The following is a 130,743-nucleotide window of genomic DNA, read 5'->3' as shown; positions in this document are numbered from 1 at the left end:
AAATCTCTTGTTCAACATAGTCATGATAACACAGGATTCATCTTCCTAACTGCAACAGTGTTTGAGATACAACGATTATGCATATTAATGAGCTCACATGACCATATATGGTCATCTGTTATTTTATTCAAATCTCTTGTTTAACATCATCATAATAACACAGGTTTCATCTTCCTACCTGCAACAGTGCTTGAGATATAACAGTTATGCATATTAATGAGTTCACATGACCATATATGGTCATATGTTATTTTAATCAAATCTAAGGTTCATTGTTGTCATGATAACACAGGAATCATCTTCCTACCTGCAACAGTGCTTGAGATATAACAGTTATGCATATTAATGAGTTCACATGACCATATATGGTAATCTGTTATTTTAATGAAATTGCTTGTTCACTGTTGTCATGATAACACAGGAATCATCTTCCTAACTGCAACAGTGCTTGAGATATAGCAGCTATGCATATTAATGAGGTTAGAAGCCCCCACCCCATGGGCGTGTAGCCACATGACCTAGCCATATGCCATTCAGGGGAAAGAATGTATCTAAAGAGTAGAATACACATACAAAATTTTATTCCAATCGGACTAATACAAAACATGTAGTTGCATAATTTCTATTTTCACAAAATCCAAGATGGCGGACAAACCACGTGACTGATCAAAATAATATTATTTTTCTCGTATGGAGCTAAGGCCAGGCATGGTAAATATAAAAATATCTCGCAGATTCATTGACTCACCTCTGAGAAACAAATGCCCAAACTTTTAATCAATTTTGCTTAAAATCCAAGATGGCGGCCAAACCATGTGACTAATCTGAAAATTTTTTTAGGTTTCTGAAAGGGTTAGTTAGAGACATGCCATGACGCAATATTTGAGATTAACGCTCAAGTGTGGCATGAGTAAAAAACTACTTCCTGTTGAGAACAAATCCAAAATGGCAGCCAAACCACGTGACCAATCATAATGAATTTCTCAAATCTAAATCCGCTCCATATGTAGAAGCTAAGTACTGAACATGAGAACATTTTACTTGGCGGTTCTGAAGAAGAAGATTTTAAAGTGTTTTTTGCCGTTTTTAGGAAAAACAAAATGGCGGGAAAAGTCACATGACCGCTAAAGTTTTTATTTCTGATATTTATTACACATGAGTTGTACTACATACCATAAAAAAATCTACACGCCTAGACCCTCAGAAAGTGGTCAAACAGCCACTTCCGGTTTTATTTCAATCCAATATGGCTGCCAAACTAATTGGCCAATCAAAATTCTGAAAGCATGTTGCACCAGTTCATATTAGAGACTATCAATATAGAGCAATTTCAGACTATTTGGTTCAGTGGTTTTCTCAAACGGCTTGACCAAAAAAGTTACGGAAGAAAGAAGAAAGAAGATTAAAGCCGCAAGCGGCGTCACCGGGGCCCAAGCTGATAAGATTCTGTTTCATAATTAATGAGGTCACATGTTAGACAATCAGGTAGCTCTTATTATCAGTAACATGAGGTCGAAATAAAGTTGGTACCATGTATTTACCTGCTTTGGTTATCGAAATATGGTTTTCAGGATATATAATGAGCCATGTTCTTATGCACAATAATGAGATTACATAATCATATATAGCCATTTCTAATGTCAGTTACATCTTTCATTCAATGTCTTCATAATAACACTAGTTACATGTCCTGTTCTGTGACAGTGTTTCAGATATGACTGCTATGCATATTAATGAGTTCACATGACCATATATGGTCATCTGTTATGTTAATCAAATCTCTTGTTCACTGTTGTCATAATAACACAGGATTCATCTTCCTAAATGCAACAGTGTTTAGGATATAATGGTTATGCATATTAATGAGTTCACATGACCATATATGGTCATCTGTTATTTTAATCAAATCTCTTGTTCACTGTTGTCATAATAACACAGGATTCATCTTCCTAAATGCAAGTGTTTAGGATATAATGGTTATGCATATTAATGAGTTCACATGACCATATATGGTCATCTGTTATTTTAATCAAATATCTTGTTCACTGTTGTCATAATAACACAGGATTCATCATCCTAACTACAACAGTGCTTAAGTTATAACAGTTATGCATATTGATGAGGTTAGAAACCCCCACCCCATGGGTGCCCAGCCACGTGGCCAAGCAGTGTGCTATTGTGGCAAAACGATGCATCTAATGACACAAATGCACATACAAAATTTGAAAGAAATCAGACTAATACAAAACATGTAGTTGCATAATGTCTATTTTCACAAAATCCAAGATGGCGGCCAAACCATGTGACTGATCAAAATAATATTATTTTTCTCATATGGAGCTAAGGGCAGGCATGGTAAATATAAAAACATCTAGTAGATTGGTTGAATCGTCTCTGAGAAACAAATACCCAAACTTTTGGTCAATTTTGCTTAAAATCCAAAATGGCGGCCAAACCATGTGACTGATCTGAAATTTTTTTTAGGTTTCTGAAAGGGCTTGATACACAGATGCCATGAAGCAAAATTGAAAATATTCCCTCAAGTGTTGCCAGAGTAAAAAACTACTTCCTGTTTAGAAGAAATCCAAAATGGTGGCCAAACCACGTGACCAATCGTAAACATTTTTTCAAACATAAATGGGATTCATATATAGAAGCTAAATACTACATATGAGTGCATTCTGCTTGGTAGTTCTGAAGAAGAAGATTTTTAAGTGTTTTTTGCCGTTTTTAGGAAAAACAAAATGGCGGGAAAAGTCACATGACCGCTAAAGTTTTTATTGCTGATATTTATTACACATGAGTTGTACTATATACCATAAAAAAATCTAGACACCTAGACCCTCAGAAAGTGGTCAAACAGCCACTTCCGGTTTTAATTCAATCCAATATGGCTGCCAAACTAATTGACCAATCGAAATTCTGAAAGCATGTTGCACCAGTTCACATTAGGGACTATAAGTATAGTGCATTTTCAGACTATTCAGTTCAGCAGTTTTCTCAAACGGCTTGACGAAAAAAGTTACGGAAGAAAGAAAGAAGAAAGAATTAAAGCCGCAAGCGGCGTCACCGGGGCCCAAGCTGATAAGATTCTGTTTCATAATTAATGAGGTCACATGTTAGACAATCAGGTAGCTCTTATTATCAGTAACATGAGGTCGAAATAAAGTTGGTACCATGTATTTACCTGCTTTGGTTATCGAAATATGGTTTTCAGGATGTATAATGAGCCATGTTCTTATGCACAATAATGAGATTACATAATCATATATAGCCATTTCTAATGTTAGTTACATCTTTCATTCAATGTCTTCATAATAACACTAGTTACATGTCATGTTCTGTGACAGTGTTTCAGATATGACTGCTATGCATATTAATGAGTTCACATGACCATATATGGTCATCAAATCTCTTGTTCACTGTTGTCATAATAACACAGGATTCATCTTCCTAACTGCAACAGTGTTTAAGATATAATGGTTATGCATATTAATGAGTTCACATGACCATATATGGTCATCTGTTATTTTAATCAAATTTCTTGTTCACTGTTGTCATAATAACACAGGATTCATCTTCCTAACTGCAACAGTGTTTAAGATATAATGGTTATGCATATTAATGAGTTCACATGACCATATATGGTCATCTGTTATTTTAATCAAATCTCTTGTTCACTGTTGTCATAATAACACAGGATTCATCTTCCTAACTGCGACAGTGTTTTAGATATGACTGCTATGCATATTAATGAGTTCACATGACCATATATGGTTATCTGTTATTTTAATCAAATCTCTTGTTCATTGTTGTCATAATGACACAGGATTTATCTTCCTAACTGCGACAGTGTTTTAGATATAATGGTTATGCATATTAATGAGTTCACATGACCATATATGGTTATCTGTTATTTTAATCAAATCTCTTGTTCACTGTTGTCATAATGACACAGGATTCATCTTCCTAACTGCAACAGTGTTTGAGATATAACGATTACGCATATTAATGAGCTCACGTGACTATATATGGTCATCTGTTATTTTAATCAAATCTTTTGATCAATGTTGTCATAATAACACAGGATTCCACTTCCTAACTGCAACAGTGTTTGAGATATGACTGCTATGCATATTAATAAGCTCACATGACCATATATGGTCATCTGTTATTGTATTCAAATCTCTTGTTTAACATCATCATAATAACACAGGTTTCATCTTCCTACCTGCAACAGTGCTTGAGATATAACAGTTATGCATATTAATGAGCTCACATGACCATATATGGTCATATGTTATTTTAATCAAATCTCAGGTTCACTGTTGTCATGATAACACAGGAATCATCTTCCTACCTGCAACAGTGCTTGAGATATAACAGTTATGCATATTAATGAGGTTAGAAGCCCCCCACCTCATGGGTGCCCAGCCACGTGGCCTAACAGTGTGCTATTGGGGCAAAATGATGCATCTGATGACACAAATGCACATACAAAATTTGAAAGAAATCAGACTAATACAAAACATGTAGTTGCATAATTTCTATTTTCACAAAATCCAAGATGGCGGCCAAACCACGTGACCGATCAAAATAATATTATTTTTCTCGTATGCAGCTAAGGCCAGGCATGGTAAATATAAAAACATCTGGTAGATTGGTTGAATCGTCTCTGAGAAACAAATACCCAAACTTTTGGTCAATTTTGCTTAAAATCCAAAATGGCGGCCAAACCATGTGACTGATCTGAAATTTTTTTTAGGTTTCTGAAAGGGCTTGATACACAGATGCCATGAAGCAAAATTGAAAATATTCCCTCAAGTGTTGCCAGAGTAAAAAACTACTTCCTGTTTAGAAGAAATCCAAAATGGTGGCCAAACCACGTGACCAATCATAAACATTTTTTCAAACATAAATGGGATTCATATATAGAAGCTAAATACTACATATGAGAGCATTCTGCTTGGTGGTTCTGAAGAAGAAGATTTTAAAGCGTTTTTTGCCGTTTTTAGGAAAAACAAAATGGCGGGAAAAGTCACATGACCGCTAAAGTTTTTATTGCTGATATCTATTACACATGAGTTGTACTATATACCATAAAAAAATCTAGACGCCTAGACCCTCAGAAAGTGGTCAAACAGCCACTTCCGGTTTTATTTCAATCCAATATGGCTGCCAAACTAATTGACCAATCGAAATTCTGAAAGCATGTTGCACCAGTTCACATTAGGGACTATCAGTATAGAGCATTATCAGACCATTCCGTTCAGCGGTTTTCTCAAACGGCTTGACGAAAAAAGTTACGGAAGAAAGAAAGAAGAAAGAAAAAACCAGACAATAAGAATAGGGGCCTCGCCCTTCGGGCTTGGGCCCCTAAAAAACCGGACAATAAGAATAGGGGCCTCGCCCTTCAGGCTTGGGCCCCTAATTAAAGCCGCAAGCGGCGTCACCGGGGCCCAAGCTGATAAGATTCTGTTTCATAATTAATGAGGTCACATGTTAGACAATCAGCTGCAGGTAGATTGTATTATCAGTAACATGAGGTCGAAATGAAGTTGGTACCATGTATTTACCTGGTTTGGTTATCGAAATATGGTTTTCAGGATATATAATGAGCCATGTTCTTATGCACAATAATGAGATTACATAATCATATATAGCCATTTCTAATGTCAGTTACATCTTTCATTCAATGTCTTCATAATGACACTACTTACATGTCCTGCTCTGCGATAGTGTTTCAGATATGACTGCTATGTATATTAATGAGTTCACATGACCATATATGGTCATCTGTTATTTTTAAACAAATCTCTTGTTCACTGTTGTAATAATAACACAGGATTCATCTTCCTAACTGCGACAGTGTTTTAGATATGACTGCTATGCATATTAATGAGTTCACATGACCATATATGGTTATCTGTTATTTTAATCAGATCTCTTGTTCACTTGTTGTCATAATGACACAGGATTCATCTTCCTAACTGCAACAGTGTTTGAGATATAACGATTACGCATATTAATGAGCTCACATGACTATATATGGTCATCTGTTATTTTAATTAAATCTTTTGTTCAATGTTGTCATAATAACACAGGATTCCACTTCCAAACTGCAACAGTGTTTGAGATATGACAGTTATGCATATTAATGAGCTCACATGACCATATATGGTCATTTGTTATTTTAATCGAATCTCTTGTTCAACGTTGTCATAATAACACAGGATTCATCATCCTAACTACAACAGTGCTTGAGTTATAACAGTTATGCATATTAATAAGGTTAGAAGCCCCCACCCCATGGGTGCCCAGCCACGTGGCCTAACAGTGTGCTATTGGGGCAAAATGATCCATCTGATGACACAAATGCACATACAAAATTTGAAAGAAATCAGACTAATACAAAACATGTAGTTGCATAATTTCTATTTTCACAAAATCCAAGATGGCGGCCAAACCACGTGACTGATCAAAATAATATTATTTTTCTCGTATGCAGCTAAGGCCAGACATGGTAAATATAAAAACATCTAGTAGATTGGTTGAATCGTCTCTGAGAAACAAATACCCAAACTTTTGGTCAATTTTGCTTAAAATCCAAAATGGCGGCCAAACCATGTGACTGATCTGAATTTTTTTTTAGGTTTCTGAAAGGGCTTGATACATAGATGCCATGAAGCAAAACTGAAAATATTCCCCCAAGTGTTGCCAGAGTAAAAAACTACTTCCTGTTTAGAAGAAATCCAAAATGGTGGCCAAACCACGTGACCAATCGTAAACATTTTTTCAAACATAAATGGTATTCATATATAGAAGCTAAATACTACATATGAGAGCATTCTGCTTGGTGGTTCTGAAGAAGAAGATTTTAAAGTGTTTTTTGCCGTTTTTAGGAAAAACAAAATGGCGGGAAAAGTCACATGACCGCTAAAGTTTTTATTGCTGATATTTATTACACATGAGTTGTACTATATACCATAAAAAAATCTAGAAGCCTAGACCCTCAGAAAGTGGTCAAACAGCCACTTCCGGTTTTATTTCAATCCAATATGGCTGCCAAACTAATTGGGCAATCAAAATTCTGAAAGCATGTTGCACTAGGTCACATTAGGGACTATAAGTATAGAGCTTTTTCAGACTATTCAGTTTAGCAGTTTTCTCAAACGGCTTGACGAAAGAAGTTGTGGAAGAAAGAAGAAGAAGAAGAAGAAGATTAAAGCCGCAAGCGGCGTCACCGGGGCCCAAGCTGACAAGATTCTGTTTCATAATTAATGTGGTCACATGTTAGACAATCAGGTAGCTTGAATTATCAGTAACATGAGGTCAAAATGAAGTTGGTACCATGTATTTACCTGGTTTGGTTATCGAAATATGGTTTTCAGGATATATAATGAGCCATGTTCTTAATAATGAGATTACATAATCATATATAGCCATTTCTAATGTCAGTTACATCTTTCATTCAATGTCTTCATAATGACACTTGTTACATGTCCTGCTCTGCGACAGTGTTTTAGATATGACTGCTTTGCTTATTAATGAGTTCACATGACCATATATGGTCATCTGTTATTTTTAATCAAATCTCTTGTTCACTGTTGTCATAATAACACAGGATTCATCTTCCTAACTGCAACAGTGTTTAAGATATAATGGTTATGCATATTAATGAGTTCACATGACCATATATGGTCATCTGTTATTTTAATCAAATCTCTTGTTCACTGTTGTCATAATAACACAGGATTCATCTTCCTAACTGCGACAGTGTTTAAGATATAATGGTTATGCATAGTAATGAGTTCACATGACCATATATGGTTATCTGCTATTTTAATCAAATCTCTTGTTCAACGTTATCATAATGACACAGGATTCATCTTCCTATCTGCAACAGTGTTTGAGATATAACGATTACGCATATTAATGAGCTCACGTGACTATATATGGTCATCTGTTATTTTAATCAAATCTCTTGTTCACTGTTGTCATAATAACACAGGATTCATCTTCCTAACTGCTACAGTGTATAAGATATAATGGTTATGCATATTACTGAGTTCACATGACCATATATGGTCATCTGTTATTTTCATCAAATCTCTTGTTCACTGTTGTCATAATAACACAGGATTCATCTTCCTAACTGCAACAGTGTTTAAGATTTATCGGTTATGCATATTAATGAGCTCACATGACCATATATGGTCATCTGTTATTTTAATCAAATCTCTTGTTCAACGTTGTCATAATAACACAGGATTCATCATCCTAACTACAACAGTGCTTGAGTTATAACAGTTATGCATATTAATGAGGTTAGAAGCCCCCACCCCATGGGTGCCAAACCACGTGGCCTAGCAGTGTGCTATTGGAGAAAAATGATGCATCTGATGACACAAATGCACATACAAAATTTGAAAGAAATCAGACAAATACAAAACATGTAGTTGCATAATTTCTATTTTCACAAAATCCAAGATGGCGGCCAAACCACGTGACTGATCAAAATAATATTATTTTTCTCATATGGAGCTAAGGCCAGGCATGGTAAATATAAAAACATCTAGTAGATTGGTTGAATCATCTCTGAGAATCAAATGCCCAAACTGTTGGTCAATTTTGCCTAAAATCCAAAATGGCGGCCAAACCATGTGACTGATCTGAAATCTGTTTTAGGTTTCTGAAAGGGTTTGATATACAGATGCCATGAAGCAAAATTGAAAATAATCCCTCAAGTGTTGCTAGAGTAAAAAACTACTTCCTGTTTAGAAGAAATCCAAAATGGTGGCCAAACCACGTGGCCAATCGTAATAATTTTTTCAAACGTAAATGGGATTCATATATAGAAGCTAAATACTACATATGAGAGCATTCTGCTTGGTTGTTCTAAAGAAGAAGATTTATAAGTGTTTTTTGCCGTTTTTAGGAAAAACAAAATGGCGGGAAAAGTCACATGACCGCTAAAGTTTTTATTGCTGATATCTATTACACATGAGTTGTACTATATACCATAAAAAAATCTAGAGGCCTAGACCCTCAGAAAGTGGTCAAACAGCCACTTCCGGTTTTATTTCAATCCAATATGACTGCCAAACTAATTGACCAATCAAAATTCTGAAAGCATGTTGCACCAGTTCACATTAGGGACTATCGGTATAGAGCATTATCAGACCATTCCGTTCAGCGGTTTTCTCAAACGGCTTGACGAAAAAAGTTACGGAAGAAAGAAAGAAAGAAAGAAAGAAGAATTAAAGCCGCAAGCGGCGTCACCGGGGCCCAAGCTGACAAGATTCTGTTTCATAATTAATGTGGTCACATGTTAGACAATCAGGTAGCTTGAATTATCAGTAACATGAGGTCAAAATGAAGTTGGTACCATGTATTTACCTGGTTTGGTTATCGAAATATGGTTTTCAGGATATATAATGAGCCATGTTCTTAATAATGAGATTACATAATCATATATAGCCATTTCTAATGTCAGTTACATCTTTCATTCAATGTCTTCGTAATGACACTTGTTACACGTCCTGCTCTGCGACAGTGTTTTAGATATGACTGCTTTGCATATTAATGAGTTCACATGACCATATATGGTCATCTGTTATTTTTAATCAAATCTCTTGTTCACTGTTGTCATAATAACACAGGATTCATCTTCCTAACTGCAACAGTGCTTAAGATATAATGGTTATGCATATTAATGAGTTGACATGACCATATATGGTCATCTGTTATTTTAATCAAATCTCTTGTTCACTGTTGTCATGATAACACAGGAATCATCTTCCTAACTACAACAGTGTTTGAGATATAATGGTTATGCATATTAATGAGTTCACATGACCATATATGGTAATCTGTTATTTTAATGAAATCAATTGTTTAATGTTGTCATAATAACACAGGTTTCATCTTCCTAACTCCAACAGTGCTTGAGATATATCAGTAATGCATATTAATGAGGTTAGAAGCCCCCACCCCTTAGGCGCCCATCGACAAAACCCAGCCACGTGCCATTCGGTTGAAAAAATGCATCTCAAGAGTAGAATGCACATATACAATTTTAGCCAAATCGGACCAATACAACACATGTAATTGCACAAGATCTGTTTTCATAAAATCCAAGATGGCGGCCAAACCATGTGACTGATCAAAATAATATTATTTTTCTCATATGGAGCTAAGGCCAGGCATGGTAAATATAAAAACATCTGGTAGATTGGTTGAATCACCTCTGAGAAACAAATGCCCAAACTTTTGGGCAATTTTGCTTAAAATCCAAGATGGCGGCCAAACCACGTGACTGATCTGAAATCTTTTTTAGGTTTCTGAAAGAGATAGATATACAGATGCCATGAAGCAAAATTGAAAATAATCCCTCAAGTGTTGCCATAGTAAAAAACTACTTCCTGTTTAGAAGAAATCCAAAATGGTGGCCAAACCACGTGACCAATCGTAAAAATTTTATCAAACCTAAATGGGATTCATATATAGAAGCTAAATACTACATATGAGAGCATTCTACTTGGTGGTTCTGAAGAAGAAGATTTTTAAGTGTTTTTTGCCGTTTTTACGAAAAACAAAATGGCGGGAAAAGTCACATGACCGCTAAAGTTTTTATTGCTGATATTTATTACACATGAGTTGTACTATATACCATAAAAAAATCTAGACGCCTAGACCCTCAGAAAGTGGTCAAACAGCCACTTCCGATTTTATTTCAATCCAATATGGCTGCCAAACTAATTGACCAATCGAAATTCTGAAAGCATGTTGCACCAGTTCACATTAGGGACTATCAGTATAGAGCATTATCAGACCATTCCGTTCAGCGGTTTTCTCAAACGACTTGACGAAAAAAGTTACGGAAGAAAGAAAGAAAGAAAGAAAGAAAAAACTGAACGATAATAATAGGGGCCTCGCCCTTTGGGCTTGGGCCCCTAAAAAACCGGACAATAAGAATAGGGGCCTCGCCCTTCGGGCTTGGGCCCCTAATTAAAGCCGCAAGCGGCATCACCGGGGCCCAAGCTGACAAGATTCTGTTTCATTATTAATGTGGTCACATGTTAGACAATCAGGTAGCTTGAATTATTAGTAACATGAGGTCAAAATGAAGTTGGTACCATGTATTTACCTGGTTTGGTTATCGAAATATGGTTTTCAGGATATATAATGAGCCATGTTCTTATGCACAATAATGAGATTACATAATCATATATAGCCATTTCTAATGTCAGTTACATCTTTCATTCAATGTCTTCATAATGACACTAGTTACATGTCCTGCTCTGCGACAGTGCTTAGATATGACTGCTTTGCATATTAATGAGTTCACATGACCATATATGGTCATCTGTTATTTTAATCAAATCTCTTGTTCACTGTTGTCATAAGAACACAGGATTCATCTTCCTAACTGCAACAGTGTTTAAGATATAATGGTTATGCATATTAATGAGTTCACATGACCATATATGGTCATCTGTTATTTTAATCAAATCTCTTGTTCACTGTTGTCATAATAACACAGGATTCATCTTCCTAACTGCATCAGTGTTTTAGATATGACTGCTATGCATATTAATGAGTTCACATGACCATATATGGTTATCTGTTATTTAATCAAATCTCTTGTTCACTGTTGTCATAATGACACAGGATTCATCTTCCTAACTGCGACAGTGTTTAAGATATAATGGTTATGCATATTAATGAGTTCACATGACCATATATGGTTATCTGTTATTTTAATCAAATCCCTTGTTCACTGTTGTCATAATGACACAGGATTCATCTTCCTAACTGCAACAGTGTTTGAGATATAACGATTACGCATATTAATGAGCTCACGTGACTATATATGGTCATCTGTTATTTTAATCAAATCTTTTGTTCAATGTTGTCATAATAACACAGGATTCCACTTCCTAACTGCAACAGTGTTTGAGATATGACAGTTATGCATATTAATGAGCTCACATGACCATATATGGTCATTTGTTATTTTAATCGAATCTCTTGTTCAAGTTTGTCATAATAACACAGGATTCATCATCCTAACTACAACAGTGCTTGAGTTATAACAGTTATGCATATTAATGAGGTTAGAAGCCCCCACCCCATGGGTGACCAGCCACGTGGCCTAACAGTGTGCTATTGGGGCAAAATGATGCATCTGATGACACAAATGCACATACAAAATTTGAAAGAAATCAGACTAATACAAAACATGTAGTTGCATAATTTCTATTTTCACAAAATCCAAGATGGCGGCCAAACCACGTGACTGATCAAAATAATATTATTTTTGTCGTATGCAGCTAAGGCCAGGCATGGTAAATATAAAAACATCTAGTAGATTGGTTGAATCGTCTCTGAGAAACAAATACCCAAACTTTTGGTCAATTTTGCTTAAAATCCAAAATGGCGGCCAAACCATGTGACTGATCTGAATTTTTTTTTAGGTTTCTGAAAGGGCTTGATACACAGATGCCATGAAGCAAAATTGACAATATTCCCTCAAGTGTTGCCAGAGTAAAAAACTACTTCCTGTTTAGAAGAAATCCAAAATGGTGGCCAAACCATGTGACCAATCGTAAACATTTTTTCAAACGTAAATGGGATTCATATATAGAAGCTAAATACTACATATGAGAGCATTCTGCTTGGTGGTTCTGAAGAAGAAGATTTTTCAGTAGTTTTTGCCGTTTTTAGGAAAAACAAAATGGCGGGAAAAGTCACATGACCGCTAAAGTTTTTATTGCTGATATCTATTACACATGAGTTGTACTATATACCATAAAAAAATCTAGACGCCTAGACCCTCAGAAAGTGGTCAAACAGCCACTTCCGGTTTTATTTCAATCCAATATGGCTGCAAAACTAATTGCCCAATCTAAATTCTGAAAGCATGTTGCACCAGTTCACATTAGGGACTATCAGTATAGAGCATTATCAGACCATTCCGTTCAGCGGTTTTCTCAAACGGCTTGACGAAAAAAGTTACGGAAGAAAGAAAGAAAGAAAGAAAGAAAGAAAGAAGAAATTAAAGCCGCAAGCGGCATCACCAGGGCCCAAGCTGACAAGATTCTGTTTCGTAATTAATGTGGTCACATGTTAGACAATCAGGTAGCTTGAATTATCAGTAACATGGGGTCGAAATGAAGTTGGTACCATGTATTTACCTGGTTTGGTTATCGAAATATGGTTTTCCGGATATATAATGAGCCATGTTCTTATGCACAATAATGAGATTACATAATCATATATAGCCATTTCTAATGTCAGTTACATCTTTCATTCAATGTCTTCATAATGACACTAGTTACATGTCCTGCTCTGCGACAGTGTTTTAGATATGACTGCTTTGCATATTAATGAGTTCACATGACCATATATGGTCATCTGTTATTTTAATCAAATCTCTTGTTCACTGTTGTCATAATAACACAGGATTCATCTTCCTAACTGCAATAGTGTTTAAGATATAATGGTTATGCATATTAATGAGTTCACATGACCATATATGGTCATCTGTTCTTTTAATCAAATCTGTTGTCATAATAACTCAGGATTCATCTTCCTAACTGCAACAGTGTTTAAGATATAATAGTTATGCATATTAATGAGTTCACATGACCATATATGGTCATCTGTTATTTTTAATCAAATCTCTTGTTTACTGTTGTCATGATAACACAGGATTCATCTTCCTAACTACAACAGTGCTTGAGATATATCAGTTATGCATATTAATGAGGTTAGAAGCCCCCACCCCCATGGGTGCTCAGCCACGTGGCCTAGCAGTGTGCTATTGGGGCAAAATGATGCATCTGATGACACAAATGCACATACAAAATTTGAAAGAGATCAGACTAATACAAAACATGCAGTTGCATAATTTCTATTTTGACAAAATCCAAGATGGCGGCCAAACCACGTGACTGATCATAATAATATTATTTTTCTCATATGGAGCTAAGGCCAGGCATGGTAAATATAAAAACATTTAGTAGATTGGTTGAATCGTCTCTGAGAAACAAATACCCAAACTTTTGGTCAATTTTGCTTAAAATCCAAAATGGCGGCCAAACCATGTGACTGATCTGAAATTTTTTTTAGGTTTCTGAAAGGGCTTGATACACAGATGCCATGAAGCAAAATTTAAAATATTCCCTAAAGTGTTGCCAGAGTAAAAAACTCCTTCCTGTTTAGAAGAAATCCAAAATGGTGGCCAAACCACGTGACCAATCGTAAACATTTTTTCAAACATAAATGGGATTCATATATAGAAGCTAAATACTACATATGAGAGCATTCTGTATGGTGGTTCTGAAGAAGAAGATTTTTAAGTGTTTTTTGCCGTTTTTAGGAAAAACAAAATGGCGGGAAAAGTCACATGACCGCTAAACTTTTTATTGCTGATGTTTATTACACATGAGTTGTACTATATACCATAAAAAAATCTAGACGCCTAGACCCTCAGAAAGTGGTCAAACAGCCACTTCCGGTTTTATTTCAATCCAATATGGCTGCCAAACTAATTGACCAATCGAAATTCTGACAGCATGTTGCACCAGTTCACATTAGGGACTATCAGTATAGAGCATTATCAGACCATTCTGTTCAGCAGTTTTCTCAAACGGCTTGACGAAAAAAGTTACGGAAGAAAGAAAGAAGAAAGAAAAAACCGGACAATAAGAATAGGGGCCTCGCCCTTTGGGCTTGGGCCCCTAAAAACCGGACAATAAGAATAGGGGCCTCGCCCTTCAGGCTTGGGCCCCTAATGAAGAAAAAACCGAACAATAAGAATAGGGGCCACGCCCTACAGGCTTGGGCCCCTAAAGAAGAAAGAAAAAACCGGACAATAAGAATAGGGGCCACGCCTTACAGGCTTGGGCCCCTAATTAAAGAAGTCTAATTTCATTCATACTTTTCAGGACTTTGCAACCTTTGCGTGATTAAAACTATACTAGTATGTCGGATCTTTCGTGGTGTAGTATAGTAGGCAGTGACAAAAAATTAATCATGAAGGTGATATTAGCGTTTTAACTGAACACACAAAAAAGAAGAATGCAAATATCAACATTACGAGTGTTGGCGAATATAAACATTGCGATTGTTTATCTTTGAAACTTATAGTCACAATCTGGTTTTGGCAAACACTACTGAGGCTGCCTTGCTTGCTTCTCCTTCATACATTACATGTTATCATATCATGAAAGTCTATAATAAATATATATTCAAAAAAACAAAAACAAAATACTTGGGACCCGGGAGAAAGAGCGGTTTTAGAATAAACAACTTGCATGTTTTTAGAATGGAGATTATAAACACGTGTAGATTGTTTTTACTTATTGTATTCTAATAATAATAATGATAATTAAAGCCGCAAGCGGCGTCACCGGGGCCCAAGCTGACAAGATTCTGTTTCATAATTAATGTGGTCACATGTTAGACAATCAGGTAGCTTGAATTATCAGTAACATGAGGTCAAAATGAAGTTGGTACCATGTATTTACCTGGTTTGGTTATCGAAATATGGTTTTCAGGATATATAATGAGCCATGTTCTTAATAATGAGATTACATAATCATATATAGCCATTTCTAATGTCAGTTACATCTTTCATTCAATGTCTTCGTAATGACACTTGTTACACGTCCTGCTCTGCGACAGTGTTTTAGATATGACTGCTTTGCATATTAATGAGTTCACATGACCATATATGGTCATCTGTTATTTTTAATCAAATCTCTTGTTCACTGTTGTCATAATAACACAGGATTCATCTTCCTAACTGCAACAGTGCTTAAGATATAATGGTTATGCATATTAATGAGTTGACATGACCATATATGGTCATCTGTTATTTTAATCAAATCTCTTGTTCACTGTTGTCATGATAACACAGGAATCATCTTCCTAACTACAACAGTGTTTGAGATATAATGGTTATGCATATTAATGAGTTCACATGACCATATATGGTAATCTGTTATTTTAATGAAATCAATTGTTTAATGTTGTCATAATAACACAGGTTTCATCTTCCTAACTCCAACAGTGCTTGAGATATATCAGTAATGCATATTAATGAGGTTAGAAGCCCCCACCCCTTAGGCGCCCATCGACAAAACCCAGCCACGTGCCATTCGGTTGAAAAAATGCATCTCAAGAGTAGAATGCACATATACAATTTTAGCCAAATCGGACCAATACAACACATGTAATTGCACAAGATCTGTTTTCATAAAATCCAAGATGGCGGCCAAACCATGTGACTGATCAAAATAATATTATTTTTCTCATATGGAGCTAAGGCCAGGCATGGTAAATATAAAAACATCTGGTAGATTGGTTGAATCACCTCTGAGAAACAAATGCCCAAACTTTTGGGCAATTTTGCTTAAAATCCAAGATGGCGGCCAAACCACGTGACTGATCTGAAATCTTTTTTAGGTTTCTGAAAGAGATAGATATACAGATGCCATGAAGCAAAATTGAAAATAATCCCTCAAGTGTTGCCATAGTAAAAAACTACTTCCTGTTTAGAAGAAATCCAAAATGGTGGCCAAACCACGTGACCAATCGTAAAAATTTTATCAAACCTAAATGGGATTCATATATAGAAGCTAAATACTACATATGAGAGCATTCTACTTGGTGGTTCTGAAGAAGAAGATTTTTAAGTGTTTTTTGCCGTTTTTACGAAAAACAAAATGGCGGGAAAAGTCACATGACCGCTAAAGTTTTTATTGCTGATATTTATTACACATGAGTTGTACTATATACCATAAAAAAATCTAGACGCCTAGACCCTCAGAAAGTGGTCAAACAGCCACTTCCGATTTTATTTCAATCCAATATGGCTGCCAAACTAATTGACCAATCGAAATTCTGAAAGCATGTTGCACCAGTTCACATTAGGGACTATCAGTATAGAGCATTATCAGACCATTCCGTTCAGCGGTTTTCTCAAACGACTTGACGAAAAAAGTTACGGAAGAAAGAAAGAAAGAAAGAAAGAAAAAACTGAACGATAATAATAGGGGCCTCGCCCTTTGGGCTTGGGCCCCTAACAACAGCTGACTGCCCGTGTCAATGAACTGCGCTGGACTGTGCCGTGCTGTAATGGTGTGTATTAATTTGAGTTAGTCGAATCTGGTATCTCTTACGTGTAATCATAGCCAAGCGGGACGAAATTCCCCCGCTCCCTGAACACGGTGATAATAACAATCAAACAGTCGGCAACCCACATGGCTCGAGCAGCGCAATCATGTGACGCTCTCTGAACTCCAATCAGTTCAGGACTCGGACTACTAGAGCAAGGACGTCTATTATAATACGTATGACTATAGATATACAGCAGTCTGAATGGACCCTATCAACAGGTGGTACGACAAACAATATATAAATTAACCTTCGAAATAAATGCTGCTTATACCATAACGCAGCTAAAATATGATATACACTGTCCGATAACTGTCCACGCCATGCATCACGTTCACAACAACAGCTACGTACGTGCCGCAGTGCACTGGTCTATCACTAGTCAATCAAAGCGCGACGAATGTCACGATCACTGTTGTTTACATGCAGGAAACTGCACACAGCGATCCAGTATGCCGTTTATCACTACACAATATTTCCCAATGCCGGCATTTATCCACACGCTCGTTATGGCACATGGGCGCTGCCATATTGTTTACATCGTATAAACGAGGTCAACTGACGTCATGCCTTGAAAGTTCTCGGCAGACCAGGACACACCTAATCATGCATGGGTTTCGAAGGAAAAACTCGTGGCTATCGCAGTCAGTCAGTTAGTCGGCATCAAAATGCACTGAAGGCAATCCGCCGGCACGTATCAGAACTGTTCAGTCAGTGGATTCATCACAACTTTCTGAGCATCGTAACAATCCCAAGCCTTTTCCACTCGCTCTATCTGCGCATGTCTAGTACTCAATCACGTTTACCCATCACGCGAGAAATACCACCAAAACCCTCCCTCAATAGCACAGATTAATACAAATAAAAGACACACACTCAAAATGTGAATGATATTTAAAAATTGAAAAATTACAAGCAGAGAAACACTACTACTATCTATAGCAAAATACGATACACGACAAAAGTACGCCTAGACAATGACGTCATAATTATTTATAGACACACTCGCTCGCAAAAAATCGGGCTACACCAGTGTTTTTCAGTCGGGGCACAGTCCCTCTATCAGATAGAGGCTAAAAAAATACAAAGGTTTCACACTATCTCTTTCCATTTCTATATTGTGTGTTTTCGGCCAACATTCTTTGTTTACCTCCACACGTTATACGTTTTCCTATCAATCTAAGACGCCACCCAGCTGTAGACCCTGTCTAATATCAATCTAAAACATCGAGAATTATCAGATATTTATCCGATAATTCAAATGTACAATAGGCCGGCTTCCTCCAATGCGAAGATATTGCACAAGTTTATAGTACCTGCAAATTTGATGCATAATTCATCGTTCAAGTTTAAGGTCCATATTAGACGGATTTCCTTGAGGAAGTCAGAAAGCACTATTCTATTCTATTCTTCGTTGTTCCATTGCATTGTTCTGATATTCCTCTTAATTCTGAAAATATTCCCATATGTTACACTCGTAAATTACAGTTGGTATAATACACAATTTAAATACTTATCCTTATATCTGCCAAAACATGTATATCCCGTATTTATACTTTACATTATTTCTTTGTCAATATCCTTTGTGTTCTGCAGATGTATTTGAAACTGCCTATTCGCTCCATTGTGCAGTCGTCGATTTCGTATTTTACGTTTGTGTAAATTACCCAAACTTTTTTGCTACATATGTTACTTATGTATATCTTAGGTCAGACAACGTCTCGCCATCTATTTGAATTCCATTTTTATCTATATGTAATTTCTTGGCAGTGTAATAGCGTTCTCTTAAATAAATAAATAAATAAAATATTGAGAAAGCATAAAAGACTTATTTTCAAATAAATGAATATGTCATGACTAATTCATTTCATCATAGACAGGATTTGCCCAGAAAATGCCATTTGATGATTTTGAATAACGTATAATAAAGTTAATGAATTCATAATGTCAATAAGTAATGAATTATACGATGTAATATCAAAACTAATACTTGTACGCTATACCAATATAGCTTTAATTTGATATACAACATGATGGTGTTTGTCTGAGGTATTCCTATTTATTATGTGACAGGCTATTACCGGTACGTAATTATATATTTGTATAAGGTTGATCCCTTTTATTTGACGCTGTGTATAACTGTTAAAGCTAACATATTTACCCTGATTTTCGGGGGTAACACGGCTCAGATTCTACAGCCAAAATTGACCAAATTAATTCCCATGTTTCTGTCTATTTTATGGCATGTAAATTTGACAGCCTTTTTTTAATTTTAATTGTACAGTCAATATTCTGTAACTAGACTGATCGCGCTGAACAGAGAAAAAACATGTTGCTTTGTTCTACCATGGGGAGGGGTATTTATCCAATTTTGGCTTCCGACCACTAGCGTACATATTTCCATTGAAAATATGACACATTCTGGCGGGCTCAGAATTTATTGGATGATCGTCGAACATAAAAGTACTAAACAATGTAATTTAGGTATCCCCGAGTACAAGTTGTCAGAGGCCCACATGAAGAATGTCAGGTACATAGTTTATTGTTGACCTGAACGTTTGGCAATAATTAAAAAAATAAATATTTTGCGTCTGAAGCTTGATAAGATACATCGCGTCTGAGAATATTGCCGACGATGATCACAAAAACACCTCCATGAAAGCCCATGGCCAGAAGAGTGGCAAGTATTATAATCCGGCATTTTTTTTAAATGTAAAGAAATGTAACATTGTGTTACAAAAGGTGAGCGTAGAATAATATTTTAAGAAGAATAATGATATTTTTTCTTATAGTAAGGGGATAAAAACGCAGTGAAATGTCAAAAACGTTTCTAAAATTTCGTACGTGTCAGAACCTATTAGCATTTCAACATAGGGTTGTCGGAATATAGGGGTGTCGGAATATAGGTGTGTAACCCGAGGAGGGATGTGCCCCCCTCAGAAGGTAGAAATGTTTGAAAAATGCAACCAAAATGAAGTCATACTTGGGGATTTTCATTCTTGATCATTAAGAATAGAGTACATGTACACAGAACCAAAGGACTTGCACAAACGCAGGCTTTGATAGAAGCCTATTATTGATATTTGGGTAAGTCTGGAAAGTGGAGGGGACAGTTGATATTGTGTCCCCCCACCCTTCAGAAAGTGGGGGGACAGTTGATATTGTGTCCCCCACCCTTCAGAAAGTGGGGGGCCGTGTCCCCCCATGATCGACGCCCCTGGTATTCGATCGTTTATAAAGGAAATACAATTTATGTATGATGGCCAACTGGTCTGCTGACAGTATCGAGCACGATTTGTTCCTGAGTGCGATGAAATACCTACATTTTTTTAATGCCGAATACGGCTTCATTGTAAATGTCTTTTAGGAAATTCCCGTACTTCATCGGACTTTATTACGCCCGAGAACAGTGTCGATAATCTAATCATTAACTAAATCGTGTACACCGGGGCGATCTCCCGACATGGCTTCAGAAAAACTGTATAGAAATTACCCATGGTGCATTGCAAATATAATATCACAAATTTGACAGAAAAGAACAAAATTTGTAATTGATAATGGGGGAAAAAAAACTTTGCAATGAATATTGCATTGGTGAAATTAATAAAAAACAACTTGTGAGACAACAATACCTCCTGTCGGCCTAGCATAACCACAATCTTGTTAAACATTGAAGATCGCAGCACCCCTCAGTATTATCGATTGCTGTTAATCACTTTTTATTGGAGAGGTTTAGTTACACGTAAGTGATTCCATGCGTCTGGTCTACCCGTACACGTACTGTCAGTTTCGGCGTCATGAGTTTAGTTGCGCCACTACACTGTGATTTGACGACAATCAGCGTGCACGATCCCGTTAAATATTGCCAACTTTTGCTGCCTTTGGTAAGTATAAATGACAAATTACAATAAAACTAGTATATTTTCGAATATAAAACTCACCTTTTGTTATATATTCTCATTAAAAAATAAGAATTAAAATCGTGGACCCCTAGCTTCAAAATAGTTTATAAAACGTACGTTTCTTAACATTTTCAAGTAATACAAATTTAGAGCGACGGACAAATATTCAGGAGAAAATAAAATACTAGGTTTTTTTGCCTAAAAAATATGCGTCGCTGACGACGGTTTGCATTCATTTCATTCATTACTACAGCATCCGACCATATACTAGTATATCTGAATTTCCTCTCATCATTTCATACTAGTATGAATCAACTTATGTTTGCTTAAATTTACCACCGAGGGCGTGATTTCGGCTCGTGCCTAGTGTGCAGGCAGCAAATCTCGGCACGTGCCGAGTTTCGGTCTCAAGCATCTATCGGGACCGAGATCGAGTTCTTTTCGGCACGTGCCGACTCGGTCCCGAGTCTCGGCAGTACTTTCCAAAGTCAGTGTTGTATCAATAAATAAATATAAAAAAAATATCAGGCAAATTATGCATCGTTACTTTGTGAGACACATCGTCAACAATTTCGGCAATAAATCGTTTTATTTGTTTATATTCAAGTTGGTGAATTTCTCTTTGTTCCCCGTCGGACACACGACGGCTGGACGGAGCGTCATTTGAAGAGACCTGGTCAACTCAGTGAGAATGTACACAGGTAACAAAATTGCACAATGCGCTTTTCTTTTGATAAGATTCACCTGTTAAAATGATTAAATGTGAATGTTATCATTCCGATAACCTACATGTGTCGCCTGTCACTCAGGTATCCGAACAAAACGTGATTCTTAGCACACCAGTCGCAGTACACCTTTATGTCAAGGGCGACTCATTATCAGCTGTTGAAGGGGAACCTGTCAATCCCAGAGATTGCACCAAGGAATCATGGAACATTATTATGTTGTTTACAATGTTAATCCATCTTTTGTTATCCATTAAAATTTTAATCCAGAAAGCAAATTTGTTGCGAGATTAAGCTTAAATGGAGATGCCCCAAAACTAACTAAATCCGTTATTACACGTTGAGGGGGCACTAATGAATTCTCATGCAAAGTGTTTATTGGACACAAAATAGTGTGGTACTCTTACGAGCAGAACCTGCTATAAATTATGTCCGTCGTTGTTGAGGTGGTTGGCTGCCATTAAAACAAATGATCATAGTTCCTTCAAGTTGACGTTTGATGGTTTTATTTATTTTATGCCATTATTCACAAATCTCAAATATAAACTTGTAGTCACCAAACAACTTTATGCGCAAAATAAAGATCAAATACCAATGAACATGGTGATTTTTTTAACCATTTACCATAGGTTTTTAAAAGTAAAATTTTTTACCATATTTCAAAAATCCGAGTACGTCATTGTAAGATGCTGATCAATAACTATGTGAAAAAATGAGAACATTTACTCGTTCCTATTTATTAGGTAGAAAGGCAGCGATTTACTTTAAATTAGAAATATTTCGTCAAGTTACAAATATATCCCAGGAAAAATATGCACTTGTCATGGAGAATATCATGTTTAGAGTTGTTTTGTCGCGTTATCGAAGTTTCCACTCACAGGTGATGCGTTGAGCAGTATCGGGATAGTGATACTGAGGTCATATAGGGGTTATCTCGTGCGTAAAACTAGTCACGTTAAGAACAAATACCATTTTGTCTTGCAAGTGAATTGAAAGAAAAATATACACAGACTACTTTTTCGCAACAAAAAAAATCCGTTTGTTCATACCATCAAATATAAGTATGTTGTTCACATTTGTAATAAAAGAAAGTTGGTGATGAATCGCACGACGAGGTAGAGTAGTAGTAGGTAGAGTATGCACACTCACGATGGAGCAATTGTTCCATGGTGATTTGAAAAGCATTCTGTTGTGTTTTACATCGTCGAATTTTGAGAAAATTGACAAATATTAGTCGGAATTTTAATATCTTTTTCATATAACATAATTTTAAAACAAAGTTTTTTTTATCAAATGGCTATTTTTGTTACTGTAAGCAGACGCGAAACCCTTTAAAATGTCTTTATTCGTGACTGAGAAAACAAAATTACACAAAATTCGAAAGCGCCATGGTTCATCCCACATCGGAAAATATATTTAAAACTTGTAATAACAGAAAATAATAAATCCGAATTGCGCAGTATTAAAACAATATTTTGACTAACAGTACCATTCCAAGCAAAGACAAAAAGTAGTATTTTGGTGAAGTAAATCGTTGAAATATTTTTGGTTACTATTGATACATCACAAGAACTACTTGGAGCGTTCGCTAGATTCGTGTTGTCAAAGAGATTCTTTGTTACCAAAGTGTAACTGAGTATCGTTAAAGCATGGCTGTGCGTGTTTTGCCAAAATTAAAGCATTTATTTCAGAGCGAGGTTGTCTCACTTGGTGTAAGAGTTAATAGTACAACTTGTTCTCAACTACTGTGAAATACTAGTACTTTATTTTCGCTATTTTCGCTGAAGGGGTGATTCAGTGAAAATAAAATCCAGTGAATATACCTTTTTTTTCCCCCATATTTTACATTCGACTCACCAAAAATCAGTGAAAATAAATTCCATGCAAAACACTCAAAAAGACTTTTTCAGCGACAATTAATTCCAGCTAAAATAAAATATTTTACAGTATTTATTAGATTTGTGACCTTTTATGAGTAGCAGCATGCTTGATTCGAACCAACGAGTCAAAGGATGAGTTTTGTACTCATAAGGTCATCATACTTAATGTAGCCAGAGATGTTCTATGTTTGAATTTAACAAGGAGACCGTTATGACACACACGTGTATACAAATGTGATATTTACATGGGTCCGGGAGCGACCTTCCAATACAAGAAAAGTCGGCCAGTGACAAAGTGCGCATGATATTAATTTTGAATGTATGCACTGCTATTTTACCTCATTTACCATATAAGCGCGAGCGTTTCATCTAAAATCGACGTACGTTCGTGCATTTGTCAATAGTGCGCCCGCTTATAGCGACTTACAAAGTAGTCGTTGTTTGCCGAACACTTCATTTAATCAAATACACTAGTGTAATGTGTGATTTGATTTAGGAATTGGCCAAATGATAAATCTGTTTTGAGGTTGCCAATATATAATCTGCGTATCAATACAAGTGTGACCCGCAAAGTTGCGTGTACCGCAAAATAAGAAATCGGACATTATATACCGGTGACTGTAAATATAGTGCTGTTATTTTACGTTACAAGTGGTTTTGTTGTGACCGGTTTACAATAGGCACAATAGATTAATATAAATACAACGGATTTACCGAAATGTGAAAGGGTTTTAGGAGCTTCACTACCGCGGGGGGGGGGGGGGGTCAGAATCGTATCTTTCTCAAACCTGCACTCTGGACTACCATTTGTGTAAACACTCGCGCAATGACCCACTTTATACGATTACTTGTAGACAATGTGTCACGACTTTTATTTTTTTAGGATCTATTTTTCAGATAGTTTTGCTAATCATTTGTGTCTAAGTGCTTTGTTTTGTTTTGCTTTTTTTGTCTTTGTGTTGTACAACTTTATCAAGATTCAAACGAGGAAACGATTCAATAAATTCAATGACTGAGGTTACAATAACTCAAAATGACTCACGGCACGACTCAACACTGAACGAACACCACCCTTTTTAGCATTCCATTTATTCAACACCCGCACGCCCATGTATCTCAATAGTCACGAAGATAAGACGTTAATTCAGAGAAATTTATTCGTGACATTCGTTCGTATTATAGTAGTCTTCCAGAGAGATGCAGTGGGTCACCTTCTGTAGAATTGACAGTCACAGAGCGAACCGGCAAGCAGACGCGGGATGATACTTACTGTACTACGTCTCCAAAAGTTATTACTGCAATGTCTAGCAGAACAACTGTGTAAAAAAGACAATGTACAACTTTGAGGATAAGACTCAGGTTCGTCAGTCCATTAATCTTTGTATTTATTGTTTTTTACAAAATTAATTAGGCCCATCAGTGTGCGCACATATGTATGTGATACTAGTATATTAAGTGTACAAGGCTGAATTTTTGTATTAGTATACGTTATACCCGGCAATATACGTGGTACACATGCTTGTATACGTTATACTCGTGTTTCAGTATTTCGTTGAACAAATACAGTAACTGCTGTTTGCAGCCAAAACGATAAATCATCAGGGCACTACTTCAACTCGACAACTTACGGAACCCATATCTTAAAGCGCGACAGTCGTCGCGCTGCGCATGTGCGACATTTGTATTGATAAACATTGATTTTCCCACAATCCAACGCGCTCTTCAAATGGAAATCACAAGTACGAGGTTTGACCTGGGCGCGATTTGGACTGATTACCGCCGGTGACTCTTTCGATACCTTCCAATCACATGAAAATTATCTAATTAAAGCTTGAAAACGTCTCGGTTTGTACTCGTTCTGCGCAACAGTCAAAGTCCCCATCTTCAAGTTGTTTATGTGAGACCCATATATCTCGCACACGCGCAGCGCGACAACTACCGCGCTTTAGTGTAGGTGGCGGTCGCGTAATTTTAACTTGCGGGACCATTCTCGCCCAGATTGTATTTCCACTTCGAGACTTTCCGAAGGTGTGCCGTGAAAACATTCATGGTTACAACGATGGGTTCTATCAGAGCAGGGAGTTTCTGCTACTTTATAATTGATTTATATTTATAGCGATTTCTCTTCTGTTGTCAGAATGAGGAAACTCGAGTAAAAACTCATACACAGCTTCTATGCAGGAAAGACCCGGTGAAAGAAAACTAGCACTGTATATATTATTTTATTTCTATTTCCACTCTGTATCATCAAGCCTGAATGACTATATTCATGATAGATGAAATGTTTGTTTTACAAAACTTAAGTTTTAATCTGTCTGTGTATTGTACATTTTTTTTTCTTCTTCGTTGTTTATGTAGTTGACCTTAGATGTTATACAACATACATTTCATTTTGTGTCAAATATTCTATTCTATTCTATTCTATTCTATTCTATTCTATTCTATTCTATTCGTTTTCAACGAAACTCACAATTCTGCCTCAATCTGATTAAAATCTGATGTAGTGTACGGGCTTTAATTATTTTGGCTATAAACTTATTTTAATTTTATTTTTTATTACTTTTGTTATTAATGCCCTTTTATTTTATTATTTTACTTTGATTTTGATTTTGTGATTTTTTTTAATTCCGCCCTACCTACATCTGATCCGACGCCTATGTAAGTCCCGTTCAAATCTCGCGTAAGTAACAGCCAATCACAGCCCCCCTTTTATACAGGCTGTCGGTTGCTTACTTTTCAGTGTAGCGATACTCTACGGGCAATCTTTCTGTACATTATATTTTGCCAGCTTGAATAAACCATTAATAGAAAATTGCTAGTATATTTTTATTTGCAAAAGAAATTACTCAGCATTTTACATTTTTTGTCATTACATTGAATATTTTTTTCACTTCCAACAAATGTGTACACTTCCAGATACATCTTCGCCAGCCAAGGTTCGTTCATTCAGTCATCGCTTCAATTTTACATCACTGAGCATAATTATCTAGAATGGAAGCAAAAAAATAAGTAAATTGTAATGATTAGAACACTGTAAACAGCTATAGTAAATAATGCAAACTGATTTTAAATTGTATAACGGTCACCGGCCCACGGCATCGACGCAGAAAATTGGAGCAAACAAATATTTCCTGATCAATTGCGATGTGTTCCAAATAAAAAATATTTTATTCCAGTCCAAATCAGCTCAATTACTTTAATAAAGAGTTATTGTATAATGTACAAAATGTTGATACAATTTGATGAATATTTACAGCTACGGCTTCAATACCGTAGACGATGTTGGCCCGATCTTCAACAAAACAACACCCGTCTCCAGGGCAGGCGACTGGAAAAAGACACTGGTGTTCGGTCGAAACGGTGGAAACTAAATCGTCACTCCCAGAATAACTATGCAAAATAACGATCTAAAGTCGAACCATTCGAGCCACAATATTAACATAAAAATGACTTTCGTTGCATTTGACAATGATAAACTTACCGTAAAGCCGTGTTATTCTCGGTCGCTAACGTCGGTATAATCCGCCATTTTATTTGAGTGTTTGCCACCCGACTCCGCCCGGTGACGTTATCATGTGCGCTATAGAAGGAGGTCTGTGATTCGTTGACTAAAATCGTCGATAGTGGGTCTCGTTGAAATCTCGTTACATAGGCATCGGCTCAGATGTAGGTAGGGCAGAATTAAAAAAAAAATCACAAAATCAAAATCAAAGTAAAATAATAAAATTAAAAGGCATTAATAACAAAAGTAATAAAAAATAAAATTAAAATAAGTTTATAGCCAAAATAATTAAAGCCCGTACACTACATCAGATTTTAATCAGATTGAATTCTGCCTCAACAGTATTTAGAAAAGATCGACAAATATCGAGTTAACAACTATACAAGTCTACATATAACAGCCGATACTAGGAGAGATAAATAAATAAATATGAATAAATATAAATTAATGAATACGATCAACAATAGAAGTGATAATTTGCGTAACGTTCCATACTTATCGCGGCATAACACCCCCAATCGAAACAATGGTCCAACCAACTCTTTATTGGTTATTGAATGTTGACGTAAACACTAGTGGTTGGCTGGAAAACGAAATGTTCGAGTTCAGCACATGATAAAAAGACGGAAAACACGAACACGAATGTTGCAGTTATCATCAGTAAGAAGACTTGGTAATAGTAAGCACGTTTACATGTCCACGGGTAAGTATTTTTTATATGCATTTACCAGTATAATTCAACATGCCACGGATATTAACAGTGTGTATAGGTATATAATCTGTTTTAATGTATGCATTTGTCAATATTATTCAACATTTTTCCGGGTAACTTTTCGTATATGTTCGCAACTTTTGGTTAATAAACTACTAGCCATGATCGTTAGTACTGACTATTCGAATCTTTGGTGATAGGGTGAATTTCTCATTGTAGTGTTCGTCCGAGTTATGAAACTTTGAATATGTTCGAATTATTTGTTTTCGACAAATTGTCCATAATAGGGCGCTTTTATTTATTATAATACTGATCTAAAATATGAAACTTACATTTCTTGAAAAAATAAGTTTTTTTGTGGGGTTAGAACTGGTTAAATGTAGTTTCGTATTAAGTTGTGGTATGGAGTTGTAGTTATGTAACATTTTTCGCCTTAAAAAACTCTTCGAATCCCCAAGTTTGTAGCTTTATTCAGGTTTAGTAAACATTCCTGTAACTGTTCGTGTTTGAAAGAAATATTTTCATCGCATATTTCTCTGCACAATCTCTGTAGGGGTATCCCCACCCTGTATACATATTATTGTTGTAATAGAAGAAGACAGTCTTTGCCTTGACACTGAAAGTATAACTAATATTTCATAACAGAAATAAATCTGCTGTCAAAATTACCAAAATATCAAGAAACGTAATGTGCTTAATTTTTTGGCATTTTTTAAATTATTTCCATTGATATTTAAATAGTAACTATAGTAACCGTGATTTCACATGCTCAAACATATTAACAAAATTAATAGATGTACACGTGTGTGCGAAACGTACTGAAAAACTAGTTATTTTTATAATTTCAATATAATACACGTGTCCAAGGCAAGATGGCATTCAGACAAGTGATACTTTGTATATATTATATAGTGCCTTGCGTGTACGTGAATTATAACATAAACACATGTTACATAGACTATGTTATCTTTATTCATGCTGTGTTGACACGTGTCTCGTTGATATAAGACTACGTCAATACATTCAGACATGCGCATATACATGTATAAACAGAATAATTCTTTAAATTTTATTAGGAATTATATTAATTAAGATATTTCTGGTAGTTTCATATGTTGGCTAAAAGACATGTGTAACATAAAGCCGCATATATTTGAGAGGAGAGTTTAAATTCTCCCTTCCACAAAATCCCCGAGCACAGAAATTTGTTTCACTCATGTAAAGTGGTCTAAGTCGTGGCTTGAATGTACTCCCAAATTAGTGATTATGTTACCATTCAAGTTTTCAAAGCCGGAAAGTGGTGACTCCAAATATAACTAAATTTGTTTATATCAAAATACCTCAACATCTCAATATGACGAAATGTTAACAAATATATTACTTCAGTTCGAATATTTATTACAGTTTCAGATGCATGCATGTAATGCGCCATTTCTAATTCTTTCAACCTCAACTTCTTCGTGCAAGAAAATGCTTTTCACCAATATCCAGTGGCCTCCTCCATGTCCAGTGTAAAAGGCCCTGGATTGAATCATGGAGCTCCATGACCGCGTTCGCGGTGTGCGTTTTAGTGGATACATGCCTACATGGGATAACAGAATATCACATCCGTGGCACTTTAATATCAGATTTATAAAACTCTTTGCCAAAGGAGTGTATATAACAGGGTGAAACATCAAGTTTTATTTATATGTAATACATTTAACATATCAGTTACGGACCCCTTAAAACAGCGGGACGATAGGTACAACCTGTTAGGCTTAACCACAATTGCGGCTTATACAAAGACATACACAGTTGCCACTGCCGTGAATTGATTTCTTGCGCAAATTTACAGCATTTTGAAATCACATGCAAGTTTCGTCGTATAAAAAAAATTGTTCAATCTGTTGATTTGGAGGAAAACACCACCACGTGGTTTATACATTAGTTATTGAATCGATCACTGGCAAATGTTTTCTAACTCGCCTAAAATATTGCTATCACATGTGCCGTAGAGCATTTTAACTACACTGGTTATTTCTGTGTACAGATACAAGATACATGACGAGCCGAAGACATTCATATTGAATAAACGAGACCATTAGAAAATTGACACGAACATGTTTAACTATGACTTTCAAGATGGGTGTTCACAACAGGACAGCATCGTAAGTAACAGCGAGATCTGCATTTCGTCCGGGCGATATGTAAGCCGTATGCAACGAGACGACGGAAATTGTCTCAGAACGCCAAAATACAGTCTCCATTACGTAACCAAAGGTAAGATATATGCTAAATGTAATGCACTTCCCTTGTTCTACCCCTTCCTCCAATCACTCGTCTAACATTACGAATATAAATTGCAAAGGGGCTATAGCCTTTAAAGGGGGGCAGTCGTCGTGCCGCGTTCTGCTCGATATGGGACTCTTAGCGACGTATACAACGCATGTAAAATACATTGTTTACACGAAATTCGAACACGCGCTGCGCGGCGACCACCACCCTTTAAGTAGACGCTTTGTAATTGATCAAGCTGTTATTTTGCCCAAACTGTAAAAAAAAATCGTACATTGGCCAACTTGAATACCGCGCTTTGGAAATTAGACTATTCAATATATTTTGGGGTGCCGCTGATGTGTTTGATATCTTGTTTGTTTACCCAGAATGCAACACACGACAGTCAACTTTCATAAGTGATGATAAGAAGTCTCCATGCCAGCCATGCTGTCGTATATGTGGTGATTTCTCGTCGGGCATTCATTATGGAGTGGTGTCATGCGAAGGATGTAAGGTACGAATAAGCTAGTAACGGGTTCCTCTCCTCCCCAGAGATCGAGATCGTGGATGCTGTGATGAGATGATAATTACCTGAAAAATGCTAATCAAGTCAGATTTGTTAATAATTGACACGCACTGATTTAGGGGGCTTTGTTTGTCCTTGGAAGACGGTCACATTTTGGTATGTTAAGCTACATGCTACATGAGATAAATACGTGGAAAAGTCTGGGAAGGATATCTGTTTTTAATATTTTATATTTCTTAAGCAATTACAACATTTTTACAGATGTTATTTGTTTGCCATGTGTACTTCATATGTTGAGAACCGAACACACATGTTGACACGCAAGTTGATTCCTGTGTCTTCGGCCGTACTTGAGATATGAACGATATATACACGCATGCGCATGTAGGTGTTGCACATTTGTGTGTGAACGTTACGCCCATCACACCTACACATCTAAGTCAAGTTTATCTTTCAGGGTTTTTTCCGTCGATGCATCGCACAGAAAAAAGTGTTTGCAAAGTGCCTGAAAGGAGGTGAATGTCAAATACAAAGGTCCAACCGAAACTTCGGGGATGTCCATTCATTGTAAGTTAAACGCCTACTCAATTTAAATTGTACTGGTCGCACCGCGTTTGTTACAGATTAGACTGGCAAAGTCGGGATCTCTTTTTTGTTTTACAAAAAGAAATAATTAATTGTTCTTTTATTCTTTTTTAACGTGACCGCGAAAACTAATCTGACCGCAAAAGAAGTCCTTTCGCCGTCACGCTAGTTTTCGCGATAACGTTAAAAAGGCTAAATTGACAATTAACTATGTTTTTTTGTAAAACAAAAAAGAAGTCCCGACTTTGACAGTATAGTTACAGATTTGTAATGATTAACATAGATTTTCCTACAATGCAATGCGCGCTCTCACTGTCACGTGTGAAAACCACGCTTGTTAAGCTAGAAACTTACTCCTAATTTTTGAAAATGTCATTCATAAACCGCAAGAAAATGATCATTGGTTTATTGTGTTAAATCGTGAAGCTATTGTCTCATGACACCATTCTTTTTTTTTTTTTTTTTTTTGTGGCGGAGACGTATTTTGAGAAACTAATATTTTTTTAAATCGCTATTTTTAGAACAACGCCATAGAGCAGAATAGTTAAAAAAAATTGTTTGCCACATTTTAAAACCCGGATTTTTGAAATAATTGAAAACGGCAAAAAGTACCCCATCTCTGCCATAGAAACTGCCGGTAAAAGCACTATAATACTGCCAAAATGACCACTATCGGCACAAGTACAACCATCATTTTCTCGGAAATTAAAGCGCGGTGGTCGTCGCTCAGCGCGTGTTCGAATTTCATGTAAATAAACAATGTATTTTACACGCGTTGTATACGTCGCTATGAGTCCCATATCGAACAGGACGCGGCGCGACGACTGCCGCCCTTTAAGCTGGTTACCCTAAACTTTTGTTAAGTCAATATTCTTACATTGCTCAAAAGTACAATTTATTGGAAAATGTATAAAATCTAGGTATTTTAAATCATGAGTAGGCTTCTATCTTAATTTCAGAATTTCCACACTCTTTTGAGAAATTGTGCAACTTCCGGTCGTCGATTACCACACACATGGTTATTTCCAAATACGCCTACTTATTTTGGAGACATCAAACTGAAGAGTATTTTGACCGATATTTGAGTCAATTCAACACCGTCATATCTATACAACCAATGTTACGATCATCGACCTTTAGCGTTATCAATATGAAAATATGATACCGTTAGCTGACATTCTGTCTGGAACATGTTCACGCTTGATATTTAATTTGATATTTAAACAACAAATATGCAAATTTGTGGGGAAATAAACTGAAATAAAATAAAATGTGCATCAGAGAAACATCATCAGAGGAACTAGCCTAATATCAGTCTAAACAGGATAACTGATCACAATACAATTTAATTCATTCGCAGATTTACTAATTCAACTGCATGCAAATGGTGCAGAAAACTATTACCTTTCATTGGATAAAATTATATGATATATATATTTTTCAAAATTGTGATTCATACTGGGACTATGCCATTCATTGACTATGTTTAGCGGATCACATCATTTACGTTTATGCATCTCGCAGCTGTCAGAGTTGGTCGGTACTCGAAGCGGCAGAAAATCAAGAATCAAGCGGATGCCGAGAGATTTAGTGATAAGAACTGTACAGCAGATGAAAAACTCGCCATGGATAAGAATATTGTTTTATATAACATTATTACTAATGTGATGGTGGCGCATCATTTGACTTGCCTTGACGATGAGTCTTACAACACAGACATGTACCAGGTAAGTTATAACATGCGTTATTTTATTTGTTGCTGAACGTTTACTAGTTTCGCCGGATGCTTTCTCCTATTGTGTTTAATACAATTATTGCGATAAATATTTATTTGTAACAAACTTAGCAATATTCGTTTTTTTAAATAATAAAAACGGTTTGTTTTAATTTTTCGTTTTTACTCACGTGACACGTGATGTGTTATGTTGAGAATCAAAATTCAAATTATGGTTGTAAATATGACTGAATATTGTTGTCGTCCATATTCAAATTACTACTGTTTAGTAGCCTTGTTCTGATTGGCTTAGTAGAGGGTGACCATCAACGGTTGACTTTGTGGGCGAAAAATAACGTAAAATATTACTAAAATGGAATATAGGAGCGTTCTATTTTTGAACACAACAAAAAACCGCTAAGAGTCTTCAAGGGATACAGTGTTTTCAAAAAAGCCGTTTACATATTTTATAACTACGTTCTGAAAGCACTGCATTGCACTGTTTCATTTATTTCGGCATCCACTGTAACATACAATAGTCCTATGATGGCGGGAAAGTCTTATTATATCCCAAAAATCATCTAGTTATATAGGAAGGGCAATTTGTAGTTGTTTCAGCAATGTATGGCCTGCATGTTTGGCACATAAAGTGTTCGGTCACTATGACAAATACTCAATTTTGTCAGCTATCCGTATTGCTTGTGTAATATATTAGATTATAAGTCATCGGTAGAAATAACAATCAAACACAGGGCAAGAATCGGGGAACAGTGTAGACTAGTTTTATAATCTAGAGTTAAAAAAATAATCACAATGTTACATTTCCGAATGCTGATATCCCGGGGTTACGGAGGATAATGAAATGACACCCACACTTTGGGCCGCTTCAAGGTATAATTCTATCAAATGTGATGATAATTTGGATGATAGAGCTGACCGAAAGCATTTTATGAATGGTTAACCTTTGAATGTTATGTCGCAACTCATCATATACTTTATTAATATCACTCGCAGCAATCAACGCATGAATGGGACTTACCCGGTGAAGCGTGTTTCCATGACAATGCCTCATCTTTGGCTATAACTTCCCTTTTGAATAATGACAATGAATTTGATGAGTTACTGGATATTTTCACTACATCGTGTTTTCTGACTGATGTATTGTCCCCCAGTGTACATAATGTTGTACAATTTGCCAAGTCTTTGCAAGGGTTCAAGGACTTGTCACAGGTAAGGGGCGCAACTCTCAATATGTATTTTCCACGCGTTGTGTACGTCACTGTGAGTCCCATATCGAACAGAACGCGACTTGACGACCATCGCCGTTTAATGTATGTATTCCAGCGCTCCCCATTCACTACAACAATGACATACGACAATTCAGTTTGAAGAACACGTATAACTTTGAGGATTGTCACCATAAAACACCTCTCTAGCCGCGTCAACAGCAGGACTCTGTCTAAATCACCAGCGGAAGCTTCTCAACGCACCAACCCTGCATAAAGCTAATTAATCAGCAGAACCCCGCCAAAGTTACTAACATTAATCATGTCTCACTCAGCAATGGAACCCTGCCCACGTAACTCAGCCTAACTCAATCAAAAGAATCTTGCTCAGAATTACCTGCCTAACTCAATAACAGAACCCTACCCAGAGTTACAAACATAAATCTGCCTAAATCAATAACAGAACCCTGCCCAGAGTTACAAACATAAATTTGCCTAACTCGATAACAGAACCCTGCCCAGAGTTATAAACATAAATCTGCCTAAATCAATAACAGAACCCTGCCCAGAGTTACAAACATAAATCTGCCTAACTCAATAACAGAACCCTGCCCAGAGTTGCCAACATAAATCTGCCCAACTCAATAACAGAACCCTGCCCAGAGTTACAAACATAAGTCTGCCTAACTCAATAACAGAATCCTGCCCAGAGTTACAAACATAAGTCTGCCTAACTCAATAACAGAATCCTGCCCAGAGTTACAAACATAACTCTGCCTAACTCAATAACAGAATCCTGCCCAGAGTTACAAACATAAATCTGCCCAACTCAATAACAGAACCCTGCCCTGAGTTACAAACATACGCGTCGTATTGAAAAATACACGCTTTGCGAATGGGCGGGGACACAAGCTAAACAGTGACACAGTTCTTTCACAGATTTGCTCACTTATGTTTCTAATTCTAAAAATGTTGCGTCGTTGTCTTGCGATTTTAAAGCGTGGTGGTTGTCGTGTTCGAATTTCATGTAAATAAACAACGTATTTTACACGCGTTGTATACGTCGCTTGGAGTCCCATATCGAACAGGACGCGGAACGATAAATTAGAATCTCCATCGCATACTAGTAGTTGCTTATTCTTATCTCATAAACCCTTGATACATTCTTTGAACATACTCGATTGAACACTGCTGAAACATTATATAACTAGGTTCTCATCTGTCTTGTTATACAGGAAGATCAAATGGTACTTTTGAAAAATGGATTTTTCGAAATCTGGCTATTGAGAACCAGACGCCGCACATACATGGACTGTACTTCTCTATTTAGGGTAGCCGAGATGAACAAGCTGTGGTCAGAGTCCATCGCATTTAGTCTAGATATCGAAAAATTGAAATTGATTGACATGGAAATTGCTCTCATGTCAGCTGCTGTTCTTTTTAGTCCTGGTAAGTCTGTTATGAAATGCCGTTCTTTAAGCTTCAATTGATTACTGTTTTGTTTGTTTCTTTTGTGCTACTGATTAAGTATCCACGCCATGGATTCTGAACTACGTGCTGTCAACTGTGAATGTTCATGCTTGAACAGTAATTAATTCATGAAGTGCGTAAAATTAGAAAAGAGATGTTACCCGGGAAGACATGGCGGTAAACACATGGTATTGACAATTTGCGTAACGCACGCGCGCGTCTTCAGAAACGGAACGGAAGCGCTATGCTGTTCTCGGCTGTACTCCATATGTAGTTAAACTATAAATACGTTTGATATACAGTAGATAATATTCGGTAATCGTTGTTCTGAGTGACTATTCAAAATAACTATCCTCGGGGAGCGGACATCCGGGCATTTTCACCGCCTGGCAACCTGTGGCGGTGAAAACAAAGGCCCAAAACTCGCAGAAAACGGTACTTTGGGATGAGTGTTGAGACTCCTCTGAACAGTGTAACAAGATTAGCCCTACGTGTGTAACATATATAAATTTGGCTGTTCGGGGGATTACTTCAAAGTTGAGTTTGTGTTGTTTTCTTCAATTTTCACCTGCTCGACCGGCGTTCCACAGCAGCACGCACAGAGCCCATAGAAATGCATGTACAGTGGTGCGCGTCGTAGCAACGTGGAACGTCTTGTGACGTAGCTCCGCCCCCGAGGATACGATTCGATACGTTTTACTCCGTTTGTCTGTTTTCTACGGTGGCCCACAGGTGCCACGGCAAGGTTATTTTTGGGAGGCAAAACTTTAAATTCGTGGGACAAAACTTATTATTTTAGGACGAAATTACAATTTCTGTAGTCAATACTTTAACATTGCAGTACAACATTTTTAATTAGATGGACAAAACTTTAATATTCCGGGACACAATTATAATTTTACTGGACTGTACTTCAAGATTGTGGGACAAAACATAATATTTCAGGACTCAGTTATATATTTTTAGAGGCCGTACTTTAAGATTGTGGGACAAACCATTTAATTGGCGAGATAAAACGTAATATTTCAGGACATAGTTATATATTTTTAGCAGACTGTACTTCAAGATTGTGGGACAAACCATTTAATCGGTGGGACAAAACGTAATATTTCACGATTTAAAAAAATATATTTGTTTGGATATCAAAATAACAAGAGAAACTACCTACAATAATGTGGAAATGCAATATCTAATTCTGCGCTGAAATATATGCCATGGAACATAACATATATATGATGTGGTCGTACTTGTATTCCACGGGACAAAACATTTATTTCGCAGGACAAAACATTTAATTCTCAGGACGGAAGTTGTCATTCTATCCAGAACTCCTCGCGACCATTTCCGCCATTGTACCAAATGGTTGTCTGCTAACCCCGCGCTGCTGTAAATGTAGTATTCCCACCGACCAAGTACGCCCAGGGTACGCTATTGAATATGTCAGCAGGTAAGAATCTCACATTATATACTGTTAAGTTAGTTAATGAACTTTCTGACTGAAATTCAAGTCCCGGGCGTCAGGCCACTGCCAGTGCTGTCAACCGGACGCTCGCCGCTAGAATTATCGGAATGATGGAAGCAGTAATACATCACCTTCGATGTCCAAAAATGGATAAGTAGGTGTGATATATGTAGACAAGTAGCTAAAACGTGATCTCGGAACTTGATATCCATTGCAACATTCCCACTCTGTCGGAGCACGGCCTCTCAACAAGGGGCCATGGTCGGAGACACTCGTGTTTGGAGCCGTGGCGTACAGCCCCCCCCCCCAAACCATGGCCGTTTGGCCAGGGCCGTTAGAGACCAGGAAAAAGTCGGGCTATGAACCACAGCTAGCCCCCTTTTTTCAAAGATATAATTAAGCTCTTAATATGTATACACAGATTACTGGAGTAGATGGGGGGGGTTTCCAGTAAATCACTAATTAATTTAATTACATTTAATTGCTATCGCAAGTTGTATATGTCATGCTTGTGTGCAAAATCTTGTGGTATACCTTGTGGTTTAATGCTTAATTTTTCTGCGTGCATGTTAATGAGGGTTAATTAGGTTTTTCAGTAATCGTATTTACATTAAATTCAGTAGTACACTAGAGAACAGATCACATGACTTTCTTTTGTTATATATTTGATGCACTCCTGTTAGTTAGTTCACACCTATATATTTGGGACTGCGTAATTTACAATGATTTGATACTTTGTTGTAGATGCTCCGGAAAAGGCAGAAAGAGCGAAATTTGGAAAAGTAAAATCATTTGAGGAATAGACGTCAGAAAACAGCAACAGCATTTAGAAAATTACCTGTCACCAATAAAAAGAAACCTGGTAGTCCCAGTAGTGCTGAGGATGATGGCGTTACAATAAACATCGGCATCATGATGTTTGATGACAATGTACTTCATTTAAAATCACAGTGGGGAAAACGTCTACCTTTGAAGATTGAGAAAAATGCTACTTATTGGTCAATTCTAAATAAGGCATTGAAAAAATGGAAGGCTTTCAGCAAAGATTTCATTAAGGAAGGTCAGAGGTATTTACTTTTATTTCAAGATGGTAACCAAGCAATGTTTGTACCAGGAAGTGAGCGAAGTGATGAGTCATTTAGCCTATGTCGATACCAAGAAGAACTAGGCAAACCGTACAAACGAATTTGTCTTTACCTGTGTACAGAAGAAGATTATAATCTCTCACTTGGTTTGAATACTGACTATGAAGAAGAAGATGAAATACTATGTGTAGATCAACTAAGCACAAATAAAACCCCCAGCCATCGGCTTCAAATTCTGTAGATAAACGTGGTACAGGTGTAACCTGCATGCTTCCAAAAAAGAAAAAGAAAGTAGACAGCAACATGTCTGCAGATGATGTTTCTAATGATGTTTTTAATACACAGCCTTCTACAAGTCAAAAAAGTCAGAATCAGCCAATATTGATGAAATGGAGTATGATACGTATGCATCTCTGCTGTTTGATGATAAAGTTAAAGAGTGGTATTCTGATGACGAGGTGGATCTGGAATCATCTCCCATATTAAATGAAGAAGTGCCTCTAGATGATATACTGGGCAATCTGGCAAGTCAAATTAATGCTGATGATGGTATATCTAAGTTCAACATATCTAGAAGCAAACTGTATGAATGTGTGAAAAGAGGATTGAGAAGAAAATCATTTAATCCAAAACAAAAGATTTCTGTCAAGTTTACCGATGATGCAGGGTACTCAGAAGAAGCTGTGGATGCAGGAGGCCCAATGAGAGAAATGTTAGCCTTATCCCTGTCTCATATACAAGGTTCTCAAATATTTGATGGTGGTACTAAAAACAAGTGTCTAACCTGTATCAGTAGTTGTGTGGATGACAACGAGTATTATATAGCTGGTCAAATGATTGCTTTGTGTCTGGTTCATGGGGCATTGCTCCTCAATTCTTTGCTAATCATTTTTTTGATGCATTAGTGCATGGGCCAGACTTAGTGAAACCAACCATTGACGACCTTCCTGAAAACTGCACTGCTAGAGACGAGCTGCTCAAGTTGAAGAATGCAAGTTTGAGTGAGGCAAATGATGTAGTGTCTGGAAATTTGGAGAACTTGCTTGAGTTGGCTGGTACTTTGAAGGTGGTGCATACTGAAGATGACATAGAAAAGGTTTTATCGGCTACTCTTAAATGGTATCTGTATGGAAGAACAAGAGCAGCATTTGATCAGTTCAAGTACGGCCTTAGTACTCTTGGAGTTTTAACGACAATGCAGCAATATCCATGCACTTTTAGGTCAGCTTTCTGTGAGGATGTTGCTTCACTCACTGCTGAAATGTTTGAAAATATGGTTGTTGTGACTAGAAGTGAAGTCGGATCCAACAAATATAATCAAGAAGGCAATGTACTCGCTTACCGGACTGACTTTCTGCAGGACATTGATGAAGGCACATCCGATCTGACATTTTCACAAATTTTGATGTTCAGCACGGGATGTCGTGAATTTGCAATTGGAACCAAACTGGAAGTAATGTTTCTTCATGAAAAAGAAACAAATGGTGAGATGTCAAGGGTGATATGTGTGCCAGCATACTTCGTTTGCCAGTCGTCCATAACACTTATGGTTGAGTATTTGAAAGAAAGAAAGAAAGAAAGAAAGATAGATAGATAGAAAGATAGTTAGCTAGCTAGCTAGCTAGCTTTTGGGTGGGTGCACAGATTTGATCAGTTTTGGGTACAAATTCATGAATATCAATTACCTAATTTGCATGATAATTAGCTAATTTTTAGCTGTTCTATGACTGTTCCACTGATATTTGAAGAACCACTCATTGGATTTTGATGAAACTTGGCACATGGATGCTCTGAACTAATGTGCAGATTTGATTAGTTTTGGGTAAAAATCAGTTTATAATAATTACCTAATTTGCGTAATGATTAACCAATTTTCTGTTTTACTAATCATAATTAATCATAACATTTCAATAAAACTTGGTACATAGATGTCATATGACCTGAGTTTTTAGGATTATATCAGTGCATATTAATTACCTAATTTGCATAGTTAATTAATTTTCAGCTTTTGAGATTTTAAGTAGTAATGATCACATTTCAATGAAACCTGGTACATAGTTAATTGAGGACTGTGCAGAGATCTAATTAGTTTTTGGGTAAATATCTGTGCATATTAATCACCTTATTAGCATAATTAGTTAATTTTCAGCTTTTCACCTGATGTCTCAAGTACTAATCATCACATTTCAATGAGACTTGCGACATAGATATTCTAGGACTATGCAGAGACCTAATTAATTTTGGGATAAATAATTGTGCCTATTAATTACCTAATTTGCATAATTAGTTAGTTTTTGCTGTTCCATGGCTGTTACACTGATGTCTGAAGAACCACTCATTGGATTTTAATGACACTTTAAAGAGTACTCATCACATTTCAATGAACCTAGAACTATACACCATACTGGTATTAGTTTGTGGTAAATATTTATGCTTCTTAATCACCTGATTAACATAATTAATTAACACTGGTATCTCAAGTTCTGATCATCAGATTTGAATAAAATTTGGTGCATAAATGCTCTAGGACAATAGACAGTCTGATTAATTTTGGGTTAAAATCTGTTCATATTAATTCTCTAATTGGTATAATAATTAATTATTTTATTGGTTCTAATCACATTTTAATGAAACTTAGTACATAGATATTACATTACACAGATCTTATTACTTTTACATTCCACAGACCTTATTAGTTTTACTCTTAAAACTGTTCATATTAGTTACCTTATTTGCATAAGCATTTCCATCAATATCTCAAGTTCAAGTAACTTTTAATTAATTTTTAATGTGTCTCCAATACTCTCAGCACACAGAAGTTCTTTCTAAGCTTTCTTTGATTGTAAATGCAAGTTCGCTGAAAGAATCATGGGGTTAGTTTTAGTTGTTACAGTCATGGTGATGGGCAACAAGAGATTGTGATAGAAACTTAGATTATGAACGCTTTCAATCATTTAGGTGATTTCTTTAGTACCCAGGTTACTTTATATGGATCATTTTTTCAGTTTCTGTTAGTACTATGTTCTGTTTTAATGATAAAATATCCACTGACCAAGTACATGTACATGTCTAATGGTAGTGCCAATTTCATATTTAGAATGTGATCGGTACAAATATATTAGACATGAATTGCTCACAGAAATTACATTAACTAATGCAGGAGATAAATTGAGTAATTTTATATTTTTGATGAGCAACAAGGACTCCAAGGCAATTAAATGTATGGGGACCTATCTACTTAAAGCCATGGAGTACAGAAAACTTTAACGTATCTATTTATATTGTATTGTAATTGTATTGTGTATGGATATATTTATTGCTTTTTACCAAAAGAAATATTGTAATTTCTAAGGATGCAATAAAATTTTATTATTATTATTATTATTATTATTATGCACTCTGAGTTTGGTTATTTGAAACACATGTTCATATATCCTCATCATAAATACTTTTTCTGATGTGGGTGTCGTAGTATTGTAACAAGAAAAGTAAAATGTTGCCATATAAAATCCCCTATAAAAATTATGCTTGAAGCCTGGGTTTATGGATTAATTATACAGTTGTATTTTGTAGATTACATGAACAATGAGAAACATTACATTTGTTCAAACAACATAAACACTAGTATCCCATGATTTCATGGTGGAATCATAGGGCAGAGCGTCGCTTTAATCAAACATTCTTAATCTACAGAATTCACATAATTATCGTCATCTTATTCATCAATTGGGGACAAGGATATACTGAATCGTTCTGTGTGGAATAATGCATTACTCTCTCTGATGTGTTGCTGGTATGCTTAAGTCAGATGATATGTTAAAGCCCCATTATCTGTAATAAACGTCATTTTACTTCTTGTACAGAGTTACATATATTGTGATAACAATAACAGAGACTTACTGAGATGCATGTATACAAGCTTTTATTAACGAAATTACGCAATCATTTATTTATTTATTTTAAGATGGCGGATGTTCATTTTAAGATGGCCGACATTCATTCGACAAAAAGCGAGGGCACCCGTCCGTCTCAGATTCTGTGAAAACACTTAAACTAAAAGCGAGAAATGCCAGTCAGCCGAAGCCATCCGATAACGCGGTGATCGCTACTGAAAGAAAAGACGCCTTTGACTGTGTGCAATCACGTGACTTTATCATCCCCGGAAAAAATAAAATGGTGCATACGTTAAAAGTTGATATGGATCGCTAAACTTACATTGCTTGATGCACCTTTTCCATTGGAAACAATTATCTCCCAGGGTTGAATTTCTTTAGTTTATACTTAGTTATACATTCTCAGCCAATCATAGCCACTTTTAAAACAACGTCCATTACAGATAATAGGGATTTACCGTAATACACAATGCTGCTGCTAGTATTTTAAACTAGTTTCGTCCTAAAACATTAAAGGGTAATGGGTATATACGGTCGTGTGTCCAATGCGTCAATAGTAATATATTATGCGCCTTACGAACGTCAAGTTACACATTTCGAAAAAGACCACGCCCCTATTTTAGAAATTGCGTCCAAATTATTACTTTGAGTTACGGGCCACATGAAATCTAGCTGTTGACAAATAAAGTGGGACCAAACACGCTTTCTTTCTTAAACTTCGAGTCATTAACTCGAAAACTTGCTTTGACGGACTTCGAGTTATGACTCAGCCGTGACTTAGAATTATAACAGAAGTCACCATGAGGTCAGAATCTGGGCGTGGTCACACTTAGCTCATAACTCGAAGTTTGAAACTGAGAACCCGAGCTGCATTCACACTAACAATGTGAAATACGAACGATGATTGATTGTATCGCATGTCGAACAAATTTCCGAAACATATTGTCACATATACACTTGTAGCGTTTTTAGAGCCCTTGACTTGCACATCTGAGTAAATGTTCATACATTGTTAACGTATCTCTCCAATTAACAGCTTTTGTCATGTCACAGCATTCTGAAGCAAAACAGAACCACAAACACTCGGTATTCAATGTATCTCCGATGTCTAGCAGACCCCGGGCTTCCAAATCTTTAAATATATTTATCCACCAAGTTGAACGGTTACGCCGAAAAAATACCACCATCCTTCGATCCGCTGGTTGCGTTTTGATGGAACATACCTATGGGCATCATTATCATCTCTGAAAAAACACTGTATAGCGGCAATTATCCCATTTTCAGTTCCCAAATCAGTATTTAGCTCAATCGGACAACCACTATATTCTTTTACTGCACCTAAATAATATGATGCTATATTGTCGGGCAAATTATTAGAACGGGTGACATAAAGCCACATGATTTCCTACTATAGCCGTCGATGCAGCCATGAATGGGGAATCCATATGGTTTCAATTTATCATACCCGTCCACATGCCATACATAATTTGGACCCGGTCACAGGTACACTCGTCGTTTCAGTCGATGCGCTCTTTTTAACTCACTGCCTTCGGGATCTAACTCTCTCAGCAATTCTTGTACGACTATTCGTGGTACTCTTATGCCATCTAATTGTAGGGTGTGCCATACTGTTCGATCTCCACCAATGCAGTCGGGGCCATCTAGTAGCCGTTTTATGTATTCCCTAGTACCTTGGACATCATAATCCGGCGATCTTCGTTTTAGTCCATAATCTGAAAGTCTCCTTATCAAAGTTCTGCGACTCGTATGTATATCATAATACTTGGACATGAACTGCAAAATCTCGTCATATTTATATCCTCTAAAAAAGAAGTACCTAATTAAACTTTCCTCATCTTGGTCAAGGTAAGCATCTTCGTCTTCGTCTGATTCAAACTGTACACGTGGTTGCGCGTTTGCCATGATCCCATGAAACTGATCTCAAGTAAATACCACTATATACTACTATAGTAAGCCGATAAAGAAAATGGCGATACACTGGACGTTCAAGGATTCTTGGGACAATGCTCAACTTCCGTCGTGTAAAGTGTTGAAATGTGGAAAGTCGCATGTTATGACATGAAGTTTTACCATCAAAAAAAAGAGTTATCCCATGATGGTCTTAAAGTTCAGTCCACTAAAAATATAATTGTGTCCTACAATCTTAAACTTCCGTCTACTGAAAATTATAATTTTGTCCTGAAATATTAAGTTTTGTACTGCAATCTTAAAGTTTACTCTGCTGAAAATATAATTGTGTCCTTAAACAATAAGTTTTGTCCATCTAATTAAAAATGTTGTACTGCAATATTAAAGTATTGACTACAGAAATTGTAGTTTCGTCCTAAAGTAATAAGTTTTGTCCTGTGAATTTAAAGTTTTGCCCACCAAGAAAGACATTGCCGTGGCACCTGTGGGCCACCGTAGTTTTCAGAATAACAAACTAAAATTATGAGTAATAAATCTTCCTTTTTAGTAGGCCCATAAGAAGCCAAATCAACTTTATAAAAATAAACATGTAAACTCACATGTATGTTTTCCATGGCCAACACTAAACTGAGATTTGCGATTTAAGATTTTGAATTAAATTGCAACCATATATAGCGATAAATTAATTAAGCTCAATAAATTTGCATTCCTGTAAAAGAGTCAATTTGGTTGAAATTTAATTAAACCCAATTAAGTTGCAACTCGGGGTTGCGTTTTGATTGATTTTAATAACACCCTAACAATGGTAACTTGATTTGCAAACTTGGATATAACTAAATTTTTGATCGAACACAAATAACGAAATTATAGAAAAATTTAGGCGGGAAACAGTATCGTAGTGTTCATGGGAGTTAAGAATACTACTATATATAATGTAATGAAGATGTACGTAAATGTTAATTTTTTTTCTAATACTGCTTAATGTCCGTCGATTACATTGGACTATAAATTATTGTGACCTGAAAACGCTGTTCTTGTGCAGTATACATTTGAGAATTCAATGAATGAGTAATCAATGAATGAGTGTTCAATGTAAACAATGCAGTTCTCTAATACGAATGTGCACTGATTGTTTTTGGTACGTACAATAACACACACTGCACATGCGTAGTTGTGATTTTGATTTTTCTTCTATTAGTAACGAATACTGTTGTTTGTCTTGCAAACGCAACATTTTTTGTTTATAAAAAATCATAATCCGACTTTCTCCACAGTATGGAGTTTTATCGAACATATTGAAAAGATATATATTCGTCCATAACGGTATATCCATTAACGACATCGTGTCATTGTCATTTCAGATAGACCGGGCCTAAAAGATCCAGAAAAAGTTGAAGAATTGCAGAGCAAAATACTTGAGTGTCTTTGTAGAGAAGTTACCCGGAGAGACTGGAAGAATAAACATATTCTCGCCAAAGTACTGATGTGTGTAACCAAATTGCGTAATATGTCTGCGCTGTACTACCAGGCAATGTACAACTTTCGCAGTCAATGGACGTTTGTCAATATCCCTCCGCTGCTTGCAGAAATGCTCGATTACGAAACATAGATGAGATCACCGTCCGCTGGTCATCAAATAAAAGCCAAGTATACTTACTGTATTGTTTAGTATTGTAGTGGGTGATATTTGTATTTCTTTTTTATTTAATTTCATATTATATTTATTGTTATTTTTGTTTATTTGTGTGTATTTTATTTTCGTTACTTGCTGTTATTCGTTTTTTTTCGACCGCCTTAACTATGACCGCTGATTAGTTAATGAATTTGTATCCGGTGATTTTATTTATTTATTTATATTTTCGTGTCATATTCATGTGTTGTTGTGAAATGTTTGCATTTTAACAATATTTATGCAATTCCCTATGTGTAATTATTATTAATGTACCATTCTTTGATATGTTTGATATTATTTCTCATTTTGTTACTTTGAATTTCTATATTGTGTTATTGTTTTGATGAGACATATTTGTATTATTTTGCAAAGTGTACGTCTTTGTTATTTTGTTGTTGACATTCAGCATGTTTTGTGATATATTTGTTTTATTTCGCAATGTTTAGGTAATTCTTGGTGGCAATTGTCTGATTGCGTGTTTTTTATTAATTTAATACAATTTTAACAATTTAAAAATCTTCTAACATATTTATGGGTTGTCCGTGACATTTGTGTATCGTTTAACAATTTTTCTAACATGTCTATGTTATGTCTATGATAAGTGTGTATTATTATTTATGTTATTTTTGTGCCATTTACATGGTTTATACATGGGTTACGTCATATTTGTATTATTCGGCATTATGTGTACTTCTGTTGCTGGCGGTTGTTTTTATTGTACAATTGTTATGACATGTTTTATTAGTTGTTCTTGGTGGCCAAAATATGATTATGTTATTTTTATTAAATTATTATTACATTTTCGCTATACGTTATGTGCATGATATGTGTGAGTATTTGTGTGATGATTGTGTAAAATTGATGATAAGTATTATTTGACAAAGTGTATTATTTTCTTTGGTTATGATTATGTTAATATTTCATTATCGCCATGTTTATTACATTTTTGTGTTATTTGGTAATGTTCATGTCATTCAGATTTGTGTTAATCCTAGTGTTAATTTTACGGCATGGTTATTTTGAATGTATATGTTTGTGGTTATTTGTAAAGCGTGGATTAATCTGCCCTGCAATATAATACTTATAAATATAGTTTAGGTCTTATTGTTTTATTATCTAAATAAAACCCGGGAGTGTTGTCATAATTGGACTAGTCGTGTTTTTTTTCCCATAGAGACTCGTGTATCATATCACAGGGAGCCCAGGAACTATAATCAATTGTACGCACTCCCTATGAGCGGGGGGGGGGTATCGGCTGGTATCTAGTGTAAGAAATAGACAATGGATGAAGGCTCTAACCAGTTCATATTTTTTAAACTGGAAAAAAACAGACGAACAGAATGAAAAATAAATTCTATAATGTATTTCTTTGTGTCGAATCTGGTATCTCTACTTGAAAGTATTATCAGCCAAGCGAGTGATAGTTCCTGAACACAACACTATTGTTCATAACATTATTGTGATAACTACTTGTATATTTATTTTTTTCCGGTCATAATAACAACTGCAACTGTCATTGTCTATGTGTCTGAATATATATAATCACTTAATATTACATGATTGCATAACTAAAAGAAATGCTGTTGATATTCTATTTATTACATATTATGCCCATTGTAACAGTTAAAAAACGATCCTATCGATGAAAGTATGACGTAGTTTAGGCGCTGGTTGTTTTCACAAATAACGTGGTGACCGGTTACAGCCGTGGCCACGAGCGACAACTGTAAGACAAAAGCTACCGTAGAGGCTCTGCCCTTAGAGCTTCTTTGTACATCACATTTTCATCTGTGTACAACCCTAACCAAAACAAACAATCAACAGATTGTCGTGCTTATGGGTTTAATCATACACGAATTATTTCAAAAGAAAATCAGCCATTATGATAAATACATATCAAACATTGTGCACCGAGAAATGAGCTAGCTCTAAACTAGCACAGTACTGATTAAAATTGTTATGCAGGCATCAGACTCAGCCTGCACATTTTTTTAGGACCACCTGGGAAAACAAAGATCACAATTGTGTCCGATATAGGGTGTTCAATAAGTTCTCGGCCTTCCTCATAAAATGTTACAGAAGAAATATTTATTTATTAAGATTTGTTCGTATATATCGTAAAAAAAAAACGTTTTTTCCCTCAATGCATGGTAATGATATACTAGTACTGCTAGTAAGACACCAAATATATCTACTACATTTGATGTATTTAGTCTTTACATGTACGTCTTTCATTTGTTCCTACTTTAACGTTATTTCTCATTCATCATATTTCATGATGCAGAATGTTGTCAAACGTCTGATTTCATCGAGACACTCGAGTCAGGAAACCCGTGTACTTTATAAATCATGCTTCGCCATGGTGGAATAGTGGGAGGCGCCTGCTAGTCAAACACATCGCCTCGTTTAGGCCAAGTAAAACAGCTGGGTTTATAAATGTATATGAATCTGCGTGCTCGTTACAGTGAACGGCAGAAAATCTGTACCTTATAAACGTATTCTATGATGGGACATATGCTTCAAATGGAGGTTGGTAAGTGGTGAGCGAAATTCGGTAAGTAAAATTACCTGACATTTCCTAGGCGTAGGAAACACATTAATAAATAAATACCGTCATAATCCCAAATAAAAAGTATTTTCATTAGAGAATCCTGTGTGATGACGTTATCTGTAATAGATTGCCAACACTGGTAGCGACATGAAAACATTCTAACCCGCGTGTCACATTTAGAGTTTAGCAGTTTGATTGGTTTGAAAACTGTCAGCAGAGCATTATGATTGTTTGAGAAGTACCAGGCAGTACATTCTAATTGGCTAGGAAGCTCTTAGTACAACATTCTGGTTGAGAAGGTCTAGGAAGAGCTTCTGATTAGTTGAAAAGCTCTGGGCAGACTTCAAGTAAGGGAAGAGTATAACGTAAAATGTGATCATAAAGCGCAAGGTTAGATAAGTGGTGAATCCGATAGGGAATCCTTGACGTTAATTTTGAGAAAGTTTTCTTTTCGAACAGATTTGACGTACACTTGTACACAGAATTTTTAGTCTCATTCGGATGCAGTCTGAAAAGGGGAACTTATAGATTATATTATACCTGTATCTCAGATAGGCCTCGCGAGGCTCATTACATTCAAATGTCCATTCATTTTATGATGTGATTCAAGATGGCTAAATGGCGGTCATCTTATTGTTAAAAAAATCATCAAAATCAGGCATTTCTGCCATCTTGGTCATGTATGGATAGAACTTTATACATTATACATCTTTTCACACACATGCGCATTAATTCGGTTTGATCGCTAGATTCAAAATGACCGAATGGAGGCCAGTTTAATGTTAAAAATTCACCAAAATCAAGCATTTCTTTCATTCTAGAATTAGGTCTTGATTGTGTATGGAAGAATTTTGTGAAAACATGGCACATACAGTAGAAATTATGGGACCTTAATGTACTATTTTTGTCCAATTCAAGATGGCCGACTAGTCGCCATTTTAAAATTAGAAATGCATAATGCATCATTTCTGATATTCCGTCATTTCTGTTATCTTGGCACAAACATAATGTGTGTTTTTCAGATCGGATTCAAAACGGCCGAATGCTAATGCTGTTGTTGAGCCATATCTCTGACATACATTGACAGATCAAAATCAAACTTACAACTACATTACCAATCATGTAATTTGTTTCATATCCGATTGCGGCTGATCTGCACTGGCTCGGAAGATGAATTCTGATTGGCTAAAAAAACAAAAAAACTTGTGGCGTTGAATGCACGTTCATTGTCAGTATTGTTATGCAAATTCAAACTAGCTAATCATTTACAACCTTCCGAACCAGTGCAGATTAGCCCTCCGATTGAAGATGGCTGACTCAATTCAGTTTTGGTTGCTATAGAACTAACAGAGACTTCAATATAACGATATATGTACTTCCATACCATTTACGGAACTCGCTAATTTTTATATATAAATATTAAATAGCAGCTGATTCTTCCACCCATCTCATGTGGTTGAAAGTCTGATCCCTTATCAGTTCCAGGAGTAGTTGTTTGCCTTCACAATTTACAACAAAGTCTTTTTATCTGATTTGACGAGCAGTATTTTGCAAGTCAGCCAAATTTAGGCCGCCAAATTTTGCTCACTGCATCTCTACTTCTACGGAGAGAACCATTAATCATAGCGTTTTATGTGTAATCACATATAATAATTTCACAGGGATTGGCATATGCTAATCGTGGAATACATCGATCAGTAAAATTTATGTACTGCAAACTGTATTAGTTGGAAGACTTATTGTTGACTAGGACAATGAACAAAAGTGATTTGGTTTCATGAAAAGGCACTGTTTTGAGATGCCAACACAAATATGCAAATTAATTCAAAATCGTTTTGAATAAATGAAGCAGTTCCAAGTTACTAAATATCTACATAATAGAGCAGTCAAATACAAATAAAACATACAAAACGTGCTCGTTTGTATGTAAATGCACAACGTGTCTCGACTCCATAAGACGCACATATATAGTATAGCGCACGTTGTAAAAACGTCAACAATTTATTGTATATATATTGTATCACATAAAGCGAAAGTTTTTTAATACAGTCTCGTAAAGAACAATTCTATAATTTTGAGGTTTGAAGGTACATTTAACAGTAATATAATATAATAATATAGAAAGTTCGTCTTTAATGGAAAAGAATGGCTCTTGTCTAATGACCTTCTTATGACAACGACTTTTCGCTGGTTTGGAAATCAGTTCTTCATCACTCAATTTATTTTCATATTAAATATTTTTTTTTTAAATTATACAAAAAGATTTGAATATTTTAGTATTAAACAACTTCAAATCCAGTAATGGGTAGAAATCTCTGCCAAATATTAGTCGCTATGATACTAAAACTAAACCAGAACTACATTCATCACACAACGCTTCATTAGTCGATTCAAATGCATATGATAGTCAGTGAGCCAAATTATCATTATTGTTACTATTATAGTAAACATATAGACCTAGCCGTTAGGGATTGATCATTAGTAACTGCGGGGGTAGAACCACTATATAAATTATTTTTCCTTCACCTAGTTTTGAGCTTTTGTTCACGTTGCAGCTGTTTTAAATCCTTTTTTGCTTTTCATCTTTCAAATATGCGTTGGATTTTTTTATAAATATTTTTTCCTGTATCTTTTCTTTTTTACTGAATTTTGTCCGTGCAGGTTATCTACTTCAAATTCCACTATCTCCCCCTCCCAACTTTCTAATAGGTAATCCCGTAGCAGTAGATGCTGCATGGTTCATCTCTTGTTCACTGAATGTACAGGCTTCGGCATGTCGACCGCTGAATGTAACCACATCGTGTCTTTACCAATCGCTCTCCTTGCATAACTTGTCATGATTGACCATCCACTACCTCTGTTGCCTAGGAAACAATCGGCGCCTGTAGAAATGAAACAGCAAATCTGTTTTAAATGTATGATTGGAATGGATTGTCGCTACAAAAAGCACATAGTTTCAGAAAGGTCTTGGTATATTGTACTTTCATTATCGTTCCTTCCTAATTTCATGTTAACCTTCATGTTCATGTTATATATTTTACACACGTTGTACACGAAAACTACGCAAAGCAACGAAATATGTAGTTTGACTTTTTTATTTGAAAGAACAACACCGCTGTTGTGTATGTTATAAATAATGTAGTGGACCTCATACATTTATATGAAGGAATATCTATATTTTGAATATACAAATATAGACACAATGCTCTCTCGATTTAGTAAACTGTCAATTGAAAAAATCACTTACGAACTGCGATTTCCTGCTCAATCAGTGATATTACATAGTTATCATCGTGGTATGGGGACAATGTTGGCACACGAACGAACAGATCATCTCTTGTCACTAAAGTCTGTATATATGGGCGGAGGATGTTCGCAATTTCCTAGAAAAATCAAGACCAAATTACAGACATTGTCGTAGTTGCAGATCGTCGTGTGGTGGCGCTTTCGTGTAGAAAAGTGCGCCACCTCATGGTCGATCGATGATCAACATAATGGCCGGAATTTAGAAATGTAATACTCGATTGGTAATTAGGTCTACAATCCATAGCAACACGAATCAAATTTAAAAGAAATTAACATGACAATATTTGAATGATTAATTTACCTCTGAAAATGGTGGATACGCTATATATAGACATTTGGCGTTTCTTTCTGACATCACCGCTAAAAGATTGTGAGCAATTCGGTCGGCGTAATCAACAAGACTCAGAAAATATGGATCGCAGATCGATCCGCGCAGATTCCAGAATTTGCATCTGTTGACAAGAATAAAGTTGTTTAAATGAGGTGTTCACTGGCAAGTTTCACATATATGGCAAATCGTTTTTCTCTTCATGCTATAAAATGTTCTGTACATGTGTTCCATGTTGAAACCCTGTTGGTGAGAAAATAATAACGTACATATGTGATGGCATTTAGCTTTGGGTGTCAAGGAACGTAGAATCCGCAAGCGTTTTATTCCCACATCAGTCGCCAGATATAGCATGTACTGGATCATGACTGTTCTTACCTTTCTCCTGTATGGTTGCGCCAATGAAAAACTAAAAACGGATCCTGGTTGCAAATGGCAGCCACTGCATCACCTGCGATGTTAACAATATATGGCGCCTTCATCAGATACTTATCTATTAGTGTCAACCATTGAGACAAATTCTGACTGCTGGTCCAATCAACAAAATCTACCGTGTCCCCGATAATTAGACAGCGAGAGTTGATCATGTCCTCTACGCATACATTGCGAGGCGTACAATGTTTATCTACGACGTCGTCTCTGCTGAAAGCAACACCAATGTCCCTCTGCATGCCGGTGATTATATTCTGAGACGGGTGGTCGTTGAATATTGCAATGTCTTCTTTACATTTCGAATACAGCGTACTGTGCTCAATTACAGGAATGAGTTGGTTTAATTTGTTGATGTCCCAGGTCTCATTAAATGTACGAAGTCGACCCCGATCCGTGTCTGTGATATGGTTACGGAATGGATAAGTGACATAACTCCGGTTCTGAGACATGGCGACAGCAAGACCCAGTCTGAGGCGGCGGTAATGGTTCTGAGGGCCCGAGTTAGGATTAATAAACGCAACCATTAGTAAATAAGTGGTATTTGTTATTTGATGTGGCGATTTGTCAACAGATACAGTTGTTGCGGGAAATGTATAATTTGTGGGACTGTCTTGGGTCGGTATATCTGTAATGGACGTGTAGCTTGGCGTTATCACGTTTTGTTCATCTGCTTTATTTGTAAATTGGTCTGACTGCGTGGAAATCTGTTCCGATGTCACAACATTTAAATTAGATCTTGTATCAACTGATGATTGCAAAACTTGGTTTACAGTCAAATTTGAATGCAATGTCCCCTTTCCTTCCGTATATTCTTGGTTTGTTACGTCATCCGTTGCGTCCGTTACAGTGTCCTTTGGAGCTGTTACGTAGTGTGTGTCACGTGACCCGTGTTCTGTGTAAGCATCGTGATTGGTGGAATACGTTTGTTGTAGCTTTGGCTCCAATACCTGAAGGAGACAGATACAAGTATACAGCTGAAAACGTTTGATGACACTTTTCCTGACATTTGATCGTAATAAAGTTTACTCAATTATTACAAGGCATTGTCTAAAAAACACGAAACTCAAATTTGCATGTGGTACTAGAATTTGTTATGCATGTCGTGGTCGAAATGTCACATTTCTATAGAGTCTATAGAGAAACTGTGGTACATTTAATATTGTTGGTGCAATGTCTCACTAGTACAATCATTTATGAAAGGCCGTTGTGTGTTCGCCGTTACTTAATTCACACAAAACTAAATAACAAAAATATACTATTCACGGGTGTGTCGATGAGAACGAAAAAATCGATTTGTTTATAAGGTATACGCAATCGAATCCAATAAAATCTGTGATGTGTCGACCATGTATTCTGTGACCATTTTTTTTATTAGTGGTCTTGGGCAGTACCGTAACATAAAAAAAATACTGCATATTGATGTTCTAGTCACGCAAAAGTAGTGTCAATTTCTTGCTGTAACCACATTTCACAAGATGTTATGAACATATGTTATAATCAAAGAAAAAGAAAGTGGATTATATTGGACATTAGTTGTTATATTCAGCTACTATTCATGTTTTTTATTGATCTTAATCAACCTACAAGTAATTAACGGTTGTCATGGAGAGCGCCGTCATTTGAAAGTGTACATGATAAATACGAAGACAATATACGACTTACTTTATAAACCGGGAAATGTCCTGAAACATTAGAATAGCACACCATAAAAATAAATACTATTACGCACACTGGCATTACCATGGCAACCAGTCGTACATTCCAACTCCTTGGGCTCTTTTTCCATTTTGACGTCATCTTTATACGATACACGTGAATGCAAAATACGCCATATGTTAATTGCATCTCAACCTATAATGTGGACGGAATGTCTGTAAATATTTAACAAGTTAATAAAACCCCAGACTAGTAATAAATTGTCATATTAATATCAGAAAACATTCTGCATATTTAGTATGACATTGTCATACGAAGCAAATGTTATTCAAATTTTACTGACATTTAGCTGTCTGGTGGGTAATGTGTCTTGTTTACCGCATCGTTGATAGAGGGCGTACTATGTAATACGACGAGTCCTGGGTTACCCATGTTCGATTTCATGTCATTCGGAGTCGTTATTATTATTTCAAGTGTGCCCAGAAAAAAATACTGGTTGGATTAATTGAATTATATAAGACAAAATGCACCAAAATTATAAAACGTGACGATTATATGACCGTATAATTATTAGGCTTTACGATATGAAATACTGTATACGTGAAAAATAATTTTACTGTACTTACTGTTACACACAAATCAGCGAACAGGGACATGCATACGGACACACGGCATTTCATGTTGGTACATGATGGTAAATGAAAATATAATATTCCTGCACTATAAATACATACATAATGATATGTATTTGTCAATGTACATGTAGTATGCGGACGAACGAGCAGACTACAAATAAACCAACGATGATATGTGACAGCTTGCAAAAGACAAATCAAACACGTCATGACAAACAGTCAATGCGAACCAATACATGGGCTAGCTACACATTAACAGATTTGTTATTCATAATTTCGAAAAAAAATCATTGTTATATCATCAAAGATTGATATTTTCTCGTCCCATTGGCGGATTTATTGGAAAATAACCCGAAATGTATGCTGTTCTTTGTAAATTTGTTTAACACGTTTTTCAATATTTATTTGATTAATATTTTTATTCAGTTCAACTATGATTGAAATTGATTAATTGTTTAATTTCATTCATTATTGTTCTGGTATTGTAGTAAAGTCCATTATTGCCTTACATTATAGTAATTTCGTCCATTATTGCCCTGGCATTTTAGTAATTTCGTCAATTATTGTCCTGGCATTATAGTAATTTCGTCCATTATTGCCCTGGTATTTTAGTAATTTCGTCCATTATTGTCCTGGCATTTTAATAATTTCGTCAATTACTATCCTGGCATTTTAGTAATTCATCCAATATTGCACTGGCATTATAGTAATTTCGTCAATTACTATCCTGGCATTTTAGTAATTCGTCCATTATTGCCCTGGTATTTTAGTAATTTCGTCCATTATTGTCCTGGCATTTTAGTAATTTCGTCAATTACTATCCTGGCATTATAGTAATTTCGTACATTATTGCCATGGCATTATAGTCATTTCGTCCATTATTGTCCTGGTATTATAGTAATTTCGTCCATTATTGCCCTGGTATTTTAATAATTTCGTCAATTACTATCCTGGCATTTTAATAATTTCGTCAATTACTATCCTGGCATTTTAGTTATACATCCAATATTGCACTGGCATTATAGTAATTTCGTCAATTACTATCCTGGCATTTTAGTAATTCGTCCATTATTGCCCTGGTATTTTAGTATTTTCGTCCATTATTGTCCTGGCATTTTAGTAATTTCGTCAATTACTATCCTGGCATTTTAGTTATTCGTCCATTATTGCCCTGGTATTTTAGTAATTTCGTCCATTATTGCCCTGGCATTTTAATAATTTCGTCAATTACTATCCTGGCATTTTAGTAATTCATCCAATGCCCTGGCATTATAGTAATTTCGTCAATTATTGTCCTGGCATTTTAGTAATTCGTCCATTATTGCCCTGGCATTATAGTCATTTCGTTCATTATTGTCCTGGCATTATAGTCATTTCGTCCATTATTGTCCTGGCATTATAGTCATTTCGTCCATTATTGTCCTGGTATTATAGTCATTTTGTCCATTATTGTCCTGGCATTATAGTCATTTCGTCCATTATTGCCCTGGCATTTTAGTAGTTCGTCCATTATTGCCCTGGCATTATAGTAATATTCGCCCATTATTGCCTTTGCATCATAGTCATTTCGTCAATTATTGTCCTGGCATTATAGTAATTTTGTCCATTATTGCCCTGGCATTATAGTCATTTCGTCCATTATTGTCCTGGCATTATAGTCATTTCGTTCATTATTGTCCTGGTATTATAGTAATTTCGTCCATTATTGCCCTGGCATTTTAGTCATTTCGTCCATTATTGTCCTGGCATTATAGTCATTTCGTCCATTATTGTCCTGGTATATAGTAATTTTGTCCATTATTGTCCTGGTATTATAGTAATTTTGTCCATTATTGTCCTGGCATTATAGTAATTTCGTCCATTATTGTCCTGGTATTATAGTAATTTCGTCCATTATTGCCCTGGCATTTTAGTCATTTCGTCAATTATTGCCCTGGCATTATAGTAATTTCGTCAATTATTGTCCTGGCATTTTAGTAATTTCGTCAATTATTGCCCTGGCATTATAGTCATTTTGTTCATTATTGTCCTGGCATTATAGTCATTTCGTCCATTATTGTCCTGGTATATAGTAATTTTGTCCATTATTGTCCTGGTATTATAGTAATTTTGTCCATTATTGTCCTGGCATTATAGTAATTTCGTCCATTATTGCCCTGGCATTATAGTAATTTCGTCCATTATTGTCCTGGTATTATAGTAATTTCGTCCATTATTGCCCTGGCATTTTAGTCATTTCGTCAATTATTGCCCTGGCATTATAGTAATTTCGTCAATTATTGTCCTGGCATTTTAGTAATTTCGTCAATTATTGCCCTGGCATTATAGTCATTTTGTTCATTATTGCCCTGGCATTATAGTTATATTCGTCCATTATTGCCTTTGCATCATAGTAATTTCGTCAATTATTGTCCTGGTATTATAGTAATTTTGTCCATTATTGCCCTGGCATTATAGTCATTTTGTCCATTATTGTCCTGGCATTATAGTCATTTCGTCCATTATTGTCCTGGTATTATAGTCATTTCGTCCATTATTGCCCTGGCATTATAGTTATTTCGTCAATTATTGTCCTGGTATTATAGTAATTTTGTCCATTATTGCCCTGACATTATAGTCATTTCGTCCATTATTGTCCTGGCACCTATAGTCATTTCGTCCATTATTGTCCTGGTATTATAGCAATTTTGTCCATTATTGCCCTGGCATTTTAGTCATTTCGTCCATTATTGTCCTGGCATGATAGTCATTTCGTCAATTATTGTCCTGGTATTATAGTCATTTTGTTCATTATTGCCCTGGCATTATTGTTATATTCGTCCATTATTGCCTTTGCATCATAGTCATTTCGTCAATTATTGCCCTGGCATTATATTCATTTCGTCAATTATTGCCCTGGCATTATATTCATTTCGTCAATTATTGCCCTGGCATTATAGTCATTTCGTCCATTGTTGTCTTGGCACTATAGTCATTTCGTTCATTATTGTCCTGGTATTATAGCAATTTTGTCCATTATTGCCCTGGCATTTTAGTCATTTCGTCCATTATTGTCCTGGCATGATAGTCATTTCGTCAATTATTGTCCTGGTATTATAGTAATTACGTCAATTATTGTCCTGGCATTTTTAGTAATTTCGTCAATTATTGTCCTGGCATTATAGTCATTTCGTCAATTATTGTCCTGGCATTATAGTCATTTCGTCCATTATTAGCCTGGTATTATAGTAATTTCGTCCATTATTGTCCTGGCATTATAGTCATTTCGTCAATTATTGTCCTGGCATTATAGTAGTTCGTCCATTATTGCCCTGGCATTATAGTAATATTCGTCCATTATTGCCTTTGCATGATAGTAATTTTGTCCATTATTGCCCTGGAATTGTTATTATATGGCGGTCAACTGACATTGTAGCTATACAAATAAGATGTAGTCTGGTTTCCTGTCTCATTCCAACATTTTGATGCACTGCACTGTTTTCTTCACCGCCCTCAGACTACATGACCGGGATGACGACTGGATTGACACTAGTGACTGTTTGGAATTGGAAACTAGCAAATAGTTATCAAAAAACTGATATTTATATACATTCCAAAAATACATATCAATTGTATATTAAAACACATGACATTTGCTAGATCTGACAAATATATTCTATAGAAAACAGTAGTGGGTATTTATAGTCCTATAATTATTCATGTAATCAGAAGTTTAGGGCAATGCCAATGGATAAATAAAATTAATATTATTCATTGAAAAAAGCGGTACATTGCTCGAAACGTCTGGTTGAATGACTACGATTACCTATTGCCATTTTCTATATTTTAAATGTGTATTGTTGATTAATGGGTTAATATTGCTATATTTTATAATGACATTGATGTGCTAGTTCGATTCAGCTGCCGTTGCAATTTATAAATATGTATTTATAAAAATAAAGGTGTTGTTAAATAAATGGTCGAACATGTTGTCAGGGGTTGACCATTGGAAACTCTGGAAGGGTTGAAAAACTAATTTCCTTCACTTAAATTTGAGCTAAATTGTTTTTATAATGTTGCTGTTAATTTCTTAGTTTGCTTTTTTCTCCATCAAAGCACCCTTTTTTTTTTGGCTGTAATGCCCAATCCCTTAGGGGAAATATTATTGGTGGCATGTGTGTGAAGCCATCCTCACCATTTTATTTATTCATAAATAAAAACATATCAGGTGACCAGAACAGATGCTATGCACCTATAGAGGTCCAGACTCTAACATGTATTCAGAACCATCCAGGGTTAGAATTAAGTCTGTCCACCCGTCCTACACAGGCAGATTTAAATGAAAACATTGCCTGTCTCCGTGGACAGTTGAATATACAGATATCAAGTTTTACTGACTAAATAGGGTAGTTCTAAGTTGCTAATGTCCAGAAAAATGCTTTCAGAGTTTCTAAGACTTCTGAAATGATGATCAGTCAAGAATTAACATTTTATTTCAAATAATATGTTGCAATTTATCTTGCAGGGACAGGTACATCATCAATTAGGACAGGCACTTTTATTCTCCCATCAGTCAATGGACAGAGACTTTAATTTTTAATGTCAAGCCCTGACCAAGATTAATCAAAAAATAAAGAGGTCTTTGAAGTAATGTTTGCTCTCGTGAAGGAAAATCCTGTTTTATAGACAAGGGGCTACAACAGTATTTGTTGTAGTTAGGCTTCAATTTCTCTCAACGAATACACAAAAAGTAGATCTGATGTGACATCTTTACATAAATACTATGAGGTTATTACGAGGACACCTCAAATTATGCACAAAGACTGTACAGCTGTAGTATCGACCGATGCACAGTGGAGGTCGATGCGATGGTGTCCTGTCATACTTCGAGGTATCCTTGTATTATACATCTTTTCCTTCCAATTGTACATCATGGGAATGCCAAAATCCAAAAAGTTTAAAACAGAATTAGCGAACTTCTTTGTGTGAAGTCAGGACACACACCCTGGCGGCAGCCATGCTTTTTTTATTATTAGAGGACGCTTATGAGCGTAATCATTCCATATTTGGAATTCGCATTTCCTAATATGGTAGGATGAAAATTACGACATGCTGCAACTTATAGCATTACTGTGACAAACGTATAATAATATATTCTATTCTATTACGTTTTGTCAATGTAACAACGCCCGAACAAAACACAAATTTCTGTTTGAGGTCTTCTCTCAAACGAAGGATTAATAAACTGCTAAAAACATTGTACCCTATATCATTTATTATGAATACAAAGGAAACATGATTATATCTATATTTTTTGGTCAATACCCGATAACTTTGTCCTTGATTTTTTTCAATCAAAAATGTAATCAAAGACAGCTGTTTCTATGCCCAAGGAGTCTACCTTGGTGCATGTAAAAAAAATACAGATTTTCCCTATATTAGTACAATTTTGAACGTAAATAGGTTTTTTAACCACAGAGAAAGTTTCTACCCCAAAAAATAACTCCTGTTACACAGGCAAAAAAAAATATTTTGATATTATTTGTATTACAAATAAAAAACAAACAATTTCTTTTTGTTTATCTCAAAAAAAAAACACCACGTGACATACTAAAATGTGACAAGTGGGAGTAATGTGGGATACAACAAACAGAAGGAACCCGGGAGAGTTCTTGTTTTGAAGGTGATTACTATTTGCCATGGTATATTACTCTAGAACACAAGATAGATCATGGTTATAATAAATATGATGAGAGTGATATAAAAATACTACAATTTTACTTCATATGAAGTTGGAAGTGTGAATAAAGAGAAGGGCAACTGTACTGACATGCAACCCACTGAATGATTACAAAATTGGTGGAAAATCACAATTCTATTGCAAGTCTGATAAAGAAATCACTGTTGTTCATTTCGCATCATTTGTCATCCAGTATTGAAGGTTATTCCACCATCTTGAAAAACAATAACCTTGCTGTTAATCCACTATCTTGAAAGTGACGAAAACCCCACTATTATTTCACCAGCTTCATAAGGATGATAATTGCACTCATTTCCACAATACAAAACATTCCTTAGTTATGGAGGTTTCCAAGGCATTCTGCTCATGACGCTTGTGAAGAATATGAACACCATACTTGGATAAGAAAGTTATACCAATATATCCTTATTCTTGACAAAATCAAACATTTAAATTGGCACTGAAAGTTTTCTTTGGAATTGGTTCTTAAAATATTGAACCACCTGATGCATGATCACACGACCTTTGCCCTCAATGTATTGCATCTCCATGACAACCTCTTTATTTACATTTTTGATAGTTAATGTACATTTCAGCAATGGAGTATCAAGTACAAGAAAAGAATGTCCAGGTGATTCAACGTCAGCTTTTGGCATGCTTTGCAACTTGTTGCTATTATTATCTGTCTCTGCACACAAAGATTCAGAATTTCCTAGCATTTCCTCTTCTACCCTCTTGGTAGTAGCATCCACTGAGATTTGTTTGTCATTTTGTGGATAACTTGTGCATCCATCTATTTTCCCATCAACTTTGAAATCTTCTGTGCTTTTACTAACAGGATTGTTCACAATCTTATTAGAAGGCAAACTGCAACATTCAGTTGCAGTGCATTTAGGATTTACTTCATCTTTTTTACTATTATTTGTTTCTACATCTTTTTTAATATTATTTGTTTCTCGGCAACTGTTCTCCTCCCCATTGTCAGCATTGACATCCACTCTAAGTTCTATATCCTCCACTTTATGCTCCTCTTTCTCACTTTCTCTTCTTTTTCTCATTATTTCTCGTCTTCTCCTCCTCTGATGAGTCCAGGTGTTGGTGTGAGCAGTGAGGTCAAAAGTCACACATCGATTGGTAGTTAGAATCTTGTATTGCATCTGTAATTAAAACTTTAATAAGTTAGGGGGTCACATGAATATACATGGGGGCAAATGTTTCAGAGACAGTGTTCTTCCCAGGCTCAGAGGCAAGCATGGCGGACTAATTTGCATATTAATTTGCATACTAATTTGCATATTTTTTCAGGATTCACTCTCACAAAAACAAATATACAAGACAGTATTAAAATGTATGAGACACTTTATTTAAATTACATAATACTTTACATAATATACCATAAATTTGACAAGATCGTCATTTAATGTGAACTTAAAACTTAATCTAAACTAATCCTCCTTGACTTTGCTGTGCTCCAAACATTGGCTGCCTTACGTGCTCGGGACTTTGTTCCATAAAGAAGATCCACTCTTTGCAATCATGTTGTGCTTTGAGCATTAACTGCACAACATTCCTAGTGGGAAAAAATGAAAAATAAAAAAAAAACACAATGAGGATTGAGGTTCAAATAAAAGTAAACATAACGATTGAATTGTGCCACGATCGGGAACCCAGTGCCGTATGGATAGCATACCGTCTGCAAAACATGTTGTTTACATGTTTGTTTTGTCAGGTCAACGACAAGGAGACTCGGGAATTTCGAGGAAAAAAACTCGAGGTCACTATTCAATTAAAATTAAAACGTAACGATAGAATTATGTATACAAATCGGGATTCCATCGATCATAGCTCGTGACGATAGCAGCTGTCGTTGAGAGGCCGCCATCTTGGAAATACCCACACATGTGGGTGACCGGAAGATTACAAAAATTTGATTTTTTTTTGCTTGGACAAATTATAACATACGCGTACCCATTAATCTATGATGATATCCATAAATAATCTAATAAAAAGTTGACAGTAACGAGTGATGTTTTTTTTTCATGCCCTGTCTATACCAGCCTCGCGTCTAAGATGTTGATTGAAACATGGAGCTCCTTAATTGAAATTGGTGTAGGCCTACCATGTTCGGTGTTCTTACGATCGGCAAAACAAACACACACTGGCATTTTATTTCTAAAATTACGAAATCTTACCTGAACAATCTGAAGTTGACCTTAACCAGGGAAATGTCTTCTTCCACGACTCCTCAAAACCAGCCTCACACCGTTTCTGTGTTTCTACACGCTTCCGTTTCTGTGCTGTGCTAGCGGTGATTGTACGTTTTAGCCGGGCGGCATCACCTTTTTTTTCTTTACATGTTTTGTCATATAGCATCTCAGTGTTTGCAACTCGAGTGACAATATGTTCCCCATTGACAGCGTCTGTACTTCACACGTGTTTAACAATGGGACTGTTTAATTCGTCTAGGCAAGTTCAAACCACCGTGGCGTTGACAGTGTTAATTTATGCAGTGCTACATGTGAGCGGGTCAAATGGATGTAAACAATGCTTCCTATTAGCATGGCGGTGAAGTTTTAAGCATGACGGTCCGAGCCCAAGCGTGGCGGCCGGGTAGCCAAGCATGGCGGTGCCGCCATGCTTTGTTCTATATGGGGAGAACACTGAGAGAGGACATTGCGAATAGTAAGTCACCAACCTGCAATGTTTTTAGGATGGATTCTACCTCTTGTTTTACAGCTGAGAGCCTCATAGCTGCCGCCGTCTTCTTCTTTGCAGTATCTGTCATCTTTTCAGTAATATGCTTTACATATGATTCAGGTACTTGAAAGGTCATGGGAGGTTTCTCTTTCTCCTTTTTCAATCTCTTAATTGCAGTCATCTATGAAAAATTAGCAAGAACACTTCACATTTACAGTACCACTGAATGTCCACACATACCTACCCCTAAATACGTATAGAACTACAAAGTAATTCAAAAAGCAAACTATTCTCCCGATTAAAGAAAATTTAGAAACAACTCCTGTGTGCTAAGAGTTGTTGAGGCATGCAGTACCGTATTCACTATATTTAGATGCAAATTGCCACATCATTGAATTGACCATAGACTCATCTCTGTCATTTACATTTACGGTAAGCAATCGTCCTAATAGAGCAAATACAGTATTACTCCAAGCAGTGATCAGGGTGGTTGCCAGTGGCTATGGTATAAATAAATATGTGATGGATAGATATTTTGGTAATACATGTCTGACAACATCATTATAGTTTTTGCTGCACGTCTCTATCTGCAACAGTATGCAAGATAATAAAGTTATGCTTATTACAGCAATTCCAGGCACTAATTAAAACTAATTATTATGCAAATTAGCTAATTAATAGCATGGATTTCAACAGGAAACTCATCAGGTCTGTGCATTGTCCCAGGGCATCAATGTACTATGTTTCATAGGAATACGACAAACAGTTTTTGAGATAATGGTTGAACAGAAACAAATGTTAATCCCAAAGACTCCTACTGTGTGCAAAACACATGGGAATTGAAAACCATTCTTGTAAGAAAGGAAGCAATCTTTATGTTTACGTTATTGAAGTGTCAATGATAGACAGAACAAGCCAAGCATGGCACAATCCCAGATGGTTATCAAATTTAAGATATATAGTTTTGTTTATAGTATCATAGCTGGAATATAAGTCATTGTTAATGACACAGTCCCCGTCCCAAATTTTGTGATCTGACATATCAATTTGATGCTGATGAAGTCATTGAGATTAGATTGCATGAAATCATTAATAGGAGATGGATTTGTAAAAAATTATGATTTAGTGCTTTTACACAAGAATTGGACATTGGGCGATCATATTGAATCAAATTACAAAAAACAAGTGGCGTATACAACAGATTGTTTATTTACATCAAAACACGTGATTCGTGTAGTAGTAATATGGGCAAAAATAAAAACAGCCGTTATTTGACCATCTTTGATCTGATTATGAAACACACTGATATGTATGATGTATGTGCCAAATACGAATGAAAATGGTACAAAAATTGTGGAAATATAATAGTAAGGCCAAAAAGTCAGATGGCTGTCAATTGGCCATCCTTGACCAGATTTTGAAACAAATTGTCATGGACATGCATCCTAACATGTATAAAGTACATGTATGAGCCAAATTTGAATGAAAACTGACAGAGCACTTCCAAGATACCGCACATAAAAAAACAAACAAGATGCCTGCCAGTCGACTATCTTTGATCCAATTGCAAAATAAATTGTACTGGACATGTAACCTAACATGTATAATCTATGTACCAAGTTTGAATGACAACTGACAAAGCATGTCCAAAATACAACATTTTCAAACAACAAGATGGCTGCCAGTCGGCCATTTTGAATCAAATCGCTAAACCACTGCATTTGCATATGTCCCACATAAGGTACTGGGCACATGCAAAGAATGAATGGAATCAGTCCACAGGATTCTGAAATATTACTATTGACAGACTGATGCACGAACGGACAGACGGACGGACAGACTCAGGAACTCACTGATGATCGGGGACATGTATCCTAACATGTATGATCGATGTACTAAATTTGAATGAAAACTGACAAAGCATGTCCAAAATACAACATTTTCAAAAAATAAGATGGCTGCCAGTCAGCCATCTTTGATCCAATTGTGAAATAAATCGTCATGGACATGTATCCTAACATGTATAATCTATGTACCAAATTTGAATGAAAACTGACAAAGCATGTCCAAAATACAACATTTTCAAACAACAAGATGGCTGCCAGTCGGCCATTTTGAATCGAATCGCTAAACCACTGCATTTGCATATGTCCCACATAAGGTACTGGGCACATGCAAAGAGTGAATGGAATCAGTCCAAGGGATTCTGAGATATGACTCCGGACGGACGCACAGAGACCGAATTATAAGTCCCTGTTTTCGGACTTCGTCCGAACAGGGACTAATAACCATGTCAGGAATTTTATTATGAAGATTGTTTAACATTAAAATGAATGACATTTGTATCTGATAGTCAAACAAGTACTTGTCCATATTGAGAGATATTGCTCTGGAACAGAATTCAAAATCAGCCATTTTGAATACATGTACATGTATATATCTATAACATGATGTATGTATAATGAATATATAAAATTTCAAAGCATGTCAGAGATATGGCTCTAAAAGCCCCCCCAAAAAATGGCCACCAGTCAGCCATTTTGAATCCGATCTGAAAAATAAAATGACATGCATCAGGAACCCTAATGTCTAATGCATGTTGTATGTTTGAATAAAATCCATCCCTAAATGCAAGAAATGCTTGATATTTGATGATTTTTTCAGCACAAAAAAGGCCACCAATCGGCCACTTTGAATAGGATCGTCAAACCAATAGATCCGTACATCTATGACATGATGTATAATGAATATTAAAAATTTGAACATAATCAGTCAAAACAAGTCAGCGATATGGTCTAGAAGCCCATTCATTAAAACAAAATGGCTGCTAGTCAGCCATTTTGAATCCGATCTGAAAAATAAAATGACATGCATCAGGAACCCTAATGTCGAATGCATGTTGTAAGTTTGAATAAAAACCATCCATAAATGCAAGAAATGCTTGATATTTGATGATTTTTTAGCACAAAAATGGCCACAATTCGGCCATTTTGAATAGGATCGTCAAACCAATATATCTGTATATCTATGACATGATGTATAATGAATATTAAAAATTTGGCTCTAGAAGCCTATTCCTTAAAACAAAATGGCCACCAGTCGGCTATTTTAAATCTTATCTGAAAAACAAAATTAGTTGCATAAAGGTCTCATCATGTCTACTGTATATACCAAGTTTGAACAAAATCCATCTGTAAACAGCCAAGAAATGCTTGATTTTTATGATTTTTTAGCACAAAAATGGTCGCTATTCGGCCATCTTGAATCAGATCGTGAAACATATTGATGTGCATATGTATAATATCATGTACTGTAAAATGACTAATTTTCACTGGGGTAAAATTTCGCTGATTTACCATTTTAGGCATATTCAGTGGGTTTTAAATTCACATTTTATCATTTAGATAATGTGTTCTATGGTAAGTTTTACATATTCACTGGGTTTTAATTTAGCGCATTTTCCAGTCAGCGAAATAAGCAACATTAAAATCCAGTGAATAATTAACCCTTTTACAGTATGATGTATGTGTGAAGTTTGATTATGATTGGTCCAGGCATTTCTAAGATACAGGTCGCAGGCACACATGGAAGCACGGACGCACAAGGGTCAACATATAACTAAAAAGAATAGCACATATCAAAAGAGTTGAGAGCGGTACTAAAAATGGTTTACTTACTGGTGGAAGGGAAGTATCATTGACGAATGTCCATGCAATGCCCCATCTCATTGTGCGTCCTTGACAAAACTCGGTAGTTGTAACATTTCTGATCTAAAAAAATGGTAAAAAATTGTTTGGTAAAATGTTTCTCTGATAAGAAGTACAAGAGACCAAACAAATGCATTCCGAAATGTGATTGTGATAAAACCAATCTAAAACATACAAACATTCAGACACCGATTACACTGATTTGACGAGGAGTTTGTCAGTAAATGAGAAAATTGTGACAATTAAAATAACACATTCTGCATTGTTTGCACTCACTTTATGTTTTTTTAGTTCAGCTTTGAGTGGATTTAGACTTTTCTTTTTTCCCAGCATTGATGTGTACCATCTGAAATGAAACAATGATTACAATATTTATCCTCATATAAATACATTATTTCAGATTTTATGGACTGACATGCATGCATGCGTGCATCCGTCCGTCCATCCGTCTGTATCCAGTAAAATTTCATACATGCTTTGACTGATTAAGTTCAAACTTCACACATACATCAGACATTATATTGGACATTATATGCATGCGTCCCTCCGTCTGTCCATCCTTCCGTCCGTCCGTCTGTATCCAGTAAAATTTCATACATGCTTTGACTGATTAAGTTCAAACTTCACACATACATCAGACATTATATTGGACATTATATGCATGCGTCCCTCCGTCTGTCCATCCTTCCGTCTGTCCGTCTGTATCCAGTAAAATCTCATACATGCTTTGACCGATTAAGTTCAAACTTCACACATACATCAGACATTATATTGGACATAAGCACATGCATTTGATTCATGATCCGATTCAAGATGGCTGAATGGCAGCCATTTTAATCTTATGCATATACAGATTCTGTTTAAACGTGGTTACATACATTGAACATATTGGGACCTTCATGCATGTCATTTTATTTTTCCTGATCAGGTTCAAAAAGAATGCATATCTGTTTTTATATATATCCAACATGCCTGGACTGAACAAGTTCAAATTTCACGTATACATTATATCAAACATGTACATTTGTTTCATGATCTGATTCTCAACAAGACTTGAATGGCAGCCATTATATCCTTTTGGAGTACCAAATAGGAAATAACATGATAATATGACATGTCAAATCAAATTTTTCATCTGTGAAGTGTTGTTTGTAAGTGTATAGCATGAAACATCTTCATATTTTACCCCATTATAAATGGATATCTATTTGAGACTACAAAGGACATTTTGGTCAGTATTACAAAATAAAAAAAATAAAAATAAATAAATAAAAATTGGTCACAATCCTCTAGAGTTGCGTTCCCCCATTTGTATAATTTGTAGAAAACCTCTCACTGGCCCCAGTAAGCATCATAAGGGCTTTGGATTTTGTTCAGTTGAATTCTGAAACTGAATTTATAATGACCTAACATCACTAAATTTCCACAAAATTACAAAATGAGATGCTGAATTATTCAAGTTAAAGAAATTGAGTTACGAACATCAAGTTACAAAAACATTGAGTTACAATAATGACCATGCCCATATTTCAGAAACCACGCCCACTTTTGCGAAACCTCGCCGAAATTGTAACTCAATGTCCAATTAACAGAACACGGGTTACGAGCAACATAGAATTTTTTTTGTTTTGTTTAAAGTTCAAATTTAGTAATTTGAATTTCAATTATCAGTTAACCAAACTTTGAATTATGGGAAATATACAATGTTAAATGAAACAAAAATTCTATGCTGCTCGCAACTCAAAGTTCTGTTAACTGTTAATTGAACATTGAAGTTAAAATTTAGGCGTGGTTTCTGAAATATGGGCGTGGTCATTTTTGTAACTCGATGTTCATAACTCTATGTTTGTAACAATTCAGCATCCTTTACAAAGTATTTTTACAAACCTAATCCTTTCTCTGAATTTCAAACTGTCTAAAATGATCTTCCTGACAAACTCCACCTCACCTCCTTCAACAACACACTCGGGTTCAGCAGCAGTACTCGATGATTTAGGTTCAGGTCTCTTCTCGCTACGAGAGAAAAAACCTTGTGCTTCTAATAAGCTTCCATAAAATGGTGGATTACACATAGAGAAATCATAGCATTGCCGTTCATTGTCTTCAAATACTTGACTAAAAATATCATCTTCACTGCTTTCTATCACTGAAAAAAAGGCAAATAAATAAATAATTTTTTTTTTAATACTGGAATAGCCTTTCACTGTGATTCCCTGGAATGGCAACTTCAGTGTATACTTTATTTTGTCTGATTTTCATAAAATAAGTCATCACCTGCACATACAAATACACATCTACCCATGAGCCTTTGCCTTTTTAGCGTGCATTGTTATCGTTGCTTGGGACTCAATTCTTGAAAACTGTTCAAACTGAATGTTCTCACTTTATATATAGTTTTATGCATTCACGGTTTCACCCATCTGAGTTTTTGTTTCTGAAAATTTTATCATTTCTAATTTTCCCAACCTTACAGCGGCTGCTCAATGAATTTGTTTTCTGTACTGAACCACCTTTACTGTTGATTTACTGTCAAGATACGTGAAGACCGTTGATAGAACTAGATCACAATTTAGTGTTTCTATAATAGTTTGATAGGTTCAAAAATTAGATATTTCAATGATTGCAGTCAAGCAGATGTTCCTATTTGCAAATGACTTGAATGTGCTTAGGATGTGCGTGCACACACAAATAACAATTTTAATGTTAGTTTCTGCTGGTGGAACAGTTGAAATGCAAATGTGTGATCAATAGGATATCAAAATTTGTGGCAGTGTAATATTGTATTTATTAAACAAGTGTCATAACTTTCATATGTTCAATGCAGTATGATGTTACACGGTGACTTCTCTCTGCAGTTACAACAGTGTATAGTTACCTTTTATTTTATCATTCATGTTATTTTTCTCGATATTTTCCTTAGCATAGAATACATTAACTGGGTCAGTCTCTGTAGCAGTGATATGCCACTCGTTCAATCTGGCACCCAGCAATGGGTAAATACAGGACGCTCCAGTACCTATTAACATATAGTATTAAAGAAACATGGTACTTTAAGATTGAATTCAACATTACTTATAAACTAACCCCCCCCCACCCGTAGCTAAAGCTATGCACAAATTCTGTTGTTAAAACAATAAAGATATACATGTACAACCATTCTAATGGAGGCCAAATATCTTCTATATCGGTAATATACACGCATCAGACGATTTCATATTCAGAATTTTAAAATTTGATTTTAGTATCTCCCAGCCAATGTACTCACCAAAACAAATATAATCTGGCCATATATAAATATAATGCGTCTTTTATTGAAGCTTTGCATTGAAACTAAATCCAGAATGCTTGAAAATATGCAAATTAGATGGTGGTATACTGATTCATGCAAAATGCCCATAAAATCAAAACAAACATATCAGGGAAACATGATCATAAAATACAACGTAGTATGATATTTTAATGTTTTGGACAAGAATATCCTGGTTAAATAAAACACTTCACGGTCGAGGAGGCATATACAATTGAATTGTGGAGCACTTGAGGGTAGAGTTAGTGTTGGGGTGGTGGGGGTGGGTGTGCAAAAGGAACTCTTTCTGTATCTAGTTAAAAAACATTTATTGAATACTTCACAACCCCGACAGTGCTATACAAACATTATTACATACACGATACAGTATTTTAACATCTTTTAATTTTATCTTATCATAGTTTTTAGCTGCTATATTTTTTTTATGATTTGTATTTTATTTACCATACTGCGCCCTCTGATGGCATAGTAGTGTAATAAAGTTATTATTATTAGTAGTATTATTTTGCATACCTATATCAATGCCATGGATATGGCTACCTCTGTATGCACCATTATCTCGGATAAGGTCTTCCACCCAGTGAATATAATTTAGTCTTAGTGGCAGCGTGGGTACAAGTCTATCTAGTGGTACATCTATTTCGACATTGAAATCTTCTTTCAACAACGTACATGTGAGTGAACGCAATGCTTGTGGGTTCTTGAAATCGACGCTCACTTTCCCTGATAGACTGACAGACACGTGTTGGGCAAAATTGTCATATTTCGCGGCCAGTTTAGCAAAGTCTGGAGGTTGATTCTTGTATCTGTTTCGCGGGTGCATGAACTTGTTTAATGCCATACTTGTTTCACCTGTTAACACAAATACGCAGATACACTAGCCTAGGAATCTGCACTCACGGTCTCAGATTAAATGACATCAACCTTAGTAGTACGTCCATGGTTTCGGTCAGACGTCGACTGCTCAATTTTCACTTTTTTAGAAATCCTGTGCATCTCTAGCAGTGAATACCACCAACCTGTACCCTAGCGTGTGGTTACAATTTGCAACTCTATAAACACGCCTCAAAATGATAATTCTCACGCTATAATTTGTTAAAAACTGAAAAAAACGTTGTTTGAACGAATTTAGTGGGCGCAGACATATTTTTCTCAATGCATTGTGGGTAACCCCTACCTATATGCGCAGATTTTGATGCGCGTTGGAACTGTAAAGCGATGCGTTGCATTGTGGGTAATGTTTCAACGTGTTGGGAATCAGAAATCGGTGAAAGTCGCTGGCAAATATAGAGAAATTACTCGGTTTGGGTGCTCATCTGATTGAATTTGTTAAATTTTCTGGTAAGACATAATATTTTACTAATTATTCGGCGAAAATCTTTTGATTGTTACGTGTGTAGAGATGCTGGAATTTGAAACTCGTCGACTTTGAATGGCCGCCATCTTGAGATGAAGTCAGACTACATTACATGACAGAGTTGGGCAGGGCCGGTAAAAATCGAGATTTTCAGGAAAATCAAGTATTTTGAGCAAAGGTTAATTATCAGTAATTCTTACTCTCAGTTTTCGTCCATTACAGTAATTGTTATGGGCCTCTGTTTCGCTGTAATTTTATGTGTTCGAGGTGTTGGTTGTCTCGGCGAATAATTTCCGGTAAAACTGACTGAGATAATTTTTGACGAGCTGTGTGGCCGGCAATAGCATTTAAGACAAGCACACTTTGTACCTAGAGTATTCGCACCCTTGTTATGATTATATCCAATATTAGAATTTTAACGAATATATTATCATTCTACTAAATATTTAAAACTACCTGGATCAGATTTAGACTAGAGCAATTTCATTTCTTACTCGTATCATGTTATTATTAATTTTAATAAGTACTAAGTATGATTATAAGATAATTGTTTCAATTGCCTTGATCACATTTAACAGAATGACATTTTCTTTTTCACAGACAGCATGAGTTGATAATTGGTGGGCTGACTTGTATCGTGTATGCAATTTGGATCCATCGCACCGAAAGTGGAAGTGTTTTCATCCATCTTTCTCATAACTGATATCACAAACTGTAGTTAGTACCTTGGCATTTATTTGCATAGGACAATATTGCGTGTTAATTTCCAAGAGGATATTCCTTTAAGATGGTTCTGTCCCAGAGGCAAAGGGAAGAGCTGTGAGTAATCATTTATTATTATTTCTTGAAATTGGGTCAAGTGCAAATATCAATTATTTGGAACAGAAATAATAATTTCCTTGTTCTAAGTTGAGGCTCAGTTGGAACGTTGGAATTATGTCTTCACCAACACTTGGCACAAGTCTGTGAAGAGGTTTAATACTGATCGTCATAACAAAGTGTTTATTTAGCATTTCAAAGGGGTGAGAGTCCTTGACATGCTTTGGATTTAAAGTTTAAAGACCCATATTCTTTCCCAGATTGAATAACAAATACACTTTTGGGTTTTGAATGTCATGAGAACAAAAGACCAATCCAAGTAAAGTGCAATTCAAACAATATGAATTATCTTGTGGCAGGGTCCTTAAGACATAGGTCTCTATTTATATTTTAAAAAACACTGTCATAATTTTTATTCTGATGAATTGTGGTTTTGAACTGCAACTGTAGACATTTGTGAATAATAACATTTGCATCTCAAAGTTACAAGATAGTTAATGATGCCGAAATATTTGTTGTTGTATCTGCTATGGGTTTGTGTGGTTTGTGTGATCCATTTAATTTAGCCAAATTGAATTAATTTCTTGTAGTTTTAGAAGGATTCGTTAAAGCACTTGGTATTTTCCATTATTACCTGTTTTATTTTTTGACATGTATGTATGTGCTGTTAATATGCATATTACCATATAGTATCCACAGCCTGCTACTCTTTCAATCCATGCATTAGATGAAATACTAGCGTCAAATGAAAATGATATGTCTGATTCTAACAACAATAAAATGTCATAGTATACTTTGTTCATGTTTGCTAAATTACATTGATTACTTGATTTGAAAAGCTCTTATAGAATATTCCTGGTTGATATATTTTGTACATATACATATGTTTCAAATACATGATAACAAATATTTTTCCTTTATTGGAATTTCTTCCATAGTTATGAATGATTAAAGTTTATGTAACTAATAATTCAGAAGGCGTGACGTGACCCCCTGTCTTAAACTTTTCACTCTGGAATTCAATAAAACAGAAACAGGACTGGGTCAACTTTTTAAACCCAAAATTCCCTGAGTAAACTGTATTGAGTCAGATTTTTAATAGAGTAATTTTTTTAGCTTGTTGCATTTGACATTTATAGAGAACTTCACATTCTTGCTGGCATTCACATTCCTATATTCACTATTTGAACCAAGTACCTGTACTTGGTTCAAATATTGTCGGCGATGAGTAACTCTACAATACATGATTGATGCCCTCTCTGACATTCATCATACAATTGATGCCCACTGTTGTTCATATCCTTCAATCCAGTTGTACAATAGCTGCATTCCTCTGTTTACTGGCACAATGGTGACCTTTAACCCTAGATACTATAGCTTGTGCTCCAAATATGAAACTTGTGACAAATTATATTTATGCTAGTTGCTATGTGTTGCATGACTCGAAAATAATTTCTATGAACACCATTTTTCCAAAGCGCAAGTAACTGGGATGATTATTTTTTATAATTTTTTAATGGTTTCACATGTACAATAATTTTGTCATTATTAGCAATACATGCCCTTTCATGCATTTGTCTGGTGACTCATTAGTCTGGTGACTCATTATATCTTCATGAAGATAAATTGGGAAAGACCTAAATAAATTAAATAAGTCGCTAATTTTATATGAACGCAAGCATTGTTATGTGTACCCTGTAATTGTATGACATGCCTTCCATTGGCAGTCAACCGTAATAAGTGTCAACACCTATAGTATGAGTAGTAGTTCTGAATAGAACATGATATAGGAGTTGCTAAATGTTTAGGTCACCACATCAAAAACAACTCGTATCTAAGACTACCTAATACAGTTTTAACAATGTTATAGTTTGCCTGCATTTTTTATTTAAATCATTTTTCCTACACAGACTAAATAATGTTAACCTGCAACAGGCTGGTGAGCAATGTTCCTTTTATGGGCTACAACTGACTATGTCTGGCTAGCACATTAAATTTTATTGCAGACTTCATATTCTTGGAGATTGGAAAATATTATGACTGTGTGTGTAATAATCAGTCATTGCTTAGGCCAGTTTGGAAATGAGAACAGTTTGGATGTTTGGCACCCATGTGTAATTTTCAGCAACAATAAGCTATTGTCAACAGAGCATGTTTCTGTAAAAGAAAACAAAGCAGTGCACATGAATAGATTTCAGACTTGATATTAAATTATTAAACATGCAGTACCCAATTCTAGTATATTCAATGTATATGGTACATAATATTACACAGGTTTGATAAAAAGTGTCTGCTCATTATAATTGACATTTGTCAGTGCTTATCTTACAAATTAATGCATTGTAAGGCAAGTTTCTTTATATTTTTCATAAATAATCCAGACAAGTCTCCAAGTAGTGCTCTTTTCTTCACCTTGTACATCAAATATTATACCAAGTAAGCATTGATTATACAAATACAAAAGCCTTACTGTTGGTCAAATTTCAGTTAAACCTGCATAGAAAAACTGATTTTCTTACATTTTTTTATTCAGAACTGTTAGTCTCTCACTGTCACAAAATCACAGAAAAAAAGGGGGGATATTCACTTTTTGTGCTTTATTTGTGAATACTTCAATTTCGAAGAAAGATCATTGTTAAAAAAATTAATAGCTTAAGATTTAATTATCTGTAATTGTTTCTTCAAATTAGAAAAGTTCCATTATGTCAACAGCAACAGGTATAGTTTTATGTTGACAGCTGTGAAGTAAAGCTTGTTATCAAATTAAAATTCAAAAGGACAATGCATATGTAATCCTGAATACTTGGCAAATGATGGAATTTCCCTAAACTGGCAATATGTTAAACTGTAAAATACTTTATTTTAGCTGGAATTAATTTTCGCTGAAAAGTCTTTGGGTGTTTTGTATGGAGTTCATGTTTACTGATTTTTGATGAGTTGAATGTAAAATATAGGAAAAAGATATAATCGCTAGATTTTATTTTCACTGAATCACCGCTTTAGCGAAAATAAAGTATTTTAGTGTAGTTTGAAGGTGAACACTAAAAAGTTAACAATGGTCACAAATATTTCAATATTTAGTCTGAATAAGAGAATTATTCATAGCTGCATACTAGTTGAGCCTTTATAGACATCATTGGGCTGTCTACAGTGTACAGAACTTAAGCAATACAGAATTTCATAGCTGTTGAAATAAAAGATTAACTGAAAATGAAATTTCGATACTCTGGTGATTATCTGGTTACTCTAGATGCTTTGCAGTGCTTGATCTGTTTTCTTCTTTCTGATTCAAATTCCATTGCTCTTGCAATGCTAAGTAGATTTGTCTCCAAATGACTGATCTCACTGTCATGCTGCCTTTTTTCTTCTCTAAAAAATTGCTATTATCTGTTGAGCAATGCATGATTGGAAGTTCAATTTGTGCTTAATATCAGGGGTTGAAATTAAAATTTAAGTTGTCTGTTCATTGGACTGGTGGAAGATTTAAAAGTGCCTGTCCTAATTAATGTACTTCTCCATGCAAGATAAATTACAGCATATTATTTGAAATAAAATGTTAATTCTTGGCTGATCATCATTTCAGAAGTCTTTCTGGACATTAGCAACCTAGAACTACCCTATTTATTTAGTCTGCAAGAACTTGATATCTTTATAATCACCTGTCCACAGGGACAGGCAATGTTCATTTACCTGTTCCAGCTAAAAACTGTCTGTGTGGGACAGGTTGATAGGACTTAACTTCGACCCCTGTTTATTATATGTATGGTCTTTCAATTGATGCTTACAGTTTGTGAGATATTGATTTGAATCTGTCAAGTTAGGAGAACGCCAGCATGGATTGAATGCTGATAGGTTGAAATAACAATCATAAACAGCAACTACTTAGTTATATTATCGGTTATATTTTGTTTGTGGCTTTTGACACATGAAGTACCGTAGTATATGCCATATACCAACTGCAACAATTCCCGTATTTGCAAGATGTTCGGGTCAGAAAATAGCTGAGCATTATCAAGCTTGTTTGTAGATTTAGTTGTAATTGAGTTTTTAGTATTTCAGGTCAACTTTCAACAGACAATTCGTATACCGCATTTGCACGTGAATAATCAATTGCATCAATTGTATACTAGATCATGCAAATACTACTTCGTTTGGCCATTTATGTAGACTTATGCACATAACACATCTGCTGAAAATTTGATCACTCTATTTTGAGTATTAAGATGATAATATTAAGATAATAATCTTGTTAGTTGATATTTATTGTTTTAGACACTTTTGGACTACCTCTGTTTGGCAAAACTAACATCAAAATAGGTACCTTTGCTGAAAATTTCAGAGTAGTTGAGAAAATAAAATTTGGATGTAGATAGTGGCCAATCTGTTTAATGCAGATTTGTTTTGAAATTGACCATATGTAATCAGTGAAATAATTTCTGAACCATGAATGGGACTTGAGGATAAGGTCCAGTATTGTACATAGCTTATTACACTAGTCTTACATATCTTTGCTAGAATCAAGACTTGGGGTTTCTTGTCAATTAGGGCTTCAATTTTTGGTAAATTGAGTGATTTAAAATTGGATAGTACATGTACTGTATTTGGGCAAGGAAGATAAATTAAGATGCATCATATACTTGGTTGCTATGGTGACAGTTCTTGCATCATCACTTGCATTACTTGTTCATCATCATATGGTGACTAATGCTTATTTTGTTTTTGCTTTAGGATATATCATGGTTTCCCTTGAGGTTTGGAATTGTCCAGCAATTTCACTAATACAGCTTCTAATATTCCAGCCCAATCATTAAAAACTTTAGTCTAACAAAATATTGAAATAGAGATGAAATTAGTTATAAATAGCATATTCTTAATAAACTATAAGCTGGATTGGTGTGATCTGAACCAACTGAATTGTATCTTTGATTTAGATTTCTGAGCATAAATATTGTATACATGTACTTCCATGGATGTTTTGTTGGTAAATTGTATATTATCATACTGTTAGATTGACTGTAGCTGCCACACATATGTAACTACATTGTGTGTTAGAACTGCGTCTGGCTCATTTGAATAGAGAATCTGAACACATTCAGAAATTTTGCCATTTAAAAATAGCCTTGGAGCTAAAAATGACTTTTCAGAATGCATAATGCAAGAGACTATTATAAGGAGCTGTGCTATTAAAATCTTTTCAAAATTGTATAGATTGCAAAAGGGATGATTTAGCTCTCCGGGGTTTTTCTAGAAAAAATGAACAAGAGGGCACACAGGCGAGGGAGCCTGGAACTCCATATCGCAAAGTTTCTGCGTCGTTTTAACGGTGTATCTATCGCCATTGAAATATTTTTGGAATAATTTTTAGTGTACTAGTATTTGGTGTTCAGACACATTGTCAGCTGGTGTTGCTGGGAAGTTTTCAGAGAAAAATATATTTGAGAAAGATTTCATGTTGTACGGCAGCACGGATGTGCTCGGCTCAAGAAATATATTTATGACTTGAAAGTTTAATCGTCAATTTGGTAAGAGGGCGCAAGCCGAGAGTATTAGGGCTCTGCGCACCTGTTCCCCGGTTTAGTAAAACGCCTAGCTCTTCTCAATTTTGTATCTTGGCATGATTTGTTTTTTTGTTGTGATACATAGTTTTCTATAAATTGTCAGGTTTATTTTGATGTGGTTTGGTGAGATGTCAGTCATTGCTCAACCACAGGGTTCAATACAAGGTCAATACTTCAATAATATATTGCTAAATGGTATACGTGTACAGCAAGAAAAAGTTTTATGTACAGCATATTTTGTTACCAGCATATTCTACAGAGTTCATCACTATTTACTGCAAACCAGGAAGTTGATGTCATCATATTGTCTAGGAAATCTATATTTAGATCTGAATAACAGTATTAAAATTATACAGTGTTTGTCACATAGCTTAGATCATAACCCCCTTGAGAAAAACATGTTATTGTGTAGGTGTCATCAATCATTTATTTTCGCAAATATGATGTTCATCGATGATCTTTCCATGATTATATTAGAAGCACAACTCTACAAGAAGTTCACATAAAACCATGCATTTATTATAAACTATATCAGTTTATAAAAATGGCTTATTTTAACTGTAGATATACATAAGCACAGACAGTTCTGTACACTGTACGAAGAATTCTCTGTGTGGTCATAAACTTAGTAACTGTAACTCTGTATCATCTTTGCTGGACTTGACCTGAAACAATTCAAATTAGAAATAGTTGTAATGCTTCTCTTGTTAGCTAGTAATCAAACATAACTGATTTTTGTTTACATATTCACACCTCTTTTGTTTTGTAATTTTTTTGCAACTTCCTAATTTATTAGCTGTTAGAAAACGTTCAAGTAAAGAACATTTCAAAACTCAATGACACTGGCATTCAAGGCAACTTGCATATAGCGATTTTTTGTAGCATTTTCAACTTAGTTAAATCGTAAAAATCAAAAACATAATTACGGTAGTTTTAAGACCATGTTTTCCGTCCTCTGCGAGATCCTGCCCTATGCTTATAGCATCGTTAGTGGCGTCAAAATATTGCATGAGATTAAACAAATACCAAGGTATTTTTTAGCTTCTTCGATGCCTAATTATGTGCTGTACACATTTGATGAAATTCTTTTGAAGTAAAGGTATCTTAACACCATAATTCCCTCTGAAAGATCGCCATTTCAACATTGAACTATAAAAATAAGAAGTTCAGGTTCAAAATCAAATCCTTTAATTTTTGTGGCAGACATTCATTCTCTGCCTTTCTCACGTATTACGCAAGGTCTCGCAGTGAATAGAAAACAGTCTATTGATAAATGTCACAAATAATATTTTAAAAACATTTGGTAATTCTGAAACCATAGTAATTTGACTAATTTGATGTATATTCAAAGCTGTTTACAATGTATGCAGTCTGTGTACATGCATCTTATATTGGTAGCATATGATGTGGAATACTAATGGCATTATTATCATATCAATTCATGTATTTATCATAATTTATAGTGATTTGATAGGTTCCACATAATGGCTTTTCATTTCCTGGACTGATAGACATTATAAAAATAATAGTTGGAGCGAATGAATGCGATTATTTCACACTTACTTGTGCAGATGTGTAGTCTGGAATTGCCATAGTTAATTGTAATATTACCTTTTTCAGTTTTTCCACATGTTTTGGTTGATGTAGGATTGAGCAGGCGCAGGGCAAGTCCGTTTTAGCTCTGTCAACTACAGAGCAACAGTTACACTTGTTTGCAGTCAGATAAGGCTGCAGTGCTGTTTTTCACACAAGACCAAAAAAAAGTTTTTTTTCCCTTTGGAATTTTATTATCAGTTCACCATCATGAGTGAGTGAGTGAATATGATAGAATATATATTAAAGGTGGTTGACATTGCTCTTGTATGCGCAAGATATGGTGACTTTTTGTTGCGTAGATGAATGTGTACAAGTCACCAACCAGCAAGGTTTAACTCAGTAATTGCTGGGATGACTGAAATGACTAGGAAGTAAAAGTCTGTATTTAGTGTATATTATGGCCAGACCACTTCCCTTTAAATACATATTAAATGGTAAACATAGATCTTGTTGATACACAAAACCATTTTGTTTGCCTACAGGTGTGATGCATCATGGGAGTACAAATATTCTTTCAATTTGGATGCACAATGAAACAGGCATTGACTTCTAGTTCAGACTGACCATACAATTGAAGTATTGAACATTATTATTAATTAACTATTTATAATAAATGCAGCTTGTGTTTAAGTTTGAAGCTTTTTAACCCTTTTCCGGTCAGGGGAGTTTCACGCTATCAGGTTAAGTCGTTGAAAAACGGTCATGATTCAATGCACTCCAGTAGCCAGCATCTGTGCATGCTATCCTGCCAGACATTTTTGCAAAAATAGGCCATAGTTAACAGACTGTATCGACCACAGTTTTCACATTTTTTGCAATCTGTTTGCATACACACTTCATTACCACCATGGACAACAATTTCTCGTATAAAAAAAATCACCGTTTTATTTCAATACACATTTTTTACTGTCGTTAAGTAACGATGTTTTGCCCTTTGTACAGTCTCAATAAACACGTGTTAAACATTGAAATAAATATTGCTTAATTGAAAACACATTACAAGCAAGTACAAGGTCACTACATGAATGCAAGTTCGAAGTAAGAAGAAAAAAAACGCGTGAGTATGGGGATATTTGGGACATGTACGGGGGAAAACGTGTTTGACGTACTCGACCCGTTAGCGTACATTTCAAATTGCAACGTATATTCAACGACTTGAACTACATGTGTAACATATTACAACGTACTTTCCGTGACTTAACTGATGTTATATTCAAGCTCTAACGTATATTAACCGACTTGACCGTATGAGTAAGTCCACACTTACAACGTATATTTAACGACTCAAACTGAGACTGAAACGAACGAGAACGTAACTGCAACGACTTGATCGGGGTTACCTTCACACGGCAACGTATATTCACCGACATGACCACATTAACCAACTAAATATTTCAACGTATATTTAACGACTTGAAATAAAACGAACTAGCGAGAACGTAACTGCATGGACTTGGCATGTATATATATACTCACGCAGAAACGTATTTCCACCGACTAGACCCGATGAACTATCCTGACATTAAAACGTATAAATACCGACTGAGCATGAAACTAAATTAACGATAACGTATTTTCACCAACTCAAACTATTGTACAGTTCGTGACGCTGTAATAAGTCCCAAATTTATTTGTTGTACGCCTTTCTTAGTCGTCCACCCCGGCGGGCTGCTCCCATGCGTCTGCCTGATGTAGAGGGCTGCTCTTCTGTACTTCGTGTTTGTGTTCCCACGGTGCGTTTTCCCCTCAGTGCCATGTTGTGATGAAAAGCAGCGAAACATTCGCCCGCGTGAAGGTGAACTTTACAAATTGGGCATCCTTTTGATGTTTCTGATAATCGGCCACTCGCAGTTTTTCTCCCGTCCTTGCTGCACTGCTTACACGATTTTTGACGCCCGGATAGTCTGCATATTTCGTGCGAATCCATGTTTTCACTACGAATAAATGACGTGTTACTTGGAAGAGAGCCAACTTCTCTTATGGATTTTTGAATTCTACTCGAGTGTCCACCAATCAGTTGTTTACCTGTGCGGATATTGAAGAATTTGTGCGTTACTTTAGTCGTGCGATTCAATGCCTTGAAACATTCATAAGCATTGACCAATGCAACATCTATGAGGTAACAGGCCATGTAGATCCACCAACGATTGTTTTTTCTGCCCGTGTGATAGTATTTTCGCCTTTGGTTAGAACGATCCACGCCACCCATGTGATGTCTGTAACATTGTAACGATACAGGCACGTGTCTCTCGTCATCTACTGCTTCTGCCGACGTAGCCAGTGGGGGATAGACTGTATTTAAAATCAATATTTGCGCGCTGTCATCCTGGTATGCAGTAATATTGATAGTGTCGTCCGGTCTAGTTGCTGCTTTCATTTCACCAATTTTCAATTTCAGCTTCTTGCTTTTCCCTTCAGGAATTAATTGCGGCGGCATGGTTTTCCGATTTCGTCTGCTAAAACTACCGACCATGTACACTTTCTTGTCTTGTAATTCAAGGGCTGTGTTAACTGACGTAAAAAGCGAATCACAGAAAAGAATATGGTTTTTTTCTGTGAAGGGCTGTAGCAACCGGTGTGTTGTCTTCTTGATTGTCCCAGTTTCTTTCTTTCTCCCCTCAATTGTAGTTTTATATTTCACCCCCAAATATGGTTCAAAGTTTGCAATGTAAGACGTTGTCGAGTCGCACACCTGCCATATTTTGAAGCCATCACGGTCGGGTTTGTGGGGCAATCTCTGCTTAAACTTGGACCGTCCCTTGAATCTAATCATACCCTCATCAATCGAAATTTCCTGTCCCATCTGGTAGTATCGCCGACAATTTTCGAGTACGGGTTTCAGCCACGGGTTGATTTTATACAACGGGTCGGCCTCTGATCATTGACGGCGACGTTCAATGTCAGGATCCCGCCGTGGGTCATTTACTGGATCAGCTAAATGAAAATAACGCATTAGCATTTGAAATCTGGCCCGAGTCATTACTGATGCAATTCCCATGTTCTGCAGAAAGGGGTCACTCGACCAATAATCGTCGATTGCTGATTTGTGATCAACACCCATACATATCATCACACCAAAGAATGCTTGCATTTCAATGAAATTTGTATTACGCCAGCGGGCATTTAATTTTTTTGCAATGCATTTTTGATGATATTTGGCGTATTTATTAGTCTCGGTAGAAGCCAGTTCTATCAGTTCTGGTGGGATAAATTTGTAGAAATATTCCACCTCACGAGCATATGAAGGCAGTTCGAAAGTTGGTCCAGGTTCGGGTTCAAAAACTGGAATAGTAAATATATCGCCGTCTTCCTCCGTGGCCATTCTCCATTCACCAGTGCCGGAGGCAACATAATCGAATGTAGCACCAATTTCTGTGTCGGATTCAATTTCAATGTCGCTATCGAGTACAGGTGGGTAACGTTGCTCTAAAAAATCGTCATTCTCAGCACGATCTTCATCGATTTCTGAATCTGTATCGTCGTCAGTTGCAACTATGAAGTCATCTGGTATTTTGTGTCGTAGCTCACCCGTTTTTTCGTCCAATACAAGTTCATCATCACGCGTGTCCATTGGCGATGCGTGTGCATACACAACACGTTTTTTAATAGTTTGTTTTTCGGGGAAACTCGCAAGTGTTGATTGTTCTGTACCGCATACATTTTCTTGTACCATTTCTTTGGCGACATCGACGTTTTGTTGCGTACTCGCTGGGTCGATATGTTCAGGCCCCTGCTTTTCTGCGTTGGCAGTTGTGGCGGATGTCGACGGTTCCGAATCGCAAACATTGTCTTGCAAAAATTGTATCACATCTTCGACGGCACGTTGTATTTCAGCGTGACCAACTTCCGTTTCTTCGGCATCTGCTTTGTCGGCAGCTGGCGATTCAACCACTTTACGGTTCGTCTTTGATTTACGTTTGCCTCCTGGTTTGCCCCTGCAGTCCTTCAAACGGTTTTCTTCTGTAATCGCATGTTCATTGACAGAGGAGACGGTCTCCGACTTGCGTTTGTTCTTATTCTTTTTACGCCTTTTCTTGAGTGGACTATTATCACTGGTGTCCGTGGTACGCTCGGCTGGTAACTCACCGACGTCAAATGTTTCCTTTGCTTTGGATTTCTTTCTTTTTCCACGCTTTGCTGGTGAAAAATCTGTCGTGTCAATGTCAAACTTATCACTCCCCGTGCCACTGCACGATTGACGCGTTTTCTTCAGTTTCCTTCTTGCTTTCATAAAACACTTTCTATCTGTATAGGACGGCATATTAACGTATGTGTCGGAAAGGAGGCACACAGCGAGTCTGGGCTTTATCTCACTTTCTTCGGCCATATTTATACTGAACGACCAGATGTCCACAAGACTGCATCTCCCCACAATTTGAATATTTATTGTTATGTAAATAAATATGTTATTTTTTCGAACACAGATTGGTTACAATTTGCATACACATAAAATTGCATATGCTAGCTCAGACGGTGAAATCACGTGGACTTTAATATTTCCCACCAGCTGTCCCGGTCATTTTACGTTGGTGATTGCCGACATTCCAAGCTCAGCCGTTGGAATCCGTTATGCTATTCATTCTAAGTGCCGGGACTATTTGCCAAGCTGGTCAAAATACGTTACTACCGTTATAACCGTGAATCGTGTCGTTCAAATACGGTTGTAATGCTGCAGTTTGCAATGTGGTCAAGGCGGTTTTTTTACGTCGTCGCAAACGTCGCGTTGTGACGGTAAAATAGTGAAATGAGCAGACAAGAGTATAGAATTACATTCTTTATTACTTGGTTAATTTATTTGACTTGGCGTAATCGAAAACAAATTCTCTCCCTCCATAATTTCGCAAGTGTAAAATATCAGGTTCCGTACAACGTATTATAAACGCTTGACCGTCTGAGCAACCTAAATAACAGGCCGTTTTTCAACGACTTAACCAGTTAGCTAGCTGGAGTGGGAAATTCTAGCATACCCATATTGACGGCGGTTTTTCACCGACTTGACCGGAAAAGGGTTAAAGGCCCAATTCACTTGCCCCGGGCAAGTGTGAATTGGAGGTGTGACTATGCTAATGAGTGTTGTTAATCACTTGCATAGCCTATGACGCACTCTGTTTCAGCGGTCCAACATCACGTGACTTTGATTGACAGTAGTTAATTATTCCAGATTAGTAGCGTGTCCCTTTCCTCGGTTCGAGTTTTTGACTTTTATCCGCCAAAATCTCAGCTCGTACACTATTTATTGTCATAAATACTACATACAGTCACTGCTGTGATATTCATAGTCACATGCATCCACTTTGGCACGACATAATCGACCTGTAAGTTCGAGAAAACGCGCTATTACCGGGGCTTGGCTGGAGCTGTTTACTACAGCGTGACAAGCAAGGAAATAATCCCTATTGTTTAGGACCGTATTTATAGTATACCTGGGCCTTTAACTGAAAAATAGGTTTGCACAAGTAGTATTAGAAAATTGAATGACAAAAAAAATATTCACTGGAATTAATTAGCCTTGTAACCTGGGCTACTAGATTAACCCATATAAATAAGGCTTCATGTCTGTATGTGACTACTTTGATTGCTCAGAAATACATGTAGACAGATTGTTGTAGAAATCATCACTGGGTTTTAAGTTAACTGTTTTGTAAAAAAAAATTGTACATTCTAATCTTAATTTGAATATTCATTTGATTTTAATTTATCTGATTTAGAAATAAAACATTGCTAAATAATTATGCTCTATGCAGTGGACTTAGTTGTCAAATGACAAATTATTACTGAATTAACATATGACATGAATATTATTATATAATTTAATTAGAGTATGATGTCATACATTTACTCAGCTTTGTGATTTCAAATTCACCTAACTCCCATTAGTTCTGTTTTATAGCCAGTGACAGAAACATTTTATGCACCTGTTAAAAGCAATTGACCTACTTTCAACCATATCTCATTGCATGGACATGAATACTTTGTGCTCACAATATGTGTTCAGCACTTTATTTGAATATTTAATTGTATTTGCATAATCACTGGTTTACAAGGTGAGGTCACTTTTCACATCCTTTCCCATGAATCAACAGCAGTACGTTTCCTGGCATCATGTGTACATTTATTTTTGTTGGTAATAGGTCTTTCAAAGCTGCGATTTTACAAATTTTTCTCAATTAAAATCATATTGTTGCATTTATTATGAACTCTAAATCGCATGTATTTTTTCAATTGCATTCTTGAAGTGTTCAAGCAAAAAAAGTTTTCCTGTTCCAATAATTTTTTTATTGATATACATTAAAAAATAACTATCAAGAACCACAATTTTATGCGAGATAATATCCCTCCCATGTTGAGCAAATTATTACTTGGGACAGTTGCATTGCTTTTAATCTTCATAAAGATTTTCAATATTATTCTTGCATGTCAACACTTTTCTATAACAGAATTATAGTCTCTAGCCAGTTACAGTCCACACAAGTTCGGTAACATTTATTAAATACTGGAAGAAGTTTATGTTGCTGTCCAATAACTTCTGAGTTTAGGAGACTCGCATTTTCAAAGCAAAAATTGATAAAACTGCTTGGTCATTCGATGTATAATAAGGTTATTACAAGGATACCTCAAAGTATGCACAAAGACAATATAGCGAGAGTATCGACTGACGTGCAGGCGTACTGTCTTCGTGCATATTTCGAGGTATTGTACATCTTTTTCTTGCAAGGATACATCATGGGAATGTCAAAATCCAAAAAGTTTAAGACAGAATCAGCGAACTTCATTGTGTTGAGTCTGGTCAAACCCTGGTGGCAGCCATGTTTGTTTTTATTAGAGGAAGCTTACGTGCGTAATAATTCCTTATTTGGAATTCGCATTTCCTAATATGGTAGGATGAAAATACCCCATAAAAATACCGCAAAATTATGGCATGCTGTAACTTATGGCGTTATGGTGACAGATGTATAACAATATTAGGTATATTGAAGAGCACCATGGCAAACTCATTGGGCATCGAGATGATTGTTGTTGATGCATTCAAGCCCTGCAACACTACAATAATTTCTTAATAAACATGTTTACATTTAAATAGTAATGGCTCATAATAAAGTACTAGCAACCCAGACCTACAAAACTCACCCACACATGTTTTTGTATTTTTGCATTATTGCTGTCAAAATAATACGTTAACTCCACATACAGTGATATTCAAACTTCAAAACAATCCAGTTAATTTGTAAAGTGAACTGTATATCTAGACCAGAGCATGTATTGAAATGTCACGTAGCTTCTTAACAATGGATTATCACCATTCTTTGATGCATGCTGCTAGGTAATAACAAATGCAGGAGTAACTAACGTGCATTTCCTGTGCACACATTGAACAAAATAATCAAATTGTTCAGGGTTGAACCGAGTATTGTTTGTAAAAATAGAAGCGACAGGTTTCTGACATCAGTCAACAAAGCTGCTATAAACCTAATGGTGTGTGGGAGAGAGTAGTAACAATAATGGGTGGGGTTGATTCTATATATGGTGACTTTCAATAAATTGTCAGCAATGTGAGTTTAATTGTATTAAAGATAAAAAAAATATAAAAACTTGTAAATGTAGAAACATCTTCATTGCAATGCTTTATATAATACATGCACCATATTTGCTCAATTAGTGATAAATTTGCAATTTCATTTAGTGCAATACATTCTGAAATTAGGTGCCTTCAAAACACTGAAGTTTTGACCTATGGCAAGTGTAGATTGCAGAATTTTGAAAGTTTTAGATGTCTCATTTATTTCCTTTATTTGGATAAATAATATACTGTGGAATACTTTATTTTCGCTGGAATTAATTTTCGCTGAAAAGGCTTTTTGGGCGTTTTGTATGGAACTTATTTTCACTGATTTTTGATGAATTTAATGTGAAATAAAGGAAAAAAAGTATATTTGCTGGATTTTATTTTCACGGAATCATCCATTCAGCGAAAATAGCGAAAATAAATTCCAAGCGAAAATAATGTATTCTACAGTACATTGATTTATCATTAGTCGTATTGATATGCTAATTTAAATGTACACCTGGTTATGCCAGTACATCTGATATGGCATGCGCTTGTATAAAAGAAACAGGATTCAAATAATTGTTGTCAGTACTCTACAGTCGTGGTCGTGTCTCGTCATTGTGTTGTTGTGTATGCATTGTCTTGTATACTGCAGTATGTACATGTATATCAACTGTTTATTTTAAAAAGTGAGTGAGACTGCATATAAATATGTTTAAAATAGAACTTTTGTCGTTAAAATGTGTGTAGACAATGTATTTAACTTGTAGGTTCAATTGAGTATAGATTTTGGAATTATGGATGTTGCAAAAATATTTTCATACATATACATACTATTTTGCTATAATTCAAGGGCAGATCCAAAATTAACATAATTTATGATCAAAAGCAGTAGATTACAATTTTGTACAAAATTAACATAATTCATGATTAAATATACAAATTTTTTACAAATTTTTGCATGCATGTTCGGTTGAAACAGCTCTGTACTTAATTGTACTGAAGAGGGGATTACTTTTTATTAGTACCTTTCAGGTGTAAAATTTGGGCTTTGACATAACAATCAAACAGTAAGCATTCTTATACCATCATTATGATAACCTAGCAACATGCTATGGTAATACATTCCACATATCCATTAATTGCTCTTAGAGGGCTGTGTTTTGCCAATTTAGACACATTTTGTAAACTATGTAATACTGATTACAAAATAACTTTTGTTGTATCAAATGAACACACACTGGGTAAAATGTCAGGATGCGCATGCTATGCAAACAGAACCTAGACTGCTGGTAAATGAGTTTGTCTCACTCAGTGTGTGTCTGTCTTGTATTTAGGTGATTTATGTCTTTTCTGATTGCAATTCTATTGCCACATGTATTTTTGTGCATGTCGTATAAATTGTGTGATGTCATTGTCATCTGGCTATTTTCTCTTTAATTTTGGTAAAGACCTTAATATATTAAGGACAAATTACAAGTTTCATTGGAGGTGATTGGGTTAATGAGGGATATATTACACTGAATATCAGATCAATTTGTTCAATGCCCTAATTAGGGTACAACCTTTCTTGAGGTCACTGTTTATGCTCTAAGGTCACATGCTGTTTTGAGGTCAAAATAGAAAATGTACTATGAAAGACTAAGTAGGAGTGGTTGTAGTAATCCACAAAGCTGTAGCCATCTGTTGAAAAAAATAACCAGTGTATCCATATATTACATGCTTTGGGCAATTATGACGAATATCATTCACATCTAAATGTAGGATGAAAATACGATAAGCGTGTATATATTTAAAAGATTTGTTTTGTTGCTTGTGAAATTTATGTTTACATGTTTCAGTTCTGAAATAGGAGTGTTCTTTGACATGGCATTTGCTCGATTACCTCCTTTGACCTTTTTCTTTACCAGAATCACACATGGTTGATTGACTCTAGTGTTAGTTCATAAGAAAATTTCCACTTGGTTGTACAATATACATATATCAAGTCTGTAATGACTAGTAGTTTTATGTATCTACTTCTTGTCAAATGTAAATATACTGAGATAGACTTTGTTGAAGCTGATCAGACAAATCCTATAATCTTTTCAAAAAATTAAATCTTGTTGCACACATTTTATTAATGCTGTCTGGTTCTAATCTGTAGTTTACCATGCTCTGTCTTTAGTGATCTACATGTATAATTACCTATACTAAACACTGAATTAGTTTCTTTGTACACGTAGATGATAAAGTGTACGCGCATATATTATTCAAAAATTGAAAAAGTTGACTCAACTGAGTCCTCACTCTTGATTTTTGTCCATCATTTTAAAACCAGTTCATTAGTTCTTGTTTTTAAGGTCCCATCTGTCTGTGTGTGTCTGTTGGATATCATTTCTTGTATATGCCCAGATCAATTTTTTTTTTCAAAGTTGGTACAAAAACAATGCTCAATGGTATTCATATGCTGGTAGCCATTTTTCTCTCAAAAACAACATTTCATTATGTCATCAACCCTGGGCCTCAAGTTCAAATCCTACCTTAGACTGAACGTCAAAAGGGTCCAGTGTTCTCCCCAGACTTCATGTCAAGCATCACGGCCAATTTGCATAACAATGTATCTAATTTGCATAATTTGTATTTGCATAATAATCAGTTTTTCCCAACAAATATTGTCAATCTACAATTAATTAAAGACAAGATATTTTTATATCTGATAAATTTTATATCATTTTACTGCATTGTATTTTTTGTTTTTGTATCAAGTCAAATAAAGTTTGAAATGGAACATCATAAAAGGGAAAAAACAATTGAAAAACTTGTGTTATAGCCAGTCAGTGAATATACTGTTATCCATGGATGTAACTGGTTCATCATTGTATAAGTTTTAGTGCCCATGTCACTGTCAGTTCATATAAACGTCGGGGAAAACATTTTTTGGTTAAATATATAAAGTCGGCAAGATATCGAAATATGTTGAAATTAATAAATCAATAATTAAAAAAAATTCTACAATGGCAGTTCGGTGATTTTTCATTGCAATATACCTTGTGAGTACAACGTTACGATCACCGTAACATTGTCAGCTGACGGCATTGCGTTGGACAGGTATTCACCGCTGCTATTGCGATCATCGGTATCTGACTTTTTGGTGTGAAATACACAAATTGTTTATTAAAACGATTCATTGATGATTATCATAAGCATTACATCAAAATTGCCAACGAGATGTTTTTAAACATCGCGGAAAATCATGCATTCTGCGCCGCCATCTTTGTTGCCTCGATCAGAACCCCTGATAGCCCAGCATGCATCGGTCACAATGTTGCAACGTGCATGATGTCGCCTTAGGGCGGCGTTTTTCTGTACTAAAGTACCCTATGAATGGGGTATTTCCAGAGGTCAGAGTTTGTTTTGTCTCATCCCGTCTCGTCTGCTGTTGAATTATTCATACATTTCTTTCCAATGCGACTTAATTTCACTTGTTCTTTTTTTAATTTTGGAGTAAATAATGTCACCAGCGATTGAGTGATAACAAATCAGAGTGCAGCAAATCGGGGTTGATCTTCCGGACGTACGCCGTGACTTGTTTTGTCACATTGTTGCCGTTGCGTGCAATGGGCAAATTATTGCTATTCTAGTTATTTTTATTTTTATTTGGAGGCTCTGCACCTTTGAAAGACTTCGCAACATATTGCAGACTTCCGTTTTTATCACTGTCTTTGTATGGCTAACAAAAGCGGGATTACCTAAATCGATCAATACATGTTATTGTTTTAAATACGTGCAAGACGAGACTGACACTTGTAAACAAAAATATAAGCATCACGGCTGAGTGACCAAGCGTCACGGACAAAGGGCAAGCATCACGACAGAGTGTCCAAGCGTCACGGTACCGTGTCGCTTCAGAGGCCTGGGGAGAACACTGGGGTCGACCCCCTACCCTGGGTGAGTGTGCCACAGACTCAATAGGAAGGCCAATTCCACTGGCTGAGATTCATTCACTAAGGAATACAACTTTGAGGGAATCTTGGTTAAAGCGCAGTGGTCGTCGCGCTGCGCATGTGTCACAATTTTGTTGATAAACATTGATTTTTCCACAATCCAATGCACTCTTCAAATGTAATTCACAAGTATGAGGTTTGACCTGGGTGCGACTTGCACTGATTACCGCCGATGACTCCTTTGATATCTTCCAATCACAGGAATATATTTTAATGGTAGCAAACTATCGTAGATTTACTATTTAGGTTTCACTAGTTGCCGGAAATGCATTGCTTATTACATTATACATTGTGTACGAAAAACTGTCCTGTAGTTCAAGTATTTGAAAATATTTGTTTCCTATATTAATAGCCATATTCAATGACACTTTCAGTAATCTACAAACATCACAAATTACAATATTTACTGTTATGGGAATAAGCACAAGGTCACTTTACTTTTGCATAGTGTAAGATCACTTGAATTTTACCATTCAGTTTTCTGATTAAAGTAAACATGTAAACAAAAGTTGTAACTATGAATTGATATTTGTTAAATCATTATTTGATGTACATTCATTGTGGAATCAAGCATGGTTTCCTGATTTTAATTGTTTGACTACCAATGTACATGTATCTGCAAAGTTTTCAATCTGGACGCTTCACAATGATTATGTGCAAATGCACAGACGTAGATCTTGGTCAGTAACTCAGATTTGATAACTTTCTGTTTTGTTTTTCAGAAATAAAGCCATAGCAGATTATCTACGGTCCAATGGATATGAAAATGCACTGGCTGAATTCCAGAGAGAGGCTGATATGGTAAGTGTGGTTGTAACCTTGGGTAAATCTTCAGTGTCATGGATAGATGCGTGTGGTGACACAATGAAGCACCCTTATTCCATGGGTATATCTCTGACAGGACAGAGGAATCCATGAAAATATACATTAGTATAGAAGTATAGAAACAAAAGTTGAAAAATATATTTTATAATATTATTTTATAAGTGCATAGACTCATTGTTTAACTTGGAGGTAAATATGCACATGATAAAATAGATTAAGGTATGTTAACTGTTGCAAGGAAGACCAATAGTGCCTTTCAAAACATTTGTGCCTTTCAAAACATTTGTGCCTTTAGTTGTCAGCACAGGCACTTGTAATTATATAAAATGCGCAACACTAGGTTGTTGTAATTGTGAGATACTTTAAGCGAATTTTGCTAGGCTCAGTCGTACTTGCCTTGCCACCATTCAATATTTAATATCAAATAAAATTCAAACTATTACTCTCCAAATGCCTCAGTTTGATACTTTAGTGTAACATTGGTAAATTTTGGCTTCACTATGTGAAATTTTAAATTTTCTATAGTATTGCATTTTGCATTATTCCTGTGCACAAGTCCAGCTAATGTTCTAGTTTGTTTTTATCCACAGCCTGGTGATGTTGAAAAGAAATATTCAGGTCTGTTGGAAAAGAAATGGACCTCAGTTATTAGGCTACAAAAGAAAGTGATGGACTTAGAGTCAAAACTTAGTGAATGTGAAAAAGAAGTTTCTGGTGGCGCACCAACAAGAGATAAACGATCTCCGTCAGAATGGATACCGAGGCCTCCTGAAAAATATTGTCTTACTGGTCATCGTAGTCCAGTTACCAAAGTTTTATTTCATCCAGTTTACAGTGTTATGGTATCCTCATCAGAAGATGCAAGTATTAAGGTGATTGTTTTTCTTCTACTTGAAAGTTGAAGTATGAAGACTGCATTAGAACTGCTAGTTCACATTTTCAATTGCTGAATTTTATTGGTCTTTAATGCTTTACTATTAATAGTAATTTTGAGGAGGCACTCACACTAAAACAAGTATTTTAAAAAAGGTTTTCTAGAGAGCACTTGTGTTACTGCTCAAAGTGTTTTACTGTTGAGGTAAGGATTATATTTGATCTTGATGTATTCAATGATAATTGCCCTCCATCGCTACGCCAGCATTTCCATGGTATGTACATTGCTGTGCTTTCTTGAAATGATGTCTGGCTGAACCTAGACCATAAATCGCATTGAACAATTTCTGTACAGGTGTACAAGCAGTGTCTTTGTTCCTTTTGTTTTCTCTTCAAATACGCCCAATAAACATGTGAGCAGCTCATATACTGACGCACACAAAGACCAGAAATGCTTCTCTGGGATCACCATTGATTTGATTTGATTTGATTTTGTTTGTCATCAGTTCAGAACACTCTGTTGTGATAATTTCATGGGCCTATCTACCATGTTGTAACCGTTAAACATAATACAACCAAAATAAGCTTTTCAACATTTCTACTGGATAAAATCACAATTGTCGTAGTACATTGCAGGCTGTAGAAAATGTATATTACTAATCTGCATGTCTGAATTTGCCATGGCATCCCTGGATATGCTCTGCAGTGAAAATGGCAGACTGCACCTCTTTAGCTACGTTTCAACAACAATAATTTATATCTAATGAACCAAATACTTTTTTCCTACACCTAGACTTACAAATCTATAGTACTTACAGATGACTAATCACAATCATTTCATCATCCATTACCTTGTCAGGTTAGACTTCCTAACTTGTTTCTCAATCACAGGTATGGGACTATGAAACAGGTGATTATGAAAGAACACTTAAAGGACATACGGATTCTGTACAAGATATAGCTTTTGATCATACAGGCAAATTACTAGGTAAGATTCATCTCTTTTGCATATTTCCAAGATGTAGTGGCTGTGTTTTTAAATGTTCTGGTGAAATTGCTTCGTTTAGGGGTACCTGATCATAAAAACTGGTACATGAAAAATGCAAGTCATTCATGAATGGTGCTCACTACTCATGTGTTTATGTGTAGTGTAGTGTAGAACAATGTTTTACGTTCTCTTGTGTTCATTTCTAGTTTGTATTTTGTGAGTTCTTGTTGCAATTTTGACGCATTCAACACAAAATTGATATTTTTTAGCTCCTCCCCCCCCACCATAAAAACAATTTCTGTTAGCCGTGACTCTTTAAAGGCAGTGGTCGTCACGCCACATCCTGTTCGATTTGTGATTCGTACACATGATTAAGGAGTGACACCACTTGCTTCTGAATCCAATGCTGAACAATTAATTTGAAAATAAGTTGTATGTTTAAAAACATGTTCGCTCTTAAAAAATTAAAATGGTGCACAGATAATATGGTGTAGAAATTATTTCCTTCATTCATTCTATATAAGCTGCCAATACAATCCAGAATTTGCTTGAAAAGTGCTTCAGCTATCAATTTTATCATGTGTCTGATTTCCCTACGCCATTAATTCATTGTCTAATATTCTACACTAGAGAATTATACTTCCGCAAGTTATTGAAAAATGTGTAGTGTAGTGTGTAGTGTAGTGTAGTGTAGTGTAGTGTAGTGTAGTGTAGTGTAGTGTAGTGTTGTGTCGTGTCGTGTTGTGTCGTGTAGTAAATTGCAGGGCAGGACAGTATTGTCAAACATTCCTTCTTTATAATGCTATAATACAGTTAATAGTAATAGTTGTAGATGAGCTCTTTCTGACAATACTTGCATCATATTTTTTACAGCATCATGCTCTGCAGATATGACTATAAAACTATGGGATTTCAATGGTTATGAATGTATAAAAACGCTGCATGGTCATGATCATAATGTGTCGTCTATTTGCTTTATGCCAAGTGGTGATTTTATTGTTTCATCATCAAGAGATAAAACAATCAAGATGTGGGAAGTATCAACCGGGTAAATATACTCTTTCCAATATTTGATAGTTTGAAAAGAAGTTAATATGTATTGATTGCTTTTCCCTATTTAAGTATTAAAGTAAGTCTCTGAAGTTTTGGAAAAGCAAGTTAGCAAACTTTCTCACTAATTCGCTACGACTTGTTGATTATGATAACGCAGGTTCACAATTTGAAAACAGTCACTTAATCATTTGAGTGACTGTAATGCAGCTTAGTCCATTCCATTTTAAAAAGAGATACAGTACTTGGCCCTTCTGAAAAGCAATACTGGTGAATGCGACATAAAAATAAATTTATAGTGTTCGAGGGACAAATTGGGGTTGAGTGACATTGCATTGGCTATCCCTGCTCCAAATGGTTGCTCCAAAATGGGTGGTGACCACTTGTCAGCACTGCAAGTCTGCTAGACCATATGCTTAGTCAAAACTGTAGTTGTCATTGAATTAGTGAGCAAGTCTGCTAACTAGTTCCTCCAATACTAAAGCTTACTGAAAAAAATCTTTTATGAATGTTAGTGCTACCATACTTAATGAATATGTGACTTCTATGATAGTATAAAGTTACTACCGTAAAATCTGTATTAGTAGCCGCATCCCTAATAGAAGTCGCCCATTCTTTTAGAATAATTGAGAACCAAAAATTCATCATTTCTCATATGTGTAGGTGCTCTAATAGAAGCCGTATCCAGTCTACTGCATTGTACCATTTTAATAGAAGCCGAGGTTTCTAATACAGATTTTACAGTATAGCTTTGGCACATGCAGTGATCATTACTGCTTCTGTGAAAATATGAGCCAAGAGTTGATTCTGAAAAAGACAGCCTCAAGGAAATGATATAATGCGAGTGACACCAGTGTGCACTTCTCTGATTTCTTTTAAACATCTTAAAATATTTAAGAATGCAGCCTTTATGGTATTCACTGCCTGATTTCTCATTGCATCATTTCTTATAAAGATATTGTGTGAAGACATTTACTGGACACAGGGAATGGGTTAGGTCAGTTAAAGTTAACCAGGACGGCTCACTACTTGCTAGTTGTTCTAATGACCAGGTAAGATATTACTCATTCCAACACACATTATTGTACATTCATTTTGAGATGATAAAATAAATCTGTCAATTGTGTACATTGGTTTCAGTGGCCAATAAATGCTCTTGTACATGTGATTCAGTAGAAATAATTAAAGCGTGGAGTCATCGCCTGCGCATGTGTCAGATGGCCATAGGTGCCATTGTTTACAAACAAGCGTCTACGCATTAGCCTTTGCGTTTTAGCGTGTGCCGTTATCGTCACCTGGGACTCAATTCCTGCGCATACACAGGTGACAACCCTCTCGTTTTAAATCTTATTGCAGCTATATTAGCTATGTTCATCTTTGCAGTGTTATGAATGGATTTCTGAGGTTGCAATAACTCAGGTTTCTATGGTAACGGTGACGCAAATAACCAGCACAGGCACGATATTCATTGTATTCTATGCAAAACACAACTGACAATGTTAACTAGTACATATTAATTACAATGGTTTCAACAGCAGTAGTACAAAGCTTAAGGTCAAGATATTACTAAACTGGTTATAAGTGTCAGATTATGCGGTGAAGTACTTCAAAATTTATTGAACAGCAGTGTTGTTGGTGCAAAGTCCATGTAGGCGTTGAAACGGAGGCAGAGTTGACCATAGAATGGTATAATAACTGCTTGCTTAAGGCACCTTCTTTCAAAAAGGGTCCCCAGGGTTCTATAAGTCAGCTTACCCGATGAGTGTTCCTGTTCAATTGGTGAAGACTTCAGAGTTCGGCACCTGTGTTACCAGAACATTATAATTAGCATGTGTAATGAGTTCATTTTTAGGATCATGACCCTGAACAGCTGGGATCCAACAGCAGTCAGGTTGTAACTGATAGTAATCTTTTGTAAAGGCTTTGCTGTCAATGGAAAAATCTGTTGGGTGTTAATTTATTGTTTTCTTTTTGTAGACTGTTAGAGTTTGGATAGCTGCTAATAAGGAATGTAAATTGGAACTGCGAGAACATGAGCATGTAGTAGAATGTATAGCCTGGGCTCCTGAAACGGCACTTCCCACCATTAATGAAGCATTGGGATCAGAGGTAAGTATCCCCATAACATAGATGGTATTTAGTACTTCCCAGGAGAAGAAAGTACTGTGTAAAAACATATCATTATTATATTGCCTTACGACGGAATGATATTCAAAGTGATTATATTTAATACACTCATTCAGTTTAATTTTGTGTGGCCACATTAAACCAGATTTGATTTTCTAATACAAGCCTGATATATTTCTACACTACACATCTTTATTTTAAATTTCATATTGCGATTATGTTGACAGTTTTGTTTTGTTTATTTTACTTAATGTGTTTTGCTTTTATACATATTATTTCACAGCTTACAAATGATTCATCATCTAAAGACCAGGTATATTTTTTAGTTAAAAACGTTCCCTTTTCTGATACTTAGCTAGCTCAACTAGATAATTACTCTCGTGCATCTTTTCTTATAACTTTCTCTAGTAGATAAATCACTCGCAAGTTTTCACTCCAAATTATATTTATTTTTATTTGGAAATTTTATCAAAAGTAGATTCAATTAGAATGGCAGGCGACTTTTATTGAGATCAACACACTACTGTACTGCTTATTTCTTGTTGTAATATTTAGCATTACATCTGCAGTGCAACAATAGATTAGTAACACATTGACGGTTGTATTGTCAAAATCCCTTAACATGCAACGTACAATCCCATAATGCACAAAGTTTGTATTCCGGGCAATACTAGTACTTTCTTCTACTCCATATGCGTATTCCTACTAGAGAGTGAAAACTTTATTTCAGCTGTATAAATGTAGGTCTGATGATAGCCTCTATCTAACTTTAGACTCAGTTTTTACTGTGTGATAATTCTTTCAAAATCTTTTTCTTGTAAAAGGAAATTCTTAATTTAAAGCGACAATAGCTGGATCTATTTATCTTTTTTATCAGATTGTTATATGTAATAAAATATTTTCCGTGTCATTAGTTTCATTTTGTTATAGTGATTGTCAAAATGAGTGTAATTCATTCAAATCTAGTTTTGCTAAGGAAATCTCAGGGATTACAATATCATAACTTACCGAGTGCAGTGGGTGGAATCATGTCAAATACCTCTTGTTGGTCCTCTTACCAAAAAAAACAATGTTCAAAAAGCTATTGTCACTTTAAATTTGCTCTGTCAGCAAAGAAGGGAAAGAGAATTTAGTCACTGTACTGTCCAAGTTATGAGTTCAATTCTTTATCTTTTTTTATTGGCAATGTAAAAGTATCCTGTTTCATCTATAAAAAAAAAATATATATATATATATATATATATATATATATATATATAAATATATTTCCAATGATTGCTTGTGTTGATTTCTCTACAATAAATTATTTTATGGAAAAGTTTGATCACAGAATTGTAATTGTTTGTAATGCATGTAGCTACAAATAATGTCAATTATCCATATGCAATTACACTGGAGCTGAAGGGAAATTACAAATTCTTTTGAAGTTAACACGAAAATGGGGTGACCTGATCACAAAATTGTTATTTTATCATTTTGATTGATTAATTTTGTTTTTAAATTCATCTTACCTTTATATTTCCTACTCTTATAAACACTGCATGGACTAACCAGATAGCTGTAATATGTGTTCAGTTTTTAACTGTCTTTGTATTACTATTCATTAAACAGACGAAGAAGGGCCGAAACAGTCCGTTTCTAATATCAGGATCTCGTGACAAGACGATTAAATTATGGGATATTGGTGCAGGAGTCTGTGTGATGACATTGGTAGGTTTTAAAACTTGTTATGCCTCTCAGTGCTATTTAATACAATATAGCAAAGACAATTAAACATGATGACTTCTCTTGATAGGTTGGTCATGATAACTGGGTGCGAGGTATATTATTTCATCCTGCTGGCAAGTATATAGTTAGTGCAGCTGATGACAAGACAGTAAGAATATGGGACTACAAGAATAAAAGATGTTCTAAGACATTAGAAGCGCATCAACATTTTGTCACCTCACTTGGTAAGTTTCTTCAACCAAAGTACACTTTAGCAACATTGTAATTTCCTCCAAGCTAACACTGTTAGTGGAATTTCAATGTGGCATTTATACAGATGTGTTACTGACTGCAGTCTAATGCTAGTTGCGTTAATCATTCTGTCAATGGTTTTGCTGCATGGATCATTCGGAGTGATCATCCTAATTATTTTATGTTGACTGTGTTTCCTTGAATCGTGTTATTTGTTGTCTGAGACGTCAGTAGTTGCTTATAATGGTAACTTATTTGCTTTATTAGTAGCTTGTACTTTTACATAAATTAGTCTGTTTTGATGATCAAAATCAGTAATATTTTTATGATTCACTGTACAGAAATGTGATTTTTGGTTTATATGCACTTCTATCGGAGATTCACTTCTAATAGAGCTAATACAAATAATTAATAATTAAAGAAATGTGTCAATTAATTTATGCATAATGATGTCTTTTTTTTGGTGAAATACTGAGCAGTCTACAGCTTGATTGACATGAATATTAAATGCAGGTTTGTTTAATTTTATTCACAGCTTTCCATAAATCATCTCCTTACGTTATCACTGGTAGTGTTGACTTGACCGTTAAAGTCTGGGAGTGTCGTTGATGGCAGTTACCACCCGAATTGCCCCAACTCCAGCAACATGTACCAAAATGTTTGGACCATTACATTACATGATGAAAAAGAACGGAATCTACTATAATACCGATTTATGGCATATCTGTTACTACAATCTCGATATAAAGTCGCTTCTATTACTTGTCTTCGTTTGATATATGTGTATATGCAGTTGATGAAATAATAATTCAAAATATATTGTAACAGAAGTTTTTGCCATGCCATGTTTTGTAAAGCAGTGATGCACATCTGATGAGAGTATAGGCAACTAGGAAAGAAACTAGTCTTTTAGACTTCACACACATAGACGTAGATTGTCGTCTTGCCATTCGTTTGCTAGAATTTTTTTTTTCTTGTGGGAAGCACTTAGTTTTTTGAAGTAAAAATAACATGGGATAGTAAAAAAAAAATGCAGTTAGGGAGTCCGTGACTCCACACGTCTATGAAGATTTGTTTTTAAGTCTTTTGAAGCCTTAACTGCAGCACCATTTGTGATTTATCATCCGTCATATAGGTGTTTAGATTTAATTGATACATCCAGTATTAGAAAAAAACAAATCTTACCGTGATGAGCTACATTTATCACAGCTGTTTCTCAAAGGCTTATTTATTTCTCCTACTTTAGGCAGTCATTTACACTTTCCTACTAACTTAGGGAAGTCATTTACAAAATATTGTGGCTGCATCAGTTTTCCTTTGGAAATAAGTCTTTTTAAAAACAGTTTTCATTTTTGTTCCTTGCTAGTTACTTTCTATACTCTCATCAGTACCAACCCAGTGAGCCCAGTTGTATATCCTGTATCCCATTTTGTGCACAGTAAGTTGATAAATTGAACATATTTATTATTGTTTTGTGTTTGGTTAGAAAGCCAAACCTAAAATACCAAAAAAAAAATAGTAACAAAAATACAGTAGGTGACAAATTAGCCAAACTTTATTGTCAAATATGTTGTATATTACAGTCATGGAGTAATGTAGCTTTTGATTGGCTGTAAGGTGATAGATATGGCCTTTTGATTGGTCATTTGGCAGGATTATCCAATAGTAAAAATCCTTACAAATGTGGTTTTAAAAATGATAATATATAGGCCCTGAACACTCTCACGGAAGGTAGTTTCCTAGCTAAATATTAACTAGTGTATAGGTGCTTTTGAATGTGTAAAATATAATAATTACAAATTTCTTGTGACAATTTCAACAGTGAAGCATGTTGTTTATTGAAAATTATTGAAAGCTTTCTATTTTTCTGGTAGATTTTATGTTAGTCTGAAGTCCAGGTTTGCACCAGTTTCTAAATGAAATCAAATTTCGCTATCTGCCAGTCATTTCTGAATTACTTGTGTACGCTTGTTGGGATCATGGTCACAGTGGGGTCATCGCCTGTGTCTGATGCATGTCTGTTGTAATGTTCTTGTCTCTAGCAGTGCTTTCTCATTGTGCAATGGGATAGGTTTGCTTGAGTAACTTGTATTTATGAAAAAAATCATTAGCTCAATGAAATTATGCTCAATTTGAAATGCAGATGTTTATTTTTTTTGTCCTAAAACATTTAAGTGCACTCGTTACTCAGACTTTGATTACTGTAAATTCATTAATTATTCACAAGGTTTTGTTTTCCCTGATAAGTGAAATCGACTAAATTAAATTCATGTGTAAAATATTAAATAGTGAAATTAAATCCCAGTGAAAATGTTTTTACAGTATCTGCACTGATTTTGAAACAGTTGGTCTTTGAGTAATAACCCATTCTGTGTAACTGAGCAAGTTCACTGGCATGACAGGTGTGTTCTGCTTTTGCATTAATAGTACGCTATTATTCAATTGCCTTTCCTGAAACCACATGTGTGATAGTACACTTGACAGCTTTCAATTTAGATGTAGTGTGAAAAAGAGCTTGTATAATCTCATACACTTCTCCAACTGATTTCAAGTCTTGGTGTTGCAGCTTTAGATTGTACTTCAAGATGTGCAGAGATAGTTTTAAAAGCTACACAAAGTATACTCTAAGGCATAATGTGAATTGACTGATTTTTAACCCATATCTTGTTAGTATTTAGTAATATATATTGCAATTGATGTAGTTGTATAAATGATAAAATGCTTCCAGAAACCTTGACCTTGTAAATTTTTGCTGTACATGTCCTCAGAACGTTCTTTTCAATACCCAGAGTTCATGACCATGACTAGGCTGTCTTGCTGCCAGCCCTGATATTAGAAACAATCATAGTCTGTTCTGTTTGCCATTTGTATATTTTTCATTCAAGTTTTATAAAATAATTTTTTGGTTGATGTAACTTTTTTTTTTAAATGCATATTATTACACCATCAGTGGTGTTTGGCACTTTACTTTTTATGTTTTGTTCTGTTTACTTTCTGCTTTTTGCGACTGGCTACATTAGAGCAGGGATTATGAATTACATTCCCAGCATTATTGAATTATCAGTGTACACTCTTATCTTGGTATTTTTGTAGAAATTAATGTTTTGCACAAATTTCTGCTCAAAACAGGACAGGGCTTTTTCTGAGGCTTGTTTTACATACATTATTTGGTGCTAATATTCTTGTTTAATTATGTTCTCTAAATATTTCCTAAGTCCTTTTCCTTAGCTTAAAACCTATTCCAACATATCAGTCTTTTGTCTTGATAAATTGTGCTTGTATTTTAGATGTTCCTATGTCACTCTGAAGCACACCATTTGAGCCGCATACACAGACAGCCACATTACTTTTCCTCTCCAAAAACACAATATTTATATCCTCAGAATTCACCATTTGACTAAATTTACATATTTTCAGTCTTTTGTAAACTCATTACTTTGACCTTTTTAGTTATGACAAATAAAGTCTGAATGAACATGGACAAAAATATTAAAACTTGGCGAGTTGTAAGTTAAATCAGAGAATTCACTACTCTTTATGGTCAATCTACTATAAAATTATGAAAAGAGTGCACTGATAATTCAATTTCTGGATTCACCTCTTTCTTTCTGCTTACATTGAATATTACAATCCCTGCTGGAAGAAAACATAATCTAAATAACTAACTGTAAATATTTGATTTATTTTTCAAAGCTTGATATCTGTCCCATTCAATATTGTGTACTGATTCTTGTATATCATTTCCTGTAGCTAATCCATGTAATATTTGGGGTTATATTTTATCTCACTATTTCTGTCATCTTGTACACCTGTGAACACCACTGTTTGGATGTAAAACAAAACCGGTTCTCAATTTGACACGCATGTCAAATATTCACACACTAGTTCTACCTATTTACTCATTTTCTGGCAATCAAAGTGTAAATAAAATTCCCAAACATTGAGAAAAGAAAGTTTTGAAAAGTTACTATTCAGCATAGAATTTGCACCTAGTTCGAATGTTCAGATTCTGTTCAACAGTCCGAGTTGCCAGTCAAATAGTTTTAGATTTACGTATCTTCATTTTATCCGTTATGTGGTATTTACAACTCTCTTATCACATTTTCTTCTTAATGCATTCATCCAGCACCAAAGGACGACAAATCATCCTTCATGTATGAAGATCTCATTTTAATTGTACACTGTATTTAAAAACAAAACTAAGAATATTGTAGGTCATGTGTAATCCCTGCAGCTTTTGACATCTTTTGGGATAAAATCTTGTAGTACAAGTTTACCTGATCACATGTGCTACAAATTGTTCATTTTTATTACACTGAAACATGTTGTAGCTGTTATAGATATTGATAAAATAAGTCTTGAGCACATACTTTGTAAACTAGTTTTAGTTTGAAAACCAATAGACCTAATGTGAAAATGATCTCCAAGATATCTAGAGCCATATGACTTGTGTTTACCACTCAAATAGTGTTCCATTTTCTCTAGTCGTTTACATCCACTCAGTGAACACGATGGCAAGAACAGTGGATACAATGACGTAAAAATAATGAAGCACAAGATCAGAGTGGTCGTTTGGGTCTAGGGTCTGTTGCTCAATTTTCATTAGTCTATAATTTAGATGTGCTGTCTACAATATAAATATCACAGTGCAGTAGTAAAGTTACACTAAACAAAGCTGTACTGTTTCTTGTTTGTATATTGTCAAAAGCACTGTTGGTATGAATGATAATTTGTGATTGTCATTTACAGAATTGCCATCTTGCCATATTGCATCCTCTTCAGACTCTGATATCAAAGCTTTTCATCACTGCATGCTTTGCGCAAATTTACTGAATAAAAAAAAACCCTTACCAAAGATCAAATGCTGGTTATTTTTTTCCTTGGTTAAAAGTTTCCCTTTGATAGCGACAGCCAGCAGTTTTTTTTTTGACTGTTCAGGTAATTCTCACATCATTTTTGCATACAAACTTTCATTAATTGATATGTAAAAAGTACCAGTTGAAGGAGGCTTCTACAACTTTTGAGTATTTTAATATGAAAACCAATCCTAGAAGTGAGCTATTTGGACATTGCTCTAGTGAAAATCGGCTGTGGTTAGGTTCAGTAAACATTAACTTGTTTCTATCTTTTGCTTTCAGAATAAGTTGAATTGGTTTTATTCAAACACGTTTCACATAATGAAAACTGGTTCCCTTATCTGTCATAGCTGTATAAACACATGGTTTTATTTATATTGGTCCTTCCTGACACTTGACTTGTTACTTAATTATCACAATATTCATTATCATTTTTCTAATTTACTTTATGCAACTATTAATTTGAATGATCTTAAAGAATGTATATTGAAATGTGTACATTTTTTAGTTTTTGAACAGAAGGCATTTTCTGCAAGTTCCAAGGTTAGAATGTAAAAAAAAAAAACTAAGCCAGGAGTCTGTCCAATTCTGTGTTTGTTTTTTTCATGCTGTGTAACTTGTAATTATTGCTTAGCCCTGTCTGTAGTAAGTATTAAAAAAATAAATGGGATTTTTCATGATGGTTGTTGCTTGATGCAATTATACTGGATATTGTATTACAACTGATTGGATGTCTCGCATTTCTGAATTTCTTGGTTGCTGGAAAGTGACCTGCTTGCAATGCAGAATGGTAAAAATTCATGAGTAGTTTTCAGTTCTTTGCTGTGCTGAAATTGCTTACACTTTATATGAATATACCATTTGTGTATAACACAACACTTTTCTCTGACTTGTATGCTGTGAAAGCTATATTTTTGATCTCTTATCACTTTCCCCAACTTTGAAAGTTCGTCAGTATTCTGGATGAAACTTGTTTAAAAACCATGGTGAAACTTGCTACCAGTTGACACAAGTCTCCATGTGGTCTATGGACAGAATTTATTACTGAATAATTACCAACTCTCAATTGAAGGTCAAATACAATCATACTGCATAACGGTACCCCAACCTTAACTGAACTATAAAACAGTCTTGAGATTCAAAATTGTTTAATTTCCAACTCAATTTGTACTGGTCCGTCTGGGTTGTGCATACATGCCACTATTGAAGTTCAATTCGAGAACTCTCAAAGTTAAATCACAAGCTACTGTTAACTTTGTAGTATTTCTAGCAAAGCGACTTTACCTCAACACTGCCAAATCTGCATCAGATGAGGTCTGATATTCACAGGACAGAGTATTGCAACAAAGTGTGTGCTTTCGAGAAAAGCCACCAAGCATGAGGCTTCCACCATAATTAATAGACTAGCCCTCCTTTACAGACTTGCTCAACTTGTATTACTTCACATTCCTACCACAGGACAACAATGATATAACTATGCTTTTTTTGCTTCAGACTAAGATTATGACCAGAAATACTGTCATACATCCTCTGTTGAAGCAATGGGTTATCGCGGTGGTAAAACAGACTTTGCCGGTAACATTCAAGTATCTTCTTGGAACCAAAAAAATGTCTGTCGTCAAACCAAAGGAACTTGAACGCAGTATCATTAGGATTGCGAATATGGCCATATGCATCATTGTCATGTGCAACTATACAAAGTCATTCTAAGCACAGTCCCTTTATCCGCTTAAAATGACTTTGTATAGTTGCACATGACAATGATGCATATGGCCATATTCGCAATGATCTTTATAATTGTGCTTTCTACTACTGATGAAAACCTGGTTGCACTGCTATAAAGGTGAATACTGTACAACATGTCTTTTTAGCTAACATGATTCTACCTAATTAGTTACCGGTAATCTGTAATTTTGCGAATTTAAGATATTGCCAAACCATTTGACTCAATTTTTGTGTGTGTGGATGCCTTGATGAGTGTAGATGGTAATTTGTTTATTAGAAGTCTATCTGCCAAACATGCAAATTAGCCCCCCTCTTCTATGCTACTATGACACTAAGTGGTCTACAGTGCTATAGTGCATGTGCCTTGGGTTGTCCTCTATCAGTTTTGTTAATTTGGTAGGAAAATTTTCTAATTTTGGCGAATATTTTAAAATGGAATTTTTTGGGTTGGTTAAAAATTCTATTTTCGACTTCTTCTTCAAAATCGGTAGCCTGAATGCTTTGATACTTGGTGTGTGTGTACCTTGTGTTGACATCTACTAGATTTGTTCATCTCATGGCCATATCTTTAATTCTCTAATATTGGCAAATATTTTTGTCATTTTTGGTTTAAAAATGGAAAGTCAACTAACCACTATTTCCAATGCTTTGGTGTTAGGCATACATGTGTTTATTATTCCATTGTAATGAAAACATAACCACTCAACATATTTAAATGTGTATAGACGTGATTAATTTTGGTGGAAAATTATGCAAATTGCCTAATTTACATACCAATATTTAGGCTATTTTGGTGATATTTTGAGAACCATTTAATATGTTATAATAAAACTTGGTGCATAAATGTGTTGAGGCAATTTCCAGATATATTTAGTTTTTGGTGGAAATTTATGCAAATTATCTAATTTGCATATCAGCTTGTGAAATTCCAGCTATTTTGGTGCTATTTCAAGAACCATTCAACATATTTCAACAAAACTTGGTATATACATGTATTACGAATTCAGGTATTTGCAAATATCATGTTATGTTATTCTCTCAACACGCTGGAGTTCTTTTTAAGCTCTCTTTGATTCTAATTTTATTGAATATTTCTGTTATTTTTGTAAAAAATTCCACTTTTAGCATTATGTTTTATTGTCTCACTCACTGCCTATTGGGGTATTTGTCATATACAGCACTAAGCTTTTGTACAATAGCCGTTAAGCAACAGGCCATTGGCCTATTTTTTTATATTCTCTGCGCAGCAACTTCAAGGGCATTCACTTCCTTTCATCTTTATAAATATTTATAAATTCCACAATTCAAATTGAGGTTTCTATTGGCCAATTGAATAACAATGGAACGTTTTCAAATGATGTTGTTGCGCACTGTGCTCGTTGATTTGCTGGTTTGATTCAACCGCCATTAGAATTTATGAAAGATGAAGGAATGCCGTTGTTGCGTCAAGAGTATTGTTGGCACTTTAGCTAAATGAAAATTCTGTTAATTCACGTATTGAGTCAAATTTGCTAAAATGGCATGTAGATATTTCAACATGTTAATAGAATACTGTCTAAGAATAGCACGCCCACCATCTGCTAATGTCAATTTAAAGCGGGGGAGTCGTCAACTGCGCATGCGTCAGATGGCCATAGCGTGTCATTGTTTACAAACAAGCGTCTACCTATGAGCCTTTGCGTTTTTTACTTTGATGCTGTCGTTGCTCAGGGCTCGATTCTCGCGCGTGCGCAGATGACAATCCCTCTGCTTCAAATAGTTCGACAGTTGTGTAACACTAACTCAATGTTGTTTTTGGGATACTTAATATCATTGGGGTGGAGAAGCAGTATCAATTTGGCCAATTTTTGCTACCTTTGACTATGCATTTGTCTGTTTACTGAACAGTGTACCCGCAGTGTAGCTTGATTTTGAATACTAGTAATTATTTTACTACTGCTATGTAATGTCTGAGATTTGGAACAATAAATAGCGCAATTTGAATGTATGCAATCAGCGCCAGTAATATACTACACAATGGGAATGTAGCTCGTGTTACGTCTTATTTAATAACCAGATTCTTCTTATTCGGTCTCTACAAATATACATTTACGCTCTCTAGTTTATAAAGCATTACTGAACCCGAATAGTCTGGCCGATTTCCATCAGACACGTACTTTTTGTTGTGACAGCTCCACTTTTAACGATGTTCTTATTGGTCATCTTTTGTGGGGGATGATACGTTGTGATTATGGAAATATAACGAAAAATTAGTATGCAAAATTATCTGTTACACAACCAACACCAATCACCACAAAAGAACGACTTATTAATAAACTCGGGATTTATTTACTAACGGAAAGCCCGCTGACTTACAACACGGTATCAACGATATAACATAAATTGTAAGAATGATACAGAACTTGATATACATCGATAAATTCTTGGCCGTGTAAGAAAATTAGTTGGAAAGCTTATAATTGGATGAATATAAAAATTGAAATAAAAGAACACACTGTGGTGGTTTCTACCACGTTCGCATTCATGTCGTCGTCTCACTTCAGAATCCGTATTTTGAAACAATGTATAAGTCAGAATACAGTATTATTGCACTTGTATAAAACGAAATGAATAAAGCGATTAACAAATAATGCATGTTTCAATTACAATGCTTCACAGATAAATGATTCAAAAATTACTCCGACATGTATCACTAGTAATCTGGATGTAAATATATGTACCAGTAATTTAACGAACATAACAGCATACAATTCAAACTCGCCCACAAATCAGATACACTTAACTGTCCTTAAGGTTCCTACAATCTCTCTGATGAAATTACTTTACAGTCAAACAATAAAATCAGGTAATTAAAAAAAATAACGTTGCTTGAAACAGGAGAGGTTCGCAGTTGATGTTAGCAAAGCGCTGTAAGGAAAAGATATTACACCCCAACCGCCTTCTGTGGACCAATTTTCAACCCATAAGGAGGGACTCTGAAAAAAGTCCGTTTCCATGTTCAGATATGATATACCTCTACTAGTAATTGAGATTAATCCCGAATCTTCTAGATCCTTGCCTTGATCTGCCTATGGTGGTTACCAGCCTATACGCCAATATATGCTTTCAACTTTATGGTCATTAACTTTATAATTCTCCCATCTTTACAGTAACAATTCATTGTCCCCAGGGTCCCCAAAATATCAGTTTTGATCGAAAACGATTGATGATTTGTTCATGCAATGGCCGAGATTGAAAGCAAACTTCCCAGATAATGCAATGGTAAACATGGGTGTGGTATTGGAAGTTGTCATAAACAATTCAAAAATAAAATTATTTTTGAAAAATGAAAACAGATGCCGACAAAATTTACATTGAATTTTACACGTGATTAATTATCTGGCGGCGGCACCGTTGGGCAGTGGGGGGGGGGGGGTCCCCACGATAAAATAAGGTGAAACGCTCATCTATATTTGTAAGAGAAATATACCTAAGTGTAGCATCAAAATTGATTCCCAAAATGTAGGAAACAGCGTTTCAGAGGGTCTAGATTTCCAAATTTCCCCGGGTGAACATACCCCGGACTCGAAAAGAAAGGTCGCGCCTTGGGAAGCTCAAACAGATTTGTCTCACCTATTAAACCACGGTTTTCAAACACAAGTCAGTTGCATAAACATTCTCTCATTATTTTGTATTTCAATCAATTTGGCCATTATCAGGATTATCAGAGAGAACGGGTTGTGGTATTAAAGAAACTAATTATTAATAATAAATAATTAACTATGGTGGAAAGTAACAGCTAAAAACGAGAATAAACAAGTCTGGATTGGGAAAACGCACCCTAATTTCGACGCTGTAACTCATTGTCTAGATCAATACGAGTAATAACAAATTACAATCGCAGGAAAAAAAACCCTTACAAAATCAGAAATGAAAGGAGATAATAATAAACGAATGAATGTGAACCCCAGGATGTTTCAAATCATCCCCACAATTGTTTAAAACATGGCTCCGCAATCCCAGGATTATACCAGTGCATCATGGGAGAAGTAATTTGAATGGCCAGCCCATCTTTTACTATGTATACAGACGTTAACCGATGTGTTAATTATATGTACATGTACTACTAACTGCGTAGGCTATTGTCTGCCTTGCAGGAACGCGTTTCCAGTTTTGATTGACACTTTAATTAACAATGATTTGAATCAATTATTGATTGATATGTATTTCGACTTTCAAGTTTGAAACTCGTCAACGTTAAGAAAAGGTGTATTCTTAGATCTTTACCAATCAGTACATTGACATCAAAATCGTATTTTACATAATATTCATGACACTGCATACAATTCTGAATGTCGAACGAGAAACAAGCGATTTTAGACACACACACCATTGAGTACAATATGCATATTGAAATCTGGTCACTACCTTTTATTTTATACACACAATGCCGCGGTGTAAAATTATGTTCCGCTTTGCTCGTTTTTTAATCGTTTTCAATCAAAAAAATGATAAATAATTCATTACAATAATAAAAATAGGTAAATTTGCTATAGGCATAAAGGCGTAGGTAGTTTCCCCATCTGTTAATAATCTGTCCTAAGTACCATTTACTTAGATGTGCACCGCCATGCGTACAGGAGAGACTTCTTACTTCTCGCTGTTTCACTGATGAAGACAAAAGCAGTTCCACAACACTTGCAAGTATATTTTCGATCAGAGATTTATATTTTCTATACGTATTTTTCCACCATTCTAGTTGTACAACATAATTGCTTGTGTATGTGAAGGGGCTAAGATATGTATGATAAAATACACTAAATAATTGACTTGATAAGGTACAGACGCAGGTTGTGTGTATATGTACTGCTTGTAGTAGAGCCAACACTGTCTAAATACAAAAAAGAAAACAAAATACATAATTTTAGGACTCCGGGTTCTGTATTCTTTAGAACATTGCTGACAATCAATTATATTTACTTGGACTTAAACGTGTTAATAATATAAACTACCCATTCATAGCGATCTTCAAAGTGCTCAGACGGCAGCAACATTTCGGAAGTCATTTTTTGCAGTATATTGTTTTGTTTGGTGCATTCTCCAAAACATTTTCAATATCAGCAATATATTTTATCACCGAAACATCTAAATCGACATCTTATAAATCATTACAATGTATACAAGGCAATTACTGCTACAAAATATAACTTCTGCTTTCGTAACTGAATTTCTGTCTGGATATGATAACCAGTTTCCCGTTTGCAACTGAGTTGAGTTGCGGTGAGGGTTGAGGAATTTGCTTTTTTCACAATATTTTATTCACATATACCAGAGCGCAAGTTTTGTATTAACCCTTTCCCACGTTCTTTTTCATTGACGATTTTTTTTCTAAACCCACTAATACTTTTTTCTCAAACAATTCTCTAGCACCGGTTTTCACTTTGTACATGCGCTGTGCATAATACCATTATAGAGCACAACGCGTCATAACGACAAGAGCAATTTAAATGCCACAATCAGATTTTGGGCAGGACTATTTTTCCGAAAATTATATCACATAAAAACTGACAATGGCAAAGCAATGACTCAATAAGTATTTGTTTTTCCGTTCCAACAGATGGTTATCTTCGTAATATATTTACTGACATTGCCCGGAGTGCTGGGCATTGTAAAAGGTAAGAAGTGAAGAATTATAAACATTGTACTTATCAAGTTTGTTTTTGTCAGTTGGATTGTCAATTGTTGTCTGTGTTTGTTGGGAGTGTTATTTCCACTTAGATAATACAATAAATAATAATAATACTGACTTACTTATTCATGGATGTAAATTTAACAGTTAATGTAATACTCCTAGATGCGCTAAGGTAAGGTAAGGTTGTGGCTCGTTATTGGGATGCTCTTCTGTACCGCAATCTTTAGACAAAATGCTTAGTCCCAATTTATAAATTAGGTGACAAATTAAACACAAACGAATACTGAGGTATTGCGATCTCTATCTGTTGTATTAACAATTTTCTATTTGTTATAACCAAAAACTTATCTTAATGACTTTAAATTGGAACTCAATTTGGGTTCAAGCATAAGTTTTAAGATCAATTATCATAAAATATATCTTCAGTAATTTAAAAAAAAAACAATATTTGTTTTCCCGTTACTTTGCCGTTTGCTACATACATAAATTGTTGAAAATTGGAGTAGGGGGAATTTTATTATATTTAAATTATTGTACAGCAGCACTAAATAGCATTAAATCTGAAAGTGGAGCTGAAGTATTCTTATTTCTCTATTCAGGGGGTTATATAGTTATCATTATCTTAGTTCACAACACGGACAGTGCCAACAATTTTGACCCTGTTAATATTTACGGACAATAATTGAACTGTAATGTGTTTGCAGATAATTTACTTATGGTAATAACAGGTTGTGAAAGCCTTCAGAATTTTATTTTCAATTTAATATCACAAAATCTCAAAAGCGATTATTGAACTAGTTGACAATTACAAGTATTTAGGAATAATCTTTAAAGTGACTGTGAAATGCCCACGTTTCCAATTTTAGAACTCGTATCGAAGTAATATTTCTCGTGCTGTAGCTACGCCCACCTACCCTGAAACGGTCGACTGTTTCCGGATTTCCGATTCTCGCCGAAGTTAAAGTGCGCCACCAAATGCCAAAATATGAGATGAAATAATACACTTGAGCCGTACTTTTATAACACTGCGTCATTCAACAATGGAAAATTTATAAGTAGTGTTTACAAATAAAAACTCAAAGTGATTTGTTTCTTGGTAAAACTAGAATCAAAATTATTCGATTCACTTTTTAAGCGGGTTACTTTTCACGGGACAGACATTTGGTTAGATTTATTCTGAATTCAAAGAAAAAAAAGAAATTCACATCGAAAGATGAAGCCAATATATGATAGGACAATGTTTGTACAGCTAAAATGTTCACAGAAAATGTTACAAATATACCGCGCAGGGGAGAGTTGGAATTGTAACTCATAATTTCGTATTTGCGCTATTATTATGAAATACTGCCATCGGTTATCAACAGTGTGATTATCAAACTCAATTTTTTTGGAGCTTTTAAATCAGGCAAGAAATTGGAACAAGCGTATGTAACAAATTGAAAGAAATTCATTTAGATTACTGGGAAAAAATAAATAAATAACATTGATAACATCTAGTTTGTTTAAAATGAATATAAATAAATCGCTAAATGTATGTATGCAACAGACGTGGGCAAAATGAAGTGTAATATATTAATGCTATTTAATTGTGCTTTTCGGAAGACCAGGTCTCATTGTATCCTTTATTTTACAGAGGTCCACCGTGTTTATGTATTTTTACATAGATCCCTAAAAGTATTGTTTAACGTTATTTTTTTTTCTATTTCACTTTTAAAGAGAATTTTCGACCATCCCAGACCTTACATTTTAGGGTCGTTTTTTTGTGTGTGCAATATAGTTTCATACACATGAAACAATTGTACAAACAAACAATCTTTTTTCCCCGTAGACTGTTTTGATTACAAATATGAAAACATTGCTGTTGGTAAACCTGCATGGCAGAGCTCCACCAGAGGAAACGCCACAGCAATGCGTGCAGTAGATGGATGGAAAACGACGAAATGGACTGAACCACCAACATGCTCAGCAACCCAGGTAGAAAGCTCCCCATGGTGGAAAGTTGATTTAGAAGATACTTATCTCATCAGCAGAATAGTTATTACTAACCGACTGGACTGCTGCTGTAAGAATATATATTGATTCTCAATTTGTATGCTATACTTGTTGGTTGACGCCCCCTGTATTTGGTAAAAATGAAATCAACACTTGAAAATATGTTCGCAACAGTTCGCAAAAACGTCTTCCCTCACATTTTGTTTGCAGTTAATAAGACTTTAGTTTAAGGCCTTCCCATGTGTATGAAGTTTGATTCAAGTCTTACTGTGGCAAACATCCATTAAACATATTAGTACCATCTTTCCAATGAATTTCACACTTTATCTTACCAGACCTTTGTTATGCATCCAGACTATTTGTCCCATTTACCCTGGTGTAGTTTATAAAGCTGTCACAAAACAATTTGTTAGCGATTTGATTTCTCACATTTTCTATTTTAATTTATACTTATTAAATGTCCTATATTGATTGAAAACTAATTTTAATATATGTCGTCCATAAACCAATAGGCTGTTTTATTGGATAATCCTAACCCTCAACGAAAGTTACATTTAGTATGATGTAGTATAATTCACATATATTAGATATTGAATATCACAATTAACATTATTAATTAATAAATTATGAACATTTTATGACTACATGTATGTATATAATTTTGAAAATATTTGTCATGAAAACAACATGGATACATTTTTACCTCTATGATCAATTAATTCAACATGCGTTCATTAGAACGTTATTACCTTGACCATAATGCAAATTAACTTGCGAGTTTCTATTGGGCAGGATGTTTCTTATTAATAAAATCAGGGTAATTTTGGCGAAGGTGACATATGTATATCCGGAAATATTGATTCGAATATGTCTATTTAGATTACAAGAATAGTAGTGTGTGAAAACCAGCATTAATCGGATACCGACCATACCTAGTTCGGCATGTCAAACCTGTCAGCCAACCATGATAAATAAAGTAAAAAAAAGACGAAACAACAACACATAGTTCAATCTTCCTGAGTAGTGTAATGGTATAATTTTGACAAAACTATGCATCAAGTTGAACACTTTAAATTTAAATGACAGCAAAATTCTATATTAAAACTTCATAAATTTTAATTACTTTCTAATTTACTAGTATTTGGTACTACAAATATGTTTCTAATTAATATGTAAATACAATCTTTATTAGTCGTTAACTGATTGCTTACAAAAATTCATTTATCAATATCGTATATGTTCTATTTGTAAAACTCCTTCTCATTAAACATAAAATTAACATACATATCACTTTTGGGCAATACAGTAAAATAAAAGAGTTAAGTTGAACGTACAAATATTTGCTGAAAATAACCACTGTAAGTTTGATCAAATAATCAAATACTTACATGTGTGCAAATGTAAATGTTTACAATACTTCTCACTACAGCCATGTTGAATAACGTACAGGAGAAATACGTGGTTAAAACGGGGAAAACCTTTTGGGCGTTGGCGCCCTCGGATTGATGGTTAAAGGTGCATGTCGTAATACTGAGAAAACGATATTATACATTCCATATAGTGTAATTGTTTTTGATGATTTATCTCCGTGTGTGGCCATATTGTTCACATAATACTATAAATGTTATTACCAGTATTTAATAGTCTATTAGCATTCAATAGTTTATCTGTTTATTCAACTAAACAAACACTATTTTTGTTCTTTATTTTAAAATAATTGGCACACATTTATTACAATCAAATACAAAATATTCAAATTTACCCAAACCTACTCAACGTTCACTTTTTATATTATGTTTTTTAAAACAAACTATGTTTCTTCTAGCGGATGAGTTGAGTGGAGCCATGGCATTCGTTAGCGACAACGTTGATTATTTGATATGCGATGTTCCTTTGAGTAATTCCGCTGGTATGGCCAAACATCTGTTTGATTGTTTCCCTGGCATTTTAGGACGATATGTCTTTATTATACTCGAAGAAAGAAAATCCTCATCATTAACGCTGTGTGAAGTTGAAATATTTCCACAAAGAAAACGTGAGTATCATCTGATTAGAAGTCTGTAGGTTTCAGTGTAAAACAAAAAATCTTGACCTCCGACCGTGCGCATTGTGAACCATCTGTGAACGAGGCTACAAGTTGATGACGTAAACAAAATAACACGTGGACACGGAAAAACAAATGATTCGAGAAGATAATATAGATCTTTAGATTATATGTTGAGCAAAATGAAAATTCACTATTTTCAACTTGAAAAATTTGAGAAACAACCAACCTAAAGCTGAATTTCGTGATATGAAGAAATACATTCACCATTACAAAAACAAAGATGACAACTAAACTGTTCTCGTTCGAATTTCATAAACTCAAATAGTAATTGTTATTTGTTGTATCGTCTGACAAGGCTGCAAGTGGCGCTCATCAACCGATGAAGACGTGACGTTTCAATACATGGTTTTATAATTATTCATAATTGTCTTTGATGTGATTGGTTGGTTGACCGTGGCATTATTATTATTATTAAGTACGATCTTGAAAAAGATAATCTTTATTTAAACCAGCCCTGTAGTTGGAGTTCATTTTAGTTATATATTTGGTTTACCACGCCTGTAGCATTATGGCTGTTCATATCGATTACAAAGCTATCTCAGTTTTGTTTGTATGCTGTTAGTTGGCGATACAGCAGGATACAACAACTCTAGTTATTTGTTTTTTAAGCATAATATATGATATTACGAACACAACAGACAGAGATGAGAATTACTTATTAATGGGGGATATTGACGAATCAGGCGATTTGTTGATTATTCCGCTCCTGAATTATTTCACGTTTGTGTAGATGAATCAACCAGCTGTTGTTTAAGTCTGTGGCGCACACGCCACCAAAGGCCATCTTGTTTAGTTATGGAGTAAACACCTCCTTGTCTACTCAAAATACATACATCTTGACTTACAGCATAAAAAACATTAGGTCTGTGCAATTCACAGTAATACTAATAGTTTACAATCTGCACAGTAGTGGTTTAAATTTTTGCATGTTTAGGATAGAGATTATAAACATATATTTCAGGAATTATATATATAGATTGTTTACTTATTGTATTTAGTAGTGGCAACTTTGCAAGGCTTTAACTGTGAGACGACTGCAGCGATTGGCTGATCACATGTTTACTCTACCACGCCTTAGATAATTGACATTTAATATAGGGAGTTTGTAACCTCTTGTAAGAGAGGGAGAGAAGAACAAGGGGTTACCTCAGCTGATTATTTGGAAGAATAAAGCTGGACTGTATTGTAATGCACTAATGTGTATTCATTTCGGCCGAATCTAGTATCCCTACGTGTAAGTGTTATCAGTTAAATGAGTCAAGTTCCCCAAACACAACACCTGTGTCCCGTGGGGGGGGGACTCCAAGTCAGAGACCTGGTACCCATGCTGTAGTATAGCTTTTCGAAAAAGCCTCTAAACACGTACTTATGTTTGTGAAATTATACTCCCTTTCAAGTGCAGAAACATAAAATAGATACCCTATATACATACTAAAATCATACTGTTTCCATGTTGAGGTAACATAAATTCTAAGATTCCTTTTTGCACACTTTATATGCCTCAACACAGTACACGCCAAATAACTAAATAACACCCTTTTATGCGTTTTTTTACTTCGGCTAGCCATGGAGGTAAAAAAATTGTCTCTTTTTACCTCCGTGGGCTAGCGTGCCATATTTTATTCAGAACCCCCCCCCCCCACCAGTGTTCATAACAATAACAATTACCACGGAATTGCTTTGTAATTCACATGTTAATTTCAGGTTGTGAAGCTACCAGTTACACCAATATGGCGGCGGGTACAGTTGCTCGAACAAGCAATGAATTGGACGGATCCATTGCTGTGACTGGTTTTGTCATTGCACCTAAACCGGAAGAGAGTCATATGTGGCTTGCAATCTACTTAAACGAGATGTACGTCATCAATGAAGTCAAAGTGTTTGTCAAATACCGTAAGAATTATTAATTATTTTTGCCCAATTTGTCACTTTCTGCTAACATGGAGGCGGCCGTCGGCATTTTCAATTACTCACTGGTCACGTGCTCAAAGTGCAATTTTTCTTACTAGTGTGCTCGGTATCCTCTTCATGTAATTCAAAGGTTTATAATAGTGCAACTGTTGACAACCAATAATTCCATTTCGACTGTATAAGCAACGTCACCTTTTTTCACAGCACAATGAGATTCTTTGATACGACAATAATAATTAATAATAATAATAATTTTATTAGCACTTCCCCGGATTAGCAATGGTTACAAATGTTTAAGAAATAATTATAAAAGGTTAAACAAATTATTACAGAAAAAATAATATTAAGACAAAATTATTATTATAATATAAAAAGATAGAAAAATGCAGAACTTAACTGTGAAAGAAAATTGTCGCTGGGGTTGCTGTCTTATTTCAAAACACTTCTTTAGGTACCTTGCTACAGGGAGTGTTAGACCACTGTTGTTTAGCAAGGCTATGAATTGTGGCTGATATATAACTAATCATAGCTTTATTGATTCAATAGTGCATTACCCTTTTTTAGATGTATCCTCGGGGGCGGAGCTACGTCACAAGACGTTCCACGTTGCTAAGACGCGCACCACTGTACATGCATTTCTATATGGGCTCTGTGCGCGCTGCTGTGGAACGCCGGTCGAGCCTGTGAAAATTCGAGAAAACAACACAAACTCAACTTTGAAGTAATCCTGAACAGCCAAATTTATATATGTTACACACGTGGGGCTAATCTTGTTGTTAAAACTGTTCGGAGGAGTCTCAACAACCATCCCTAAATACCATTTTCTGCGAGTTTTCGGCCTTTGTTTTCACCGCGAGGGTTGCCAAGCGGTGAAAATGCCCGGTTGTCCGCCCCCGAGGATACACATTGCTAATAAATGCTTTGTATTTCATTTATAACGTACATTCTTATCATGCACAGTGATAGCCAAGGTTCGGTGGGTTGCGCCCTCCGCGGTGCTCCAAACCCAACACGCGCCTGACAGAACGATGTAGTTTTTTCAGTTTTCCACTTCGGTACCAATCAAATGGCAGAGGCTTCAGATAGTGACAGCCATCAGAGATTAACCCATCTTCGACAGCCAAGGACTATTGATTCGGCCGGAGCCTCTCTCTTGGCAGATTTCATCACGATTTACTGTATGTCGCACGCTCTCAAACGATTAGATTCACTTCGGCTCATTTGCATCACCCAATCATAACTCACGAAAGAAACTACGAATTACTTGGTAATGATAATAATAATAATAATAATAATCATTATTGCATAAATCGTATCCTTATTTAGATATTGACTCAGAAAAGGAAATTACAATATTAAAAGACGAAAATGGCGGAATAAACGTGTTGCTAGCTTTTTCTTTAAACGAGCTCACTGATCATCAAAGAAAGCGCTTAATGCTGTATCTGAGAAAAATGACGTGTTTGTTGCAAAAACAGTCGCAACGAAGACCGATACGTTTCAGTTTCGACAGTTTTGTCAGTTTACTAAAAAACAGTTTGCACAAATATTTAGACATTCCATCGTCCTCATTCACTTGCCCACAAACAATTTTCAAAGTTGGAATTTTGGAAAGGTGTCAACGAATATAGACCTTCTGTTCTTGACTCCAGATGAATCAGCAAAACCACACACACCCATATTGTTTTACTCTGTGATGAGCTTCTCGATCTTCACATTTATGATACAGCAACTCTGATTGGTGGGCCAGCTCCTGACGCGCCCAATCAAATAACTCAATTTAGCTGCAGAGAAATACAGCTTTTCCTAACACGATCACGCACGGGTTCGTGAGCCGGTTATGAATGGCCGGTTTTAGCGAAACTGTGCGATTCGGACGATGAGATTAACCATTCATGGCAGAGTTTATTTGTTTGTTGACATAATGTGTGATAAGAGGTGCTGGCAAATTTCCGCCCAATGTTTATCTTCTTGTTGAAAACAGTCTTGTGATTTTTGCCGACAATGCAAACACGTCTCTGGTTGACGGTGTTACCATGGCCACCAAAATGAATATTCGTTGAAACGCATTGCTCGAAGTCGTGAACTTTGCGAATTCGCAGTATTGATCTTGCCGACACGACATACACTAGTCTGCCAGGCGTTAGTGAGCTCTGATGCCGTTCAGCCGGCGAGGGTGCCACTCACGCTTACGTGTCAGGCTAGCACAGTGACGGCAGTGATAGGAATTCGAATCAACAGAACTTTCAGATATGTTCTAGTCCTGAATGAAAGTTTTCCAGCTACTTTACCCTATATAATCTTATGTGTATTAGTTTAATAAGATTAACAAGTGTCTTTAATATGACCTTTACATGTTCTATAATAAACGAACAACTTATGAATATTAATTTATTTCTTCTTTCTTGAAATTGTACAGATATATATGTCACATGTCATTTCAGTTGAAAATTGTAACACACTATTTTCTTGACTAATATTAAATTATATATATTGCTTTTTAGACTATGCTTTTAAATTAGTTTCGTGCGTCTGGCAGTAATATTAACTTCACTTGTTTCTGGAAGGTTCATGGGAACACTAATTGATGCAATCTTGGTGCTCTTCTTAATCAATGCGTTTTACCCAAAAGTAACTCTTCTTTTTGCTACTGTACTCCAGTGGTAATTCATATTGGCAGTGAAGTTAATATAACAAACACAATTTGTAATTAACTTAAGTTCATATCATAAACATAACCTTTGTTTCTTTGACAGATGAAAGCATGTCCATGTATGGCGCCAGTGTAGATGCGGGAATTCGTGACTCGGGAATCATGACAATGTGTAACTTAATTGTGTCTAAAAGGTTTTTCGAAATGTATTCTTTCAAGTGCTTCGAAGAAATAAGGTGACTGTTGTATAGTTCATGTTTATGACATAATAGTTAACAATAATAAACAAAGACAATACATCGTATTGGAATTTATAAATTATTTAAATTGATTGACAATGAACACGACCGATAAACATTACTATTCACTCTAAGATATAGTTCATCATTGCTTTTACATATTTACAAAAGGTGGAAGTTTTTCGTTTTTACTAGTCGCATAAACAAATACTGTATACATACACAAAGAGTAGATTTTACGAGAATTCAACATCGTCGCTATGTAAGATTGCTTTTTCTGTCTCACCACTGGTCATGAGAACAAACTTAATCTCATATATCAACAAGGAGGCACAGTCTATCTCGCTGAGACAGCTCATCACACAGCATCTTTACACATATGACAACGAAGGTTATATTGTGTTGTCAGTAGCAGGCTAAACATTGATTGATTGTTTGGGTTTTCATCAAAATCAGTGAGAATACATGCGTATGTTCTTTGAAAGAAATCTGTTCATGTATAATTTTCACAAAACATCTATGCAGTCTCTAATATTTCTTGTTCGATATTGTAAATTGGTATTGTGGCACGGGTAATTCAATGAACACACTATTTTGTGCTAAAATGAGATGGGCATCTGGAATAAAACATCTGATATATTCATTAAAATATGGTGGATAAATTAATCAAAGATAAAACATTGTTCTGATAATATTGTACTAGTTCATGCTACTGATTTATCATAACTAAAAAAATGTTTGTTATGGTTCCAAACTAATACAATTGTCATTGGTGTGGAAATAAACACATTACCACGTGCACGAGCATATAGTGATTGTTATTATTCCTTCCAATATAATCAGTGCACATGCGCAAGCTCATACGTAGTGAGGAATTTTATTGTTTCATCGAACAAATATTCATATGTATGCTTACAAGGACAACGTATATAGTTCATTATAAACCATAACCCATTTTATTTACGAACATGCAGTATCAAATAACAATATTAAATAATAAATTATAATTCATAATGCACATTGAATATAATTAATACAGCTTTATTTTTACAACCTTTCCGCACTGTATTTATAATTTATTAATTCCTGTTTAGTATCTATTGCATACCTCATATATTATCTATCTTTCGTACTATTATATTAAATTACCACATCAAGGGCATTATTATTGTTATTTCATGTGTTATTCTTTTAGGGGTGACGTGGTACGTTTAAATCAGAAATCCTGGAGGTCCAGTGATTTGTGGATTTCAGAAATAGAAATATACGGCAGCATCACAGGTAATAATGTGTATTATACATCGAGAATAAACGGTTTGGTATATAGTAAACTAATTGACTGATGACCCAGGGGTTAATATTGTTGATTAATCTCAGGTAAATTTGCAATTCATTCCATCATATATATTTGCTGCTGTCGGTACATATTTCTCACCATGGCACAGTGAGGAAAGGAACAGGTAGGTGAGGTATTATATGTTAGAAATTTGCCTCACATTAAAAGACCGACAATTAACATTTCACAAGGAGTTATAAAATATATATTTCTTGTTATTAGGATAAATAAATTGTAAAATGTTTCCAAAACATGTTTTTGCTGTATGAATGCTCATTGGAGACTTCAACTGATCTCTTAATTCCCAATCTCTTTCTAAATGGAACGATACAATCAGATCGTATCAGATCGAAAATGCTACATTGAGTTACTCTTATTAAATAATAACCTATACAATTATGCTATATTATTGTTATCTGTTGTTTGTGGCGGGCCTTAGTTGGATATTATGGAAATGTTATTTTTATAATTTATAATACTGAATACTGATGGCCTCATGGCAGGTACAAACAAATACAAATTTCAGAGTTACTCTATTACCAATAGTGTTTCCCAAATCACCAGACTCCAGACTTTCCATGGCGATTTTAAACAAATTAGGCAGAAAGATGTGTTGGTGATTCTAGCATTGCTATATACAATAAATCTGCATACTCGTTTGTCAAACTAGGTGTGAGAATGAAAATAATTTCTTGACAGAATGGCAAAGCCTGTGAACAGTTACATTGTGGTCCATACACCTACGGAAGGAAATTGACAGCCCTGGCATGCATAAATGTTGAAGTGTCCCTGGGTAATGTGGAAATCCGTCATCAGTATGCGATAGAATTTGTTGACAAAACTGTCATCTGATTGATGAAGTGCTTGTTATTCTGATTCAAATGGGAGGGACATGGATTTGCTACATCTGTTTGCTTGGCATTGGCAACCACACGCTGCATGTTTTGGTATCCCTGATAACAGGAACAACGATCTAATATTTAATTGTCATTGAAGAAAATACCAAAACATACAGATTCATATGAATGGGGTATGTCCACTGGCTAGTCTTCAGGTAGCGGTGTGCTGGTAAGACAGTGATAGCCTTCACTGCTCGAACCTTGTATTGAAATCCGCTACCTGACATTTCCTTCATTAAATGGTAGTGGTGGTTTAATGAGGGCAATGTAGATGTCAAAATTTCACCATGATTGCAGACAATCTATGGTGTAAGATCACCAGTAAAGAATTGTTCCAGCAATGGGTAGGTAAGTTATTCACCACTGCTATAAAAATAATTGTGAATGCATAGTTGGGGTGGTAAATATATCGCTCATCGGATTTTCCGGCGAGGCTGCTTCAGTGGCCACTCTCCAAAAGAGCCAGTTATAAAGGAATATGTCTACCTAAACACATCATCAAAGCATCATTTCTCATCCAAATGACTGTACTGAAACCAACACATAGAGTCGAAATAGAATTATGTATCATTCAAGCTCATAAACGTGGACTTGTACATCAAAAGTAGTCCAGGATCACGCATGGCCTTTCCTGGTGGTGTTATCCTCATTCATTTATTATAACGTTTGTAATGTTTGGTTGTACTGTCGTCATTCATCGATAATGATTGTAGGGTCTGGTTATACTATCGTATTCCATCCATAATGCTTATAATACTTGTCATTTGTCACTTGTCTATTGTCATTCATCCATAACGATTGTAGAGTCTGGTTCAATTCGGCTAACCTGAGATGATTCGAGTGGCGTGTTCGATTCCACCAACAAGACTGAATATTGAATATATGGTAAATGCCAACCAGACTAACAGAGTGAACATGTATGATGATTTATACGTTAAAATTAATTGATTATTGATTTATAATAAATGGATTCACATTATAGTTCCACTCAGTATCCGAATGTGGTGTGGGTATAGACTAAGTGATGTCTTTGGTCAATGGTAGCTTATCATCATATTGTTTAAGCTTAGATTTAGGTGCATTAACCATCATTAATGTCCATGTTTGTGATTTAGCCTACAGTGATATCACTGGTGACTATTTCATAATTGTCACTACCATTTGAATCACCTTAATTTAAAGTTACAGGCACATTTACGAACATATTTAACACGCAATTCATAGGTTGAGTATAGGTGCTTCCGCGTTAAACCACGTCGCTTTGTTTGAAATGGCGTGTATGAATCTCGAATCTCCTACGTCACAAACAATGTGCAGGAAATATTATCTTCTACTATATTTAGATATTTTATTAGTATTATATTCAATCGTAATTCTTATTCCTTTTTTCTGTTGTGACAGATGCAAACATTTGATAGCTATGCTATATTTTACAGTTTTTAAAAAATATGTACCTGAATTATATGTTTGACCTAATCTCGAATTTAATATGTGAAAACACATATTACTTCACATATATTCCATGACTATGTCCAAGGCAATGTACCTTCCTTGTGTTATTATGCAGTATTTAACAGCCGTGCCTGTGCTATGTTAATGGATTTGAATTATTTATAATTTATATTATATAGGTTGCACAACTGAGCGCAATGTTGCATTTGGAAAACCGACAAGCACAAGTTCGGAATACAATGGATTGTCCAGTTCGGTCGTTGATGGATGGAAATCTACAAACTTATTTGATTTATCTTGCTATCAAACAGACTATGAGAACAGACCATGGTGGAAAGTCGACTTGCGTGAACTTTATATTGTGAATAAAATATTAGTTTACAATCGGCAGGATTGCTGTGGTAAGTTATTATAAAAAGAAATCAGATAAAGGACCGACACAAGCTATTTTAGGGGCGAAAGGTCATTTTTTTATGTGTGAAGTAGTAATATTTTCGGGAAGAAACCGGTAACCTATGAGGGAAACGAGGCGTTATTTATAGTAACTTTTATCCTTGTTTCAAATATTCAGTGTTGAGTGGGTTTTTTCTACAAAAAAAGACTTTTAGGGTAAGAAATAAACAATGTCTGTGACACATCATGTACACCGTTCTTAGGTGAGCGATTCGTTCATGGTGAATCTATATAATCACTGTGAAACTAGTGTATGCTGGTGTTCGTATTCCATTATTGAGCTACATATACATGTGTAACTGTTGTTGAAGTCTTGTCGTTACTATTTATAACGGATCACTCCACAGATAAAAGTCCAATCTGCAAAAGGCTGTGTTCCCATGTTCTCATTTTGGCTGTCCGCTGCCAATATAGTATTTCGAAATAATTTAAATTACGTTCATCATATTCCACAATACACGATCTAACATTAAATTTACTAATTTGATTACCTACAATTTAGCTGATGAATTATCCGGTGCTATTGCTACAGTTGGAATTCAAGATTCCTTTGATTTGAATGTACAGTGCGGCGAGGCATTGGAAGATACAAGCCTCGTAGTACGCCATGTGTTTACGTGTGACAACATAGGGGATATAGTCAGTATATATCTAGAGTCATTGGGAATACTGACACTGTGTGAAGTCGAAGTTTATGCTACTTTTACACGTAAGACACTATTGACACGATTAATTAGAACATTAACATTTAAACCAGCAATTTAAGCACACTTATACCTCATCAATATGCACACTAGTGATCAGTGACTACAAAATACAACTTATATGTTATATTTCTCACCTTTGTTTAATATCAACCGATTTGTCAATTATTAATTTTCGCTAATCTGCAATCATGTTGATTTCAAAAGCTTACTAACTATTTGTTTTTTTTTATGTATTAGCCTGTATTCTTCATCACGCCGAAACAAATGAAACCTACTACTACCGATTTGATGCAGCGCGTCCATTGGTGTTCATGGACTATACAGTATTTCTTGTGAAGGCCCAGGGTAATGTCTTTATTGCTTTGTCTGAGGTCATTGGGTACTCAGAGTACAGGTATGAGATAGAAATTGGCATCGAAAACAACACCCTAACTAGAATCCGGCGATGCGCTCAGTGTCCAATCGAGAAAATGTATCGATTACCTAAGATTTTTGAAGCGAACGTTTGGAATACTGTCTTAATAACACTCGAAGATGGACATTTTAAAATACTATGTAATAGTATCCTAATATTTGAATGGTTTGACCCGTATCCACTACCGGTTAATTACGTCGGATATTCAACTGGCTTGGGCAGTACGGGATTGTTCAAGTTTTGCTCACGTAATTCAGGTATGTGTAACTATTGAAAATATACTGATTCAGGTTGTATGAAAGGATCTCAAAATAAAATTTCATAAAAAATCAGATCCCAAGCTAATTATTCAAAGCAGCAATGTTGTGACTGCGCACATGCGCAGAGAATCACTCATGTGTCCCCTATCTCTGTTATTGACTTTACTGAGGAATGTTTGAAAAATGTAGTGATGGCAGGCCGATGATGATACGATTTCACTATGTAAAATTTCAAGGAATTTGTGTATTTTAATAGTTCATTCATTCATACTTACCATACCAATGTAAATCATTGGATTAAACTTAGTGGACAGACTACAAAGCATACCCAAAGCATACCCATTCCCAGTTTGCTGGAAATTCAGACCGTTAGTGACTGTCAAGAAAATTCCCCAAATTAGAAAAATGGGAGCACGGGTTTTTAACAAACTAAATTTAAATAAACTCACATGTGTGTTTAACGCAATCATTGTCTCATTGTAATCAGTGTGAGCGATGTAGCGGGTCGAAACATATACGTAATGTATTAATGTAGAGTTCACTAAAACTAATTTCTAAATCTATCAACACTATCTAACACTTTCCAAATGCTCTTAAAATAGCAAAGGTTACCCCTATCTTCAAAAAGGGAACTCCTTTTGACCCTGGTAATTATAGACCTGTCTCAAGAAAATAATCAACAAACAATTAACTGTTTATTTGAATAAATTAAATATATTGTATTCCAAATAGTACGGCTTTAGAGAAAAAAATTAGTACTAAACTCTCTGTTATGGACCTAGCACAAAAGGCATTAGATGAAATTGATAAAGGGAATGTAGTTCTTGGATTTTTTCTTAGATCTTAGAAAGGCATTCGACACTGTTAATCACTCAATTTTACTCAGAAAATTATCTGTATATGGTATTTGAGGCCTACCTTTGGACTTGATCGACAGTTATTTACAAAAAAGGGAACAACATGTAAGTGTGAATGATGTAACATCAGACTCGCTTCCAATAATATGCGGTGTTTTGAAGGGGTCTGTACTTAGTCCGACTTTGTTTCTTCTTTATGTTGATGATATTGCATTAGCATCTACGTACTTTGATATCAGTCAGTTTGCAGACGACACCAGTTTATTTCATACATTTCAATCTGGGAACAGTATTGACCTACATTATGTTAATGAAAAGTTAATTCAAATAGTTGACTGATGCGACTGTAATAAACTGGCAATAAATACTAACAAAACTGAATATATACTATTCAGAGGTAAGAATACAAAAGTCGCGACTTTTGGGAGTTTGACAATTAGAAACCAAATCATTAGTGAGGTAAAGTGTACTAAATATGTTGATGTGCTGCTGGACCACAATTTGAATTAATTGGAAAAAACATTGATCATGTGATGAGCAAAATAAATGTCAAAGCATGTATCATATATAAATTACGAAAACATGTTTCAAGGTCAACTTTATTATTATTGTATAATTGTATAAAATATTTATTTTGCCACATATTTCACATATGTTGGAAACCTGGAGAAATATCTATAAAACTCATTTACATCCAATAATTTTATTCAAAAACAAATTGTACGTACTATTTCTGGTTCACCTTCATTTCGTTTTTGGTAGCCTTTATGGACATTTTCCTAATTCTATATCACAACTCTTTCAGCATGTATCAAAAAGTTATCATGATAGATTTCAAACTTTTTTTACTCATTCCAAAGTACCAAATTCATTTGTTTCTGAGGAATCAGGCTAGATTAGCCAACGGCTATTTCTAACGGCTATTTCTGGTTACTATTTTACATATTTGTAATTGATTCTTTTAATTTGTTTTGTGAATTACATGTGTACATTATTAGGCAAAATAAATATTTGATTGATTGACTAACTTGAATAGTAATTATAATGATGGGGAAATAACACCCTGAATAACAAAGGGTATTATGGGCCAGCGCAAAGGATAAAAGAGACTCTCAAAAATAAAACAATTCGTACTGAAATCTTTTCTAAACGGAAAACATCGCCTAATAGGTAGTTCTCTGACTTTTTTGGTGTCTGGCAAAATCCCGTGGCTAAAACGTGCACGATTAACGCCCTATCTAAAAAGCCAGAAAATTAGTCAATCCCCGAATCTGTTGCATAATGGGATCGTGGGAGTTCATCTTTGAAGGTAATATACGCTTGAGTAATTGTGTGCTTCATCCATCGGTTAATCATCATCAGGGACGACTGTATGTTGATACTCCATGTTTAGAGTGACACCTAATAGCACATGTTTTAGAGTGATAACAGTGCAGTGCTCTGACTAGACAATGCAGTAATTCCCCCAGGTCCTCACTATTGTAGTGATAATGAGAGTATAATAATGAGAGATGCAAAGAGTCTCGTCTTTTTCAATTGTTTAATCCTCGTATTCACCATTATTAACCCATCAGATTGCAGTGGGGAGAAAATGAGAGGGCTGCAATTAGGAGCAGGAAAACTGTCTTGAGCATCAAATGTTCCAATGGCATATTTTTAGATCGGTCAATGCTGGTGTAAGCATGAACTGCCAGCCCTAGTCTATCCCTGTATCTTTTAATTGTGATGGACGAGAAATTGTTATCATGAATCACTAAAATAGAATAGAATAGATAAATAGAATAGATTCACCTGCCATACCAATCATAGAAACATCTTCATTTATACTTTTAAAATCAAATGGTGGTTTCACACTAGAGCCTAGCAATATTGTCAGATACTCTCTTCCGGGTATGTAATTGCAATATGCCATGGTCTTGCCTCATATGTGACAGGCATACGGACCAGGCTACTTCCAAAGACAGGATGAATAGATATCATGGTCTCACTGGCTAATTCGGTGTGACTACTTTATATCACTATTAAATTTGGTATTACCAGTACTTTCTTTAACACAGCATGAATGATGGGAATGGTGGGAATGCATACATGTCTAGTACAATCAGTGCGATTGTCGTGCATGCGAAGGGATCCGGAAATCATGAGATGTACCTCTTGACCTTGAGGTTTCGGGCTGAGGCAAACAGGTCTCGAAAGGACAAATAGATTCTTTGTTAATAGCTGGGTGATCTGCAACTCAAGGTTGCATGTTATTTGCATCATGTCGGTTGCGCTGTTTCTCACCCCAGAAGATGAAGGGCTTCTAGCTCTATTCCCCTCTTGCTAACTACACTCGCTGTGTACCGCAAATACTAGTGTGTATTCATTTTTTGTGTAGATTTGTACGTGAGACAACCTGATCACATGGAACATACTTGCTATGACGTACCCACTCGAAAAGCAACATGGAACGAGGCTGTAGATTTCTGTGCTAGTGTTGGTGCCGATCTGGCCACCATTGACACGTGGGAGGTTCAGACATTTTTAGAAACGTACACCACGTACAATGCAATTCACGGTAAGGCGCAGCATACTTCATCCTTCTCACTGTTACCATTTAATGATTTTAAGGCGGGAAAAGATAAATATCGCAAACCAATTGTCAATTAGTTGTATTTCATGATCCAAAACCTAAAGAATATTCCAAAAATATACGCAATATATAATAACTATGTTAAGTTGTTGTGTGCGTCATTTACTACAAATTCATTTTCAGGACTTGATTGATTTCGGACGAACAGGGCTACACCCGTCTCAATTAGAGTGGCCGTTTTGCATTGAAATATGTTTAAACCAAGAATAACATTAAGACATATTTTTTCCAGTCGTTACACTAGAACTTAGAACGAAAATCTTGTCTAAAAAAATCATTTACTTCTAAAGTTACTAGCAAATTGGTACACATTTGTCTGATTGTTACCAAATCCGAGGCATATGGTGGCCATTTATTTATTATAATGTGTTAACGAACTTGAGATTGGGGCAAAGTGCCAAATTCCAAATGTTGAAAACAATGCACAGGTTTTCTAAAATACCAATAGTTTGCTGCTTTATGTATTACAACAAAACAAATATTTTAACTTTTACAACAATAGACTTATAAAAAGTGAAAAAATATAACGGTGAATTATGATATAATGAACGCAAAGTGTTCAACCCGAAAATGAAATTTTGAAATTGCTTCCAATTTACCAATTTCGCAGCACGTCTGTTATGAAAAGTTCGTCCAGACCACAAAGACGCCGATAAATACAATGTAAGCGTGGGAATTTATGCTAATTTTATGCTAATTAGTCAGAAGTGTAGAAAATAATATCATACGTTAGTGACGAAATTATCTATTGGTTCTATTGGTTAAATGTTGAAACATGAAACCACTCCCACCAATGAGTGCACAGCGTACCCCCGCGAAGTCACATACTGTGAGGCGTACTTTTGTCAGTATAAGTAGGCGGGAGAGGGGGTCACCACTTGTGCATATGGCAGACGGCCGTAGCGTATGTTGTTCACAAATAACCCGTGAGCTTTTGCGATTTTAGCGTGTGTGGTTGCCTAGAATCCCCGTGGTGACCCCTCCATTTTATTTGTCATCGCGAGAATAATCTGAACAATTTCACAATTTACATCGATGTTTTGCTAACAACATTTCTATATTTGATATATTGCTTATAAATTAATCAAGCTAAAACAACACATTGCAACAATGCATCCACAATTTCACATACTTTGGTACAGGTCAAACGCAAACACACTCGGCAATACTGTATTTTGGGCTTATTAGATTCTCCTATAGGTATAACAAGATTGCCCCTACAACACATCTAAATTTCATTGTTCAGGATTGTCAAATAGTTGAGTTTGTGCTGTTGAGCTGTTTTCACTAGCCAAAAGCAGCTCGCACAGAGTCGCTAAGAAATACATGGCTTAATTATCGTCTTATCCCAGGTACACAGGATCGTTACGTTCACAACCCTTTCGACCAAGCAAAGACACACACACAGATGGAATCGTGTCAACTTCTCGTCTCAGTCGCCCTTTGGAAAGCCTGCCAAGGCTGGCTCGCCTGCCGAAAACTCCCCAAGAATCTCCTTGACCCCAAGACTCCCACTCCCACGACAGATCAAGTCTAGCTTTTTTTACTTTTAAAAACTGTAACTTATCACATGGAAGTTTAAGTGCTCGAGGCGTGGCCTCCACACATTTCACTCGCATGTAGCCAATCACACGAAGTACTTAACACGTCATATATATTTAATTAATCGGCTGTAAGGAATAGCAGCTGGGTTGGCGACGTTAACCTCAGGGTTAATGAATGAATGAATGAATGAAATTAATTTCACCAAAAAAAGTGTTAAAACAACATTAAATGTATAAATTGTACAGGTAGTATATATATAAATAAACAAATAATGAATTCTAC

General features: G+C 35.4%; 4 protein-coding genes, 1 long non-coding RNA gene and 1 pseudogene across 6 annotated transcripts; 3 read left to right on the top strand and 3 right to left on the bottom strand.

Moving 5' to 3' along the window:
- Positions 1 to 26,546: 26,546 nt before the first annotated feature.
- Positions 26,547 to 27,421, bottom strand: LOC146733643 (uncharacterized). Its single transcript, XR_014926667.1, has 2 exons — positions 27,176 to 27,421; positions 26,547 to 26,680 (listed from the first exon to the last, which is right to left on the bottom strand). It is a non-coding gene; the product is annotated as an uncharacterized LOC146733643 (long non-coding RNA).
- Positions 27,422 to 30,010: 2,589 nt separating this feature from the next.
- On the top strand, positions 30,011 to 45,666 carry LOC146733641 (nuclear hormone receptor E75-like; annotated as a pseudogene).
- Positions 37,921 to 38,525, top strand: LOC146733642 (uncharacterized). The gene has a single exon (XM_085491453.1). It carries the CDS (start codon positions 38,063 to 38,065, stop codon positions 38,474 to 38,476), a length of 414 nt encoding a protein of 137 aa, XP_085347579.1. The 5' UTR covers positions 37,921 to 38,062; the 3' UTR covers positions 38,477 to 38,525.
- Positions 45,667 to 50,246: 4,580 nt separating the features above from the next.
- On the bottom strand, positions 50,247 to 54,793 carry LOC102801701 (uncharacterized). The gene is made up of 6 exons (XM_006824977.3): positions 54,629 to 54,793; positions 54,009 to 54,197; positions 52,293 to 53,293; positions 51,888 to 52,038; positions 51,528 to 51,663; positions 50,247 to 51,162 (listed from the first exon to the last, which is right to left on the bottom strand). Exons 1-6 carry the CDS (start codon positions 54,680 to 54,682, stop codon positions 51,020 to 51,022), a joined length of 1,674 nt encoding a protein of 557 aa, XP_006825040.2. The 5' UTR covers positions 54,683 to 54,793; the 3' UTR covers positions 50,247 to 51,019.
- Positions 54,794 to 59,869: 5,076 nt separating this feature from the next.
- Positions 59,870 to 71,246, bottom strand: LOC100375111 (RNA N(6)-adenosine-methyltransferase mettl16-like). Its single transcript, XM_085491732.1, has 7 exons — positions 70,581 to 71,246; positions 69,636 to 69,776; positions 68,648 to 68,906; positions 67,037 to 67,106; positions 66,731 to 66,823; positions 63,052 to 63,234; positions 59,870 to 61,513 (listed from the first exon to the last, which is right to left on the bottom strand). Exons 1-7 carry the CDS (start codon positions 70,906 to 70,908, stop codon positions 60,806 to 60,808), a joined length of 1,782 nt encoding a protein of 593 aa, XP_085347858.1. The 5' UTR covers positions 70,909 to 71,246; the 3' UTR covers positions 59,870 to 60,805.
- A 15-nt stretch (positions 71,247 to 71,261) lies between these two features.
- LOC100372747 (lissencephaly-1 homolog) lies at positions 71,262 to 104,333 on the top strand. Of its 2 annotated transcripts, XM_085491733.1 has the most exons (12): positions 71,262 to 71,408; positions 72,025 to 72,243; positions 91,652 to 91,730; positions 92,345 to 92,626; positions 93,519 to 93,615; positions 94,489 to 94,663; positions 95,621 to 95,717; positions 96,643 to 96,774; positions 97,076 to 97,105; positions 98,404 to 98,502; positions 98,588 to 98,744; positions 99,287 to 104,333. In XM_085491733.1, the coding sequence occupies exons 2-12, from the start codon at positions 72,212 to 72,214 to the stop codon at positions 99,358 to 99,360; spliced, it is 1,254 nt and encodes a 417-aa protein (XP_085347859.1). In that variant the 5' UTR covers positions 71,262 to 71,408; positions 72,025 to 72,211; the 3' UTR covers positions 99,361 to 104,333. The 2 variants fall into 2 exon arrangements, with proteins under 2 accessions (XP_085347859.1, XP_085347860.1); XM_085491734.1 differs by lacking the exon at positions 97,076 to 97,105.
- The last annotated feature ends 26,410 nt before the right edge of the window (positions 104,334 to 130,743 follow it).

The sequence above is a fragment of the Saccoglossus kowalevskii genome, chromosome 16 (assembly GCF_978046115.1).
Source record: "Saccoglossus kowalevskii chromosome 16, keSacKowa6.1, whole genome shotgun sequence".
Classification (NCBI taxonomy): Eukaryota; Metazoa; Hemichordata; class Enteropneusta; family Harrimaniidae; genus Saccoglossus; species Saccoglossus kowalevskii.
This window is presented reverse-complemented; position numbering and strand designations above follow the sequence as displayed.

Bases quoted from the DNA above. Each gene is read 5' to 3' on its own strand.
- LOC100372747 (XM_085491733.1), top strand. From the start codon at position 72,212: ATGGTTCTGTCCCAGAGGCAAAGGGAAGAGCT. The intron at 92,627-93,518 runs GTGATTGTTTTT...TCTCAATCACAG, and splicing joins CAGAAGATGCAAGTATTAAG to GTATGGGACTATGAAACAGG. The intron at 98,745-99,286 runs GTAAGTTTCTTC...TTTTATTCACAG, and splicing joins ACATTTTGTCACCTCACTTG to CTTTCCATAAATCATCTCCT.
- LOC102801701 (XM_006824977.3), bottom strand. From the start codon at position 54,682: ATGAAATGCCGTGTGTCCGTATGCATGTCCCTGTTCGCTGATTTGTGT. The intron at 54,198-54,628 runs GTAAGTACAGTA...TCCACATTATAG, and splicing joins TCGCTGATTTGTGTGTAACA to GTTGAGATGCAATTAACATA. The intron at 53,294-54,008 runs GTAAGTCGTATA...TGTCTCCTTCAG, and splicing joins GACATTTCCCGGTTTATAAA to GTATTGGAGCCAAAGCTACA.
- LOC146733642 (XM_085491453.1), top strand. From the start codon at position 38,063: ATGATGTTTGATGACAATGTACTTCATTTAAAATCACAGTGGGGAAAA.
- LOC100375111 (XM_085491732.1), bottom strand. From the start codon at position 70,908: ATGGCATTAAACAAGTTCATGCACCCGCGAAACAGATACAAGAATCAA. The intron at 69,777-70,580 runs GTATGCAAAATA...ATATGTTAATAG, and splicing joins TATCCATGGCATTGATATAG to GTACTGGAGCGTCCTGTATT. The intron at 66,824-67,036 runs GTGAGTGCAAAC...CCATTTTTTTAG, and splicing joins CTGAACTAAAAAAACATAAA to ATCAGAAATGTTACAACTAC.